Here is a 144,179-nt window from a genome sequence, read left to right as displayed (position 1 = left end):
TTGTCTTTCTTCATTAATTGGATATCTGAGATACATATGGAAGGGGCATTATCTCTACAATAAGAGAAAGGGATGAGGTGGTGGTGGTGTGGATTGGGGTGGCACACCATCTCAGAGAATGAGAACAGCTGTTTCAATGGTTCCCACTGCAGTGGGGAAACTGCAGGTACACTAAAAGAGCACAGCAACGACAGCATTAAGGTCTTAGAGCTTAAGGACTCCCTCCCTCCTTAGGCCTCTCTTTCAACTATAAAATGGAGCTCTAAAATGCAGAGTTTCTCGGACACAGCTTTCGAAGCCTGTGGATCCAGGAAAGCCCCGATCTCAGCAGAACCAATTTGGCAATCCACAGGTCTGATTTTTGACCAGTCAGCTCAATTGGTCTAGATCACTCAATTATGTTCACATAAACTACAACAAACAGGTTCACACTGTCACCACATTTTCTAGATAAGAAAACTGGAACAGAATTAAGCTGCCAAATGAATTGGCTTCTTATAAAAGAAATAGCCAAGTGAATGTTTGGGAAAACAACAGCTCCCGCAATGTGGCACAGGGAGCCCTGGTGGCATAGTGGTTTTCACTTGGGCTGCTACCAACATAGTTCAAAACCACCAGCCACTCTGAGAGAGAAACGTTAGGGCTTTCTACCCCTGTAAAGAGTTGCAGTCTCAGAAACTCACAAGGGCTCCTCTACCCTGTCCAATAGGGTTGCTGAAAGTCAGGGTTGCTGTGAGTCACAAAAGATGCAATGGCAGTGAGTTTTCAGTTTGGTTATTAAGCAAAATTATCAAATTGTGAAACTATTGTTTCTCAATGTATCCTCCATCCAGATCTGCCTAAACACTTTAAAAAAAATAAATCATTTTATAGGGCCTCTTACAGCTCTTCTAACAATTGCATCAAGCACATTTGTACCTATGGTACCATCATCATTTTCTTATTGAGTAGCTGGTGGTTTTGAACTGCTGACCTTGCAGGTAGCAGCTCTATGCATAGCCACTGCACCACCAGGGATCAGATACCATCATCATTTTCAAAACATACTTGACCCCTTGGTATCAGCTCCTTTTTCCCCCTTCTCTCCCACTCTCCCACCCTCATGAAACCTTGATAAATTATAATTTCATATCTTACAGTGTCCACTGTCTGACTCCACCAATGTTTCTGTTGCTTGTCCCCCTGGGGTGTGGGTGTTAATACATCATTGATATCTGTTTCCCCTATCTCCCCCCTACCCTCATGGTCTCACTACTCCCATTACTTTTCCTGAAGGGTTTATCTGTCCTGGATTCTGTGTGTTGAGAGTTCTTACCTTTACCAGTGTACCTTCTCTGGTCTAGCCGGCTTTGTAAGGTAGAGCTAAGGTCATGATGGTTGGAGTGGGTGAGTGGGAGAAGAAGCACTGAAAAACTAGACAAATGGTGTGTACTGTGGTATGAGTTAGGGTGCCAGACCCCACCACTAATCTTGGGTTCAATAAGCACAATTGTATGGTTGAGATATGTAAATATTATCTTAAAGTCATTGGGAGCATGAATGATAGAAGAGACATTACAATAAGGCAGTCAGACACAATTCATGGTAGCATGCTCACCTCCTGGATGGCCATGATCTTACCAGCCAGGTCCACACACAGTGTGGGACGAAGGGAGGTGGGATGGAGACCAAGCAGGAGGCTCAAGGACTGGGCTGGAGGCTGGAGGCCCAGCACAAGGATGGCTTCCCCTGACAAATGGCGCACAACTTGGGACAATATGAATTATACCCCATGTAACAATTATACAGCCCCACCGGAATGTAGAGTGAATTTGAAAATTGTGTGAAGTGAGGATCAGGTGTGGGGACTGAGAGAGAAGTAGTGGAAATAGTGAATGAGTATTTTAAAGAGGATAATGGGAGCAAGGTAAAAGTAAACCTGAAATTTATGGTACCATGCTCATCTACTTACTGAAAGGACAAGGTGTAAAAGTAATGAAGAAAAAGATACAATGTAAAAAAAGAAAAAGATACAATGTTTTCTAAAAGCAGTAAAAAGGTATAATCCATGGTTCCCAGAGGAAGGAACTTTTAATTTAGAGACCTGGGAGGAGGTCATTGTAAACTTAAAGGAAGCACAGAGATGAGGAGACTATCCCTATGGAGAAGTGGTTTCTGTGGGTTCAAGTTAAGATGGTTTTAAAACTTTTGCAGGAGGAAGAGAATGAGGATGATCAGTCTAGTGAGAAGTCTTGTGTCTATTCAAATCTAGAAAAGCAAGCTAAAGTGTCTGTGAATAAGCATGATTTAGGTGATGAAACTTTAGGAAAAACTGAAAAGGCAGGGATTGATTTGTTATCTAAAGCCTCCAATTCTAGAACAGAACCTCATGGCCAAAGCCTATATGCTCTCGAGACTGCAGACTCTGAAGGTTTAAAGGTAATACAGTACTAGAGGCAGTGGATTGCAAGATCCAAAGACTGGCTATAAAGCAATCCCAGGAAGCTCCCTTGCTTTCAAAGGTAGAGAAAGCCAAGAAGCAGAACAGGCAACATCTAAGATGCCCAAACTTAAATCAGATGAGAAGCAGTCAGAACGGGTTTCAGGCAGATGAGAAGATTTTAGGCAGAGCTAAAAGAACAGAGCCTGAGTCAGAAGGGGACATAGTAAAAGCAGCTGCTCTCCTGCTGGAATTTAGTGTAAGAAAGGCCAGAGATTGTAAAACAAAGAAGCAAGCCTGCCCTGGAGGTAGAGAGATTAGCTCCAAAGAAATGCAAACTAGGAGAGCTAGCACTGAAGGTGAAGTTCAGGAAGTGGAACTCCAAGATAGACAGATTGAAAAGAGTAGCTCAAAGAATAGACATAAAGAAGCAAAGTATAGGAAAGCACCTTTACTATCCAAAGTAGGAAGAGGGATTGCAGAAGGAGATTTAGAATGTAAAATGTCTTATCCTGTTAGAGTTGTTAGCAGACAGACTTAAGGGGAAACAACCAAAAGAAATTCACAATGCCTTTCCCTTTAAGTTGCTAAAAGATCTCAAGCAGGCAATCAATGATTATGGCCCAGACTCACATTTTGTAATTAGCTTGATAAGGGCTCTAGCAGAGAGCTGGACACCTACAGACTGGAGAGCTTTAGCGAGAATCTGTCTTTACTCTTCATTTGCGATATCAAATGCTATGGAAGGAAGCAGCCCTTGCACAAACTGGGAAGAATGCTGAGGATGGGATAGATATAGGAATTCATCAATTGCTAGGGGATGTGAATTATATTACAGTTGAGTCTCAACTACAGTTTACTGAACAGACAATAGGACAGATACGTGAGGTTTGCTTAAGGGCCTGGGAAAAGATAATTCCATCAGAAGAGAGAAAGCCGAGTTACACGGCTATAAGACAACGGAATGATGAGCCTTATGCTGACTTTGTGTCCCGACTGGAAGATGCTATTTCCAAATGTGTGAAGAATGTTCAGGCAGTAAAAGACCTAGTGCGTAATCTATCTTATGATTTCTCTAATAAGCACTGTAAAAATGCCTTGCGTACCTACAGGGAGCAGGGCACTTTGCTGGGTTATTTTAGGATATGCAGGAATGTAGAGGCAGAGGCATACAGGCAGACCTCATGGCAGCTGCATTGGCAAACTATATCAGACCAGTAGAAAGTGCTTTAGTTGTGGGAAAACAAGTCATCTTCAAAGAGAGTGTATGCACACCAGGCTGCAGCCAATGTCAGACCAGGACCATGGAGATCGGGTTTAAAAGAACCTGAACTTTGCTTCCACTGTAGGAAGGGAACTCATTGGGCACGCCAATGTCGTTCAAAAATCAACAGTGAAGGGTTGCCATTAGGAAAGACTTCCAGGCGGGAAAATAGTGGAAGGAGCTTGATGCAGAACCCTCATAGAAGAGCGTGGGAGGCAAGGTGTCTGCCTACTGGAGCAAAGAATATCTTTGAGAGAAATCGCAGCTATCTGGTAGCCTCACAGCAGGAGACCAGACCTAGCCAAACAGGCAAAAACCTAGTCTCAGTTCTCATTGCAGTTGGTTTGAATAACCAAGAGATGGCTCAGAAGCCCTCACAGGAGCTTGATCCTCAAAAGCAGGGACCTCTTATTGAAAGATCAATACAGTTTCTATCAGGAAGATTTAACCTTAGTACTCAAGAAATTAAAATTGATACTGGAGTTGATAAGAGTTGTGAGGAAAAGCCAAAAGCTGTGATTGAATCAGAAATGAAGAGCAGTAATGGGGGTCCGCTACCTAAAAGAACTATAGGATGTTTATTAAGAAAGTCCAACATAAATTCTCAAGGTGTTGCTGGAGTTATTGGTCAGGATTGTGAAGAAGAAATTAAGGTAGTAATGAGTTCTGATATACCATGGTTTATAAAAAAGGAGGATCGCTCAAGCCAATTTTTCCTTCCTTGAATTTCTAGAGTAAAAATTTATACCTATCAGGAAAGAGTACTTGAGAAGTTTGACCACCCTTTAAATCAAACGGTCTTCTGGAATGCTCTTGTGGAGAAACAGTGCCCCCACATGGAATTAGACATTGAAAGAAAAGGGTTTTTAAACTTTGGATATAGGGTCGTTTTCTTAGGGCATTCAGGAGGGCCTAAGATCCTCCCATTAACTTCCCCTAAAGCAAGCAAAGGGGGAATGAGTGAAGTTAACCAAGACAGAAATATTGCAAGGTAAAATCATAACGTGTGAGAAGCCTCAAAGGCAAAACGGCTTAATTGAGCCTATAACCTTATTGGTAAGCTTGGAGAAAAAATGTCTGCTTGGTAAGTTACTTCAAGATCAGCTGAACAAATTTATTAAGCATTTTTTCAGTCTTTCAAGGTATGATAAGAAGTTCTCCCAATTAGTTAGCTCTCTTAATTCTGAGTGATTGGGAGCCAGTATTTACATAACAATGAAGGCTATCTAACTAGTAGTTTTACTGGTTCAAGACCTAGCAAGGTAACTGAGACTGTTAGCAATGCTTTAATATTTAAATTGTTAAAACAGAAGGGGGAGAAGTGGAATCTCATGTGTGACAAAGTTCATTTAGTCATTTTAACTAAAAAAATTTTCTCCTTACTAAAAGCTTGTAATAAAATTAGGGAACAAAAACACATTTTCAATTCTACAGAGAAAATTGATCCTAAGAAATCTGAGGATGATGGAAACCGTGTTTGGGGTCCAGGTCCATTCACCTGGAGAAAAGGATATGCATTTCTGTTTTTTACAGAATAAAACTGATGGACTCCCTTTAAAAGGACACAACCAGTTTTGGAAAAAGATGGACAAGGAAGAGATGGAGAAGCACTGTTTATCCCACAACAAGTAGGGTCTACTCACTTCTGATAAGGATAGTAGTTGTCTGTTTCCTTGTAGGAGACACTAGAGAGGTCAAACCCGTCCTAGGACGACCATGGTTAGGCTGCCATCCTAAATGTAGGATAAGCCCATCTTGTCACATGTATACCCCCAAACCCTCCTCTTCCTACTGCGTGTATTTCCCTAGACCACCCCCTCTCAGTACTGTATCACCTATAGCACAGCCCCTTCCTGTGATGTATATCCTCACCAATGAAAAAAAACTGAAAAAGACTGGGAAAAGTTACAGTCTATGCTCTGTTAGAAACTTAATCTCCCTCTTACAAAACAAGGGCAGCCCAAGCAACGCCTAGCCACTCTCTTAGCCTGCAATCAACGCTGTCCTGCTCAAAGATGGCAGCAAATGCACCATTTCGGATGTGTATTATCCACCCACCTGGTAACAATCCAATCTCCCGAATTAGATTCCTAAAAATTCTCCCTAACCCTCTTCCAAATCCTCTAATCAGGGATAAAATCTATGTTTCCCATTCTGGTTTTCTTTCTGCTTCATGCAAATTTTAAAATGTTGAGTCATCAGCCATGATTGAATCAGATCAAAACCATGATTTAAATTAATATGAATTTACAGCCATTGAGTTCATGCTGACTCACTTGGACCCTGTAAGGGCAGAACTCCTGCCCCTGTGAGTTTCTGAGATTGTAACTGTTAACGGAAGTAGAAAGCCTCTTTACATCTTCTGCTGAATCAAAAACAAACCAAACTTAGTGCCACCGAGTCAATTCTGACGCATAATGACCCTACTGGGCAGGGTAGAACTGCCCCTGTGGGTCACACCACCACAAGCAGCTGCAATCAAGTTGATTCTGATTCACGGTGAGCTTCGTAACTTTGATCCATATGATTCTCAATCACTGTGCTCTGTTAAGTACACTGCCAGGCCTTTTCCTTCAAGGCACTTCTGGCTGGTTTGATCCACCAATCTTTCTATTCTTAGCCTAGTTAGTAGCTAAATGGGTACGTGCTTGTGCTGCACAGGGGCTCTACTATAACAAAACTGAGCTCTCAAAGAAGCACTTAGTATATAGGGTCGCTATGAACAAGAGCCACCTTGATGGCTGTGGTTCCAAGGATACATACATGCACATGCACAGTTACACACATACACACACATAGTGGGTAATTTTTAGATGGAAAAAAGAGAGAAAAAACAGTGAAAGTGAACTAAATCGACTCCTTGCACAAATCTGAAATGTTTCCTATAGGATTGTGATGTTGACCAAATTACCACATCCTAGAACCAATCAACTCTCAAGACCAAATTTGATGCCCCAAAAGATCAAAACTGAGAAAGCTTGTTTAGTCCCTTGGTTGCCAAAATGCTACTAATCTAGTACACATGAGCATGACTGAGAAATTCACATTTGCTTTTGTAATCAATGACAGCGTCTAAATGCTTATCTTCTTCATGGATAGAGTACCTTTATGAAGACAAAGGTGGCAGCTGTTAATGAAGACCGAGTAAGAAAACCTAAGAGGTTAACTCTAGGTCCCCTGGTTATTTCCTCAGTTGTACAAATCTGAGACCTTTCAGTACATGCTATATGTGGAATCAGAAGATGTTATTACAGATTCTATTCATGCATTCATTTCATATTCAACATTGGTTAAATGTTTCAGGCACTATTCTGGATGCTGGGGATACTCTAGAGAAGGCAAACAAAGTCCGTGTATTCACATACCTTATATGAAGGTGGAAGAAAGAAATCAGAAATTGTGATAAGAGCTGTAAGAGCCCATAATAAAATGATTAAAAAGAAAAAAAGGAAGCAACCTTAAATTACTCCAAGAGAGCAAGGCAAAGGAAAGGAGGTTAATTAAGTACCATTTGCAGTTTGAATTGGGGTAGTGGAAATAATAACAGAACAAGTAGATTAAGGATATATATATTTAGAGGTGCTATTGACACAGTGGATGCAGCAAACATAAGAACAATGCAGGACCAGGAAGAGTTTCCCTCAAATGTACACAGGGCTTAGCTGAAATGACTGAATGGCACCTAACAACAAGACTGAAGGGCAAAGAAGCCCTGAGGGTGGGTAGTGGGTAAGGCAAATAGGTGCTAACCACCAAGCCAGCTGTATGCTAAGGCTTTCTGTTCCAGTAAAATATCAGATAGCCAAAGGGGCAGTTCTGCTCTGCCCCATAGGGTCACTATGCGTTGTAATCAACCCACTGGCAAATGAATTAAGGATGATTTTCAAAACTCTTACCTCACAGGTTTGCGAGAGATACTGGTGCTTTTTTGTGTGAAAAGACTTCCGGAGGCAGGAGCTAGGCTGATGAGTGGAAATCTGGACACACTGAGATACCTAAAGACAAATCAAGTGAAGAGAGCTTTGAAACCCAAGTCTCAAGGAGATAAACATCAGAGGTAGACAATTTACTGATAATATTCAAATCACTGGGCAAGATGAGCTCACCTGAGAATACAGGCAGAAAGGACAAAGAGAGGCCAGAAGCCCTGTGGTGCCCTACAAGGAGAGGAAGAATAGAGGAGAGGGAAGATGGGGAAAGGAGAAAAACTAACAAGAGACAGAAAGAAAAATAAAGTAGGAAGACAGCAATAAAAAGGCAGTATCAAAGGGGAAACAGATTACAAGGATCTACATGTGACCTCCTCCCTGGGGGATGGACAACAGAAAAGTGGGTGAACGCAGATGTCGGACAGGGCAAGATATGACAAAACAATAATTTATAAATTTTCAAAGGTTCATGAGGGAGTGGGGAGAGGGGAAAAAATGAGGTCCTGATGCCAAGCGCTTCAGTGCAGAGCAAATGTTTTGAGAATGATGAGGGCAATCAATGTATAGATGTGCTTTACACAATTGATGTATGTATGAATTGTGATAAGAGTTGTATGAGCCCCTAATAAAATGATTATAAAAATAAAATAAAATACAAAAGAACTAAAAAAAAAGGCAGTATTCTGGGAATGTCCTTTATATGTTTCTCAAGTCCGGCCCACCCCCTCCTCCACCCAAATTCTATTAATTAATGTTTAAAAAAGGAGGGCCAGAAAACCAGAGAGATGGAGTGACACTTTTTAAACTCCAGTCCAGAGCTTGAGCCAAGATCAAACTTCTGACACCAGTGTTTTCCGTAATGCCTAGTAACGCTTCCGCTCTGGGGGTCCCCTCTTACAGGAGGACAGTCTGAATAACACAAAGAGGAACACAGGATAGACTACAAGGTTCCTATGTCCCCCACCCACCCACCTCCCAATCGGTTTTGTTGATATTCAGAGCAAGCTGGATCTAAAATCTTTATGGATAACTCTCCAAGAAATACAGGCCAGAGGTGTAAAGCAGCCATAAATCAAAACTCCCATTTTCCCCACTTCTAAATGGCAACCCTGCCACTAGAACATCCCCATGAACAGGGATGTAAAATAGAGTTGTTGATTTTGTATATCACTTTTTCTTTGGAGAAGTAAATTCGGTTAAGGTTTAGATTTGCTCACACCTGCCTTGGGAAACTCGGTTAAGATTCTATCCTATGCTACAGTATTCTGAAATACTTCTGCTTTTCTACTAAAACCTTTTACAATGTAGCTTTTGGAAGTAAAAAAAAAACCCACAATTAATGAACTGCTGAGAATTCTGACTCTGGAGATGATTTTATTAGGAATCCTATTTCCAAACAGCCATTCAGTGCTTCAAAATAAGTACTCATCTAATTTAATTATGATGACTTCGCCAGACAGTAACAGCCCAAGATGATGTTTACAAAAGCACTTGTCACTCCCTTTAGAAGTACCAATGCGGTTGGGGGAGTGGGGTGCGGGGAGAGTGTTTCATACTTTCTGGGTGTTTATAGTCTGCAACCAGTGATAAAGTGACACTTAAGATTATTTAAAGAGCAAGGCACTTCAAGTTTGGAACCTCCCGTAAATTATCCTACGTTCACTGGGTTGCCTCAGCCCCCAGGTACCTGGGACAGGTATTCCGAGTCGCCATGTGCTTGTGCTAGATAGCACTCTAGGAAGGGGCCCCGGGATGCTATTTTACCCGCCGGTTACGACAGGCTCCAACATTAGGAGCTACTCCAGCGGAGCTTGCAGCCACACCACAGCAGCTGGGAAATAAACGTGACCCCGCACGGCAGCCAGGCTTCGGCCAGCGTGCAGCCTTCCCAATCGCTACCATTCACAAGCACTTGCGCTCTGGCTAGGCAACCTTTTGGACACGCATTCTTACCCGCTTGGGCAAAGCTGGGCGTTGGGGGCGAGGCCGCAGGGCTCCTCGGCGGCGCTGGGATTTAAAAACACGTCCGTGAAGCCCGCCACAGGTTTCCCGCTCCTAAAACACACTTCTGCGTGAAGAGACACCTGAGTGGCAGGCGGGCCGCGGCGTCCGCCTAGACGCGATGGCGCGAACGCCGCTCTCCGCTGAGGCGCCCTCAGGAGGCGCCCGCCCGCGACCTCCGGCCGCGCCTCAGCAAGGCGTCCCGCGGGCCGCCGGGCGCGCGTGCTCCGAGCGGGCAGGAAGCGCGGCACGGGCGCCGGAGCCGCCGGCCGGGACTTGCAGGAGCTCGCCGCCCGCCAGCGCGGGGCCCGGAGCCGCCGCGACCCCCGCCCTCGGCCGCCCTCGGCCGCGCCGCATCCGGGTCCCGCCGCCGCTCTCACCTGCCCGGCGCCCCGCGCAGCGCGCTCCGGATCCTGTGCGCCGTCTGTAGCCCCAGCCGCCGCGGCCGCCCCGCTCGTCACCTCCCGCCCGCCCGGCGCGGCACTACGCCACCCGCCGCCCACGTTCAGGGCCCGCTCTGCCGCCGCCGCCCGGACCGACGGAGCACGCGCGCCCGCGCCTCCCAGCGAGCTGCACGGCCGGCCGGGGCCTCCAGCCGCCTTTCTGGAGCCTTTCCTGGCGGGTCCTGAGGGACCGCAGAGCCCCCGGACCCCTGCCTTCCGGAGCGGCCCGCAGCCGCCTCGCGGGGACCCGTCTGCCTCGGCGTTCCCTCGCAGCCCTTCGCCCCACTTGTGCCCCGCGGCGCCGCAGACAGCAGACCCTCCTTCCTGAGCGTGGGAGCGCGGGGATGTTGCCCCGCAGAGTGGATGCCCTTGAAAGGCTGAAATTCCCACTTCCAAGTTCAAGAATATTATTCTGTGTGTTCATTTTTGTGATAACAGCTAACACTTTGCTGCAGTTTCATCGTTTAACCAATCCTTTTCGTATCTGCTCTCCTGTTCGCTTTTCTCTCAACCAGGAAATGCCACGCCCCTCATTCTTGGATCACAGTTGAATTTTTTATTGATTATAAACCCTCATGTAGACTTACTTTAAAGCTCCTGTACGAGGAGGCTTCAAAAATTCATGGGAAATTATATTATTTTTTCATTCCATTCTCCCACGAACTTTCCGAAGCTCCTGCGTATTGTGATGCTAGTATACAATTAGTAAAACCCCTCTGGCAAATAATTCAGTAGTCTGGGATATAGTTTAGAACTATATGCTATGCAAAGGAAAGGTGGCAAAACAATCCAGTGGTAAAAGAATACTTTGGTTAATGAGTGGTTGAATTGGCTGAATTTACAAGAAATCAAAGGAAGGAGCATACTACATTCAAAAATAAACTTCAGGAGGATTAGAGCGATAAAATATTCAAAGTATTAAAAACTTAGAGGGATTTTTTTTCCAAGAGTAACAATTTAGCTTTAGTAGGTGGAAACTTTAAGCAAGACAGGAAGGCTCATGCCTTCAAAGGAAAGATAAAGCTATTTGACTATATACAAATATGTTTACCTTTTAGCATGGTATCACAATGACAAGAAAAGTGTTTTAAAAGAACAACTGGCTATGCAAAACGCATGACAACCTAACAAAGAGTTTCTATAAATTATTTTATAAGACAAATAGCTTGGGTGTGTGTGTGTTTTTAATACAGGCAATGCATACAAATAGACAACTAACAGAAGAGCAGTTCATAAGCATGATTCATAAACATTGAAAAGATGCCCAATGTCATTGAAAGCCCTGGAAACATAAATGGTTGAGATATGAATATTAAAGTCATCGAGAGCATGAGCGATAGAAGAGATATTACAATAATGCAGTCACACACATTTCATAGTAGCATTGCTCACCTCAGCCCTGCTTGGTGGCTTGGTGGTCCACGTGGAGAGAGGGGGAAGGGAAGGAGGACAAAGGGGAATTGGAAACGGGAGGGTAAAGACATACATCACAGGAAGGACTTGCACTATGTTATACAGCAGTGAAAAGGGGTGGTCTAGGGGGCATACCTGCAATAGGAAGAGGAGGGATTGGGGGTATACACGTGACAAAATGGGCGGATGCTACATTTAAAAATTTAGGATGGCAGCTTAACTTTGACTTGTGTTCTGGATCTCCATATGAATCATTATCAGTAGGGTGTGAACTCCACCTACTGGAACCAAGCTAATGGTTCCAAGTTTTAGAGAGAAGCAATCCATTGTCTCCAGCAGCAGGGAGCAGAGACTGCAGTCTGGCAGCATTGCCTTGAGGGACTTTGCAAGCATCTGACCCACACACATTATCCCTCTAGTAGGAATCAACCTAGTTAGCAACTTAAACTGGGGTTTTTTTAATCTCCAGACTATATCTTTTTATTGGAGTAGAAAGCCTCATCTTTCTTCCCTGGAGCTGGCTGTTGGTTTTGAAGAGTGAAACCTTGTGGTTAACCGCCCAACCCATAACCTCCTATGGCACTAGAGCTCCATGACTGAACTAGCAAGGAAAAATGCTTTGCCCTCAGGCAGCATTTGTTTGCTTCCACCCACTCCCCTGGTCAGCCCTGTGAGGAGTAGTCTAGCCCTCAAGAACTTGCCTGAGTATGCCCTTGATGGGAACTGGGGTACTGAGGTTGCATGTTCATGCCCTGGCCAAGATGGTTGGAGGGCCCTGAACCAGTCCTGTAAACTTTTCTAATCTGCAATAATGTATTTACTCCAATCACGGTCCCTTTCCCATTTCTGTAGTCACATTTCCAACTGTGATGGTCTGATCTGCTGGGAACGTGACTTTTAAAGGGGCTTCCTTTGTTTTCCATGTGACCGAGCTGTTGTGGATCCCTCAGTCCCCATTATGGCCTCATGCTTACGGTCTCCCTCAACCAGATGATTTGTTTTGTCTGGACTTTGTCCCAATCAAGATTTAACAAGGGGGTCTCTGTAAATTATATTTGAACTTGGAGTCTTCTCCCTGCCCTAAAACAATGCACACAAAAATATATACCAATTCAATCATTTCTACGTGTACAATTTGCTAACATTCATTATATTTCTGAAATTATGTAGCCATTCTCACTGTCCTTTTCCAATTCCAAATTTCCATCATACACATAAGCTCACTGCCCCTTAAACTTTTCACCTAACCTTCCAAGTTCCTGTGTCAATCTGATCACAGACAGATTATTCTTTAAAAGAACACAATGTCTAAAGCAGATCTTCTTCACTGATTCAGCTATTGGTTGGCTTTAAAAAGGTTTTCCAAAAATTCAAACCTGCTGCTATCAAGTCAATGCTGACTCATAGTGAATACCCGCTATGGGCTTCTGAGACTGTAACTGTTAGCGAGTGAGACCCTCACCCAGACCACTCACTGAAACAGAGATGGAAACAGTAAAGCTTTATTGAAACAGATTCGAATCTGGGCTCTCACCTGCAACCGAGGCAGGCTCAGTCTGTAAGGCGAGAGCCCCGAACAGCATCAAAAGAGAAGTTATTATACTTCCTTGTGGGGCGTCTTGCCAAGCAAGGGGAGGGGGAAGGCAAGTTCTTGTGTGAAACTGGCAAAGCATTCTCAGGAAAGTGAAACAAAACAGTTTTTAAGTCTAATAAAGTAAGTTCTACATTTAAGGTCAGTTTGTCCCATGTGTCTGCCAAATGATACTGTAGGTGGGCTAGGCTGCTTCTTGGAGCGTAAACATCCTGGGCTGGGCTACACCTGTTTCAGGCTGCACTTTAAAAATTTTCCATTTCTGACCCGGGGATGACCTGCCTGTTACTGTTACAGGGCACAGTGCCACAGTAACTATTTACAGGAGTAGAAAGGCCCACCTTTCTCCTGCAGAGGAGCTGGTGGTTTCAAACTGCTGACCTTGTGGATTGCAGCCCAACATGTAACCACTACACCAATAGCGCTCCTCAAAAGGACTTTAGGGGATGTTTTGGGTTTAAGGTTTTAGAATCTCCACTTTTTCTTTTTTCCCCCTTTCATTTCACCCAATTGATATTTGATTCATACTATTTCATACCTTGGTTTTACACATAAGATAGCTCTTGTTCATAACAGTTCATACAGTGCTTCTACATTCTGCTCCTATAGAATATGTGCAAAAATGTAGACATATCATACCACTTTTACAAAAGGAGCACACATGCATAACCAGTTCACAGAACGAAAAAGAGAACCTGATGACATTGCAGATTCCCACTTGAAATCCCTCCCAGTCACCGACTCTGTCCGCAACTGCTAACATCAGAAATCTATTTTTCCTAGTTTTGATGCTTAATTAAGTGAATTCGTACAATGTGAGCTCTTTTTATGTCTGACTTCTTTTGTCATATATTGGTCCTGAGCTCTTGGTGATATACCTACACAACTGTGTAGCGATACCTTGTTCATTTTCAGTTGATAGATATCATTGTGTCTTTTTTTTTCATTCTCATTGTTTTATAGTATTTCATTACATCTATAGCTCCAAGGGAGCCCTGGTGCCAGAGAGCTTCTATGTTGGGCCTCTAACCTCAAAGTAGGCAGTTCCAAACCACCAGTCGTTCCATGGGAGAAAGGTAGGGTTTCTGCTCCGGTAAAGAGTCACAATCTCAGAAACTCACGGGCAGTTCTACCCTGTTCTATAGGGTCACAATAAATCGACATGCACTTATGTCAGTGAGTGAAATTTTTGTATTCTGTTCTATATGGTATCATGTTTCCCTTTAGGAATAGTTGTTATTTATTTGGTCCCTATATGTTTGTTTCCAATGACTTGCTATGCAAAAAAATTGTAAATTAAATCTCTAAAAGACTGTTTAAAATACAAACTGTCCTCTCTTACATCATTGTCAATTGCTCTTCCATGTGGACATTGAACTGCTAACACCAAGGTCAGTGGTTCAAGCTTACCAGCCCCTCCGACGGAGAAAGATGAGCCTGTTTGCTCATGTAAAGATTCACAGCCTTGGTGTCTCCATGTAGGCTCACTATGAGTCCTGAGCACCACCTGTCTGTGGAAGCCAGTCATCTTCTCTCCCCAGCCACTGCTGTCATTGCCCAGTGGGCACAGGAACAAAGGGGCCATGGTGGCAGGTATCAAGGTCGTCTCTTGGAATTACCATGTCCTGTGGTTAAAGTCCATGGTAAACTACAACAATACAATTCTGACAAGATTACTAATGGCACAGACTCTTCAGGGGTGACAGATTCGGTCACTGAGTCAGGCCAAGAACCAGGACTAGCTGCGGGACTTGTGAGGGCAAAGGGAATACAGAGTGGGTGGTGGAAGAAGGCAGCTCCAAAGAGCAGACCAGCCACATGATCAGTTACAGAGATGAGGACTACAGTTATTCTGAGGGTTTCCTCTTTACATGTACACATCCAATATTTGGGGTTCATTTACACAATAGAAGATGAAAATGGGGTTGTGTGTTGTCAGTTGTACTCGTGTTAGTTGTGTCATGTTACATGCGAGTATGTCTTTGTTTGGAGATTCTGTTTGGTTTACAGAGAACTGTGTAGGCGCCAAATAGACAAGAGGTGGAGTGTGACTGATAGGTTTGGTGTCAACTTGGCTGGGCCAGGGTTCTCAGTAGGATGTGATCTAATTTCATGGTGAGCAGCTATGCAGTTGTGGTCAGATGAGGGTGGAGGGCAATGGACAGGCAGTTTTCTCCTATTTCAGCAAACTCTGGGGGAAGCCATGTCTTTTCCTCCTGGTACGAATCCTGCAGTGTCTCATCGACCCGACCTCTGGATCTTTGGACTTCAACCACTAGCCTGCCACCTTCCCTGCTCATCCTGTCATCTCTCAGTGCCTGCCAAGTTGCCATCTTGCTGGAGCACATAGCTGTGGGAGAACAGCCTGAGGAGTAGGCTCCTGGGAGGGAACGTGGGGATTGGCAGGCAGAATGCCCAGGCCCAACTCAATGAGCTGTTTAATTTCATCCAGGCTGACGCTCCTCCCTGAGATGTCACGGAGGACAAGCTGGAAGCAGTTTGTAAATGACCAAGCACCTCACACCATGAGCTTTCTGTGAGGGTCCGAGATGGTGGGACCGTGGACTCTGATGCTTGGGCTCTCAGTCTAACCTGCCCAACGTGACTCTGAGGGACATTCCACTCAACCTCGAAGGTTTCTTGCCCCTGACCCTCACCACCATAGCCCACTCTCCTGATTTTCAGTCTTAAGAAGTTTCCACAAAGAGCGACATGAGGCTGGGCCCATTTGAGCTTCTTCAAACATAATTTATTGTGGCCCTCATGTTCAGTGTCCACCTTCCTACCCAGGGGTCCTGAGTGGCCTGAGGTCACAAGGTGGCGAGGGCTGATGTGCAGGCTGTCTGAGGCAGGGAATGTGCAGGGAGTCCTGGGGAAGAAGAGCAGAAGCTCAGTGATGTCAGTGCTCGGGGAGAGGAGCAGTATGGCATGGCAGGCAGGGGGGTGGGGTGGGGAGCAGGTGATGTGTTTAACAGAAGGGCATGGGGAGAGGAGCAGTGTGGCATGGGGAGGGCAGGTCATATGGTTAACAGGAGTTCATGGGGAGAGGAGCAGTATGGCATGGGGGCGGGGAAGGGCAGGTCATATAGTTAACAGAAGGGCATGGGGAGAGGAGCATTATGGCATGGGGAGGGCAGGTCATGTGGTTAACAGAAGGGCATGGGGAGAGGAGCAGTATGGCATGGGGAGGGCAGGTCATACAGTTAATAGAAGGGCATGGGGAGAGGAGCAGTATGGCATGGGGAGGGCAGGTCATATAGTTAACAGAAGGGCATGGGGAGAGGAGCATTATGGCATGGGGAGGGCAGGTCATGTGGTTAACAGAAGGGCATGGGGAGAGGAGCAGTATGGCATGGGGAGGGCAGGTCATATGGTTAACAGAAGGGCATGGGGAGAGGAGCAGTATGGCATGGGGAGGGCAGGTCATGTGGTTAACAGAAGGGCATGGGGAGAGGAGCAGTATGGCATGGGGAGGGCAGGTCATATAGTTAACAGAAGGGCATGGGGAGAGGAGCAGTATGGCATAGGGAGGGCAGGTCATGTGGTTAACAGAAGGGCATGGAGAGGAGTAACTCAGTGGGATAAGGACAGCTGCCATCAAGGTGAGGGGTGGGTAGGGGGTGGGGGTTCAGGAGGCTGTGGATGATGTAAGGGGTGAGGAGGGGCAGGGGTAACAGAGCCTGGGAAAGGATATGACCATGCACTGCAGATGTCCCTGCCCCAGCCAGGGCTACTGTCCAAGTTGTTTGCTCCTGGCCACAGCATGGCCTTCTGTCTCCTACAGCCACCAGGGACAGCCCCTAACAGGGGTCAATTTTGTCAGCAGACATGTCTAGAAGCTATTATTCCTGTGCAGGAAAGAGCACCCAGTGAAGCCCATTGGCAGCCACCCGAGGAGCAGTGATCAGAACCCAAGACTGTGCTGCTTCCCTGCCGTCCACCCCCACAGCCATTTGCCATGTGGCTCCACTGCTTCAGCATCCACCAGATGAGCCTTCTGAGGGGACAGCCACTGATTCACTGAGATGGAAGACGGTCAGAGAGGTCTTCTTCAGGGAACTCATATTGTTTGGGCCTTCTGTCCCAACAAGCTCTGACCTTGACCCATCAAGCCAACCCAGTTTAGCTTCCGCTTGGGCAGCTTTCCCATGTGGAAACGCTGTGAATTCCCAGCCAGAGGACACTTCCAACCTCCCAGCAAAGGCTTCTTTCCATGAAGATCTCACAGACATGAGCTCTGAAGCTAGGGCCACACTTTCCTTGACCCTGACATCCAAAAAGTTCCTGTAAATACACATTGTCAAGAGAACAAGTGAGTTCTGACTGCCCCCCGCCCCAGAGTTCTTTGGGGATGTTGCAATCACTCAGGCAGAGCAGACCACCTCAGTCCCCAGTCCTCTGGAGCAAACCGGCGCAGCTGTCCAGCCCTGAGCAGCTCATCTCTTCAGGACCTGGGCCATTCACACTAGAAATGGAGCCAGCTCCTCAGGGGCATCTCCTCTTCACAGGGAGTCCCTGGGGACTACTGTCTGGGTCCGGAGGAGCTCCTCCCCACTGCAGTCTCCCTCTGTTCAGTCAAAGAATTCCCAGAGCTGCTCAGTTCAAATCTATCCATCATAGCTGAGGGAGTGAAACGGAACAGTCAATTGCGTTTCATTTGAGTGATTAACTAGAGATAATAAGCTCCTCTGTCCCGCAGATAGCAGGGCCACATTAAGCACAGCTCGGTTGTTAAACGGGTCACATGGAATCCAGATGAAAAGTGGCCCAAATTCATCATATTGCGGATCCAGGGGTTCTGTCAACTCACCCTGGTCACGTCCTTTGTCTAGGAAATGATGTTGGCTATAACGGCCATTTCTTTTAGGAATATGTTACTTTTTCTAGGAAGCAAGTATTGGACCCTTCCATCCTGGAACATAGGAGGACAACGAAAAACAAAGATTCAAGGAAGCAATTAGCCCCAAGGAATAACAGTACCCTTGGACCACAGCTTCCTGAAACCTAAGAAGAGAATAATTAGGTGGACCCCAATACCAGCTACCAACCAAGATCATAATCGAGGATCTCTAACCAAGATCATAATCAAAGGACCCGGTTAAAATAGGTGAGAATGTAGAATAAAAGTTAAAGACCAGACTTACTGGACCGAAAGACACTGGAGGAACCTGGAAGACTGTTGCCCTGAGAGTACAACTTCTAACTTGAAACCCAAGGCACCTCTGTAAGTCAACTTTCAACCAAATGCTACCTTGAACTATAAAACCCACCACAAACCCAGTGAAAAATGTGGTCTGGGGGACAATCCACAGTACAAAACTAAAAGGGTAACATTTTCAGAAAACCCAAGAGGAGGAGGCAGGGAAAGTGGACAAAAGAAAATAGGGAGCCCAGGGAGTTAACAGGCAGCTGCTACCTCACTGCAAGAAGTGTGACCAAGGTCACTCAACAACGGTGTAGGAACTGTTGATTGGAAAACAAACTTGCTGTGTAAACCTTCACATAAAACACAACTATAATTCAGGAAAAATGTTTCTATCAACTCTGTGGAAGGAGGATCAAAAGCTTGTTGCCTGTACCTGGGTAAGTAAGCAGTTCAAGTCCACCTCTTTCTACGACCATGACAACATTTCTCGTCTATGAAACAATATCAACCAAAGGGATCGTCAGTAGTTTGTGATTCCCATTTAGTTATATTTGTAATTCTCTATTTAGTTTTTTTGATAGTTCTATTTGTGTTTCTCTTTCACTTTTATTTACGAAAAATCTTTTTATTGGGGGCTTTTTTGGGTATTTTATTGGGGGCTCTTAAGGCTTTTACCACAATCCATGTATCAATTGCATCAAGCATATTTGTACATGTTGCTATCATAAGTTTCTAAACATCTACTTTCTATTGGGTGAACCTAAACAGTAACTAAAATGGGAAGTTTAGAGGCTGAAGTCCTGTCATGAGAGTCCCTGAATAGACATAATGGCTCCTTCAAGGAGCGTGGTGCAGTAGCTGGGTTAGTGACAGAACTGTGGAGACCGACATGCATTCAAAGCCCAATGTTTGGCCACCATCTTTGAAAGGGCCGCCAGAGCTGTTTCTGAATGTTCAAGTTTGAAACTGCAAGAGATATGGTTGCTATACAATGTATACGGTGCCTGTGGTAGTTATGTGCTCTGGTGTGAACTTGAGACCACTAAGAGTGAAGGGGTGGAATTTACCCTACCAATCAGGTTGCAGCATGATGACCTCATTTGGAAGCGCTCCGGAGATAAATAGCCTGCTGGAGGAGGGACACAGACACTCTGCTTGGTATTCCTGATGGCAAGACACATGGAATTATGCTAGAGCCCTGGAGCTGGAGGAGCCATGTGGAGGCCCACACCAGCACTGAGATTCTTCCACTGCCACTGGATCCACAAGACTTTCTACCCACTGGCCTGTGTTCTTCCTGCATTTGGCATTATTGCATGTGTTTGAAGACAGATGATTGATAGAAAGATGATAGATAAACTCACCAGGAAGGCCTCACAAGGCTCTGAGAGGAAAGACTCACATTCTCTGTGATAGGGCTATTTTGCCAAGTAGGCCAATCAGAACACGTGGGCAGAGTTTAATCATGTTGAAACTTGATCAGAGGGCAAAGAGAGAAATGGCTTTCCTAGGCCCCTTCCCTTTTCTCTTCCTGCCTGGTCATGGGACCAGCTTGAGCTATGCTTTACCCCAACCTGGACTGCACTACCCGTGGGCCAAGCCAACCCATGGATGGTATGGCTAGAGCTTGAGGCTTCTTTGAGACCTACTTTGCCAGGCTGCTGCTGTGTACATTGCTTGAGCTTGAGGCTGGTGGATCCTGTGGCAGTATAGGGGACTTTCCTAAGCTCCCGTGCTACAGACAAGTGCTGACTAACCCTGCTGTCTGCTGCCTTCAGGCAGACTTTGCCTGTCTTGCCTGAGGGAAGATGCCAATGTCTGCTTCATTGACCTTGGACTGGCATCCCAGGTAAGTTGAAGAATTTCCAGTATGTTAACGGTTCCATGAAAGTGAGTTCAACTAAGCTTTCTACACTGCTCGGTTAATGTTATATTCATTCTCGATGTATAAATCTATCATTTTATATATAATCATAAGTGTTGGCTCACTCCCTGCAAGGCATTCCAGAGGAAAAGCCAAATGGATTTACCCTGATGTAACCAGAGCCCTGAAAGCTGGAGAAAACATGTGGAGACCCCTGCCAACACTGAGATGCTTACAACACCACTGGATCCACAAGACTGCCCACCCACTGGCCTGTGATTTTCCTGCATTCAGCGTCATTGCATGTGTTTAGTGAGTCTGAAGAGGGATTTACAGATTGTTATTGGACATATGGGCTAATAACGTACTTAACGACTTGATCTGGACTGGGCTGGAATGTTTTCTCAATATGAAATTGCCCTTGTATATAAAGCTCTTTCATATTAAAAAAAAAAACGCAAATGTCCTGGTTTTGTTTCTCTAGTGAACCCTGCATAACACACTGTCCAAGCTCTCATAAGCCATAAATCAAATATGGAGCAAAACAGTCAAGCAACTGAATGGTCAGCAAGAGAACATTTCCACTGGTTCAGGTCAGTAGATGTTGTCTATCAGGGTCTTCCAAGGAGATCAGATCGTTCATCGGTTCGGGAAGGGTACTGGGAGCTTTCTTCAGGAACGGAACCCTGCACAGCAGCGGACTCACACATCTACACACAGGTCAGTGAACTTGCTGGGAGGAGGCGGGCATTAACCACTTTACTCAAGAAAAAACAACCATTTTATTCACTGAAGAATAATTATTTTTCCTGTGATTTTAGGGAGGCTGGTACCAAACATGGGATATGGAATCATCCTTTGTCTAAAGCATCCCCTTAGGTGGAGAGTCTGCTTGTTCTGTGCCATCAGCAAGGGTTTAAAGTTTTTCTGGAACCCAATCTGTGAGCACCTCAGAAGCATACAGGTACCTGAGTACACACCCAACTCATGACGTGCTAGCCAAGGATGCAAAGAGACTCTGCTCTGACAATGACCCCAGTGGGTGCTGCTGACAGGGAGGCTGGTAGTTCCAAGGCACCTGTTTCTCTGCAGGTAAAGGGTACGGCTGCCTGCTTCTGTAAAGATCTGGTCTGTGAAACCCTACATTGGGACTCTGAATCAGGCTGAAGGGACCACAGACCTGCTGAACAGCAAACCAGTCGCCTTGGAAGCAGGACTGCCAGAATGCTCCTCAGAAGCAAGGATGGTGAATCTGTCTCACAGTCGGACATGACATCATCAGACAAGTGCCTGGGAAAGACATCCTGTTCGGTAAAGCAGAGGGCCAGCGTAAAAGAGGAAGACCCTCAAGGACATGGACGGACACACTGAAGGCCACAATGGGCTCAAATCCAGTAACAGTGAAGACGGTGCTGTGCAGGCCATGTTTCGCAATGTCGAACATGAAGTCGACAGGGGTCAAACCTACTCAACAGCACCTGACAACTGGGATGGGCTGACTGGATGGCTGGATGGTAAGCTGTGCACGCACATAGTGGTGAGATGGAAATGAAGAGGAGAGTTCAGATCATGAATGCTTTCATAACTTGTCATTTAATGCTGGTGAACATTTTTATCATAAACACAATGAACTATAACCGGCAGTGGAAACCCCTTATCCTGCTCTACCTGGGCCATCACCAAAGGGTTTGCCTCTAGGTTTCTCAGAGGAGAAGCAATCGAAACACACAAATGTTGAGCATTGACAACCACAAAGAGAACTGGGGGAGGTTTGGCCTTGCACCACAGTGCAGGTGGGAAGGTGGCTGGCAGTGCAGTGTGAACTGATCAGATCTTGTCCAAAGCGTGGACTCTGGTCTGTCCCTGCCTGAGTGAAACTAAATTGCCTTTACCTTGTGACCTCAGGAACAGTCTAAAATACCAAACTAGTCCAAAATCAAACCATTCTAACACAGCCGTGTGCAGGGACACCACAACGTTTCTCAAGGGGTCTGGGAGTTGCTTCTTCTGTGGATCAGAAGCTACAGCTTGTCTTCAACATCCAGACGATGCACATGTGCTCCCCCTGAAGTGCCAGCCACCTCCCCAAGAGAAGCTCAGTCCAGACTGCTGCCGGAGAATTCACAGAGCTTCTGCACCCCCCAGACGGCATCACTGGAGGCTTGGCCAGCAGGCCGCTGCACCTGTAACCAAGCACAGCACCTTCCTCTACCTCCAGCTGTCCTCAGAGTCCTGACTTTCCAGCCCAGAGTATGTCCTGGCCCACCAGACTCCACCAGCTTCCTGAGCCCAGTGGCTCCCACAGTGCACTTCCTCCTCTCCTCAAAAACCCCTCCTCCACTTCCACCTGCAAGCCCTCACCACCACCAAGTACTGTGTCCCTCTGCACCTCAGGGGCTCTATGCACAGGCAGGAGCAGAGTTTCTCCTCTGGGCCAGGCACTGGGACTGCAGGAGAGGTCACGCAGGGCCTGGGGGAGGCCTCACCTGGCCGGTGAGAAGGGGTGGGCTCAGCTCCACAGCAGACGTGACTCCGGGGAAGGAGGACACAGCCTGCACCGACTCTGGTCTGAAAAACAGACAGGCAGGATGTCAGGACAGGCTTTGTCTCAAGTGTCCAGAGAGGCTGGGGAGTAGCATCCATGCACTCAGTGAGATGGCAAAGAGTGGGTTTGGAGATTAGTTTTATTATAAACTTAAATTTACATAATTTTATTATTTCCATATGCTTCATCCAAGTTTTCTTTTAGCAATGAAAATTTAAATAGTGGAGGGAAGGTAGGGTGTAAAGGGGGAACTGATTACAGGGATCTACATATAACCTCGTCCCTGGGAGACAGACAACAGAAAAATGGGTGAAGAGAGACGTTGGCAAGTGTAAGATATGATAAAATAATAATTTATAAATTACCAAGAGTTCAGGGAGGGAGGGGAAAAATGAGGAGCTGATGCCAGGGGCTTAAGTGGAGAGCAAATGTTTTGAGAATGATGAGGGCAACGAATGTAGAAATGTGCTTTATACAATTGATGTATGAATGGATTGTGATGAGTTGTATGAGCCCCCAATGAAATGATTAACAAAATTTTTTTTGTTTTTTTGATTAACAAAATTTTTTAAATAGATCATTCGTTTTTGATTTTCAAACAAAAATAAGAATGCTTAAGAAAAACTAGACTATAACTGATGATCCTGAGTCAGAGAGAAATGAGAAAAACCACTACACTGTGTTGTCTTGGTGGTCTCACAGCCTGGACATGAGGACCACTGCCCAGGATGACCACCAGTACAGAATGCATGACACTGACTGACCAATGCACAAACCCCACTTCAACATTCTCCAAGCTCCCTTCCCAGACCCTAAATCGAACCCCACTTTCACCAAGCTCCCTTCCCAGACCCTCACCCTACCCCCAAGCCCACTTCAACGTTCTCCACACTCCCTCCCCAGTGGCATCAAAGCCCCTCCTGTCTGCAGTCAGGAAGGCAGTTAGAAGAATCCCTCTGTGTCCTGTGCTAGTCTGCTCCCAGTAAAACGCTCTCTTCTCACCAAAGCCTGCACTGGAGCAGATCTTTTGGCTTGACTTCAGCAGCAGGCAGAGACCCTACTTTTGTGGCAACACATGTGGGTGTTTGTCCAAGCCCCCCTTCCTACCTGTGACACACAGACCCTGCAGCTGGAGTGGGGCCGATGCTGGTCCCAGCCCCAGGGAGTTTGTTACTGTTCCAAGACCTGGACAGGCATTTCCAAGGAAGAAAAACAGAAAGAAAAGGCACATCACCCAAGCTCCCAAATGCCAAGACACTCCAGGTCCTAGGCAACCACTGGGCCAATGCGGTGGCTACTGCCTGCCTCTGCCTAAAGCTCGCTGCTCAAGTAGCAGCAGAGACCCTCCAGCTCACAAGCCTCAACTCTGGACCCCAACTGAAAATTTGACTTAGCTGAACTTGAATATACCCCTGAAGACCTAGAGAGCTGACGAGCGGACACTCCACGTGGACCAGAGGACAAGGCACGGTCTGGGGGCTCCCACGGGGCATGTCAGTGAATCCTGGGGAAATAGGGTTCACAGATTACACAGGGAAGGAGCAGGGAATGTGAGGCAGCGGCTCCACATTGAGGCTCGCCACGCTGAGTCAGGCTCACTGCCTGCAGAAGCCTCTGAATCGAAACAGTAACATCTATGTTCAAGCAACCAAACAACAGGCTAACTGGCCTCCGTGAACCTCCTGACCCAGACCACCTGATCAGGCTGGTTTCTGAGGGCACATCTGCTTTCTCCCATTCTCTCTCCCCTGGGGCCCTCTCCAGTGCAGGACATAAGGCTTAAGTGCCAATCAGACCACCTCTGTCTCAGCACAGTGTTATACTTCTCCCTCTGAGACGGAGATGATCAAAAGGCCATGAACCAAACCAGCAAAGGGGGGCAACAGAAACAGGACAAACAGGGGCGAGACGACTACAGGCCTGCAGCATTGGGAAGCCAACGGAGCCCACTAGATGATGGTGCGGGGCACAAGGCAAGGTGTCAGGCACCAGGAGCCCTGAGAAAGGGGAGCATGAAGGAAAAGCAGGAGGTACTGGTCAAATCACCTCCACACAGCGGAAGGAAACCATGCCCAGTCCTGTGCCTTCCTCACACCTGTGGCTGTGTCTCAGCCCATTGCAGCGGCCAATATGTCACTCAGTCCATTTTGTTGATGGACCCTTCTTTTTGGATGACCCTCTTCTTTACTGGGCATAACGTCCTTCATCAGAGACTGGCCCCTTCTGATGCAACATTCAAAGTATGTAAGACGGAACACCACCATTCCCTCTTCCAAGGAGCTTTCTGGATATTCTTTTTCCTCTTGTTCAAACTTCTGGGAGTCCATGCAGTTGGTATGACATGCCAATACCACAACCCAGAGACATTAATTCTTCATTTTCCTTCTGTTATCATGTAAATCAATAGAAAATTCCATGAATTGGGTCAGGTGCACATCAGTCCTCAAAATAACATCTTTGATTTTAAAGAGGTATTTGGCAGCAGGTTTGCCCATGCAATCCATCATCTGCTTTCTTGACTTCTGCTTCCATGAGAGGGAACTGTGGATACCAGCAAGCTGAAATCCTTCAGGTTCACATTTTCTCTGTTAATCGTGTTGCTGCCGAAAGGTGTCCAGTTATGAAGAATTTTTGAGATGCAACCCATCCTGAGTAAAGGCTGCAGCTTTATCTTCTTCAGTCAGCACTCCATGTCCTTGTGACTTTCCACATGCAGCCACGGCTGTGCCACCTGCATGCTGCAGGTTATTGATGAATCACCCTCTAATCCCGACGCTGCGTTCTCCTTCACAGAGTCCCTCTTCTCAGATGATCTGTTCACGTGCAGAGTGAATATGTGCAGGGGCATAGCCTTAGCGAGCACCTCCCCTGACTGTAAGCCATGTGACTGTAAACTATGAGACTGGCTGACTGCCTCTTGGTCTATGAGGAGTTCCCAAATGAGCACAATGGTATGTTCTGGAATTCCCATTCTTGGCAGTGTTATCCATAATCTATTATGACCTACAAAGATAAATGTCTTTGTATAGTCAATAAAACACAGAGAGACATCTTTCTGGTATTCTTGCCTGCACCCAAGATCCATCTGACATCATTAATGATATCCCTTGTTTTGTACCCTTTGACAAATCCAATTTGAAGGTCAGGCAGTTCACTTTCAGTGCCACATCAACTGTATTTTTTATTATAGCCAGCATACTTTTATTTTCATGGGCTATTAATAATGATCTTCAATGAAACCCAGGATAGATGGACCTATAGGGACAGCAAGTAGAATTAGGGGTCTGTGGGGACGGGGATACAGTGGTGGTCAGGGGTAAAAAAGATGTCAAGGAGTTAGTGTTGAAAGATTGTTTGGGAACTGTCTGTGGTAGCAATTCTATAGTTCTACTCGCCATGATTGAAATGTGGAATGATATGAAATACACATCTGCACTAGATCCCAATAAAAAATAAATAAAATAGAATAATGTTTTTCAATAATTTGAACATTCTACTAGAATGCCCTTTTGGGAGCAGATATATGTACAGCTCTCTTCCAGTGGATGGCCAAATGGGTAGGTAGCTGTTTTCCAAATTTCTTGGCACAGACCAGTCAGTCCTTCCAGCGTTGCATCCGTTTGTGGAAGCATCTCTGCTGGCGTTCCAACCCCTTCTGGAGCCTGGTTTATGCCAACACCTTCAGAGCTGCTTGGACTTCTTCCCCCAGCAATGCCAGTTCTTGATCCAAGGATTAAACATCAACCAGTTCTTTTTAGCCCGGTGACTCTGTGCTGTCTTTACTAAAAGACATGATGTATAAGAAGGAAAATTCGCCAACCAAAAAAGAGTTCTTGGAACTTAAAATACAACTGTCAAGATAAAACCTTCAATAGGATTGTTGAGAGAGAGAATTTAAGAGCTATCTCTAAAGTACACACACTATAAAAAGACCAAAAAAATCAGGAAAAAGATAGGCAATTTGGGAGCTTGTTCATAGAGTTCCGACGCCCAAATAGCATGTGCTATGAAGAGAAGACAGAGAACCAGGATGGAAGAAACTGTCAAAGACTTTTGTCAAAAGAATGTAACCCCAAAATTCCCAGAGTTTAAAGACCAAGGTACTTTACACTGAAAATCTGAAGGGTAATTTGTGAGACCTATGGCCAAGGCCATCACTATGGAATTTCTGAATTCCAAAATAAACCCCAAAATATCAAAACCCTAAAAGCTCCCAGCAAGAGAAAACAGACTACACACAGAAAAATGAGCATCAGAAGGAGGCCCCGCTTCTTGAAAGTGACGACTGCCACACAACCACACGGAAGCTTCAGATTTCTGAGGGAAACGGTTTCCAACTGCAGTTCCACCCGGCACACTGCCCATCAGCGTGGGGGCAGAGTGGGACATCCACCAAACCCCCAAGAACTCGGAGATCTACCTTCTTGGCTCCTCTCTCACAACACTGATTAAAGACAGTCACTACCTAAGGGCCTCAGGAAGGGTATGACCAGGTGTGAAACCCAGGGCACAGAGGCCCAAATCCCAGGGCAATGCCCCAGCTCTCCATGCACGGCTCCAGCATGGCCTCGAGAGGGCGTCTCGAAGCAGTAGTGACTGAACTGGGACGCCCAAGTTGACAGTCAGAGTCAGTGTGACAGACACAGACAGGATCAGAAACTAACAAGGACATCAAGAAAGCCAAGACAACAGGAAGCTGGAGGACAAAGATCTAAGTAAGCACAGAAAAGTAGAGATCCTGAAGACTGGGCGAACACACGGTGCTCCACGTCCTCTCTACAAGGTGGGAGGTCATAAACTACTGCTGTATTTGAGGCACAAAATCTGTATCTTAACACAAGCAGGAGCCTTGAAGAGTTAGTGGGGACCTCCATTTTCCCTTAAATGCCTGAAGCCCCCTCAAACGCTTCGTGGTGGTATTGAAAGCTGTGTGGGTGACTGAGACAGACCCTTGAGCCCTGCTATTCCCCTCACAGAGGGGCAGAGGGACCGTACAGGGATGTCAGAGGATGTCACGTGGACCTTGGAAGAGGGGCCACCGCAGTTTCCTTTCAGCCTCACTCTTCGTGCATCCTCTTACTCCCTGCCATTTGTGAATTTTACTTTGGAAAGAAATAAGTGAAAAAATCATCTGAACTACTTGTGTGCAGCTCTCGCTGGTCCAGGACAAGCACGCACAACAGGACTACAGCCTCACTTTCTAGCAGGTACAGGAGGAGCGGGCTCCTCAGCACAGCCTCCACCAGGGGCTCCACCTGGTCCAGGTCATCCTCCAGGTCCCTGCACAGCCTTCCAGCCAGGGCCACCAGCTCAGCCGGGGGTGGCCAGTTGGACCTGCTCTCACTCTCCTCCAGCAGCATCAGAAACCTCTGCATCCCAACTCAGGCTGGGGGCCTCTGCAGTAACACTGAGGGCAGTGGGGGGCACAGTCCACACACTCAGAGCACCACAGGGCCAGTCTTCAAACCAGCCTGTTGAGTCTCATGCCCACAAGAGCCAAGAACACTCCAGAGAGGCAGGGTATGTGTGGCCTGATGACACCTCCTTTCAATCCCCAAAGGCAACAGGCTAAGCCAGCCAGCCATATGTCCCTCATTTCTCTGACACTGTGGGGACCTAGGAGTCCTGACTGTGCAGTGGTTGCACACTGGGCAAAAAGCTCCACCTCTCTCCCATGGGGTGGCTTCAAACTGCAGACCTTGTGCACTGAAGTCCAACATGTAACCCCTATGCTACCAGGGCTCCTCTCTACCACCAAGTCAGCAGCTCCAAACCACTCGTCACTCCACCATTGAAAGACTAGGCAGAGTCACAATCTCTGAAACCCATGGGGGTCAGTTCTACCCTGTCCTGCAGGGTCACTATAAGTGAGCCTCAACTCCATGGCAGAGTTTGGTTTCATAGTGACCTGACCACACGGACCACTGTCAGGCCCTTGCCTGTCTCCTGACTGCCCCTGGCTCATCATACAGCATATCCCCGTAACCGTGTCCGACTTTCCTCCACCCTCAGTGCAGGGGATGGCTCTGCCCTGGGTTTGGGTCTCCTAGCCTCTGCCAGGTGGACACTAGTGCCTCCTGGCCCCGCATCACATGATGACGCAGGGAAGCAGTGGGTCAGTGGTCAGCTGCGACATTAGGCTTCTGGGAGCTTCCAGCTCTCATCTGACTCTGCGACGCCCTCAGGACACTCCCGTGGATGTCAGGACTGTGTGTACATCTACAACACGCCGTGCACCATTCACAGGTTTTCATCAAGGAACCCTGATGGCACAGGACTGAATGACTGGCTATGAACCACAGAGGGGGCTTCATGAACCCACCCACCAGACTGCAGCCTCGGACATGTGCTGGAGAGGTCTAGGCTGCCCAGAGGGCTGCCAGGAGTTGGATCTCTCTGACAATAGGGTGGCTAAGCTGTTACCCACCATGCCCCAGTGTCATTCACTCACAATGTGATGGGCTGTGAGCAGAACATGTCAGAGAGACTCTGGCCAGCCCCAAGCAACAATGGGGAAGCAAGAGCCGAAGGGAAACACTCAGAGGCTGAGTGTAGAGAGTGCTGCTGTGTCACGAGGGCTGAGGGCTGTAGTCAGTGTCACAAAACAGTGTGTGTGTGTGTGAACTGTTGACTGGAAAACTCACTGAATGTGCTACCTTTATGTAATAGACTTTAGCCGTGAACTGTATGTCATTTGAGCTCCTCCCCAGACCACTAGTTACAGGAAAAAGCCTGGAATCTCAGGATTAGCACTCTGGCTCTCCCATCAAGGCTGACCATCTGCTGTGCAGGGAAAGATCTCTTTGGTCTGGCTGGCCGGCCGGCCGGCCTGCCTGCCTGCGCCGTGGATTGATGGTGGCATTCACTGTTTACCAGGAGGAAACCCCAGAATTTACAACAGCAGATAGGAAATTATAATGAGGTTTCTTGGTTTTCTCTGGAAGCCTAATTAGATCAGTCTTCATTTAAGCATCGTTTTACATGGACTCTCTCAAAGGCTCAGTCTTAAAGCGTTGACCGTTGTGAATGAATTCACTTGAACTTTCTGCATAAATATTTATCCTCCAGGAGACAATAGGAGGAATCCTTGGAAAGAATTCATTATTTTTCTCATCTTGGCTTGGAACCGCATTGTCCCGGATTCCTCTCCCCGTGTCCTGGAATCCCAACAAAAGGAACGGAACCTCAACAAAATGCCAGGCAAGCCAATCTTAATGGAGAGTTCAATCTCTCCTGGAACTAAAAGGTGGTTTATCTTTTTTTTTGCAAAAAGAAAGAAGGGAAGAGCCAGCGCTCTCTCTGCTTTGAAAGGGTGGCTGTTCCCGACTCTTCTCCTTCCCGAGCCAGTCATGTTGGGAACTGTTCCCCAGCCCTCTCTGTTTGGTGGCCTGTCTGACAATGTGAGGGAAACCAGTCTGTCTGCTGGGAAACCCTTGCATGAAGTAGTAGATCCCTCTCTTCATCCCTTGTGAATGGGGCCCTTAAAGGTCAGTGTTGTAGATCCAGTTGTACAACGGGAGTTAAAATATTTAAATTGTATGCATGCTGCCAATAATGGCATGAACATCCCATCTGAGTTATCATGACATTAAGTGGAGGAAAGTTTGGCTTTCTTAAGACATCACTTGGCATTTCACCTCCCCTAGCCATGGTCCTCCCAGTCCCCTTTTGTGGCTAAGTTTGTATTACAATAATAACTCTTACAGTACTCTTAGAAGGATGCCCTACAGATTTTGTTCTAATATTTGATCCGACTGTGCCTGGCTTTCTCCTAGCTCTCTGTAAAGATTCCCCAAACAAAATTCAACGATCATCATTTCTATGAAATACTCACTTAAAAGAGGCATGTTCCCCTGGATAAAATTCAGATGATCTCAGAAAATAATCCAAGCAACCCCAACACTTAGAAATGGGGTGATGTAGCTTGCTTTGAGAAGCCTTCCCGCCTGGCTACCAAAAGGGCTTACAAGGCCAGTTGGCACGAGACAGATCTGTTAGTAGTTAGACAAGTGACTTACCCTTGAATATTACCTGAAAGAGATAGTAGTGCCTTGGGGACCCATAAAGAAGTTGAAAAGCCGTGGTTCTCAATCAGGGGCCATTTTGCACCTCCCCCTCCCCACCAGGAGATGGTTGGTCCTATGTGGAAATATTCTAGGTTTTCAAACTTGAAGGAGGGGATGAGGTATTCCTGGCATCTAGTGAGGAGAGGCCACGATGCTGCTAAATCTGCACTCCAAAGAAAGCACTGTTTAGTCCAAAGGGTCTTTAGTGCTCAAGGTCATGGGTGATAATAACTGTTAAATAAGGATGCAGCTAACCAGTCTGCGTCTAGAAACAGAATGGATCATGAAGAGCTGGGAATCACCCAAAAGGGTTTTGGAGTTTCCCTTCCACCTATTGCAACTAGTTGCTGTCCCGTTGCCTTCATGTGTCTCAACGTCAAACTGCTCCACAGGGTTTTCAGTGGCTCTTTTCTAAAGTAGATGACCGGGTGTTTCTCTGAGGCTCCTTGAAGTGCCTCTGGGAAGACTCAAGCCTCCAATGCTCTAATAGCAGTCAAACATTTTAACCATTTTTACCACCTAGGGACTCTTTAGCCTCCATGACTTGGTCTCAACTCATGTCAGTGCCTTCTTATTCAGCTCACACAGCTTCCACTCTTGTTTCAAAATTACTTTGACACCACAAACACTGCTTTCTGTTTGTTCTCTCTTCCCTCGTAGGCTGCCATGTGTCATGCAATGAAGACGTCTCATGTTGTTGTGACGTGCCATCATGTCAGTTCCAACTCATAGCGACCCTCCGTACAAGAAAACGAAACACTGCCCGGCTCTGCACCAGTCCCACAATTGTTCTCATTTGAGCCCCTTGTTGCAGTCCCTGTGTCGACCCGTCTTGGCGAGGGTCTTCCTCTTTGTCACTGCCTCTACGCCTTACCGAGCAAATGTGCTTCTCCAAGGACTGGTCTCTCCTGACCACATGTCCAACGTATGTGAGACAAAGTCTCTATCTCGCCTCTAAGGAGCATTCTGGCTGTACTTCTTCTAAGACAGATTTCTTTGTTGTTGCTTTTTAGCAGTCCACAGTACTTTGAAGACTCTTCAATATTTTTCTTTGCTCTTTCTTATTCAATGCTCAACTTTCACATCCATATGGGGCAAATGAAGATACCATGGTTTGGGTCTGGCGCATCTTAGTCCTCAAAGTAATAGCCTCGCTTTTCCATACTTTAAACGGGTCTTGCACAGCAGATTTGCCTAATGCAATGACATCTTTTGATCTCTTGACTTCTGCTGCCATGAGCACTGATTGTGGATCCAAGTCAGACAAAATCTTTGACAACTTCAACCTCTTCTCGATTTATCATGTCACCTGTTGGAATTTTGGTCTTCCTGAAGGCTAAAATCCTTGATCTTCATTAGCAAGTGTCTCCAGTCCTCCTCACTTTCATCAAGCAAGGTTGTGTCCTCTGCATATTGACGGTTGTTAGTAAGCCTTCCTCCAATCCTGAGGCTGTAATCTTCTGCATATAATCCAGTTTTTCTGATTACTTGCTTAGAATACAGATTAGTATGGTGAAGTGATACAACCCTGATGCAAACCTTTCCTGATGCTAAACCATGCAATATTCCATTGTTCTGTTTACACAACTACCTTTTGATCCATCTGCAGGTTCTACATGAGCGCAATGACGTGTTCTGGAATTCCCATTGTTCTGAAGGCTACCCAGAGTGTGTAATGGCCCACACAGTTGAATTCCTCGGCATAGTTGATGAAACACAAGTAAACATCTTTCTGGTATCCTCTGCTTTCATCCAAGATTCATCTGACATCAGCAATGATATCCCTTGTTCCACATCCTCATATGAGTCTGGCCTAAACCTCTAGCAGCTCCTTCTCAATGTACCGCTGCAACCATTGTTGGATGATCGCCAACAAAAATTTATTGGCATGTGATATCAATGTTTTTTCTATAACTTGCACATTCCGTCGGGTCACTTTTCTTTGGTATGGGTACAAATGCTATCTCTTCCAGTCAGTTAGCCAAGCAGTTGCCTTCCAGATTTGCTAAATAGATGAGTGAGTGCTTCCAGTGCTTTATCAGCTTCTTGAAACATTTCAGTTGATATATCCCACCGATTCCTGGAGCCTAGTTTTGGCTAATGCTTTCAGTGCATCTTGGACTTCTTCCTTCAGTGCCATTGGCACTTGCTCATATGCCACCTCTGGAAATGATTAAATGTCTACTAGTTCTTTATCATACAGTGACTGTTATCTTTCCATCTTTTTGATGCATCCTGCATCCTTCAATATCTTTACCCATGGAACCTGTCTTGTAACTTGAGGTTTGACTGTTTTCTTAAGTTCTTCCCATTTAAAATGTGCTGAGTGTGTTCTCTCTAGATATATCACTAAAGAAAAGGAATGATAAAGGTTAACTATGGAGGCTTTCCATCAAGCATCTGTCTCTTTAAAGACGATGATGTTTATTCAGTTAATCCTCCCACTGCCTATGATTCCATTTGGAACATCCCATTCCCCCCCCCCCCCCCCCCGGTTTAAAAATAAGCAAGGCTCAATCAGGTCACAGCACATTGTTCCATTATCTGTGGCTGATTTAGACTCATTTAAATCAAATCTCTTTCTTTTTAAAAAGGCCAGGTGGTGATGTCCTACGATGACCCAGTGAGCAGACACCCAGAGCTGCCACCAGCCAGAGCAGGGAATTCATCTGATACCTAGAGACCAAGAAGAGTGGCAGCCCCCAGTTTTGTCAGTGATATCACACAGCTCAACAACAAGCTCCTGGCCTACTGATGTCCAGGGTGGGCTGACACCTGGCCACCGGACCCTTCTGTGATATCCCTGGGCACATGCCCAGCTCACAGTCCCACGAATAGGACTACTGTCCTTGGGACATGCCTGTGAGGAGGATAGGCGGGTGCTTGCTGTGGGGTCCACATGGGCCTGGATCAGCTTCCTTTGGCCTCCCTGGCAGATGGTTCCATATGTGAACGGTCAGTACCTTAAGCGGATCTTTGGGGGGATGGTTCACAGGTGTGGGGTTGGGTCCCCTGGGGTCCACAGGTATGATGCTTGGTCTACCGTGGCTACCTCTGTCTGGGGGGCTTGCAGGGTACCACAGAGCATGTGGACAGCTCTGAGGGCCTGCGGACCCACGGGATGTGCACGCGCACCAGGCTGCCTGGAAAGGTCTGAGGGCCTTGGAATCCTGCTGAGAAAACGTCAAAATCCACACACACTACAATTCCAGGGCAAGGATGCTCTCTGCCATGCCCCGCCCCCCGAAGCCCAGCAGGCTCCCCAAGGACTGGATGCTTCTATTCCGATCTCACCAAGTGTCGACAGGACGTAACGTGGCTGCCCAGCGGGGTGGTGACAAACGTGGAAAGGACCGATGGTACAGGAACTGTGTTGGTGTCCACAGTCTCCTCACGTGCTGAGGGCCCCTGGGGTATTTCTTTCATGTGCCTTCAGGACCCAAGTGGGGCTGGGAAAGCGCTGCCTCCACGAACGCTGTGACCTTGCTCCCATAAGTAGTTTCTCGTCCTCACATCCGCCCCTTCATGGGGGTCAGAGCACGTGTGCAGGTGTAATACATGCATATCGGACCCCACCCCATGCTCCTGCTGTGAGCTCCCAGAGTGGCTTCTCGTCCTCATAGCACGTCTTACGTGGCGTGAGAACACGGATGGTGTGGGTATAACACATGTTTAAAGGGCCCACTCCAGGCCCATGCTGTGGCAAGTGCTCATAACTGCCTCTTGGGCTTTCTACACATCTCATCTCTCACCTGGTCACTTCAAACAGGGTCCCTTGACTCTTCCCCTTCCTTTGCCCAATTAGCTCAGGGCCAGGGGTGCCCACTATGCTGCTCCCTCCAGTGTGGACTGAATGTCAAAGCTGCTTGTTCTCCACCTTGGTTTGTCCCATTCACCCACCCACCCACCCACCCACCCACCCACCCACCCACGATTGTCCTTCCCCACAAGGTGCACTTGGATGCTTGTCACGTTTCCAACTTTCTTTCCCAGCTTTTGCCTCAAGGCCTGTGGCCACTTTCCAAGCAGGTGTTGAGCTACTTTCTGACCTCACAGGCCCGGGCTTCAGAAACCCAAAGATCACAGTAACCCTTTCTGTCCACGAACAAACCCACTGCCACCAGGCTGGTTCTCACACACAGGGATCCTGCACAGGGTGCTTGGGGCCGTCAATCTTTACGAGAGCAGACAGCCTCATCTTTCTCCTGTAGAGTGGCCGGTGGGCTTCAACTGCTGCCTTTCATGTTCATAGCATGATGAGTGGCCAACTATGCCACACCATCTTTTAGAATCAGGGGTGTATTGGACAGGGTTCTCTAGAGAGACAAACCAGATTGCTAGTAATTATATATAAATATATTTATAAATATAGATATAATTTAAGAAATGAACCGTTAAATTATATACAGATAGATAATACAAGAAATTAACAGTTAAATTATATAGCAGTGAGACACTAGCAGTCCTTCAAGGCTTGAGAGCTGCCAGTTGCCAGTCCCCTTCTGTAGAGAGAGCTGGGTTATATATATCCAGGCAGCAAACAGCAAGGCAGGTCCCCAACTGTCATCAACTGTCAGTCCCCAGCTCCAGAGATGAACATTCCAATCGTGTGGGCTTAAAGGGACCTCAACTTACAGCGACACAGTCCACAGGCGAGGCATCCCACAGGTAGTGTACCCCTTTAAACTGAGGCACAGAATAACCAAGGTGAGGCTCACCGAGCCATTTATCCCTCTGCCCTTCAGTTAATCCTACTTGTGTTTATCGGCCAGGCTGGCACAATAAACTATAGCAATCTACCCCTTGCCAGCCTGGCAACTGTACAAAATTCTTTACCCATACATACTTATATAATTTCCAGATATTAATGAAATAGCACTTATACTTATCATCAATCATACATATAAATGAAAACACACTGAGTCAAATTATATCTGATATAACATACTTGAACAAAGGAAATATATGCAATAATCACATACAAAGAAAATACATTGACAATTACAAGCCTCGCTTTTGCAATTGATCACGTGATCATAATTGATAGGTAGAACTACCTTCTACTGCTATCCATTCTGTATTATCTTTGCCCTCAGCAAGCAGCTCAGCTGGCTGTGGTTTTGGGCCTGGCGGGGTGACCCAGGCCTTCATTCCTGAGGGGTCTGGGTCATTATAAGTCCTGTCAGGATTGGGTTGCTGTAACTTACCATTTACTTTAATAACAGGGCATGGTAACACTAAGAGTCGGCCTATGGGATCTCCTGGATTCCAGACATATTCTTCTTTACCTCCATTATGTAGCACCAGTCCAATTTCTCCTTGGTAGCCAGGATCAATCACCCCAATCAGTACGGTGACACTCTTTCTGACCTGTTGATCCAAAGGCATGAGAAGCCCAAAGTGCCCAGGGGGCATTCTCAGCTGCCAGTTCAGTGGAATCCGTGCTGTGTTTCCAGATGGGAGAGTTCCTTTCTTCGGGACCAGGACCTCCAAGCCTGAGGAACACAGGGTTGCTGGGACAGGATGCAAAAATGTTGCAAGGGGATCACTAGGAGTAATAGTGAGTGGTGCCACTCCAGCTTCCACCCCTTGGTTCCTGGACCCATGAATTCTGGCTACTGGAGACACAGCACCATATATTGGCCGCTGGTTTAGAGCATATACAGCTTCCTGGAGAACATTGCCCCAGCCCCGCAAGTTGTTGCCACCTAGTGGGCGCCGTAATTGTGTTTTTAGGAGCCCATTCCATCGTTCTATCAAGCCGGCAGCTTCAGGATGATGAGGAACATGATACGACCAGTGGATTCCATGAGAACAGGCCCATTGCCGCACTGTATTTGCTGTAAAGTGAGTTCCTTGATCTGAAGCAATGCTATGTGGGATGCCATGCCGGTGGATGAGGCATTCTGTAAGTCCACGAATGGTAGTTTTGGCAGAAGCATCACGTGCAGGGAAGGCAAATCCATATCCAGAGTAGGTGTCTATTCCAGTAAGAACAAAACGCTGTCCCCTCCATGATGGAAGTGGTCCTATGTAATCAACCTGCCACCAAGTTGCTGGTTGATCTCCCCGAGGAATTGTCCCATATCTTAGACTTAATGTTGGTTTCTGTTGCTGGCAAATGGGACACTCAGCAGTGGCAGTGGCCAAGTCAGCCTTGGTGAGTGGAAGTCCATGTTGCTGTGCCCATGCATAACCTCCATCCCTGCCACCATGTCCACTTTGTTCATGTGCCCATTGGGCAATAACGGGTGGCAGAGGAAAGAGGAGGACCAGTCTCCATAGCGCGTGTCATCTTATCCACTTGACTATTAAAGTCCTCCTCTTCAGAGGTAATCCTTTGGTGAGCATTCACGTGAGATACAATTAACTTTACTTTCTTGGCCCATTCAGAGAGGTCTATCCACATACCTCTTCCCCACACCTCCTTGTCACCAATTTTCCAATCATGGTCCTTCCAATTCCCTGACCATCCAGCCAAGCCATTAGCCACAGCCCATGAATCAGTATATAATCTCACATCTGGCCATTTTTCCTTATATGAAAACTGAACGGCCAGGTGCACTGATCGAAGTTCTGCCCACTGGGAAGATTTCCCTTCACCACTGTCCTTTAGGGAGATCCCAGAAAGGGGCTGTAGTGCTGCTGCTGTCCACTTACGAGTGGCATCTGCATATCATGCAGAGCCATCCGTAAACCAAGCATGACTTTTTTGGTCTTCACTTAAAGTATGGTAAGGAACTCCCCAGGAGGCCACAGGTGCAGACTGGGAGAAAGGAGGCAATGTGACAGGAGTGGAGACTGTTGGCATTTGGGCCACTTCTTCATGCAGCTTACTTGTCCCTTCAGGTCCTGCTTTGGCATGATCTCGTATATACCACTTCCATCTAATAATGGAGTGTTGCTGCACACGTCCAACTTTATGATTACGTGGGTCAGACAATACCCAGTTCATGATAGGTAATTCAGTCCTCATGGTGACTTGGTGGCCCACGGTGAGGCGTTCAGTCTCCACCAAGGCCCAGTAACAGGCCAACAGCTGTTTTTCAAAGGGGGAGTAGTTGTTTGCAGAGGATGGCAAGACTTTACTCCAAAATCCCAATGGTCTACGTTGTGATTCACCAATAGGGGTCTGCCAAAGACTCCACACTGCATCTTTATCTACCACTGACACCTCTAGTACCATTGGGTCAGCTGGATCATATGGTCCCAGTGGCAAAGCAGCTTGCACGGCAGCCTGAACTTGTTGAAGAGCCTTTTCTTGTAAAATTATCATGCTCATTCCCAAACAAATCAATTATTAATGAAGCTTTGTGAACTTCAGCTTTGTATTGCTGTTTTTCCATCTAGTCCCAAATCCAAAGGAGCTTCACAGTTGTAAAACTGTAGGTGTCCATTAAATAAAGAAAACAGAGAGAGTTCCCTGGGGAAATTTTCATTTTCATTAAGAATGACATATAGTAACATCAAGAAGCCATCTATGGTGCAGGTATTTTTCAGTCTTATTGCGGCCAGCTTTGATAGTAAAAGCACCTCCCCAAGGAAAAATAGGCCTCCATGAGCGAGCGGCGGCAGCAGCGACGGGTGCGGCGGCACCGGTGGTTTTCGGTCCCCGGGGGAGGATAAAGACACTGTTTGAGGAGATCAAAGCATCAATTAAAAATAACTATAATCAAGATCGCTCATTTTGGAGGCAACATATTCCTCACTTGGGTGTTCTACTTCGACCTATTTATCAAGTGACATGGAAAGCCTCCATTTTTGAGTGGGGCCCAGAACAAGAAAAGGCTCTTCAACAAGTTCAGATGGAAGTTTTCAAATCTGTTAGTCTGCACCTGAGGCGTGCTTTTGAGGCTCTGAGATCATCTCTCTCCTTAATCACACTTTCCATTGTACTAAGGACCAGCCAACCAGCTTCCCTATACTTGTCATTATCACAAAACGCCTGGAAAATATCAAATATATGATTGCCTAGAGCATCTCCTTTATCCAGCACATCATCTACTTTAGGTGCTACTTTAGGTATTATCTTTGCTATTTCACACCACGGATTAGTACGTGTAGTAGACAGATCCCCGTCAAGACTAAATAGGTTGGAAAGCCAATTTAAGAAATCCATATTTATAGTTTATTTCTCTAGAAGCACTCCTGGTACCAAAATGTATTGGACAGGGTTCTCTAGAGAGACAAACCAGATTGCTAGTAATTATATATAAATATATTTATAAATATAGAATAATTTAAGAAATGAACCGTTAAATTATATACAGATAGATAATACAAGAAATTAACAGTTAAATTATATAGCAGTGAGACACTAGCAGTCCTTCAAGGCTTGAGAGCTGCCAGTTGCCAGTCCCCTTCTGTAGAGAGAGCTGGGCTATATATATCCAGGCAGCAAACAGCAAGGCAGGTCCCCAACTGTCATCAACTGTCAGTCCCCAGCTCCAGAGATGAACATTCCAATCGTGTGGGCTTAAAGGGACCTCAACTTACAGCGACACAGTCCACAGGCTAGGCATCCCACGGGTAGTGTACCCCTTTAAACTGAGGCACAGAACAACAAAGGTGAGGCTCACCGAGCCATTTATCCCTCTGCCCTTCAGTTAATTCTACTTGTGTTTATCGGCCAGGCTGGCACAATAAACTATAGCAAGGGGTTTTAGTTCTTGGCCAAATATTCTTCTCACTTTGGATAATTCTTTTCTATGGCCTGGGTTCTCTTGTTTGGTCACTAACACTGTTGAATGTCACTGAAAGAGTAGAGAAGGCCAAAGTGTGGGGGGCCTTGCCAGCAGCAGAGCCCAGCTCACAATCTGGCCTGCAATCTTTACTTCTCCTTCTGAAGTAGAAGGGCCTTTTTGACCAAAGAAACCCCCACCCCCAAACAAAACAGTGTCATCAAGTCAATTCTGATTCACAGTGACCCTGCAGAGCTGCCCCTGGTCCCAGGCCATCAGTGTTTGTGGGAGCAAACAGCCTGTCTTTGTCCCTCAGAGCAACTGGTAGGTATGAACTGCTGAGCTTCGTGGTAGCAGTTCAAACTCACTAACTGCTACACAGGAGAAAGACCAGACTGTTCCTGTAAAGACTGACAGTCTAGGACACCCACAGGGGCAGCTCTGCCTTGTCCTGCAGGGTCACTGTGAGTCAGCATCCGATGGCAGTTAGTTTATCCACATATCTATCCATTAACTCCTCAGGAGAAAGACCAGACTGTCTGTTCTCATAAGACTGACATCTTGGGACACCCACAGGGGCAGCTCTACCCTGTCATGCAGGGTCACTAAGTCAGCATCCACTCAATGGCAGTGTGTTTATTTATCTGCATATCTACCTATGCATTCACTTCTTGACAGAAAGACCAGACTGACTGCTCCCATAAATGCTGACAGCCTGAAGGAACATCCAAGACACCCTATTTGGAAGGGCATGTTGTCTGGTGGGGAAGGTTCCTGGAATGACCTGGTGTCAGGGCTCCTTCCATCCCTGCAGCTCCCCCCCCCCCACCCCCTGCGGCTTTAGTCATTGCTGTCAGTGAGCTGCTGCCCATGTTCTTTGTCTTGGCACCCCCTCAAGACCACCTCATTCTCTCACAAGGTTTGTGTTGGGGGCCCCATGAGGTCTTCCCATGCAAACAGCCCCAGGCTGCTCAGGTGCAGCATGGTCTGCCGAACACGCTAGCGTGCGCGCGCGCACACACACACGTGTGGTGTAGCATGTGGTGTGGGTACCTGTGTATACACACTGTGTGCTGTGTACATGTGTGTTAGCATATGTACACACATGGGTAAGAGGGGTGTGTGCTGTGTTCGTGTGCAGCTGCATGTGTTGAGGACAGTGCCTACAACAGTCCATTTGCGGGAAATGACAACTCAGGAAAGCTGGGGTGCAGTTTAGGGGTAGAGGGGAGCACTCTGTTCAATCCCTCCCACCAACATGACACAGATATCCTTTACGGTAAGTCCAGGAGTCCTCCCCCTTGCTTCCTCCTCAGCCCCAGGCCTCAGGAGGCCCTGGGGGCAGCATAGAGGTCCCTGCTGGGGGAGGGACACCAGGCAAGGCATCCGGGGAGGACCCACAGGAGGGGGGTGACCAGACCCTGCGTGGGGGCTGCTGGAGAAAGGCAGCCATTAATCATCCGCCCCCTCCACCAGGAAGTCCAGGATGCTAACTGGCAGGTGCTGGCAGCACTGTGAGTTAGCCTAAGTGAAACCATTCTGTAGCAGCTTCCATTTTGTAACCAAGCTGTGGAAATTCCCCAAAGCCTCCCCTGCCCGTCATTTATCAGGGATTAACAGCTGGCCCACCCTGATCCCGTAAAAATTCCAAGAATGTTCAAGCTAACCCCAAGTTCTGCTTCTGTTCCTGCTTGCTTGCATAGCTGCAGAGCCCCAGTGTTTACCCCACCCCATAAAAACCTAAGTCTGTAAGCAAACGGGGCCATTCTCTGCTCAGAGAACTGGGGCCTGCACAGGTCTCCTCTTTCTTTCCTATCCCTTTTCAATAAACTTTTGCTTTTTACCAGAATCTGAGTTGTTCTTGTCCGGTTCATGTACAACATTTTGGAGGTTCCACCGAGATTTGACCAGGTTGTATATCAGTGGGACAAGTGAGACCCCAGGAAAAGGTGTTCTCAGCCAGTGCCGCAACTAGGGGAAGGCCTCCCAGACGTTCCTCCGCGCCGGTCGTCCAGAGTGCTAACAGGTTGGTGTGCACACTCTGGGTTGGGAGGTTAGGCTCGGTTGGACGCAACTTTAGGGCACTCCCAGGGGGGCCAGAGAGACGTCTCTGCAACCTCCTGTATCCTTAAATTGATGCCTCATTGATGGCATATTGTTTTTTCTTTCTATATTTAAGTCCCATGTTTCTTGTCTATTGTTTTCGGCTGTGTTGCTTGTTCATGCTCCCAGTTGTCTTCCGTGATTGTTTGATTTTCAACAGGTGAAGTGGAGCCATGGGACAGACACAGTCAACCCCACTCTGTCTTTTAAATAATTTATCTGACTTTTATAAAAGATCTATATCAAGTTATGGTTTCAAAACAAAGTCTTCTCGTCTCAGGACCTTTTGTAAGACAGATTGGGTTGCAGAAGTGCCCGATTGGCCCTCAGAGGGCACCTTTTTTCTGTATGTCTACAGAAAACCAGATCATTCAGACCAAATCCCCTACATAGATGTGTGGATTGACATGGCCTCTAATCCTCAAGCAGGTCCTGGTGGCAGTGGAAAAGGAGACTCGGATCAAAAACAAGAAACCCCAGTGACTTGACCCTGTCCTCCAGGGGAGCTTGAAACCCTTCCTCCAACCTGAGCCCCCGCCCCTTGAGGCAGCCGGGCCCCCAGCTCTGCCTCCTCCATACCCCTCTGCGGGAGTGAACCCAGCACCTGGTACTATGGAAGCTGCTGCCCCAGTCAGTCCTCCCCACACCCCCAGGTGGGGGGGGGGGGGAGTATACGCTGAGACAGCGGGAGAACAGGGCAAGCCTGCTGAAGTACCAGTCGGTATTTTTCCCTTGAGACAAACTGTTCCTCCACCAGGGGTGGACCAGGCGATCCCTTTCATTGTTTATGTCCCCTTTTCTACCAGTGACCTGTATAATTGGAAACAACAGAGCCCATCCTTCTCTGATAAACCCCAGGGAATAATTTCCTTATTGGAAACCATTTTCCATGCCCACCAACCCACTTGGGATGATTGTCAGCAACTTTTACAAGTTCTCTTCATGGCAGAAGAATGGGAAAGAATCCAGAGGGAAACCCATAAGGTTCTACTCGGGGTAGACAGCCAGCCAGTGGCTGCCCTGCATTTGAAAAAATCCTTGTTTCCAACCCGGAGCCCACCGTGGGACCCCCAACAATGCGCAGGGCAAGGAAGCCCTAACAAGGTATCATCAGTTTTTGTTTTAGGGCCTCCGGGGTGCTGCTAAAAAAAAAAAAAGCCCATTAATCTGTCCATGAGACAGTGCAGAAAGCTACAGGTGAGTTGCCAGCCGCTTTTCTTGAATGCCTCATGGAGGCTTACAGGCTATACATCCCAATTGACCCAGAGGCCCCTGAAAACTGCCAGGCCATTAATATAGTTTTGTAGCTCAGTCAGCCCCAGACATCCGAAAAAAGCTTCAAAAGCTTGGCGGGTTTGAGGGGGGAAAATCTTAGTGAATTGACAGAGATAACCCAAAAAGTTTATAACAACAGGGAGGATCCACCAGTAACTGCTACACAGATGGCTAAAATCATGGTGGCTGCCTTTTAAGAGAAAGAAACTAAAAATCAGGGTCCTGTAAAGAGCAGAGCAGAAACAGGCCAGATAACCCTAAAGTCGGGCTCCAAAAAGATCAATGCACTTATTGCAAGCGCCTGTGACATTGGAAAAGGGATTGCCCGGGAAAACTACAGAAAGATATCGGGAAAGTTCCAGTCTTACTTACCCGGGGTGATGACTAGGGCTGTCAGTGCTCCAAAAGTCCAGACCCCCAGGAGCCCAGGCTAACCTTAAAAGTAGGGGGCCACCTGGTAAACTTCTTAGTGGACACCGGTGCTAAACTTTCACAAAACTAACCTGGACTCAATTGATCCAAGGGTTCAAAAACTCTCCCACCCTCGGGGAGGCAATGAACCAGGACCTCCAGGAATTCAAAGTTAAAAATCCCCAAGGAACTTTGCTGCAATACGTAGATGACCTCCTGCTAGCCGCAGCTGAGAAGAATATGTGCAGGAGGTCACCAAAAACCTACTGCAGCACCTGGCCTCCCTGGGGTACTGTGTATCAGGGGGAAAAAAAGGCACCTCTGTGTGTCACAACGGCCACGTACTTGGGTTATCAACTCCAGGCGGGGAAAAGAAAATTGTCTGCCAGCAGAGTTAATGCAGTCCTGCAAATACCCTTCCTGGAAATTAAGCAAAAGGTCCGTGAGTTCCTGGGTGTGGTGGGATATTGCTGCCTGTGAATACTTGGTTTTGCAGAAATCGCCAAGCCTCTGTATGAAAACACCAAAGGAGAAGGACAGGAAGTAACAAAAACTCCGGAGCGGGAGGCCGCTTTTAAGCAGCTAAAAGAGGCCCTTCTTGTCAGCCCCAGCCTTGGCTCTTCCAGAGCTGAAAAAAACATTTGAGCTGTTTGTAGAAGGTAAGGGGTTAGCAAAGGGAGTCCTCACGCAGCGCGTGGGGTCGTGGAGAACACCTGTGGCCTACATTTTTAAAAAGCTCAACCCAGTTGCCACCGGATGGCCAGGATGCATACGTGCCATAGCGGCCACTGCAGTGCTGGTAAAGGAGGCCTTGAAGCTCATGCTGGGCCAGGACATTACAGTCACAGGAGGGCATTCAGTCAAAAGTCTGCTAAAAAATCCTCCTGACCGCTGGATGACCAATGCTCACGTGCTCCAATACCAGGCACTGTTGCTCAATCCACCTAGTGTCCAGTTCTCTAAAATGGCTATCCTCAACCCCGCAACACTGCTGCCGGACGAGGCAGGGGAAGAGCCAATCCACAACTGTGTGGAAATTTTGGAAACCATCTCCAACGTCCGACCAGACGTCTGCAGATTTGGAGCTTTTCTCAGACAGCAGCAGCTTTGTAAAGGATGGCGTCCGCAGGCAGGAGCTGCGGTAACCAAGGAAAGTGAAGTATTGTGGTCCACCTCCTTTCCCCCAGGACCTCAACCCAAAAGACAGAACTTATCGCCCTGACACAGGTGGAGGTCAAAAAGTGCCTCACCTGCTCCCAAGTAAACAACCCTCACAGGACACACCAGTCACGGGCACAAGGACATTCCCCAGGCCAATACTGGGAAGTAAACTTCACCAAGGTAAAACCAGGACTGTATAGTTTTAATATTTGCTGGTCTTTGTAGGCATCCTTTCTGGTTAAACAGAAGCTTTCCCAACCAAGGCAGAAATAGCCACCATGGTATGCAAACTGCTGTTAACTAAGATCCTCCCTAGATTTGGCATTCCTTTGTGCATTGGCTCTGATAATGGCCCTCCTTTCATAACATAAATTTCTAAAATTGTAAGTTTTATGTATTAATTAAAAACTTTATTGTGCCTATCGGACTCAAAGTTCAGGTCAGATTAAAAAAATGAATAAAACCTTAAAGAAAGTACTAACTAAATTATGCATATAAACTGGTGAGAACTGGGTAAAGCTTTTGCCTTTTGCTTTAATGCGTGTCCATTGCACCCCATACCTTAAAAACCTTGTGCCTTCTGAAATTATGTATAGTAGACCCCCTCTTTCTTACCTAAGGTTGGGATGGAGCAGTTGGCTCACCTCACTAATATTAAACTTTTAAAGTCTATACAGGCTGTGTAGGAAGTCTGCAGCACTAACCACACCTTGTTGCACCACCACCACCATCCAGACACCACAGAAAATCCCGGGTTGGAGCAGCCCCAAGGATCAGGACCCTTCCATGAACCTAATCCCAGGCAACTGGGCCTGGGTCAAGCAGCACAAGACCCCTGCGCTCGAGCCAAGGTGGACTGAGCTGTACCAAGTAATCTTACCACTCCCACTGCAGTAAAAGTTGCAGGCAAATTGCCATGGATCCACTTCACCCAAGTAAAAAAAAAACATGGTGGGGCACGTCACCAAGCAATGGACCATACAGAAAAAGGACAACCCATTCAAGGTAAAGCTGCAAAAGCTGCCTTAATTACACTAATCCTACTGTGCGGCACTGATCTCCATCAACCACAACAGTACATTTGGACCCTGACAGACTTTACAACCAGCACTGTCATAAACATCAGCGCACCCACTGTGCTAGTACCAACCTTTGAATTAGACATATGTCGCTTATGACCTATGGGAACGGGGGAAATCCTACTGGTCATAAAAATGAACTCGGGTGTGAAAAGTTGGACAGGGAAAAGCGGTTCCAAAGTGTAATTGTTAGGTAGTCAAGCATAGGCACTGGGACATCCATTAACACATGTCCAGAGGGCCAAGCTACGGAAACAAAGGAGTGGCACATTGCACATGCGCAGAGGTTCAGGTTTCCCGCCAGGTACGCATGAGTGGGTGCTGCACCTGGATTGGCCCACATAACTCAATTCAGCCAATGGGGCAGACTAGGGGCCGCCCACCACACCTCCCACAGAATCATTGAAAAGGCAGGAGTCCGGAGTTGACCGCATGACTCTGCGAGCAGCTTCCAGGCAGGCTGCACGTTCGTGAGGAGCCCTGTGGGTACCTGTGTAAACCTGAAACTTCTTTTTTTTTTTTTGAAACTTCTAACACTCATAAAACTCACTTGGATAACAAAGCAGGCTCTGGCATGAATTCTTTCTCGCACAGAGCCAAGGACCGAGGTATATCTATCCCCAGAGAGATCTAACATAAATGGTGCCGTGACTAGGATATATAAAGTCAGCCGGTTCCAGGAGTGGGCCCTCCCATCCTGGTCTCATGGGTTTCGGGCACCTTCTGGACTCTTTTCACCTCACCACCCTCGGGAGACGGGAGACAGCACGTAGTCGGAAAGGAAGCCAGGCTGAACTCCTTCGGCAACATCTTGGCGGCGGATGACTCCCTGAACTGACTCAAGGGGACACTCATAATGTATTGCTGCAGCCCCATCCTTTTGTGTCTGTCTTTCACCTATTCTTGCTGGTGTTTGGGTATTTATGTGTGCTTCTCTGTGCCTGCCTTCCCGGGAACTTGCATGCTTTCCCCAGGCTGGATTTCTGGGAGGGGGCTGGGACGCTGTTGCCTGCAGGGTGGGAGGATTGCGATTCCCAAAGCCTGTTCCAGTCTCAGTGGTATGTTTTTTTGCTCCAGCCAGCTGGATGTGCCTGCGTAAACCCTGTTGGTTTCTGCAGGACCCTGGCTCTGGTGGCTGGCCCCATGCAGGCTTTCAGCGAGGCCACAAGCTGTGGCCGCCATTTTCCCGACCACGTGAGTCTCCATTCCCTGGCAGCTTGGCGCCACCGGTGGTTCACCAATTTGGCTTCAGGGCAATGGAGCACGTGACCCTGCCAAGATGGCGCCCACTGCACCAAACACGTGGAAGGGCAGTGCTTAGGTAGCTGGTTGCTTAGAGCCCGGGAGTTAGCCCTTGCTCTAGTCCCAGGACCCGAATGTTTCCCTTTTCCCGTCCATTCCATTTACCTTTCTCCTGGTTTTTCAAACAAGCTGCTTCAGTGTTCTACCAGTGTGCATTTGTTCCTTGATACTGGCTGGTTTTCCATTGCCCAGGCCTAAGCCAAATGCGTTCGGAAGCCGAGCCCGAGTAACTGTTAACTTTCGCCTCTCAGTGATGCTGCCTCCAGCACTTTTTGGGACAACTCTTAATACAGCTCCTCCCCATGATGTTCCAGCCAGAAATTCCAATTTCCCTAAAGGTTCCCCGAGCTGCCAGAGAGACGTCCCTTCCCTTCAGAGATTTGAGTCTGCTCCTGCCAGCTGGCGTCTTTGAAAGCCATGGGGTCACACCAAACAATGGCTCTCCTAGTTTGTGGTCTAGAAAATGGTTGGACCAAAATGTTGGCTGCAGTGACTAGTCTTTGACCCCTTTCCTTGGCAGGGGTACCTGCCCTGAGGCCTCAGATTCATGGTACCCCAGAGGTGCATGCTGAAGCTGCGGTTATTAACCTTGAGGCATCAAGCTCTCAATAGCCTCCTTGTTTTGTGTTTTCTGGATGAGACTTACCAGCTCGATACCCAGGACTTGCCCCCTTGGATGTATCCTGTCCAATTGTGATAGATTTGATCCAGAGAGGCTGGACAAACAGAAGCTGATTACGCGTTTGCAACTCTATTTGCCACAGTATCTTTTAGAGAAAGGAGACTCATGGCCAGACAATGGTACACATTCCCTTCCAACCCTGAACCAGCTAGATCATTTTTGTAGAACAATGTGGAGGTGGGTGGAGATCCAATATGTTAGAGCATTTTTCCTTTTGAGAAGCAGCAAAGATCTTCATTCCCAGTGCACCCAGCACCCCCTAAGGGACCCCGGACTTAGGGGCAACTATTACCCTAACCCTAAGTATTCTACCTGTAGTAGAGGCAGCAGGGGAATTTAGTCCCCAGGCAGTTTACAAGCCTTTTACTCTAATTGAACTCAAGCAAATTAACAATGACTTGGGCAGTTATTCTAACAAACCCGAACAGTACATAGAACACTTCCAGCACCTCACCCTAGCCTATGATTTAACCTGGAAGGATGTAATGGCCATACTGGGACAGACTATGACAGATCCTCGTCCCTCTGCAGCTTTCCAAATGTTCCTCACAGTGGAGGTGCCACAGGTTCTCCCACAGGAACCATGGGAACAAGCCATAACTCCTGAAGTTTGGGACACAAGAGTCCCCAGCAAAGCTAAGTATGCTACCCCTGTAAAGATTTTCCTAAAAGATCCTATCCAGTCTCCCCATCAGCGACAGTATCCTTTGAAACCTGAAGTCATCAAAGGGTTACAACCCCTTATTAGTAAGTTCCTCCAACATGAACTTTTGGTCCCTGTTAACTCCCCCTGTAATTGGCCACAGTATCTCAGTATACTCCCCCAATATTACCAGTTAAAAAGAAAGACAGGTCTTATCGGCTGGTCCAAGACCTCAGGACAATAAATGAAGCAGTGATCGCACTGCAGTAGTGCCAAACCCCTATACCCTCCTAGGGGAAATCCCTAGCTCCACACAGTGGTATAGTGTCCTGGACTTAAAGGATGTCTTTTTCTGCATTCTGTTGGACAAACAGCGCCAGTTTCTTTTTGCCTTTGAATGGAAGTTAGAACAAGGGCAGTCACAGAAACTCAGTTGGGCTGTCTTGCCAATGGGTTTCAGAGACAGCGCCCATTTGTTCAGACAAGCCCTGAGCCAGGGCCTAGCTGGCCTTACTCTGGAGGGGGGTACGGTCCTACAGTATGTAGGCGACCTCCTCATCTGCTCGGCCACTTGGGAACAGTCCATTGCCCATACAGGACAAGCTCTAAACTTCTTGGCAGAAAGAGGTTACAAGTCTCCAGGGCCAAGGCCCAGCTAGTGCAACAGGAGGTAACCTACCTGGGACTAGTTTTATCAAAAGGAAAGAAAGGGCTCTCCTCCGAACGAGCAAGGGCAATTGTAGAGCTGCCTGAGCCAGAAACGCAGAAGCAAATGCGGGCGTTTCTAGACCTCACAGGGTTTTGAAGGATCTGGATTCCTAACTACGGACTCCTGGCAAAACCCCTCTATGATAGCCTGAAATGGAGGAGTGATCTTGAGCCCCTACTGTGGGGTACAGAGCAGAGGGAAGCAGTAAACCAGCTTAAGACTCTTCTGCTTAAAGCTCCAGTGCTGGATCTCCCAGACCCTGCAAAGAAGTATGCTCACGAGAGAAAGGGGGTAGCTCTGGAGGTGCTGGTCCAGAAGCTAGGACCTCAGCCTCAGCCAGTGGCCTACCTATCAAAGAGGTTAGATCCTACCTCAGCAGGCTGGCCACCTTGTCTATGAGCAACAGATGCCATGGCCCTCTTGGTCCAAGAGGCAATAAAGATCACCATAGGAGGAACTTCAGAGGTCCTAACTAAGCATAGGATCTCCCAAGTGCTACAAGCTAATGGCTACAACTGCCTTTCTGATAGCTGCCTATTGAAGTACCAGGTTCTTCTTATAGAAAACCCTGATGTCACTATCCAGACTTGTAGCGCACTCAATCCAGCCACACTGCTCCCTGATCCAGGGGAAGACACTACACCCTTCATTCCTGCTCTGAGCCGCTGTCTACTAATAACCTGCCATGACCAGACCTCAAAGACCAACCGCTGGCGCTTGCAGACTGTGTGTGGTTTTCAGATGGGAGCAGCTTTGTGATTGAGGGAGTGTGCAAGGCAGGTTATGCCATTGTCTCCCTCGACCAAGTCATTAAAGCTAATCCCCTGCCCCCCGGAACTTCAGTCCAGCTGGCTGAACTCGTAGCCTTAACCCAGGGACTTGAACTAGCAGAGGGGGAGAAACTAACTTTATTGACTGACTCCAAATATGGGTTTCTGGTCCTCCATGCCCACTCTTCTATCTGGTAGGAAAGAGGATATCTCACCACTCAAGGAAGCCTCATTACATATGGGAGCCAGATCAAAGCACTCTTCGAAGCTGTCCAAAACCCAGCTGATGTGGCAGTAGCGCACTGCCGAGGGCACCAGAAGGGGGACTTGAAAGTCGCTGTGGGCAACCGAGCCGCTGATAAGGCTGCCAGACAGGCAGTCTTGGGCACCAGCCCCTCAACCTCCATAAATGCCCTAATTCCCCAAAAGCAGCTCCCCTTCCAGATTACTCGCAATAAGTGGGACAAGCGAAGACGCAGGAATTCTGCCTTTGACCTGATGGATGGTGGGAGAAAGACAACAAGCTCCTCTTGCCACAAAGGTTCCAGTGGAAAGTCGTGAAAGCCTTCTGCGACGCCACTTACTCTCCTTTAGCCATAAACCCTCCTTGACCCTGCTCACTCAGTTCTGTGAAGCCAACTCAACCATAACCATCAGGTCAGTAACTTCCCATTGTCTCACCTGTCAGACCAACAGCCCCCAAGGGAGGCTCAGAAGCCACCTTGCTCAACCTGTCCAATGCAAGGGATCCTACCCTGGGGAAGACTGGCAGATAGATTTTACCCAGGTTCCTGCTGTCCAGGGATTTAAGTATCTTTTGGTATTTATAGACACCTTTACTGGGTGGATTGAAGTGTACCCCACACCTGCACTGAGAAGGCTAACGAACTGGCTAAAAAACTACTTCAGGAATTAATTCCTCTATTTGGGCTTGCCAAATCGCTGCAGAGTGATAATGGGCCTGCTTTCATCTCCCAAATCACTCAGGCAGTCTCCCAACACTTGGCAAAAATCTATCGTCTCCACTGTGCCAGGAGGCCTCAGTCTTCGGAGCAGGTAGAGAGAATTAACCAACACCCGAAGTTAACCCTTAGAAAGCTGACACAAGAAACTCAGATGAGCTGGAAAGATGCACTACCCATAGCTCTGCCACGTCTTAGGATTGCCCCCACGGCAATCTACGTGTTTGAACCCCTATGAAGTTTTATACAGGCAGCCTTTTCTTATACCAGAGGCAGCTATAGACTCTGAGGTAGCCTTAATACAGCAATATGCCATCCAAGTAGCACAATGTCAGGAGGCATTCCATCAGTTTGGGCTCACTCAGATGCAAAGGGAGGAAAAACTACCACCCTTGTGCCAGCCGGGAGATCTAGTTCTTATAAAACTTGGAAGGACGGGTCCCCTAATTCCCAGCTCCAGTCAGTCTGGAAGGGACCTTTGCCAGTAATTCTCTCTACGCCCACTGCTGTCAAAGTTCCAGGGCAGAGTGCTTGGATCCACCATACACAGGTGAAACCCTGGAAACCCTCACCATCTGACCCCTCCGAGGCAGAGGCTGCAGACTAATACTCCTGTGAATCACTGGACGGTCTTAGAATGGTATTTCATCGCCACCCCAGGACAGATGAGGGCTACACAGAAGATTCTACCTCAGACCCAAACACGCATGCCTGTTAGTCCTAAGATTTCTATTGATTTCCTGCGACACTAACCTAACTTCTAGGGCACTGCCACCTCACAAGCTTACCCTTGTCTCACTTAACTGTTCACCTGCTTGTCTGTCTGTTTTTCCAGAAGTTCTCAGGTTACCAAGGCCTCTGAACCCAAGTGTGCCAGCTCCAGGACCACCATCACCTGGACCACCTCGACCTTATCCATCCTGGGCCCTGAATGGACAACCCTTTCTAACAGAGTAGGAAGGGTATGGACCCAAAACCCCACTTCGCCCCTTTTGTCAGCAGGAAGTAGCTAGAGATGTTGTTGCCCAGTACCCCAAAGATTTGGGTCCACATATCTTCAGGGGGGATGTCAGGTAGTCTAGCATAGGTGCTAGGACGTCCATTGACGCATGCCCAGAGGGCCAAGCTATGGAAACAAAGGAGTGGCACACTGCACATGCTCAGAGGTTCAGGTTTCCCGCCAGGTACGCATGGGTGGGCGCTGCACCTGGATTGGCCCACCTAATTCAATTCAGCCAATGGGGCCGACCAGGGGTTGTCCACCAAGCCTCCCATGGAATCATTGAAAAGGCAGGAGCCCGGAGTGGACTGTTTGACTCTGCGAGCAGCTTCCAGGCAGGCTGCACGTTTGGGAGGAGCCCTGTGGGTGCCTGTGTAAACCTGAAACTTCTAATGCTCATAAAACTCACTTGGATCACAAACCAGGCTTCAGCGTGAATTCTTTCTTGTGCGGAGCCAAGGACCGAGGTATATCTATCCCCAGAGAGATCTAACATAAACATATACGCTTGTCCAGCAGATGGTGAAGCTGCATGTCAACCTAAAAGCCAGTATTATTGTGCAAAGTAAGGAGGTAAAACTATGGTTGCGGGAAGCTGGGAACCCACCCACAGGGATGCTTATTCTCATTTTTGGCGAAAAAAATAAACCCCGCTCGTGCTCAGTAGGAGCGTGTAACCCTCTTAAGTGGCAAGTTAAAAACCACCAATCACCAGAGTGGTTAACTGGGAAAACCCGGGGAGTCAAATTGTATGTCAGTGTACCGGACCCTGGTGTCAGTCACTGTTCAGTAGCGACTCGCTCCTAAAAACACTGCCCAAGCCATTGGGCCTAACAAAGTATTAAATTCCCCTCCTGTTAAACCGAAATCCACAACCCGGTCTCATACTCCTAAAACTCTTACCACCACAGTGTCTCCCGCATTCAACCCCAAACCTAAACAAACCAAAATAAACTCCCCGTGTTGGCAAAAGTAAAAACCCTAAAAACATTTTTTGCTTTTATAAACGCTACTAACCCAAATTTCACCAGTAATTGTTGGCTATGTCTTAACCCCGCACCACCCTACTTTGTAGGAATTAGGTCTAACAATACCTCCTCAGTAGCCAAAATCACACGGTCCGATTATAATAACAACAGTAGTGTGTGCAGGTGGAAGGAAGCCAGGAAAGGTCAGACTTACAAGGGAAAGGACACTGCTACCAAATCAGCTGGAAACCCCAACGGTACAGTCAGTATTGTGCCAGTGTTTCTGTTATACCCAGCTCCAAGGAACCCTTTCTGTTAGCCCCACCAGGAATGTGGTTTGCTTGTTCTACTGGAGTCACTCCCTGCTTGTTCTCTACAACCTTACTCGCCTCTAACCACACTGGACTTTGTATATTAGTTCATATTTTACCCCAAGTGTTTCTGTATTCAGGGGAAGCCGGTGGCAGCATTTTAATACTTATTCCAGAGTCAAGAGCCCCTATATTAGTTCCTTTACTTGTGGGACTAGGCATTGCCGGGTCAGCATCAGTAGGGACGGCGGCCTTAATACAAAAAAAATGAAAATTATAAAATTTTAAGTCAGCAAATTGATAATGATTTATAGGATTTTAAAAAGTCAGTTATCTTAAAAAAAATCCCTCACTTCCCTAGCTGAAGTAGTACTGCAGAACAGACAAGGGCTAGACCTCCTGTTTCTCAAACAAGGAGGCCTTTGTATGGCTCTGGGTGAAACTTGCTGTTTCTATGCCAACCACTCAGAAATAATAAAAAATAGCTTAGTCTTAGTGAGAGATGGAGTGAGTGAGAAGGCAGAAGGAACCAGGAAGATTGGTTCCAACAAATGTTTAACTGGTCTCCTTCACTCACCACCTTAATCTCCAGCCTAGCAGGCCCACTGCTTCTGCTTTTAATTAGTTTAACCTGCGGGCCGCTAATTAATAAATTAGTGCAGTTTGTACAGGACCAAGGCCAATCTGTTAAGCTATTGGTGCTAAGTTGTATGAGTGACTGCACCTGGAAGATTCACATGTGTTACAGGGAGGAATGTGATACTTAGCCTAAGTGAAACCATTTTGTAGCAGCTTCCATTTTGTAACCAAGCTGTGGAAATTCCCCAAAGCCTCCCCTGCCCGTCATTTATCAGGGATTAACAGCTGGCCCACCATGATCCTGGAAAAATTCCAAGAATGTTCAAGCTAACCCCAAGTTGTGTTTCTGTTCCTGCTTGCTTGCATAGCTGCAAAGCCCCGGTGTTTACCCCACCCCATAAAAATCTAAGTCTGTAAGCAAACGGGCCAATTCTCTGCTCGGAGAACTGGTCCCTGTGCGGGCTCCTCTTTCTCTCCTATTCCTTTCTGATAAAGTGTTTTGCTTTACCAGAATCTGAGTTGTTCTTGTCCGGTTCATGTACAACAGCACCAGGGATGGCTTGCTCCACCGTGCTGGGTACAGGGCCCAGCAGCAGTCGTCTCTCGGCCCGCCGGGCTCCTCCCGCTCAGGGAGCAGCTTCTGGGTGGGGCTTACACTTACCTGCTCACACCCCCCACCACATTCCGGCACCCTGCCCACACATGTGCATTCACTTCCCACCCCATGCACCTGGCCCCAGCCTCTCCCATGCCCGCTGCTCACGCCCCTCCCGCAGGTGGTCCCAGGGCTGGCAGCAACCCCGGGCTCCTGCCCTCTCCAGGCTCTGGGAAAGCGGGGCTCAGGTGCCACTGGTCCGCACCCCCAAGTAGGCCCGCCCCCCACCTTTATTTGGTAAACTCTCAGTACCAACAAGCGCTAGAGCCACACGGGAGGGCTGGCAGGGATCCCAGGAAGATAGGCCTGACGTCCTGCAGTGAAGGTGGCAGATAGGCTGGGGGACCGCCACAAGGCGGGGTCTGTCTCATTCGCCCGGGCTGCCCCCATGGTTCGGACAGCAGCCACCCCCCCCCCTTCCAGGCTTACCTCCTCCGCTCATCCAGGGGGCGGCCCACCTGTGCCCCCCCCTGGGGGTCGCTCGTTCAGGAGTGCATGGAGGGGCGACCCAGTGAAGCGCAGCTCAGAGACACTAACCCGACCACCTCTCCCAAGCTCGGATGAGGGGAGGGGCCACGTCAAAGGTCATAGGGCACATGCGTGGGAGAGGGTGGGGCTTCTGGGTGTTGGGATGGGGAAGGGGGAGGTACAGCACCCACCAAGATGAAGCCCTCTCCCATCGGAAGCCCAGGAGAGGGATGGACAGACGGACAGGCAGAGAAGTCGTCTCTGCCACCCAGTGGACACGGACTCACAGCTACCCTGCCGGGCAGGGCGGAGCTGCCTCTGTGGGTCTCTGAGTTTGTCGCTCTTCAGGGGAGCAGTCTGCCTTCTCCCCGGGCGGCTGGTGGGTTCAAACTGCCGACTTCACAGCGAGTGGGTGGTCAACGGGTCACCAACTGGGTGCTTGGCTTCTCTGAATCCCAGGTGGGCCCCCTGGTGCCCAGTCTCTTTACCCAGGTGGGCCTCATGGTGCTCCGGTGGTATGTCCCAGGTGGGCTCCCTGGTGCCCAGCCCCTCTTTCCTAGGTGAACTTCCTAGTGCCCAGCCCGCTCCCTGAGGTGGGTTCCCTGGTGCCCCGGTGGTATGTTCAAGGTGGGCCCCCTGGTGCCCGGATTTTGTCCTAGGTGAACCCCCTAGTGCCCAGCCTCTCTGCCCTAGGTGGGCCGCCTGGTGCCCAGCCTCTCTGTCCCAGTTGGGTTCCCTGATGCCCAGCCTGTCCCAGGTGTACACTGGGTGACTGGCTTCTCTGGATCCCATGTAGGCCCCATTGTGCCTGGCCTCTGTCACAGGTGGGCCCCATGGTGCCCAGACTCTCTGTCCCAGGTGGGTTCCCTGTGCCCGGCCTCTCTGTCCCAGTTGGTCCCTCTGGTGCCCGGCCTCCCTGCCCCAGGTGAGCCCCCTGATGCCCAGACTCTCTGTCCTAGATGGACACTGGGTGCCTGGCTTCTCTGGATCCCAAGTGGGCCCCCTGGTGCTGGGCCTCTCTGTCTCAGGTCAGATCCCTGGTGCCCAGCCTCTCTGTCCCAGTTGGTCCCCCTGGGGCCAGCTTCTCTGTCCTAGGTGAACCCCTAGTGCCCACCCTCTTTGTCCCAGGTGGACACAGGCTGCCTGACATCTCAGGATCCCAAGTGGGCCCCTGGTGCCCAGGTTCTCGGTCCTAGGTGGGCCCCCTGGTGCCCAGCTTCTCTTCCCCAGGTGGGCCTCCTGGTGGCGGGTCTCTCTGCCCCAGGTGGGTCCCCTGGTGCCCAGCCTCTCTGTCCCAGGTGGACAGTGGATACCAGGCTTCTCTGGATCCCAGGTGGGTCCCCTAGTTCCCAGCCTCTCTGCCCTAGGTGGGCACCTTTGTGCCCCGGTGCTATGTCCCAGGTGGGCACTCTGGTGCCAGGCCTCTCTGTCCCCGGTGGGTTCCCTGGTGCCCAGTCTCTCTGTCCAATGTGGGTTCCCTGGTGCCCAGCCTCTCTGTCCCAGGTAGACACTAGGTACCTGGAGTCTCTGGATCCCATGTGGGTCTCCTGGTGCCCAGCCTCTCTGTCTCACTTGGGCTCCTTTTTCCAGGCCTCTCTGCCCAAGGTGAACCCCATAGTGCCCAGGCTCGCTGTCCCAGGTGGACACTGGGTGCCTGCCTTCTCTGGATCTCAGGTGAGCCCCCTGGTGCCCGGCTTCTGTCCCTAGTGGACAGTGGGTGCCACCAGGGTGGCAGTGAAGGAGGCAACAAGCTCACTGGGCAGCTGGGAGGGGAAGCCGATGGTGTCCACGTACAGCACGGTCAGGCACGAGGGCAGGGAGCCCTTGTAGGCCGTCGTGTCCAGGGTGGCAAACAGCTAGTCCCAAGGCTGTGCGCTGCATCTCCCGTCAAGGCCTGGATCAGGTTGGTTTTCACTGGAGAAGGTGTGACAGGGCAGAGGTCACATGTGCAGAGCTTAACCCAAGAAGCTAGCCCCCGTCTCTGCTGGTGCAGTGGGCTGTTGAGGATGAGCCTGGGACAGCCCACACGGGCAGTTGTCAGGGCCTCAACCTTTCTCCCTGTACGTCACAGGAAGCGAAGCTGGCGGATCATTCTTGTAGCTGACTCCAAGAGTAACCATCTCTCCTCCCCACTGGCAACAGCTGGACAATGAGATTCAGGGAGAACATGCCAGCAGTGGAAAATCCCGGCAACTGCGGCCACAACGCCTTCCCAAAGAGAGTCTCCTCGGCCTCTCCTTGAAAAACCCACCACTCTCCTCACTGGGTGCGACTTCCCCGGGCTACTTGCTAGACCACTGAACCTCGTCCTGGAGCGTCTTTTTTTTTTTTTTAAACAATTTATTAGGGGCTCATACAACTCTTATCACAGTCCATACATATACATACATCAATTGTATAAAGCACATCTGTACATTCTTTGCCCTAATCATTTTCTCTTTTTTTCTCCTCTTTTCTTTTTTTACATTTTATTAGGGACTCATACAACTCTTATCACAATCCATACATATACATACATCAATTGTATAAAGCAATCCATACATTCCCTGCCCCAATCATTCTCAAAGCATTTCCTCTCCACTTAATCCCTTTGCATCAGGTCCTCTTTTTTTCCCCCTCCCTCCCCGCTCCCCCCTCCCTCATGTGCCCTTGGTAATTTATACATCGTTATTTTGTCATATCTTGCCCTATCCGGAGTCTCACCTTGCGCCCCTGCTCCCTGTGCACGTCCACCTGTGTGCCCGCACCCAGGTCCACGTGCGTGTGCAGGCGCTCACCCATCCCCGGGTCCTCAGCAGCACTGGTCCCTGCCCCCCACACCCCGCCCACTGACCCCAGGCCTCCTTTCCCAACAGAGTTCAGCCTCCATCCATTCACACACACCAGCTGGAGAAGCCCCTCCAGGCTCACAGCCTTGCCTTGCATCCACTTTGAATGGCTCAGGATCAGGATCTCTGAAAACCGAGTCCAAACTCACTGCCACAGAGGAGAAATGAGTACAATGGCCCTTTGGGGTTTCTGAGACATTTAACAAACCTTTATGGGCACAGGCAGCCTCCTCTTTTGTTCACAGAGCAGCTGGGGGTTTCGAACTGCTGACCTTGTGGTGAGCAGCTCATGTGGCCACTACGATGACAGAACAACTCAAAATATTTACAGGATGCTGGGGGTGGGGGTCGGTGAGCACCCTTGAACTGGACACGTGCACTCTCAAGTACCAGAGGGGGCATCAAACACCGTGTGGAGGAAGGGAATTAAAACAGTGGGGTTTTCCCACCAACCCCTTGAAGCCTCACTTATCTTCCGAAAGAAGCCTTGGTGGTGTACTGGCTTACGTGTTGGGCTGCTAACTGCAAGGTCCACAGTGCAAATCCACCTCCCTCTCTGAGGGAGAAGGACCAGGCTCTGGAAAAGACTGACAGCCTGGGAAACCCACAGGGGCAGTCCTGCCCTGTCCTGCAGGGTCGCTGTGAATCGGAATCGACCCGATTGGCAGTGAGTTTTCATATTCTGAACAACAAAATCAATTATTTTTAAAAACAGCAGTAAAACGGGAAAACTAGGCATGAGAATTCTGCCTAACTCCAGGAACTCTAAAAAGATGGGTTGGAGAAGGGGTGGGCCGGCTGCAGCCTGCCTTGGCTGTGATGTGGCTCCTGGGGTCATGCTGAGAGAGAATCACTGTCCCCCTCTCAAGCCAAATCCAGGCTGCGCTGCAGTGATGAGCGCCCACCAGCAGGTGGCAGCGTTCACCAGGCTCACACGTGGGTGCAGTGCTCCCTGTGGGTCCCTGGGGTGTCCACTGACCCAACTCTGCTGTGCTGACAGCAAGAGAAAGGCACCCGAGAGAGGCCGCTGCCCTGGGCAGCTCTGCTGTGTCTACACTCATATGTTAAGGAGTCTGGGGGCCGAGGGAGACTGGCGGAGGGAGATGCAGCCAAGTCACCTTCTCCTAACTCAGGTTGTGCCTCACAATGTCCCACCTGTAACAACGGCAATTTTAAGGTGCTGCTTGCAAGCACGTGGCTGCTATGATATACACTTAATGGCTGACTGCCATCAAGACCGATCACACCACCCCACCCTAAGTACGGCCCCCTCCCTTCTGATAAGGATCATAGATTGCTCAACCCTGGAGAAGAAAGAGCTTGGGGACACCTGAGGTCAAGCCAGCTCAGAGACCATCTTAATTCTAGAACCCGCCCATCATGTTAGGTAAGCGCCTTCCTGTCCCGTATGCCCCTGAGCAAGTCTCCATCCTGCCATATATATAGGTGCCAACCGGGGCTTGCTACCTGACACTACATAAGCGCGTCTGAGAATACATGCGCTAGACCTCTCTGGATCCTGCCATCCTGGAAGAGGTGAGCCCTCCGCTGACGTCTCTTTAATTTACCCTTCAATCACAACAAGCGACCCCTAAGACGCATTCGGTTAGGGAGGCTGGTCCCCCACGCAGCAGGACTGACCTCTCACATACATAGCAGCGATTGTGAGGACCGGGAAGCGTTTCCTTCTGGTGTACACCTGGTGACTGTGAGTCGGAACCTACTTGGTGGCACCTATCAGCGTTGGATCATATGCCCCTTCCTGAGCCAATCACAGGCACAGAATTAGGTCAGCAGGATGTCCTGATCCCATTTGTTCTGCTGTGCAGCCTCCGAGGGTCCGGTCACCCTCCGGTCCCTTGGAAGCTGACGCGGACCCGAGGGGACGGGCGGGCTCCCGGGGCGAGCCTAATGCTCAGGGCAGGGCCTCCGAGGTTAGACTTCTGGGGTTAGGAGGCGCTCTGGAGGGTCGGGGTTTCTGGGCGGAGTAACTAGAGGGGGCGGGCCCTCGGGTTTGTTTTCCGCTCCACATTTTCCTCCGGCCGCAGCCGCTGAGTCGGTCTCTGGTGCACTCGCTGGACGGCTGTTCGGTGGTGATGACTGGACGTGGGCACACAGACTGTGATGAGTGGACATGGGTACAACGACTTTGATGAAGGGACATGGTTACAGTTACTGAGTTGAGGGAACATGGGAACAGAGAGTGATGAAGGGACGTGGGCACACAGACTGTGATGAAGGGATGTGGGCACACAGACTGTGATGGGGACGGCATGTGGGTACAGACTGATCTTGAGGTGAAGTGGGCATTCAGACTGTGATGAGGGCACAGGGACACAGACTGATGAGGGGATGTGGGCACACAGACTTTGATGAGGTGATGTGGGCACAGAGACTGATTAGGGGACATGGGCATACAGACTGATGAGGGACGTGGGCACACAGACTATGATGAGGTGATGTGGGCATACAGACTGTGATGAGAAGTCAATGTGGTCCCAGAGAATGTGATAGCATGTGGGCACACAGTCTGTGAGGAAGGCATACGGGCACACAGACTGTGAAGAAGGGATGTGGGAACACAGACTGTGATGAGGAGTAGATGTGGGCACACAGACTGTGATGAGGGGACATGGGCACAGAGACTGATGAGGGGACATGGGCACACAGACTGATGACAGGATGTGGGCACACAGACTGTGATGAGGGGACATTGACACACAGCCTGTGATGAGGAGGAGACGTGGGCACACAGACTGGTGAGGCGTGACCTGTGGTCCACAGCGACTGTGGTCAGTGGTCAGGATGGGTCATCCCCACCGTGGTGCTTCCTCAGGCCTTGGTGGGTCAGTGCAAGGACCAACCGCTTCCTGAAGTGCCCCTGGGAACCATTTCCCGACAGGGCACCTCACAAGCAGTCCCTGCCTGTCCGCCCGTCAGTCAGGTGGCCCTGCTTGCTGCAGCAGCACTGAGCTAGCTTCGGTGGGGCGTCCCGACTGAGACGGATGGGAAGCAAGGCTGGCCACTGCGTGCACACAGCCAGCTGATTGGCCTGGCTTGGGACAGTGCAGGCTGGGGGCCTGTCGGTGGGGTGATGTCACCATGGGCTGGGCCAGCCTCCCCCGTGACAGCAGTTGCCACACCGGGTACATTGGCTGCCTGTGGCACCAGGAGGCCTCCACGCCTGTCAGCAGCCACAACCCCTCAGTAGCCAGTGGGCACAGCGGGTCGCTGTGGACCCCTCACCACCACGTCAGTGCTTCAAACCACCAGCCTCTCCGAAGGAGCTGCTCTGTCTGCTCCCGTGAAGATTGAGTCTCGGACCCACAGGGCGGTTCTACCCTGACCCTCAGGGTCACAGTCGCAATGGACTTGCTGGCCATGGGGGTTTTGTTTCCTGTGTCCATTTCAGGAGGGTCCCTGGTGGTGCTGTGAGGTCAGCGCAGGGCTGCCCACTCCAGGGGCAGCAGTTCAAATCTACCAGCCACTTCTCTGGAGGAAGATGAGGCTCTCTGCTTCTGTGAACACTGACAGGTTTAGAAGCCCTGTATAGGATCAGTCTGTGTGGGACTACCCCATGGGCAGGCCCTGTGATAGGATCAGTCTGTGTGGGACTACCCCATGGGCAGGGTTAGAATTCTGCATGGGGCCAGTCTGGGTCACAGCTCTGTGGACAGGGTTAGAGGCCTGATGGGGTCAGTCTGGGTCACACTGGCTCTGTGGACAGGGTTAGAATTCTGTATGGGGTCAGTCTGGGTCACACTGGCCCTGTGGACAGGGTTAGAGGCCTGCATGGGGTCAGTCTGGTCACACTGGCTCTGTGGACAGGGTTAGAGGCCTGCATGGGTTCAGTCTGGGTCTGACAGACCCCGTGGACAGGGTTAGAGGCCTGCATGGAATCGCTCTAGATCGGACGGACCCCATGAGCAGGTTGGTTATTGGTTCGCAGATACCACAGTGACTTCGACCTCACTGGGGTCTTTCAGGAGCAAGTTCCAGCTACAAAAGCCAAACCTTATGTCGCCACAGCACCGGTGCTGGCTCACAGCAGCCTGTACCCTCTAGGACAGGGCAGATTTGTGAGAAGGACAAACTGAAGCACGAAGACAAACAGAAAAAGTTAAGAGGCTGTCACAGCTCTTTATTAGAAAAGACGCTCCACAGATGAAGGAGCAGGAGGAGAGAGTGGAGCTCCGGGAGATAGACATATCTGATCAGAGCACACGGGAGCAGATGAAGGGGCAGGAGGAGAGAGTGGAGCTCCGGGAGAGGAACATATCTGATCAGAGCACACGGGAGCAGATGAAGGGGCAGGAGGAGAGAGTGGAGCTCCGGGAGATGGACATATCTGATCAGAGCACACGGGAGCAGATGAAGGGGCAGGAGGAGAGAGTGGAGCACAGCCTGGCCCACAGAGGCCCTGAGGATGATGTTCCTGAGTAGAGCAGCCAGTCCACCGAGAGAACAACATGGCTGGCCCCACTATGAGAAATGATGCCAATCAGTGACTAAGGGCGATACAGGGGACAGCACCGGAGACATAGTGTGGGAATTGCACCTGACCTGATCCCACCACACCGAGGCAAATCACTGGGGGAGTGCAGCGGAACAGCAAGGGAATGGAGTGGCAAGGTCCCCAGGGAATGCTGAAAGTGGACTTTGGGGCCAGGGCGTGGTGCCCCAACAGACTGGACTGGAAAACGCTCCTAAAGGCCAGCAAACGATCCCTGAACTAACTACAAGCTTTTTTCTTGTGAAGTGTTTTGTTCTTTGTCAGTGGTTTGTTTTTGTTGTTTTGTTGTCTGGTTGTATACTGTTGCTTTGTTTTCCTCTGTCTTGTTTTCTTGCATGTTAGTGTCTCCACAAGTCTGTCTGAATAGGACAGGATGGATGAACTATCTGGAGGAAAAACAACGGGACCGACAGTTCCGGGGGGACTTGGGGTGGGGGGAGTAAGGAAGTGGTGTTAACAAACACAGGGACAAGGGAACAACATGGGACCCAAAATGGTAGAGATGGGGGAGTGGCAGGCCTGGTGGGAAATGATCAAGAGTAAGGTTGCTTAGAGAAGAGGTATACTCTAGCCCAGGTGGGGACGGAGCATGGTAGTAGGGCAGGAGGAAAGTCAAGGGAGATGGAGGAAAGAACTAGGAGTCAAAGGGCATTTATGGAGGTCTAGACAAAGACATGTACATGCAAATATATATAGGAGGATGGGGAAATAGATCTATGTGTCTATATTTATAGGTTAAGTATTAAGGTGGTGGAAGGACCTTGGGCCTCTACTCAAACACTCCCTCAATGCATGAATACTTTCTTTTATTAAATTGGAACTCTATGATGCTCACTCTCCCGACACAACGGCTGGAGCCAAAGTGGGTGAACAAGCAAATGTGGTGAAGAAAGCTGATGGTGCCCAGCTATCAAAAGAGATAGTGACTGGGGTCTTAAAGGCTTGAAGATAAACAAGCGGCCATCTAGCTCAGAAGCAACAAAGTCCACATGGAAGAACACACCAGCCTGTGTGATCTAGTGGTCCCGAAGGAGGAGTGTCCAGAGAGCCAGTGGGCGTGTCAGTGCAGTGCTCATGGGGTCAGCCCCACCCCCTGCGGATGTCCACCTCCTCCTCCAGCAGAGACATGTCCTTGGGGCCAGGGCGGAGGCAAGGGGAGTGAGCTGAGCAACAGAGCGAGATCTCTCACATGGCGCCAAGGGAGGAACACAGCGTGGGGTCATTGAGCCCCAACCACAGGGTTGGATGATCATGAACTCCCGACGCCCCTCACCCCACACACACACATCCTGAGTGCTCAAGGACCTTAAGGAACCGGAGATCCATGGGGTCTCACAGACCCCCATTGCCTAGACCCCCACCAGACTGAGCTCTGAGACCCCCACAGGTGATACTCATAGTAGTGATGTATCGAGAGTGGAACTTGGATGCCTCCTTCAGGAAGGACAGGCCGGGTGCCTATTCGCATTGTCCTGCACGGGGTGGAGGGGCAGGGCACATGTCTGGGCCCAGCACACAGGGCCTGCGTGACCCCCACCAAACACCAGGGGTTCTGTGCCAAAGGCCGAGAAGGCTGGGCATCGGGGGCGTGGGGGAGATGGTCGGACACTTAGTGGAATGGCCACAGACAGGGTGACCCAGGTAATGGAAAGGGAGGGTCCGGAGCATCCCAGGCACTAGTCCCCAGTGTTGCCGGGGAGAGTCTGGAGCACCCTGGACATCAGTGTCACCAGGGTGGTCACGGTCCCCAAAGCCATCACGGTCCCCAAGGCCAGTGTCCTCCTCATCTGGAGGAGCAGTAGGAAGTCCCCCTGCACCAGGTTCTTGCTCCTGGGACTCATAAGCAGGTGCACGTCATCATGACACTTCTGAAGGACCTTGTCGGTAGAGGGGCGTGGCCCTGGTGCTCCTGCACAAGCGCAGTCCTTGAAGGGAGAGGCTGTGGGCACAGGGGTGGGGATAGCTCTGGCCATCTGGACAGCTCATGGGCACCTGCACATACCCACATGCTGCCAGCGGCCCCCTACTGTCTTGGTTGTCAGGACCTGTTCACAGCAGAGGTGCCTCCATGTGAGAGAACCTGAGCTGAGCCCACCCACAGCTCCACCAGCTCACACACCTGCACAGTCTCCTGTCCACAAGCCAAGCATCCACCTGCTCACCCACCTCCACAGTGGTCACTCATTCATAGGTCTCACCCCCCACATGCATGCAAGCACAGTACACCCTCTGACCAAGTGCTGTCCACATCACGTCTAAGTGTCCACATGATCACCTGCCCAGACCAGCAGGGGCCGACATGTCCCCTATCACCATGTCCCCGCTCAGTCTTTGGTGCACACGTCGTATGCACAGTGTCCACAGGTGTGAGTCCACCGCCTGAGCAGCCCATGTCTGTACATCTGAGCGTCCCCACAGGAGCTCCACCCTGCTGCGCTCCCAGCCCAGGGCAGGACTCACTTCCTCCACATGGCAATGAACTTGTGCACAGAGACAGAGCCTGTGTGCTTTCCCCCTGGCACCATAGAACAGGGGGCCCTCCCAGTAGAGCAGGCAGCGCAGGCCTGCAATGGGGCAGAAAGGGGGCCTGTGAACCCCAGAGACATCCGTCCTCCCCTTACAACTCATGCTCTCTGGCCCCACGCACAAAGGGGCGCGCCCACTACTGCTCCTGCTGCAGCAAACCAGAGCCCTGCCATCAGGCCGCCTGGCTGCTGTGGAGGTCGCTTCCTCAACATCCAAAATTTGTTTCATCCCTGCAGGCTGAGCCGCAGGGACGAAACCTCATGTCCCTGCCAGAAACCCCACCCACACCCAGCCCCCATCCTGGCTCTGAGATCCTGCCTCTCACTGTCAGTCAACGGAAGGCGTGTGGCCACCCGGTGGGGCTGTGCTAGGTCGTCTCCTGCCCATCGGCCACCAAACAGCGACAATCCAGAAATGAGCACAGCTGTGGGCAGACAGAGTGCCACACCTGTTGGGGAAGGATGCTCCCGCGTTGTCTTTTAAAACTGTGGGTGGGGGTTCGCAGATCACAGCATGGCTCTTGCGTTACATACCCTGAACAACCCATCCCACCTCCCAAGCTCAGGGGTTTTGAAGAAGAGAAGGGACACCACACGCTTCACCACCAAGCACAAGTCGTGTGGCGCCCCAGGTGTTGACCCGACTTTAAGGCATTGGGGCAAGAACCACAGACGCAGAGACAACTTGGGATGCAGAGCTCTGACCTTGCCCTGTTCAGATGGGGCACGAGGATGGTGTGTTAGTCCGGGCTGACTAATCCAGAGACACGCAAATGTGTAAAAGAGAGGATTTTATCAAAGAGCAATTGTATATTGAGAAAACGCCAAGTTCAGATCAAGTCCGTAAAGTCCTATAATAATAGCTCACATGTCCACTGCCAGTCCATAAATCCCTCTCTAGACTCCTGCAGCCACATGCAATGATGCCCAATGCAGGAAGATCACAGGCCTGTGGGTGCAAAGTCCTCGCGATGAGCAGTGGTGGACGCATCTCCAGGGCTCTGGCTGCCATCAGCAAGGCTCCATTTGTTGTAAGACAGACTTAAAAATCGGCGGTTTGACTGTTTAAAACAAACTGTCCACACACGTTCGTCAGTCGCCAGCTGTGTATAAAGCGATTTTCATGCTGCGGCCGAGGTTGCTGGCAGTCCAGGAAAGACCGCGAGGGGCCCTGGTGGCGTAACCGGGGTTAACGCCCCACCTCGCGGCAGCCGCTCCCCACTGCTTACCTCTCCTGGGCATTGAGGAGGGTAACGGATACTCCAACCCCCACCTAGTGTGTGCTCGCCAGCTGTCCATTCCTGGCATGCTTGCGCCCTCAGCTGGTAGCATATAGGTACTGCAACATGATTCGGCTTGTGATCCCAGGGTTGCTGTTGGGAGCTGGTTGTGGGCAGTGGGCTTGTGGTGGTACCTGCCGCCTAACTTCGTGGCTATTTATGATCTGGAGAATGTGGAATAGTGAGCCATTCACAGAAGGCATGTCCACTCTGACCAGGCCGGTGATTTTTCTGGTCATTGGGCTGTTTTTATTTAATTTAAAAATAAACCTCCCTCAGACCCATTGGAGGGCTGGACTATAGTAAAAAAAAAAAAAAAAACTATGAACAAATTCCTATGCACACTGCACATATCTTATTTTGAAGTAAAGCAACAAACGGGGCCGGATAAATGTACTCGGCTGGCCGCATGTGGCCTGCAGGCCGTAGTTTGAGGACCCCTGATCCATACCTTCGCTTCCTAATGAGCAGGTGGAGTCCTTGAAGTCAAGAAGGAGGCCTCTGGCCCTGTGCCCTGGACCCCAGACCTCCAGCTCCGACCATGGGCTCCCCTCCGTCCCCTCCAGCCTCTGGTCGCTGGACCTAGGCAGATCACCCCAGGGCCCTGAGACAGCAGGGCTTGGCTCTCAGTCTGCAGCACTCGGCCCCCACCACAAAGCTTCACCCCACCCAGCAGTCCCTCCAGCACGCAGCAAGGTATTTTGTGGAAAAGCCTTGAGGGAAGTAGGGCAGAATGAGGTACACACTCAGAAATACAGTCATGATTCGGGGGGTTGGACCAGGACCCTCGGAGCATGGGCGGGGAGCACGCAGTGTACCCGTTTCTAACCCTAACCCTAACCCTGACCCGCTGAGTTCACCACCAGGGGCCTGGTTTTGGATGGGCCTCCAGCAGGGCTCTCTCTACCTCCCAGGCTCCGTGTGGCTGACACTCTCCTCTGCCAGGCCACCTCTATGGAAACACAGTACAGAGGCCAGAGGGAGTGCTGTGAGACTGGAGGTCATTCTTGGCGCACTAACAAAGAGAGAAGGAGCCCCGGAAGGGCAGTGGCGAAGCACTTGGCTGATTGCCAAAAGGGGGGCACTTTGAACCCACTGGCCTGCCCTGCAGAGAGAAGACCTGCGATGTGCTCCCCAGAGGATATAAAAAGCAACCAAACGCCCCGACGCACTGTTGTTAGGTCAGTTTGGACTCAGGGCACCCCCAGAGTGGGCTTCTGAGGCTGTCCATCGTTATAGGGGCAGAAAGCCCCATCTTTCGCTCTCGGAGGAGCTGGTGGTTTCCAGCTGAGGGCCCAATTCGTATCGCCAGGCTCCTTCCAAGCAGTGTGCAGCCTAGAAAGCTCTGCGAGGCCGTGCTGTCGGGTCTGGAATCCACCCCCTCGGCAAACATCGAGGGTAGAGCAAGACGCAGGAGCATCCCGCAGAGGACAGGAGCACCAGGAACGAAGCTGGTTAAGTTCAACCAGAGAGGAGCGTCTCATTCCAAATGGACAGGGAGCGAGCGGGTTGTGTGAAAAGCAACTGGATGGCGCAAGGCCCAGCATCCCCATGAGCCCCTCGCTCCCCCAGCCACCCCACCCTGCCACGGTCTGCAGCACGCACCACCACAGCTCCTAGACCTGGACCCTGGGTCCCCTTGGAGATGCCGCCGCCCACGAACTCAACAAGCCCCGCCTGCTTGAGTTACTGGCTCCTCCTGCCAAGTCCGAGACTGAGGAGTGGCCTGAAACGTGTAGAAAGGAATGTCGGAGAGCAGGGCGGGCCTTCTCTGCACCCCACTGAGGTCAATCGGGTTGGGAGACCACAGACATAGGAAGAACTTTAAACTAAAAAAGATGGTTTTGTTTGTTTAACAAAAGTGTCCATAGGAAAAACTGGATGGGGAGGTAGGGCAAGATGGCGAACGGAGTGGGCATCCCCATCTCATCCCCCAGCAACGCACGGATTCAGTACAGAAGGAACACTGGACAGTCACGCGGGGCCAAGTTGAGCGTGCCCACCCGTAAGGGAGACTGGAAGGTTAGGGAAGGACATGGCGTGAGATGTCAGAACCGTGGGGCCCAGGGACACTGCAGACCTGGCACACAGTAGGCAACCGCCCTCCAGCACAGTGTCCACAGTTGCTGGACTAAACGTCAGCTTCCGGGCTGGGTGTGGAATTCCAGAGGCCTCTCTCTCTCTCATTGCCATCCGTGGATTCCGACTCATAGTGACCCTCTAGGACAGGGTAGAACTACGTCTATGGCTTCTGAGACTGTAACTCTTCACGGGGATAGAAAGTCTCAACTTCCTCCACAGCAGGACCAGCAATAAGTTGTCCTAGAGGCTCACTATGAGTCGGAATCCGCCCAATGGCATTGAGCTTGTGTGCACTTCGGCCAGCAATGGGAAGAGACAAACAATGGAAAACATGCCATCTCGTGGTTCTCAGGAAATATCTCAAGTCCAGGCCACACACCCTTCAGCCTCCTGTGTTTCAGCTCATGCAAGGGAGTAGGTGGACATAGCCAGGTGGGGTGAGGTGGGCTGCCTCAGCCATTTGCTGGGAAATCTTGGAAGATCCCACTGGCAGCCTGACCATGCCTTGCCCAACCCTGCCTTAGACCTCAGAGGCACTGCCTGTGCCCCGGCATTCAACTAGGTCCACAGCGAGGTAGTCTGCTTGGGGTCTACTGGAGGGGGTGGGGGCGATGACAGCGTACTGTTGATGGACTTGTGTCCCCCAAAATATAATATTGAACACCTGGACCTTAGAGCTGTGGGTAGGGTCCCCAAGTGCCTCAAGTGATTGGTGATGCACTGCAAATATGGAGGTTCCGCACAAGAAAGGCCTGGCTACATGATTCTGTGAGGACTGCGGTGAAGAAGACCCCATGGGGAGGTTCACTCTGTAACACATGGACTGGCATGATTCAGAAGGGACTTTACAATGAAAGTCCTTTTGTTCGTTTGGGCTTTGTGTCTGTGGATTTCATGTTTAATCTAATGACCTTCCAAAACTCATTCTACTGTGAGGTGAGTGATCGCTCAGTTGAGGATCCTGAACCTGACCCCTTCTGAGTGACATCAAGGGCAGCAGCTGGGTCATGGAAGTGAGTGGGCACAGACTCAGGAAGACAGGTGCCATGTGCAGATCGCCAAGGCACATTCTCTCTCACACGCTTCCGGCCACTCACTCGGTGGAGTTTGTGTCTGGGCAGCAGTCCCATCCCCGACCCCACCGAAGTGCCCACCATGCCTCTCACACTGTGTGATCACCAGGCGGATGTGGAAGTTTAGTAGCGACTATGAAAACTAGCAATCGATTCATTTTAAAAGTCCACTGCAAAAAATGATAGGTTGCTTATTTTGGTTGATAGAGGGTTCAAAAATACCCCCCGCCAACACAAATTGTTGTAAATTGCATCTCTATATTTAAAACACAAACTGTCCACTCTTACATCGTCAATTGCTCTTCCACGTGGGCACTGAACTGCTAACACCAAGGTCAGTGGTTCAAGCCTACCAGCCCCTCTGATGGAGAAAGATGAGCCTTTTTGTTCATGTAAAGATTCGCAGCCTTGGTGTGTCTATGTAGGCTCACTATGAGTACTAAGTACCACCTGTCTTGGGAGCCAGTCATCCTCTCTCCCCAGCCACTGCTGTCATTGCCCAATGGGCACAGGTACAAAGGGGCCATGGTGGCAGGTATCAAGGTCGTCTCTTGGAATTACCATGTCCTGTGGTTAGAGTCCATGGTAAACTACAACAATACAATTCTGACAAGATTACTAATGGCACAGACTCTTCAGGGGTGACAGATTCGGTCACTGAGTCAGGCCAAGAACCAGGACCAGCTGCAGGACTTGTGAGGGCAAAGGGAATACAGAGTGGGTGGTGGAAGAAGGCAGCTCCAAAGAGCAGACCAGCCACATGATCAGTTACAGAGACGAGGACTACAGTTGCTATGAGGGTTTCCTCTTTGCATGTACACATCCAATATTTGGGGTTCATTTATACAATATGAGATGAAAATGGGGTTGTGTGCTGTCAGTTGTACTTGTTAGTTGTGTCATGTTACATGCAAGTATGGCTTTGTCTTTGTTTGGAGATTCTGTTTGGTTTACAGAGAAGTATGTAGGTGCCAAATAGACAAGAGGTGGAGTGTGACCGATAGGTTTAGTGTCAACTTGGCTGGGCCAGGGTTCTCAGTAGGATGTGATCTAATTGCATGGTGAGCAGCTATGCAGTTGTGGTCAGATGAGGGTGGAGGGCAATGGACAGGCAGTTTTCTCCTATTTCAGCAAACTCTGGGGGAAGCCATGCCTTTTCCTCCTGGTACGAATCCTGCAGTGTCTCATCGACCTCTGGATCTTTGGACTTCAGCCACTAGCCTGCCATCTTCCCTGCTCATCCTGTCATCTCTCAGCGCCTGCCAAGTTGCCATCTTGCTGGAGCACATAGCTGTGGGAGAAGAGCCTGAGGAGCAGGCTCCTGGGAGGGAATCAGAAAGCAGATGCTCTCCAATGCTGTGCGGTGCCTTCAGTGGGTGAAGTCCCGAGGGGCCTCCCAGTGCTCGTACCCAGTGGGGTACAGGTTGGGATGTAGTGATCAGGTAACGTGGGGATTAGCAGGCAGAACTCCCAGGCCCAACTCAGTGAGCTGTTTAACTTCATCCAGGCTTACGCTCCTCCCTGAGATGTCACGGAGGACAAGCTGGAAGCAGTTTGTAAATGACCAAGCACCTCACACTCTGTGAGGGTCCGAGATGGTGGGACCGTGGACTCTGATGCTTGGGCTCTCAGTCTAACCTGCCCAACGTGACTCTGAAGGACATTCCACTCAGACTCTAAGGTTTCTTGCCCCTGACCCTCACCACCATAGCCCACTCTCCTGATTTCCAGTCTTATGAAGTTGCCACAATGAGCTGCATGAGGCTGGGCCCATTTGAGCTTCTTCAAACATAAGTCATCATGGCCCACATGGTCAGTGTCCACCTTCCTACCCAGGGGTCCTGAGTGGCCCGAGGGCACACAGGATGGCGAGGGCTGATGTGGAAGCTAAGGCAGGGCATGTGATGGTGTGAATGGCTAGTGATAATGAGGATTTTTCTTTTTGTTAGCAGCCTGGATGTTATCTTTGGTGAATAGTCGACTCATGTTTTTTTAAATTTTATTTTTAAACATTTTAAATTCTTTTTTTGGATTCATGTCTTTTGTCAATTTATTAATTAGATTGCGATATCTGTCTTCAAGCATACCAGTTTGAATTTCTATTGATTCAGTTTTATTCCTTTTACTCTTTCAATGCATTCTCTGGATTTCTATTTGCTGCTTTTATATGGCTTGTGATTTTTTTTCATTTATTTTTGTCAGTTCTTATAGTTTTTTTCCCGAATTCTTTATTTTTTTGCTTTCCTTGATTTTATCTTCAATTCTCTCAATTTGTTGAAGGACTCTAAATAATATTCTTTTGGATTCCTCACTAGGTAGTTGCAGTGCCCGTCATTCCTGAGGAAAGTCTTCCGGCAGTGTACCTTGGTCATGTGTTTGGGCCACTATGTCCTATTTTTTCTTATGAACTGAACTTGTCTGTTGTGTCCAAAACATTGTGCTCTTGTATTTGTATTTAATTGATGAATTATGTTGACGAGACCTTAGCCACGCACCACTTGTCTCCTGATGGGTGGTTAACACAAAGTGGTGATTCCGCAAGTAAGCCAATCCATGAGACAGAGGCAGAAGGCAGAGCAAGAATGTATGAGCACCAGGAGCCATGAGGACAGACTGGACTTCATCCTTCAAAATCGGCTTTCCCAAAGCAGTTTAACCAAATGTACTGCCATGGAGGCAACTCCGACTCATGGTGACCCTGTAGGGCAAGGTTTTCCCTACTGGAGTAGAAAGCTTCAGTTTCTCCCATGGAGCATCTGGGGGTCACCAGTATGCCACCTGGGCTCCTAAACAAGTTGAGGGGGTGTTTTGTAGTCACGGTGTGGGTGAAAAGGTCTCCTGGAGAAAGACTGTCTAGCTCTCGGAATAGTCTTTCTGCTTGGAGGTGCAATTTCCCTTCCGGCTACAGGTACTGTCTGCTGAGTCCTGACCAACAGATGGAGACAGGCTAACATTAACTTCTAACGGGAAACAGCACCAGTTAGTTCATCATGAATCCTAACAGGACGGCAAGAGCAGAACAAAAGGGAAGCAAAGGACAAGCTGCCTAACTAAACGCAGAGCGTTTGTGTTCCGCCCACAGGTACTGGCCTCCAGCTGCAGATAGGGTCATCTTTAAGTGCGTGTCAATGAGATGGTCCTAACTTTTATAACCCCCTAGACCAGTGTGTAAGTATTTTGGAAGGTTTTTTTTGTTTTGTTTTTTTTTAAATCATTTTCTTTTTTTACATTTTATTAGGGGCTCATACAACTCTTATCACAACCCACACATATACATACATCAATTGTATAAAGCACATCCATGCATTCTTTGCCCTAATCACTCTCAAAGCATTTGATCTCCACTTAAGCCCTCTGCATCAGATCCTTTTTTACCCCTCCCTCATGAGCCCTTGATAATCCACAGATTGTTATTTTGTCATATCTTGGCCTATCCAGTCTCCCTTCGCCCCCTTCTCTGCCGTCCATCTCCCAGGGAGGAGGTCACATGTGAATCCTTGTAATCAGTTCCCCCTTTCCAACCCATTCACCCTCCACTCTCCCAGCCTCGCCCCTCACACCCCTGGTCCTGAAGGTATCATCCACCCTGGATTCCCTGTGCCTCCAGCTCCCATATGCACCAGTGTACAATCTCTGCCCTATCCAGTTCTGCAAGGTAGAATTCGGATCATGGTAGTTGGGGGGAGGAAGCATCCAGGATCTGGAGGAAAGCTGTGTTCTTCATCAGTACTACATCGCACCCTGACTGACCCATCTCCTCTCCTAAACCCCTCTATGAGGGGATCTCCAGTGGCCGACACTTGGGCCCTGGGTCTCCACTCTGCACTTCCCCTTTCATTACACACACACACACACACACACACACACACACATTTTTTGCATGATGCCTTATACCTGGTCCCTTTGGCACCTCGTGATTGCACCGGCTGGTATGCTGCTTCTTCCATGTGGGCTTTATTGCTTCTGAGCTAGATGACCGCTTGTTCACCTTCAAGCCTTTAAGACCCCAATAGCCAGGGTCTCTTTCAATAGCCGGGCACCATCAGCTTTCAATAGCCGGGCACCATCAGCTTTCTTCGCCACATTTGCTTATGCACCCGTTTGTCTTCGGCGATCGTATCATGGAGGTGTGCAGCCAATGATATGATTTTTTGTTCTTTGATGCCTGGTAACTGATCCCTTCGGGACCACTCGATCACACAGGCTGGTGTGTTTTTCCATGTGAGCTTTGTTGCTTCTGTTTTGGAAGGTTTTTAAGGCTGTGGCCCTTCACTCTTTTTTAAAAACCTCAATTTTGTTCATTTTTATAAATTTTTCCTTTTATTTGTGGAATACAAAGAAAAACAAACTTAATGTAGTTGCGCAGTACAGCTCATCAGAATAGTGACATCACTGTCTTTGTGGTTCTTCCTTTTCCCATTCACCCTCCCTCCCTCCCTTCCCTCTTTTCTCTCCACCCGCCACTGGCCTTGGCCTCACCATAGGTCTTCAAAGTTTTTTCATTTTGTGTGAAAACCACTTCTTTCTCTTTATAATAATGGTGTCATGACACATTTATGAGATTGTCTTACTTTGCTGAGGATAATGGACTACATACATTGCGAGGAGACTTCAAGCAAAAAGCCTGTGGACAAATGGAATTCAAACATAAAAATAAAAATATTTCCCAACATAAGCTCCATATATAAGACACTTTTGTAAACAATGGTACCAGCTATTTAATCCATCCCTAAGGAAGTGCAAGTCCTGGGAGTTCAACCATGTCTATATAGTCTTTTTATTTTATTACCTACAGGATAACAAGTGCTCTTTAATTTTTTTTTAGATTAAGAACCAAAAAGAAGTCAGGGCTGTTTCCCACAGAAAGTCCCAAACTGTCCTTGTTGGAAAGGAACGTGCAGGAGCACTGTCGTGGCCGAGGGACTCTCTGGTGAAGCTTTTCACGGCACTTCTGCTAAAGCTTCCGCTAACTTCCTCCAAACGCTCTCTTAATCACCAGGTGTTCTTGTTCCATGGCCCTCAGAAAACCAGCAAGCCAGTATCTCAAGCACTCCAAAAAACAGCTGCCGTGTCTTTGGTGTTGCCCAGTCTGCTTTTGCTTGCACTGGATTACTTCCACCACCTGGCAGTTATTACTTTGATGGTGGTTGGTCTTTAGGGTCATGCTGGTAAAGCTATGTTACAGCTCCCGTTACGATTCTTTAATTAAAAAGTTCAGGATTTTTATCCCATTTGCTTAAAATGTCCATGAGTGAAAACTTGATGAGCTCAACCATTAAGTGAAGTTTGCTCAACTTCAAATTTTCAGTCAGAATCATGTAAGCTGAATCAATTGAGATCTATCGTGTTGGCTGCTTTCAGTTAATCACTGGTCCTCTTTAATTAGGTCACTACCATGACTGGTCTGCTTGAAAATTGATGTGGATGGTCTGCCACTTCATGCTTCATCTTCAAAATCTTCTAGTCATTTCTTAAAATAAGCTATCCATTTGTAAACTACCAATTTCACTGGGGAATCATCTTCAGAAACTACTGTTTATACTCGTGTATAAGCTGAGTTTTTCAGCACAAAAAATGTGCTGAAAAACTGGGGTTCGGCTTATACACAGGTCAGTGGTACCCCAGCGAGGTGTAACATCTCGCGGGTGATTGCCGTTCCTCCGCTGTTCCTTCAAAGCCCCGCTGACACTTCAGGGCTTTGAATGCTTGTTTACTCACATCTAACCAATCTGAGCCGTCCTATGACGTGGATGGCTCCAATTCGCAGAAGCACCCATAGTGATTCACTTAGGCCGGCAGCTGAACTGGTAAGGATGTGCCTGTGGCTGCGCTCAGTCTCTCCCCTCTGGTCTCTGTGTTAATTCACATTCTGCATTTCCCACCCTAGGCTTATACTCAAGTCAATTAGTTTTTCTGGTTTCCCAGGTAATAATTAGGTACCTCGGCTTATACTAGGGTTGGCTTATATTAGAGTATATGCGGTATGTATTGGGCTGCTAACCACTAGCAGTTTGAACCCACTCAGTTGCTCCTTGGGAGGAAACTGAGGTTATCAGCTCCCATAAAGATTTAAGAGCCTATGGAAACCCACAGAGGCAGTTCTATCTTATAGGGTCAGGATGAGTTGGAATTCACTTGATGGCTGTGGAAATGATTTTTTCATTTTTCTATTCAAGCTTCACCATAAATTTGGTGTTTGTTCTTGTTTCAATGTTTGTTCATGTTGTCCTGGTAGGAGCTCTTTTCAAATGGTTGTCTTTTCCTTCTTTGTGTTTCAAACTAGACTCTATCAGACATGCTATAATAAATCAGTATAAGTTTATTTTGGTGTGGACAATTTTTGAAATCCATTAATACACATTTTAATGACCTTTTGGAAAATTTTTTCCTATTTTATTTCTTCTCTTTCTCATTTCTGCCATGCAGTTTTGTAGAAACTACAGCCTGAGACTAATGTGTTTCGCATTACCTTTCTAAATGTGTTTTCAGCACAGGGAACGTTCTTTTCTTCTAGTAACGATGGCACACTGTTATCAGAAGAAATGAGATTCCAGGAGAATCTTCTGAGCAAGCAAATCATTGTATAAAATAAAACTTAGCTTAATCAATGTCTTCACTTTATTGATTACTTCAAACATGTGCTTTCAAAAGCATTCTTCTACACAAATAGAACAAGTACGGTTAATTAATTCATACATAAAACATGCACATAAATTTTATTCAGGTGTGTATAAGAAAGGGAAATAAGCTTTACATGTTTTCTTTGGATTAAAGACATTTGAAAATTATTATTCAGGAGGGCCAAATGTTTTGTGAAGCAAGTGTGTTTTCCAATAGACAATGCGGATTCAATTTAAATGAATTCGTGTTGATGAAGAGATCTGGAAAACTGTGATTGTGCTATGCATGATCAACAGGAAAAGGATTCTACTGGTCCAAAGATATTATTTCAAATAAATGAATCAGGTAGCATGAGTTGAAAGGTTTAGATGGAAGACGAGGCACCATGAGCTAGATGATATGATGCATCTGTATTCAAGGCACATGACTAGGCTAAACAGACAGGTAGGTTCTATACACTAATTTGGTTTTTCATTGGAAAAGGGGTCAAATGTAATATACTGTCCACTTAATGACAGATAAATACATCAAATGTCTTCCTTTCAGATACACACCAAACACATACTTATAACAGGTACTAGAGTAGCCTAAGCAGTATGATTACAGGTCAGGTTTCTTACACTGCAGTTAAATGAATGATGGACTATTTTGCAATGTTCATGTACACCATACTGTCTACTCATGTTTCACAAAATAATTCTTCAAAACCAGGCAGATTAAAGAATCCATTATACCACAAAGGATCCTCAAACTACAAGGTGGCTTCAAAAAGGTTATTGGAAAAATAGAATTAAAAGATAATAGAAATAGTTCCATGAACTTTTTGATACCCCCTTGTAATATGCAATAGCAGTCCAGTCTAACCACGTTGGACTTCACTGTTGATTGTATTGAATTTGGGTTTCTCAATAATGGGGAAACCCCCTATGCTATCTCCTTTCCTAGAGCTACAAGTGAGCACACCCACTGTGGTTCTCTTCTTTTTCTTTGGTGCTTCAGCAATTTGCCTCCCTATTCCCGCTAATACCAGTTTTATGAACAATACAGTTGCCTTAAACATCCAAATAATAAAAAGGAATATAAAACAAAAACACAACCTTCAACAATATTTAAGCCATCATCTTCTCATATTAATGGCAATGTGGAAATAGAAGCTATAAAACTATTCATTGTATAGTGAATTGCCAGCATGTTGAACTTTATTGCTAAAAGGAGGGCAAGGATCATTGCGTGCTTCTAAAGGCTAGGAAAATTTTTCTCATCTGACTGAAATAAAATGTTTCATACTTGACTGGTCTGGGCTCCTGGAAATAAGCAGCACCAAAAAAGCTAACTTCAGTTCCCCATAGAACAATTGCTCTTCATTTATATGGTTCTGAAGCACCTAAAAATCTTTAAGAACAAAACATATTAAGATGAGCTGTTAGCAATACTGTAGGTCTCTTGGATACTTTAAGCACACATACAAAGTTCCTCCTTAGCTTCAGTAGGCAGTTCATAAGACTGGTGGTTTCCACCCTGTTCATAGCTTTGTGCAATAAAAACAAAATCCTCTCGCTGAGTAGACAACACCAGGCAGACATATCAAACAAACACAAGCCCCTTTTAAGGCTGTTGCTGCAATGATGGTTCAATCTTAAGTGCACTGGGACAAGCCGGTTGATGGAACCAAAGATCAATCTGAAGGCATAGAAGAGCAGAAAATGGAAATGTGAGAAGAGGGTTGAGACTGATAGATACCACCTGCCAGCACAGAAAGGCTTGGGTCACAGAGATTACATTTAACTCCTTGTTTTTTTTTCTATCCTTTGGAAATAACTTTTTCTTTATTTTTTCACACAGCTTGGCCATGTAAATCCACCACAGATAGGAGACACGATGATATAGATGAAAACCTGGAAAGAGTGGGAGGCAAAATGGAGGCAACTTACTGATGCATCATTAACGATAACAAAACAAAACCAACAAAGTGCCTTTACTCCTTCAAATTGTGATTTAGTATTTGCTGGTTTGGGAGAGCATTTTATATGTAGCTAAATTTGTCATTATTAGAGTGATAAAATATATTTAAAAAATGAGTAGGGACTTTACATTTTTACCATGTATGAGCAGGAATGTTGCCATGAACCTTTCACAGGATGACACAATAATTATGATTACTCAAATCAAAGAAAACTGGTGATACTTGTAACACAGCAAAAATGCTAGTTCTATTATAATGTGGTAGCTTTTTCAATTCTATTATTGTAATTTTAAGCTATAATTTCAAATGTAGCATACACTTGTTTACATTACTACATACCAGAAAGTAGATGCATTTAAACATTTTACACATTAAACATTCATTTTAGATAGTGAACATTAGGTGCCCTGTACTGTACTAAAATTAAATTTGTCATTTCATTTTGCTTCAAATTACAATATTTGGAATTTTTCAAAGTCATGGATTCCATTACTTACATGCTTGGACAAAACACAGAGTAAGCAAAGTGTTTTATCTTACTTCCTTAAAAATATTGGGGGTTAAGGTTCTTTTTTGACAGATTCTGGGCCTTTTTTTTTTTTTTTTCACCACGAGGGCTCGCCGGCCCCACCCCTCTCCGATTCTGGGTCTTAATGTATAAGTTATACTACTTTTATCATACCCCCGATCCCGTACCACACACACCACCTCCTCCAAATGCAGTTTACTAATAGGTAAGCCATAAATATATTCTGACTTTTAAAACAATTCAGCTTCACAAATAAAGATAAGTTCCTACACCACATGAGGAAGAAGTATAGGGGCTTGGAATGTGCTACCTAAAGATCCCGAGCAAGGGAAACATTTACGGATATGCTATTTCCAATATAAAATTTATCTAAAGTTCTAACTTATTCAGTCAAACACTAATTGAGGTGTTGCTGTGAAGGATTTTTGTAAATGTGATTAAAGCCTATAATCAGTTGACTTTATGTAAAGTTGATTATGTTAGACCAGTGGTTCTCAACCTTCCTAATGCCGTGACCCTTTAATACAGTTCCTCATATTGTGGTGAACCACCAACCATAAAATTATTTTCATTGCTACTTCATCACTGTAATTTTGCTCCTGTTATGAATCTGGCGACCCCGGTGAAAGGGTCAATCAACCCCCAAAGGGGTTGCGACCCACAGGTTGAGAACCGCTGTGTTATGCCAAAGCTTCTTAAGTTGTGGGTATTGACCCTATATGGATCACTTAACTGAAAGTGGTGTTTGGGGGAAATTTGGGCAACAGTGAAGCAGTGCTTGCTCATATTGTGAATTTCTTGGGCAAAAAGTTATTTCAGAGTCAATCAGTTGCAAGGAGCTCTGAACAAAATTGCAGTTTGTCATCGATAAAGAAATGCTGTCTATGGAAAGCAGCTTCACTCTTGGCCTAGAATCCCTGTATGCCCTTCCTGACCAGCTAGTTGAACACGTACCTAACCAGTCCCTACACTTGCATAAGACAATTCCTTGCAATAAATCTCAACATATTATCTCTTACTGGTTCTATTTCTTGAGGCAAACCCAGGCTAATACAATTAAAAACAAAACCATGATAAGATTGACAATTTTTTTTCCAAATCTCTTTACTACCTGATTTAATAGAAGACACCTGTACTCTCGTCTATTTTTGCATTCAGTCTGTGGTGGTATGTTACTTTGAAGAAAATCTGTCCTCCTGGACATACACTTTTAGAAGAGAGAGAAGTATTTTTAAGCCTTTTCAGATATGTCCTTGATATTACGCCACAACTGAACAAATGGTAGTCTCTTAAAGGTTAGCTGAAATATTTGAAGATATAGTTATATTGGAACCCACCCTCTATCTTGCACTTTACAAGAGTCCTGATAGTGTAATGGGTAAGCTCTCGAGTGAACAACCCTCTAAGATGCCCCAGGCCATCATCTCTACAGGAGCAGATTGCCAAGGGTATTCGGGGAAAAAGATCTGCCAACCTGTTCTTGTAATGAGTACAGCCCAGAACACCTTGTAGTTCTACTGTCACGTGTCAAAATCGGCTCCCTAGCACACATCATCAGCCTCAACATCTTGCACTTTAACTGGATCTATTCTTGTGCAAGATTTTAACCGAGGTGATTTCAAAAAGTTCATGGAAAAAATTCATTATCTTTTCATTCAATTACTACACGAACTTTTTGAAGCTGCCTTGTATTATCATGGATGACCATCTGGAAAATTTTGAATCACAAAAAGTTATGACAATCTTCACAATGTTGATATACTTCATTTTACAATGTTAAGAAAATCCAGTTTTTTAATATCACCGCCAATCTTATCAGAAAAGTCTTAAAGATTTGGAAAGTGGTCAATTTCCAAGGGTGAACAGAAATTTTCGAAATTCCTATTTTTCCTTTGAAGCTTGCATTTTATTACTGGCTATCAACTGTCAGTTTTTCCTTTAAAATGACTTACGCTATTTAATTTGTTCATTTTTAAGAGATTTCATGCCCAATAACCAAGCTTGAAAAGGCACACTTTGTCATTCTTTTAAGTGACAAGGGTGTTCTGTGGAGAAAATACTCAAAACCCAAATAATTGCATAATTTATTTTCCTTGATACATAATCAAATCTTTTCACTGCCTCATCAAGGACATTCTAAGTGAAACCAGCTTTTCTTTTATTGCAAATGTATGTGATAAAGAATACAATGACTACGAGTAAAATTTGGTGTCACTGCCTTAATTCATGCTAAGGTGCCCAAGTTCTAGTCACCATTGCTTTTGTACCATCTGTTTTGTATCATCAGGAAAACCATTTTAGAAAAATAGTATTTTAGAAAAATAGTATTGACTTCATGAACCTTCTGATAGACTTTTAGGAACTCTTGCAAGTTCACAGATTACACTGAAAACCAATGCCTTAGACCAGGGGTGTCAAACGGTGGCCCGTGGGCCGCATGAGGCCCCTGAGGTCATTTTTTTGTGGCCCATGATGCTCTGAAATAAAATGAAAATAGAAAAAATTGTTATGAAGAAAATAACACTTAGGGGAGATCAAGGCAATACCGTACACACCATTCTCTCGTTACATTTTATTTCAGAGCATCATGGGCCACAAAAAATTACCTCGAAGGCAGCATGCAGCCCTGCAGGTCACCACTTTGAAACCCCTATACTTTAGACCAACATGGAGATTCCCATGTAGCCTAACCTGTTTCTCATCCATAAATTAAATAAGGAAAGGAAGCATGCCAAGATCCCTATAAAGCCCCACAATTCACTTCTCTAAATTTATATTAAACATCAGTATATAAAACTTATCACACATTAATAAAAAAATACCATAGGACCTATTAGCATTTTCCCAGTAATAAAAGGGTAGTTCATGAAAAATATATTTGCTAATGTACTCAAATATATGAATTCAATGGATGAAGAAATAATACTTTCTAAAATTGAATATCATTCCTAATAAAACTGTTAGTAATCTAGGAATAAAAGTAAAGCTTAGTAAGTTGAAAATACCTATTTAATAAGAATTCATAGTAAATAAATACCATTCTTAAGAATGAGACAGGCATTCCCATAAAAGTCAAGGCCAGGAAAAAATGCATACCAACAACACAGCAATTCGACCTTGTTAGTAAATGCAAAAAATATTTACAACTTGATGAGATGAAGTTAACAGGTAGTATAGTTTACCTGGAGTAGGAACAAGCAAATTGAAAGCTCAGGATAACTCTTACATTTTAAAGGGTTGTTTTCCAAAAAGGAGTAACACGTGAAAGAAACAAATGTGGCCCTTGATGAAACTTGACCTACAGCATGCATAAGAACTATTACACTTAGTAAGAGTTATGGAAGACAGCAGATAGGAAATAGATCAGTTAGAAATTAAAACACTGAATCAAATAGAAAATAGAAGTGGCATTTAAGAATAGATGTTTCATAGTGACTTCAGGGTCAAGTCACTGCCTCATTATGTGTTTCACCATTAGATATGACAAGGATTTGAATAGGAAACAAGTCACTGCAGTCAGTGGATGGCTGCATTCAAGTTTCCTCAGTAATACACTTGCCTTAATCTCATTAGGGTGCCTTCCAAAAAAGGGGGGGAGGCAATTTAAACAGTAGCCTGCAAGGGGAGCTGCTGGGCCAGTGAAATTCAAGGCAGAGAGGCCAGCTCCAAAGGTGATGACGACTTTATTGAAGGACACAAGACAAACAGAGGGACTAATTAGGACAAAGTGTTAGGACATCATGCCTGGTGCAGTAGAGGGTCAAGGTGATGGAATTGGCACAGTGGTTACAACAATGGGCCCACATACAACCACAATTGTGAGGAGGGTTCCTTCGCTGGTACCTCAACTTGATGGCACCCAACAACCACCATCCCGATTCACATTTCACAGACCTGCTTGAATTGAAATATAAATGCTTCCGAGACAAATTATGTGGAATTACTACTGAAAAAGAAAAGAGAATAGAAAACTGCAAAGGTGAAAAAAGGGCAAGAAAGCAGCCTTTGGGGACTCCACCCCCCCAATCAGAACAATGCATCTGCTCATTCTTTGTGGGAGGCAGAAGCCATCCTATGAGAATTTAGTTTGGAAACCTTACCCAATCTACCTACAGCCTTATCTTGCCCCTCTAGTCTTCAAAAAGGGAAAGTGATGGCAACGATGACTGTATAACCCACTTGAGGGGAACGACCATCAGAATTATAGGTGATCGTGGAAGTTGTGGCATATATATATATATATCCCAATATATAATAAGGGTTCAGTGGGGCGGTAGGGTGAGGGATGGAGGGATTAAAGAGGAGTTGCTAACAAGGAGTTCAAGAAGAAGTAAAAATGTATCGAAAATGATGGTGGCAGCAACTGTACAATTATGCTTGATCTAAATAGAACTGTGGGTTGTAATAATATCTGTAAGAGCTCCGAGTATACAAACACTCCCTCAATGCATGAATACCTTCTTTTATTAAATTGGAACTCTATGATGCTCACTCTCCCGACACAACGGCTGGAGCCAAAGTGGGTGAACAAGTAAATGTGGTGAAGAAAGCTGATGGTGCCCGGCTATCAAAAGAGATAGTGACTGGGGTCTTAAAGGCTTGAAGATAAACAAGTGGCCATCTAGCTCAGAAGCAACAAAGTCCACATGGAAGAACACACCAGCCTGTGTGATCGAGTGGTCCCAAAGGGATCAGTTACCAGGCATCAAAGAACAAAAAATCATATCATTGACTGCACACCTCCATGATAGGATCGCTGAAGACAAATGGGTGCATAAGCAAATGTGGTGAAGAAAGCTGATGGTGCCCGGCTATCAAAAGAGATAGTGTCTGGGGTCTTAAAGGCTTGAAGGTGAACAAGCGGCCATCAAGCTCAGAAGCAAAAAAGCCCACATGGAAAAAGCACACCGGCCAGTGCGATCACGAGGTGCCAAGGGACCAGGTATAAGGCATCATGCAAAAAAAAACAACGATATAAGTGTGTGTATCTATGTGTATATGTATATGTATATATATACCATATTAAATGAAGGGGGAAGTGCAGAGTGGAGACCCAAGGCCCAAGTGTCGGCCAATGGAGATCCCCTCATAGAGGGGTTTAGGAGAGGAGATGGGTTAAATAGGGTGCGAGGTAGTACCGATGAAGAACACAGCTTTCCCCCAGATCCTGGATGCTTCCTCCCCCCAACTACCATGATCCGAATTCTACCTTGCAGGGCTGGAGAGGGCAGAGGCTGTACACTGGTACATATGAGGTCTGGAGGTACAGGGAATCCAGGGTGGATGATACCTTCAGGACCAAGGGTGTGAGGGGTGATGCTGGGAGAGTGGAGGGTGAGTGGGTTGGAAGGGGGGAACTGATTACAAGGATCCACATGTGACCTCTTCCCTGGGAGAGGGACAGCAGAGAAGGGGGGAAGGGAGACTCCGGATAGGGCAAGATATGACAAAATAACGAGGTATAAATTACCAAGGGCACATGAGGGAGGGGGTAAAGGGGAGGGAGGGGAAAAAAAAAAGAGGACCTGATGCAAGGGGCTTAAGTGGAGAGCAAATGCTTTGAGAATGATTGGGGCAGGGAATGTATGGATGTGCTTTATACAATTGATGTATGTATATGTATGGATGGTGATAAGAGTTGTATGGGTCCCTAATAAAATGTAAAAAAAAGAAAAGTGGAGAAAAAAAATGATTAGGGCAGGGACTGTACAGATGTGCTCTATACAATTGATGTATGTATATGTGTGAACTGTGATAAGAATTGTATGAGCCCCTAATAAATTGTTAAAATTAAAAAAAAAAAGAGCTCCGAGTATAATGTTAAAATAAATAAATAAAAGAAACATGGTTCCCTGAGGATGCCCAAACTGTCATTTTTAAAAATTTCAAACTGACATTTCAATGGGGGTATACATAGAAGAGCACAGAATGCTTTGGGAAAATGTTAGGGGGAAATACTACTTTGAGAAGTGTATAGACCTAGATGGAGGATTTGTTGAGAAACAGGAACTTCACATTTTGATGTTTTTGCTTAATAATGTTTCTATCTACGGTTTTGTAGCAATACTTTTTTGATTTGCCCATGGGTGGGTCTGTATGTGTGTGCAGTTCATTTTATAGCACTAATCAATGAGATCAGCAGCTAATTTTTTGGAGAGGGAAAGCTCCATACATTAAAAGGCCAAACTTACAATTGATACAATGATGATGATAACAGTGAGCTTCAAATTCTTCATACACATGGCTCGAGCAAGATTTCTGCTGGTTGTTTTGAAGGTGACAGACTACAAGAAAAAAAAAGAACATTGATCCCTGGCATCAACTTTAATCTTTCCATTTTCATCAATGAATTCATCAAAAGTATCAATGTTGTTTGTCCTGCCCTCTCTTTTCAAGTATAAACTGGTCATTCATAATCACAAGTTCTTGAAAGCAAGACTTTTGTCAACCTGCAACAAATATATGACAGTATTCACCTTCCAAAACACAGGTACACTGACTTCAATTAAAATGGTTAAGATATACGGACCCAGTTGGATTCAGATTTGTGATTAGCCCTCATTGGCTTCACAGAGGAAGTAGGAAAAATAACATCAACCTCAGTATCTGCAGTTGTCTAGTATATTATATTTTGCATGTAAGCAAAATTTATGAACCAGTGAAAAAGAGGAACATGTGACTCATAGGCAAAGGAAATGTAGTCAACAGATGCAAACCCTCAAATGATTCAGCCATAGAACTTTTCAAGGAAGATTTTAAAAATAGATATTATATAATTATACAGTAACATAGTTAGCATAACATGAAATAGTTATTATATAATAACTTGTTTGTGAGTTTGTCATACTGTACTGGCTTGCCTGTTGCTGTGCTGCTGAAAGCTATGTCACTGGTATTTCAAGTACTAGCATGGTCACCTAGGTGAACAGGTTTCAGGTAGCTTCCAGACTAAGAACAGACAACAAAGAGGGGATAAGCAGTCTACTGCAGAGGGATTAGCTACTGAAGAACACTGTCTGATAGCATGCTGGAAGATAAGTCCCTCAGCTTGTAAGGAACTCAAAACACAACTGGGGAAGAGCTGCCTCCTCAAAGTCGACCCTAATGATGTGGATGGAGACTTTGATTTGCTGATAGAGCACACTCACAATGAGAAGAAACAGCTGTAAGCATCCCTTAATCAGAATGTGGAATGTATAAACTATGTATTGAGAAAAAGTACATGTCATCAAAACTGAAATAGAACGCATAAAGATGGATATGCTAGGCATGGATGAGCTGAAATAGATTGGTACTGATCGTTTTCAATCAGATAATCATATGATTATAAAAAGAGTCAAAAAGAGATCTTTCTTGAAATATAATACTGTCTATGATAGCATTATATGCAGCTATAAGGAAGTCCAATCAGTACAATTATTATGGAAATTTATGCACCAACCACTAAAACTAGTGATGGAGACATGAAAGAATTTTACCAAAACCTTGTGTAAGATTGATCAAACATGCAATTAAGATGCACTGGTAGTCATTGGCAACTGGAATGAAAATGTTAGAAACAAAGAGGAAGGAAAAGAAGTTGGAAGATACAGCTTTTATGATAAAAATGAAGCTGGAGATTGAATGAAAGAATTTTACAAGACTAACAATTTCATTGCAAATACCTTTTTTTAACCTTAAACAACAGAAAAGGCAACTATACACATAAACTTCTCCAGATGACACACACAGGAATCAAACTGATTACATCTATACAAAGAGATTATGGCAGAAGCGCAATATCAGCAGCAAAAATGAGGCCAGGGCTGGCTATGGCAATTGCTCATATAAAGTACAAGGTGAACTGAAGAAAATTAAAACAAGTCCTTAAGTATAACTTAACTGAATTAACTGGCTAAAGATAAGATGAGTTATGAGATTGGGGTTTTTCCTCTGTTTTACCTAGTTATTGTTGCTTGGTTTTTGTTCGCTTCCGGTTTGTGTTTTGTATGATTTTCCATATGTGAAATTCAAGATAGGTAACTATATAGAGACAGTAACTGGATTAAGAATTATCTAGGCACATGCAGGAGAGGTTGGGGGGAAATAAAGAGCTAACAACAATGAGTACAAGAAGATGCTCTGAAACTGATTGCACAACTCACCTTAATATTGTTGAGCAATTAAACTGGATGATATGTGAAGTATACGCCAAGAAAACTATTAAAATATGCTATTTCTCAAGCTGAAAGAACCAAAGAAAAAGTTCAAGCCTTGAGTTGAAATACTGAAGGATTCTCTGGGCAGAATATTGAACGATGCAGGAAACATCAAAAGAAGATGGCTGTACAGTCACTGTGCCAAAAATAACTGGTCAATGTTCAACTGTTGCTCAAGAACCAATGGTAAGTTGCACTAAAGACATTAGTGAAAATCAAGGCTCCAGAAATTGACAGAATACCAACTGAAATGTTTTAGCTTGGCAATCTGGAGGATTTTTAAGGCTGTGATCCTTCTCTCTCTTTTTAATGTTGAATGTATGTATGTTTATGCACACACACCCCCATTTACACAGCCTATCGCACCCGAACAGTGACAGTGTCCCAGGAAAGTCCTGGGTATGTGGTTCTTTCTTCTTTTTGCATCACCCTCCTTCCTTTCCTCACTGCTGGCCTCATCAGAGTCTTCAAAAATAATTTTCTTTGGTGCAAAAACCATTTTCTCCTTTTTATAATAATAGTGTCATAAAATATTTATCTTTAGATTGATTAGCTATGCTGAACATAATAGCTTCCAATTTTGTCCATTTCATGAGGTGTTTTGGCAGGCTTGTTATTGTTTTAAGGTTACATACATAATATTCCATTGTATTTACTAGTTTATCCATTTCTTGACAGTTTTTGATTGTTTCCATCTTCTTGCTATTTATAGAAATTGCTGCTATAAACATGGGTGTGCATCTATCTGTTCAAGTTTTGTTGTTTCTTTAGGGCATATATCATGTAGATAGATTGCAGGCTCATAAGGTGTTTGTATTTACATTTAAGGAAGATCCATCCTGTCTTCCAAAGTGGCTGTGTAATTCTGCAATCCCACCAGCAAATGTTTGAGTCGGAGTGTTTCAATCTCTCCACATCCTCTCTAGCATTTATTTTCTAGATTTTGAATTTTGCTAAGAATGTTGGTGTGAGGTGGCTTGTCATCACTGTTTTAATTTTAATTTCTCTTACAGCTAATCAATGTGAGCATTTCTTCATGTGATTGTTGGGTGTGTGTATGTCATCTTTCGTAAATTGTCTATTCATGTCTTGTTCCCATTTTTGATTGCGTGATTTGTTCTTAAGAAGTTGTACTTTTCTATAGATTTTTGAAATTATCCTTTATCTGGTATGTCAATGCCAAGATTTATTTTCAATCTGTGGGTTCTTTTTACTCATTTGATGTACATAAATATTGTATTATTTTATCTTATGTAGTGTGAATGTTTTTCATTTTGCTTGGTATTGTCTTTAAGATTTGTATTAGGACCTTTAAATTTGTCCCTGTTTATCGATGATCCTTATGATTCTAGAGTTTATATTTAGGTCTTTAATCCATCTTGAGTTCGTTTTTGTACATGGTGTGAGGTATGGGTCCTGTTTCATTCTTTTGCTGCTGGAGATCCAATTTTCTAATATCATTTATTATAAAGGCTATCTCTTCCCTACTTAATATGTTTTAGCCTTTTATCACAAATCAGGTGTCTGCGATTGCTGACGACTAAAAGGGTGTGTGTTGTTAAGTAAGTGGGATCCGGGATTTGGAACCCTGAAAGAAAAGGGGACAGGACTGATGGATTGTAACATGTCCTTCTCGCTATTTAACAGAGGTATTCATCTCCTCTGTGTCAGGATCCCTGTTAGGCTTGTGACTACTTTTTTTGCTTTCGTTGGTGTTTATCTGCAAAAGATATTCAGGATAGGAAACCTTACGGAGACAGTGACTAGACCAATGGTTCCTGGGGGACATGGAGTGGGGAGGGGTAGCAGGGAGCCAATGTGTAATTTTACCTTCCATGTTTGAACAACTGAACTGTTTCTGAGAGGAATTACTGAAAGGTGAATGATGGGTAAACATAACAGTGGAGTGGGAGGAGTAAATATATATTTGTTTGTATATGTATATACATCTATATCTATCTATCTATCTATCTATCTATCTATCTATCTATCTATCTATCTATCTATCTATCTATCCATCTATCCATCCATCCATCCATCCATACACAGAGATGGACTTTGGGCCTCTAGTTAAATCTTGCCTCAGTACAAGAAGTTTGTTCTAATAATATGGCAGTGTATGATACTCACCTTCCTGACATGATCGCTGAAGACAAAATAGTTGCCCAAGTAAATGTGGTGAAGAAAGCTGATGGTGCCTGGCTATCAAAAGCTATAGTGTCTGAGGTCTTAAAGGCTTGTAATTAAAGAAGCGACCATCTAGCAGGGAAGCAACAAAGCCCATGTGGAAGAAGCACACCAGCCTGGGTGATCATGAAGGGCCGATGGGAAGAGGTATCGAAAGTTCAAAAACACACAACCAACTTGATGTGAAGAGGCGTGGATGCAATGGAGGCCCAAAATCCAGCTGCAAGATGATTGGTCAGTCCCTCTCAGAAGAGCCACATGGAATGGATGATAGAGTCAGGGTTCAGTATAGCACTGATGAACTACATACCCTTACTATTAAGGTTTTATGTGTTCTACCTCATTGACCATGTTAATTTGCATAAGTTCATTTGTATATTTGAGATCACTTGGTGTTTGACAGTCAAGATGGATGACCCCTCAGAGACAGTGATAGGAGTGGTGGCTCCCTGAGGTTACGGGCGAAGGGAGGGTGGAAAGGGGGGAAAAGGAAAGCAGATAGCATCGATGATTGAATAACTCCAACTGATGGGATTGAACAACAGAATTGTATGTGAATGGATATATCAGAATGTGTAAGATATGTCAAATAAAACTATTATAAAAACAAATATTTACCCCCCCAAAAGCAATTATAAAAACAAACAAATAAAATATTTACAAACAAATAAAATATTTAAAATATAACAAATAAAATCAGGTATCTAGGTGCTTGGTAGTAATTCTGGGTTCTCTGTTCCAATCCACTGTCCACATATCTATCGCTGTACTAATACCATAGCTGTATAAAAGGTTTTAAAATCTGGGAGCGAAAGGCCCCTTACTCAGTTTTCATTTTTTAAGTGTTTTGTTTACCCTGCTAACTGAAATATTTGCATTTCAAACCCTAGTTGCTCCCTTGGAGTCCTGATGGCATAGTGGTTATGCGTTGGACTGTTAACACCAATGGTATTTCAAAGCCATCAGCTACTCCATGGGAGAAAGATGAGGCTTTCTACTCCTGCAGAGTTCTAGTCTTGGAAACCAAAATGGACAGTTCTCTCCTGCCCTATAGGGTTGCTATGAGTTAGCACTGACTTGACGGCAGTGAGTTTGATTTTTTATATTCCTAAGTGATATTGGTTATAATGTTCAATTCTGATCATGTCTTTTGCCCGGCATTAGGGTTATACTTGTTTTGTAAAATGAGTTTAGTAATATATAATCCTTTTTTTAATATTCTGAAATAGTTTGTAAATCTCTAAATGATTGGTAGAATTTCCAATAAAATCATCTGGTCCTGGGCTTTCTGATGTTTGGATTTTTTTTTATGACAAGACCTACTTCTTCTTGTTTTATAGGTCCATAAAGGTTTTATGTATCATACTTTGTTAATTTAGGTAGGTAAAGTGTTTCTAGAAAATTACCCATTTCTTTTAGGTTTTTTAATTTGATGGAATATAATTTTTACTAATCTTACATAATTCTCTTTAAAATTTTGGTTGGGTTTATACCTCTATCCATTGCTTTGTTTCCTTGGTCCTTCCTCTGTTTTCTTTTACCTTCCTCCTGCCCCACTGCCACTTTCCCCTTATTTCCACCTCTTAGCACCTCCTCTTAATGAGATATATAAATACATCCACAAAAAGAGAGGTATTGGCCCATGTACATATATTTACATGGCAATACACTGAGGTAGAGAATGGACTTTGGGCCTCTGCTCATATCCTCCCTCAATACAAGAACACTTTGTTCTAATCAATCAACAATCTGAGATGTTCACCCTCCCAACACAATCGGTGAAGACAAACGGATACATAAGCAAATATGATGAAGAAGGTGGATGGTGCCTGGCTATTGAAAGATACAGTGTCTGGGGTCTTAAAGGCTTTCATTCAGCAGTGAAGCAGCAAGTCCACATGGAAGAAGCATACCATGAGGCATCATAGGGACCAGGTAATAGGCATCAGCAGACACATAATGAAAACATATTGCTGAGAATGAAGGGGGCTGGAGCAGAGATCCAAAGCCCATCTGTAGACAGTGGAACAATCTCCCCACAGAGGGGCCCCAGGGAAGGGATGAGTCACCAGGGTGCAGTAAAGCATCAATGAAACACGATAATCCTCTGGTTCCTTAAGGTTTCCTCACACCCCACTACCATGACCCCAGTGCTGCTTCTCAATTCAGACTAGACCAGAACATGTACACAGGTATAGAAAGGGATGGGAGCTCACGATACACAGAATCCGGGAACAGGAGTGGGAATAGTGACACCAGAAGGGTAGGAGAAGAGGGGGAGAGGAAGGGAGAAAGGTGGAACTGATAGCAATGATCAACACATAACCATATACCTCTCTACAGGGGGGAGAACAACAACAAACATGGGGGAAAGGAGACAGCTGTAGTTGTGAGATGAAAATAATAACAATGTACAATCTATCAGGGGGTTATGGAGGGGCAGGGAGAGGGAAAAAAAGAGCTGATACCAAAAGCTGATAGAAAGTAAATGTCTAGAAAAGAATGAAGGCAACATATGTACAAACATGCCTGATTTAATTGATGTATGGATTGTTCTAAGAGTAGTACGAGCCCTCAATAAAATGGTTAAAAAAAATTTTTTTGGTTGGGTCTGTTGTGATGCCACTTCTTTCATTTCCTATTAATAATATCTGCTTTTTCTTCTTTTCCACTGTTAGGGTTACCGGTGATTTATTACTTTTGTTAACTGTTTTGAAGAAGCAACTTCTTGCTTTGTTTGATTTTTTTCTATTTTCAACTACTCTGGTTCATTTACTTTTGCTCTAATCTTTATTATTGCTTTTCTTCTTTCTGACAATTTGTTTTGCTGTTTTTGTTGTAATCGTTGTAGTTGATGTGTTAAGGTGTTCATTTAAATTCTTCCTTTTTGATGTGTGCACTTATTGCTATAAACTGTCTTCTAAACACTACTATTGCTATGTCCCAGAGATTTTGCCATGTTGTGTCTTTGTTCTCATTTGTTTCATGGAATTTTTAAATTAATACTTTTTATTGGGGGCTTTTACAGATTTTTAAATAATATATTGTCCAATTTTCATGTAATTGATTTATTTCAGTTTATAACATCATGATCTGAGACAACGGTTTACAGATTCTTGAAGTTTTTTTTCAATTTACTGATGCTTGCTTTATGGCTTAACATAGGACATATTATGGAGTACATTCCATGTACACTAGAAAAAATATATATACCGTACTTTTGTTGGGGGAAGTGTTTTGTATATATATGAGATCACGCTGCTTAATTGTGCTGATTAACTCTTCTGTATCTTTGCTGATTTCTTTTCTAGTTGGTCTTTGCTTGAAAGTGATGTATCAGTCTCTTTGTATTATATTATGGTCTATTCCTACACTTGATCTTAGCCAAAAGGCCGAGAAGCGATGTATGGTCTATTCCTTTATTCAATTCTATTATACTTTGATTGATATACTGTGAGGGTCTTTCATTGGGTCCATAGATGTTTGTTATGGTTATGTCTTCTTGTTCAAATGTAGCTTTCATTATATAATAGTCTTCTTTGTCTCTTAAAGAAATTTTATCAGAAATTTGTATTGCTACTCATGCATTCTTTTAACCAGCATGAGCTTGATATATGTTTTCCTATCCTTTGACTTTTAGTCTATTTTATCTAAGGGGTGTATCTTGTCAGTATATTACTAATTCATATTTTCTTTTCCATTCTGTCTCTCTTCACTGGTGAATTTAAGCCATTTAAATTAAATGTTACTGTAAGGTATGGTTTTATTGCTATAATTTGGTTGTATTTTTAGTTATCTTTTCATTGTTCATATTAATTTTGTATGCTGCGTTCCCTTTGTTTATGCATTTTCTCACCAATCTTTTTTTTTAGCTGTTTAATGAGATTTTGTGATTTTCCCCTCTGCTGAGGATTAAAATTTTTTTTTCTTTTTACTGTTTTCTTTCCAACTTTACTCTGTTCCCATTAATTTTGGGGGGGTCTGCAATCGAGAAATGTTACTGGAGGTAACTTTGTTTTTTCACTTTGGGTATTACTTAAGTAGGATAACAACATCTTGTATGATGATTTTAGGTTGCTGTCCTTTGTTGATTCTCTGGGCAAAGAACTCCCTTTACTATTTTTTATAAGGCTGGCCTTTTTAACAAGTTACTATAGTTTTTTTTTCACCTGAAAATGGTTTTATTTCTCCCTCATACTTGAGTGATAATTTCCCTGAATATAGGATTCTCAGTTGGCAGGTTTTATCTTTCAAGATCTACCACCTTCTTGCTTGCTTAGTTTTTTGCCCCTTTTTAATCGTTTTATTAGGGGCCCATACAACTCTTATCACAATCCATATATACATGAATTGTGTTAAGCACATTCGTACATTCATTGCCCTCATTATTCTTAAAATATTTGCTCTCCACTTAAGGCCCTGGCATCAGCTCATCATTTTTTCTCCTCCCTCCCCACTACCCCCTCCCTCATGAACCCTTGATAATTTATAAATTATTATTTTGTCATATCTTGTCCTGTCCGACATATCCCTTCACCCACTTTTCTGTTGTTCGTCCTTCAGGGCAGGGGTTATATGTAGATCCTTGTAATTGGTTCCCCCTTTCCAACCCACCCTCCCTCTACGCTCCCAGTATCGCTACTCACACCACTGGTCCTGAAAGGATCATCCGCCCTGGATTCCCTGTGTCTCCAGTTCCCATCTATACCAGTGCACATCCTCTGGTTTAGCCAGACTTGCAAGGTAGAACTGGGATCATGATAGTGGGGTGGGGGGTGGGGAGAGGAAGCATTTAGGAACTAGAGTAAAAGTTGTATTTTTCATCGTTGCTACATCACACCCTGACCAGCTCGTCTCCTCCCCGAGACCCTTCTGTAAGGGGATGTCCAGTGGCCTACAAATGGACTTTGGGTCTCCACTCTGCACTCCTCCCCCTCATTCACTATGGTAAGATTTTTGGTTCTGATGACACCTGATCCCTTCGACACGTCATGATCGCACAGGCTGGTGTGCATCTTCCATGTGGGCTTTGTTGCTTCTGAGCTAGATGGCCACTTGTTTCCCTTCAAGCCTTAAAGACCCCAGATGCTATATCTTTTGATAGCCGGGCACCATCAGCTTCCTTCACATTTGCTTATTCACCCGCTTTGTCTTCAGTGGTTTTGTCACGAAGGTGAGCATGCATTATAGAATGCCAATTTAATAGAAAAAAGTATTCTTGCATTGAGGAAGTATTTGAGTCAAAGCCCAATGTCCATCTTCTACCTTAATACTAAACGTATAAACACAGGCACATATATCTATTCCCTATCTTCATATATATATTTGCATGTGTACATGTCTTTATATAGACCTCTATAAATGCCCTTTGCCTCCCAGCTCTTTCCTCTATTTCCCTTGACTTTCCTCCTGTCCCACTATCATGCTCTGTCCTCACCAGGGTTTCAGCAATTCTTCTTGGTTACATTACCCTTGATCATGCCCTACCAGGCCTCCCGCACCCTCCTCACCACCAATTCGGATCACTTGTTCCCTGTCCCTAGGTTTGTTAACCTGACTATCTTTCCCCCTCTCCCCCTCTCCCATGTCCCCCTGGAACTGACGGTCCCATTGTTTTCTCCTCCAGTTTGTTCATCCAGCCTATCTTATTTAGACAGACCTGTGGAGATAATAACATGCACACAAACAAGACAGAGAAAAACCAAGCAACAATATACAACAAAACATCAACAACAAATCAATGACAAAAAACAAAACACAACAAGAAAGAAAAGCTTGTAGTTAGTTCAAGGACTGTTTGTTGGCCTTTAGGAGTGTTTTCCAGTCCAGTCTGTTGGGGCACCATGCCCTGGCCCCAAAGTCCACCTTCAGCATTCCCTGGGGACCTCGCTGCTCCAGTCCCTTGCTGTTCTGTTGCACCCCGTGTTTTGCCTCAGTGTGGCGGGATCAGATCGGGTGCAATTCCCACACTCTATGTCTCCAGTGTTGTCCCCTGTAGGGCTATGGGTCAGTGAGGGCATCATGTCTGATAGTGGGGCCGGCCATGTGGTCCTCTCTGTGGACTGGCTGCTCTAATTGGGAACATCGTTCTCAAGGCCTAGTGGGCCAGGATGTGCTCCAAACTCTCCTCCTCCCCCTTCATCTGCTCCTGTGTGCTCCGATCATGTATGTCCCTCTCCCGGAGCTGCAGATTCAATGCTATCCTTTGAAATAAATTCTTCTGGGGGGAGGGGCAGGTGTCCACATAGTCGTTGAGATTTGGGCCAGCCCCCCAGACCTCTCCACTGGTTCCCTACTCCACGCTGGCACATTACATTTACATCTTGGAGCACTAGGTTGAAGTCTGGTCCCTCTTTCCCTGTGGAGATATAAACAATACCCTCCCATTGGGTGGGTTAGTGCCCTATGTCCCATATATATATATATATATATATATATATATATATATATATATATATATATATATATATATATATATATATATATATATATATATATATATATATATATATATATATATATATATATATATATATAATTTCCCCACCTCTTCTGGTTGCTGCCATATTACCTGGTCCTCACCCCAGGGATGTTTGTATACAGTAACTTTTTCCCTGTGCCCCTTTTGCATTTTTTTAAAGCTTACCTCAGCAGACTCATGTTGTACTTGTCGTTTTGTGCTTGACTTACTTCGCTTAGCATGATTTCCTCCAATTCTTCCCATGCAACGATGTGCTTCATATATTCAACACTGCTTTTTAGTGATGCGTAGTACTCCATTGTACGTATATACCAGTTTTTTAGTTCGTCAGTTGATGGAAATTTGGTTTGCTTCCAACTCCTTGCGATTATGAACTCGATTTCCATCTGTTTTAGATATCGCCAGATCAATTTCCATAGTGGCTGTACATACTTACAGGTACACCAGCAGTGGATGAGAGTTCCTGTATCCACACAGCCCCTCCAACACTTGTTGCTTTCTGATTTGTGGAATTGGGCTACCTTTGAGGGAGTTAGGTGTTACCTCACTGTTGTTTTGATTTGCATTTCTCTTATGGCTAAAGATCAAGAACATTTTCTCATGTTGTTTGGCCATTCAGATTACTGCCCCTGTGAAACTTCTGTTCAGGTCCTTTGTCCACCTCTCAAGTGGGCAATTCATTTTTTTTTCTTGCTTGTTTAGTTTTCATAGAAAAATCTGAGCTCATTTTAATCGGTTTCTCTTTAAAGGTGATTTATCCTTTTTCCCAGGTTGCTCTCAAGATTCTTTCCCTTTCTTTGGTGTTAAGAGAATTTGACTGTGGTGATTTCTTTTTGGAATCAATTCTATTGGGCGCTCGTGGAGCTTCCTGGATAGTTACCTTTCTGTTCTGTGATAATGTTAGGGAAGTTCTCTTTCAATGCTTCTTCAATGATTTCTCTGTAGTTTTCTTCTTTCTGTTCTTGGATGTTTATCAAACATAAGTTGTTCTTTTTGACAGGGGTCCATAGAATTCTTAGGTTTTCTTCATAAGCGCTTTGCCTTTTTTACAGTTTGATCTTGTATTCTGGTCTTGAGATATTTGTCTTCAAGATAACTGATTCGCATTTCTATTGTTTTAATTGTTTTGTTCCTTTCAAAATGTTATCTAGTTCTAATGTCTTAGTGTTTTCATTTTGAATTTCTATTTGGAGTTGTCGAATGATTTCTAGTTTTTCATTTATTTTGTTAGATTGGTCTTGTAATGGTTTCCTGAGTTCTTCTATCTTGTCTTCTGTATTTTCCCCCCCTGAATATCTGTCAAATTTTCCTTCCATTCCTTTAAAGCAGTTGAAGATCATTCTACTAAGTTCTCTCATAAGAAGATCTAAAGCTTTCTCCTTTTCCAAAACCTCTTGTGTATCCATATCTGCATGTATTCCACTCATTGGAGCCATTTTATCTTGTTTTTGCACGTGCACAGAGATTGGCTGATGCTTCCGAGACATAGGGTTTAAAAAATCATTTTACTGGGGGTTCGTACAACTCTTATTACAATCCATATATCCATCCATTGTGTCAAACACATTAGTACATTTGCTGCCCTCCATCATTCTCAAAACATTTGCTTTCTACTTGAGCCCTTGGTCTCAGTTCCTCATTTCCCCCCTTCCTCCCTGGCTCCCCCCTTCCTCACGAATACTTGATAATTTATAAATTATTATTTTGTCATTATCTCACACTGTCCAATGTCTCCCTTCACCCACTTTTCTGTTGTCCTTCCCCGTGGGAGGGCGTTATATGTAGATCCTTGTGATCGATTTCCCCTTTCTACCCCACCTTCCCCTTACCGTCCTGGTATTACTACTCTCATTATCGGTCCTGAGGGATTTATCTGTCCTGATTCCCTGTGTTTCCAGTTCTTATCTGTACCCATGTACATGCTCTGGTCTAGCCGGATCTGTAAGGTAGAATTGGGGTCACGATAGTGGGGGAGGGGGAGGGAGGAAGCAATAAAGAAATAGAGAAAAGTTGTATGTTTCATTGTTGCTATACTGCACCCTGACTGACTCATCTCCTCCCCATGACCCTTCTGTATGGGATGTCCAGTTGCCTGCAGATGGGCTTTGGGTCTACTCCATACTCCTTTTTTGTTCTTTGATGCCTGATACCTGATCCCATCGATACCTCGTGGTCACACAGGCTGGTGTGCTTCTTCCATGTGGGCTTTGTTGCTTCTCAGCTAGTTGGCTGCTTGTTTATCTTCAAGCCTTTAAGAACCCAGACACTATATCTTTTGATAGCCGGGCACCATCAGCTTTCTTCACCACATTTGCTTAGGCACCTGCTTTATCTTCAGCAATCGTATGTTGGTGAGGTGAGCATCATGGAATGCCAGTTTAATATAACAAAATGTTCTTGCATTGAGGGAGTACTTGAGTAGAGACCCAATGTCCATCTGCTACCTTAATACTATGCCTATAACTATATGTACATAAATCTATTTCCCTATCATATATAAAATATTTACATATGTGCATGACTGTGTTTAGGCCTCTATAAATGCCTTTTACCTCCTAGTTCCTTCCTCTATTTCCTTTTACTTTCCTCTTGTCCCACACTCAAGATCAGCATTCATTTGGGTGTCAGTAATTCCTCTTGGTTACATTGCTGTCATAGTGTTGTTTTTATATTTGTCTCTTGCAAACATCACTCTCTAAGCACCTGTTGCAGACCCTAAAGAGTCCAGGGTGGCTACGTCATTTGGCACTAGCCTGTCCCAAGCAGGTTTTGAAGTTGGCTTCAAAGTTTGCAGGGAGTGCAGGGCAATCACTAATATAACCCACATGAAGGGAGAGGGGAGAGCATATCCAAGACACTGTTCACTTGCTGCCTAAGCTGCATATACAGACTATATATATATTCACAGGCTCTGTATATATTCGAGCAAGGCCAAGGGTCTCTTTTAAATCACCCACCTCTGAGAGTGAGCCAACAGACAAGGCAAGTGATGCCTTTTTGAACTCTGGTTTCATGGAGAGAGGAAGTTTGAACTCTTCTTTTCTAATTTTCACCAAGCGCAGAATCACTTATTTTCTATTTCCCTAGGATTGGCGTGTCTCCCTAGTATTCCGGTGTTGGCATAGTCTAGTGCCAAGTGTTAGTCTCCAGCTGATTTGGATCTCTCCTATCTGTCCAGAATGCAGTGAGTGGGCCATGACTCTCTAAACCAGTGGTTCTCAACCTTCCTAATGCCGTAACCCTATCATACGGTTCCTCATGTTGTGATGACCTCCCCAAACATAAAATTATTTTCGTTGCTACTTCGCAACTGTAATTTTGCTACTGTTATAAATCTGGCAACCCCCATGAAAGGGTCATTCGACTCCTAAAGGGGTCCCGACCCACAGGCTGAGAACTGCTGCTCTAAATCCTAGGGTGCAAGGAACCTGTGAATTATTCCATCTTAGTTCAACCACATTTGCTGATCCCTAGTGTCAACTTTAGAGCCCACCAAGTATGTTGGAAGATATGGCAGTTACATAATCTCCTATCAACTTGTGAAGGGTGGAATCTAGCCTGCCAATCAGGTGATGACAGGTTTGATGACCTCATTTTGGAGGTGTGAAAGAGACAAATAACTCACTGGAGGCCAAATACACTCTCTGCTTCATCTACCTGCTGACAAGTCATGTAAAGCTATGCTGACGGCAGCCAGAGCCTTGGCACTGGAGGAGCCATGTGGAGCCCCACACCAATGCTGGGATGCTTCCACTGCCACTGAATCCACAAGACTTCCCACCCACTGCCCTGCCTGTGATCTTCCTGCATTCAGCGTCATTACATGTGTTGTGTGAGTCTCAGGAGGAATTTACAAATTGGTATCGGACATGTGGGCTAATATCGGACGTATGGACTTTAGCTGAATTGGGCTGGGATGTTTTCTTAATACACAATTACTCTTATCTAAAGCCCTTTTTATACACATTTGAGTGTCTATGAATTTGTTTCTCTAGTCCACCCGGACTAACACTGAAGAGAAGTGCTAGTGTTCTCTGTGGTGTTAGCTAAAGGCAGGTGTGGAGACCCTGCATCAACCTCTGCTGAGGTCTGGAGCGCTTGGGGGAATGCCAGCTCAGCAGGTGCCTTGTTGAGGCAGCACAGAGTCCATGGCTTTTTAGGGGGTTCTTTGTAGTGATTCTTTCCTCTGAAACACTGGGGTGAAATTAGTAGAGGCTTCTTATGTCCTTCCCAAGTCCAGAACTCCGGTTTTCTCCTCCACTTTTTCAAAAGTTTTGTTTGAAGAAGGTTTTACAGAGCCTCCTCCTACATGGTCTTATTAGATCGTAACCCCTCTCTCTCTAAGTTATTTTCCAGGGCCTCATATGTATGTGAAAACTTGACAATGAATAAAAAAGACTGGAGAAGCACTGATGCATTTGACTTTTGTTGTTAGTGAAGACTATTTGGCAGTACTATGGACTACCAGAAGAACAAACATCTATCTTTGAAGAAATAGAACCAGAATGATCCTTAGAAGCGAGAAAGATGAGATTTATTTTCACATACTTTGGACATGTTATCAGGAAAAGAACATCATGCTTAGTTACGTAGAGGGCCAATGAAAAAGAAGCCCTTCAGGGACACGGACTGACACAGTGGCTTCAACAGTGGGCTCAAACAGAACAGTTGTAAAGAAGGTAAAGGAATGGTGTTTCATTCTGTCGCACATGAGGTTGCTATGAGTCACCACCTACTCAACAGCACCTAATTGATATAACATAGGAAAACATGGTGACATAACTTTGTTATTAAGTGGAAGGGTACTGAGAAACTTACATTTTGATCTGGAAGGTGGTAAAAATAAAAAATAATTGAGTTGTACACACAAGAGCAGTACACATTACACATTTTATATTTCAATAAATAGAAGAACCTATTAATTCATTAATACCTTCTGCGCTAGTCTGGATCAGTTATCAACAAAATCAAGAAGATTTTCATTTGGGAAATGTAGAAGACACATAAAATTCAGATAATAGTATACTATATAATATAGTGGGAAAATATGGTCTATGTGATAGAATCAAAGCTGGAGATCACATGATAGAATTTTGCAAAACCAATTATTTCTTCTTTGCAAATACAATTTTTCAACAGCACAAAAGGCAACTATACATGTAAAATTCTCCAGATGGAAGACTCAGAAATCAAATTGACTACATCTATGGGAAGAGAAAATAGAGACAATCAATATCAGTAGCTAAAACCAGGCCAAGGGCTGACTGTGGAACAGACCCATACATTGTTTATATGTAAATCCAGGTCAAAGGTGAAGAAAATAAAAACAAGTGCAAAAGCCAAAATACGACCATGAGTCTATGACACCTGAATTTTGAGAATATCTCAAGAACAGATTTGATAAAATGAACAATAATGACAGAAGACCTCATGATGAGCTGTGAGAAGACATCAAGAATATCATCCATGAAGAAACAAAAAGTCTTTTCAAAGACAGAAAAGATCAAAGCGGATGTTAGAAGAGACTCTGAAACTGGCAGATGGAAGAAAGGATGACGACACAGAACTAAAAAGAAAATTTCAAAGGGCAGCTGGAAAAGACAAAGCCCTAGAGTTAGGAAACCAAAATGTTGCAATATTCAAAGATTCTATGGGCAAAATATTGGAACAATAAAGAAGATGAAAAGAATAGACAGGGTCACGGAGAACTAGTCAACATTCCACCCTTTGAAGAAGTAGCACACGCGCAAGAACCAATGGTCCTGCAGGAAGAAATCCAAGCTGCACTGAAAGCACAACAAACAGCCACAAACAAGGCTTCAGGAACTGATAGAATACCAACTGAAACGTTTCAACAAGCTGACGAAGCACTGGAAGCTCTTACTAGTCTGTGATAATTTTACGTTAACTTGAAGATGAATGAAAGGGCAGGGGTGGAGTCAAACCTGTCAATCAAGTCGCAGCCTGGTGACTCCTGGGAACTGCTTCCTTTCTTCCCCCTCACCTTCCTGCTGGCTGGCCACCCTGAGAGCTCCTGGAGCCCTGCCAGGTTTCCACTGACCTTGGAGCTACACTGACTGCACCCACTGGCCTGTGATCTTCTTGCATACTGCATCACTGCTTGTTGCTGAAGAGGGGCTTCTGGACTAGTAACAGACTTACAGACTTGAGATGGACTGGGCTGGGATGGTTTCATGATATATAATTACTTCTTGATATAAAGCTCTGACTCATATATGAGTGCAACTGGATTTGTTTCTCAAGTCACCCGGCCTCACACATCATCTATGCCAGTAAATCTGGAAGACAGCTACTTGGTTAACTGATTGGAAGAGATTCATATTTGTACTCATTCAAAGAAAGGTGAACAACAAAATGTGCAAAATTTAAAACAATATCTTAGTATAACACGCAAATAAATTTTTTTTGAAGCCAATCCAACAAAGGTTGCAACAGTACACTGACAAGGACCTGTCACAGGTTCAGGCCGGATTCAGAAGAGGACATGGAACAAAGATTTCATTGCTGATATCAGAAGGATTTGGCTGAAAGCAGAGGAAACCAGAAATATGTTTACTTGTGTTTTATTCACTATGCAAAGGTAGTCAACTGTGTGGATCATAATACACTACGGATAGCCTCGAGAAAAATGGGAATTCCTGAACACTTAATTGTGCTTAAGCAGAAACTGTATATGGATCAAGAGACAGTTTTGTGCACAGAACAAGATAATACTGCCTAGTTTAAACTCTGGAAAGGTGAGCATCAGGGTTGTATACTTTCATCATACTTATCCAATCTATATGCTGAGCAAATCATTAGAGAAGCTGGATTATATGAAGAAGAATGTGGCATCAGGGTTGGAGGAAGGCTTATTAACAACCTGTGATAGGCAGGTGATACAACATTGCTTACTCAAAGTGACAGACTCGAAGCACTTGCTGATGAAGATCAAGCATTATGGCCTTCAGTATGGATTATAAAAGCAAAATCCTCACAACTGGACCCATAGGTAACATCATGCTAAATGGAGAAAAGCCTGAAGTTGTCAAGGATTCTGTCTGGCTCACATCCACAATCAGTGCCCAAGGAAGCAGCAGGCAAGAGATGACAAACAACGCATGACACTGGGTCCCTATGCTGCACGAAGCCTCTTGAAAGTGTTGAAGAGCAAGGTTGTGACTTTTAGGACTCAGGTGTGCCTGGCCCCAGCCAGGGTATTTGCAATTGCTTCATATGAATGTGAAAGTTGGACATCGAATAAGGAAGACCAAAGAAGAACCAATGCATTTGAATTATGGTGCTATAGAAGAATCTGGAAAGGACCATGGATCGCCAAATGAACACACCAATCTGTCTCGGAAGTACAGCCAGAAAATTCCTTAGAGCAGCGGTTCTCAATTTGTGAGTCATGACCGATTTTGTTGCCTGATTGATAACTGTAGTAAAATGATAGTTATGAAGTAGCAACAAAAATAATTTTATGGCTGGGGGTTCACCACTGCATGAGGAACTGTTTGAAAGGGTCATGACATTAGGAAGGTTGAGAATCACTGCCTCTTAGAGGCCAGGACGGGGAGACTTCTCATGTACTTTGGACATGTTGTCAGGAAAGATAGCTCCCTGGAGAGAGACAGTGTTCTTGGTAAAGTAGAGGGCCAGTGAAAAAGGAGGAACGCTCTTGACAAGCTGGATCATCACAGTGGCTGCAACAAATGGGCTCAAACATAAGAACAATTGTGAGGATGGTGCAGTGTTTTGTTCTGTTGCACACAAGTTGGCTATGAGTTGGAAACCACTCCACGGTACGTAACGAGAGCAATAGCAACCAGAGATGGGTTTGAAGTGCCAAATAAACTGGTCTACAGATCTGGAACCAGATACTTCTTTGCCCTCTTTGCCTCCCTAGCAACATTTCATAAAGTGAGCTCTAGAATTTCTGTATGTATAGTGCCAGCCTTATGCCAACTACCACATGCTTTGATGAAAACACTAATAAACTGTGATAACCACCAGTATTCTATTCATCCTCCTAAATAAAACCCACTAACCTGTTAATAGATGGCTCTGTAAGTATAGGCATGTATATATGTAAATATATTACTATACAATGATAGGGATATAGGTCAAAGTACACATATTTATATGCTAAGTATTAAGGTAGCAGACAGACATTGGGCCTCTATTCAAGTCCTCCCTCAATGCAAGAACACTTTGTTCTAAAAACTTGGCATTCTGTGATGCTCACTTTCCCGACATGATCACTGAAAACAAAATGGGTATCTGGAGTCTTAAAGGCTTGAAGGTACACAAGCAGTCATCTAGCAGGGAAGCAACAAAGCCCACATGGAAGAAGCACACCAGCCCATCTGATCGTGAGGTGTTGATGGGATCAGGTATCAGACATTAGAAGGCCCCAAACATACAATCATATCAATGAGAATGAGGGGGAGGGCGGAGTGGACACCCCAAACCCATCTATAGACAATGGGACATCCCTTCACAGAAGGGTCACAAGGAAGGGACGAGCCAGCCAGCGTGCACTTTAGCACCAACGAAACACAGCATTCCTCTAGTTCTTTAATGATTGTCCCTCTCCCCCCACTATGATGACCCAGTTCTACCTTACAAATCAGGCTAGACTGGAGCATGTACAGATAAGAGCTCTTGACACACAGAATCCAGGACAGATAAACCCCTCAGGAACAATAATGGGAGTAGCAATACCAGGAGGGGTAAGGGGAGGTGGGGGGAAACCAATCACAATGGTCAATGTATAGCCATTAAAGGGGATTTCATTTAGAAATGAATTCAATATATGGTAACACTGTTTTAAAGCTCTTGGATCAATGATTGCATTGTATATCTTAGTTGCATGTAGCTAAGTCTTTTTCCCCATGCAAATTTGGAGCCCCCCCCCCACCCGTGCAAATTTGCAAAAACATTTCTGAAACCAAAAACTCTGCAGCCTAGTTGAGACCCTCTTGGAAACTGGAGAGTACGGTCCCTTTCTTGCTCGGGTCCCCCCCTTCCCGCTCCCATGGGGGACGAACAACAGAGATGGTGCAAGATATGAAAATAACCATAAGAGGAGCTGATACCAAGGGTTCAAGTAGAAAGAAAATACTTTGAAAATGATGATGGCAACATATGCACACATGGGATAGATAGATACAATTGTATGGATTGTTATAAGAGCTATAAGTGCCCCCAATAAGATGGTGATTATTAATAATAATAATAAAAGGAGAATTCTTTTTTTGTATTTTATTTTATTTTATTAAAAAACATTTTATTAGGGGCTCATACAACGCTTATCATAATCCATACATATACATACATCAATTGTATAAAACCCATCTGTACATTCTTTGCCCTAATCATTTTCTTTTTTTTAAAATTTTTTTAAAATTTTAACAATTTATTAGGGGCTCATACAATTCTTATCACAGTTCATACATATACATACATCAATTGTATAAAGCACATCTGTACAGTCCCTGCCCTAATCATTTTTTTCTCCTCTTTTCTTTTTTTACATTTTATTAGGGACCCATACAACTCTTATCACCATCCATACATATACATACATCAATTGTATAAAGCACATCCATACATTCCCTGCCCCAATCATTCTCAAAGCATTTGCTCTCCACTTAAGCCCCTTGCATCATAAAAGGAGAATTCTTAAGCCTTAAAAAAAGACAGTAAAATTAAGTATTCCAATAGCTTATACTCTGTATCAGGCATTGTGCATACATTTATTAACTGACTCCTCACAACTCTGTGAGCCAAGTGCCTTTCCATTTTAGAAATGACAACGGAGATGCAGAGACGTTATGTCATTCACCTAAGGTCACACAGCTAGCAAGCGACACAGATGTGATTTAAACCAAGGCAGCCTGGCTTTAGAGCTAGTGCTCTTACCTACTGTATTGCAGCTGTCAGTCACAATGAACATAATCAATTGCAGAACTTACTCTGTATTTAAATTTGTAATTATGTGGACTCACATTGTAACTGATTTCTGTCCTCCTCTATTCCTTTCTTATTCCTAAAACGGTTCCTCTAGTAACCAGATGGAAAATGAAAAGAAACATGTAACTGCAGCACAATGCAGACATATTGCCTCCGAGAAGTCCACTGGGAGCCCACTGGCCCTCCCATTCCACACCACTTGCTTGATACATGGAAAACTGAAGCTATGCCAGTGAGCGAGAAAGGGAAGGAATGCTCCAGTTGCCAAGAGGCATAGAAGGTCCCAACTAGCCTGCAGAGTTCCCCTTTTCAGAGATGTTTTGCAGATTTGCACAGGAAAAGGACTCACTGGTACATGAACTAAGGCATCCGATGGAGTCACTGATCCAAGAGCTTTAAACCGTGTTTATTTTCTTCCTTTTTTAAACAGTGTTTCCACCATATATTAAATTCATTTTTGAAACGAAATCACCTTTAATGGCTACTATTAATCATGGCCTTTTCTGTCTTATCATTATCCCCACTGTTGCAATTTAATCATCTAGAGAAAGGAAAAAACACCCCCAATTTAAGGTGGTTTTCTATAACGTTAGCCATAAAAATGCAGTTTCTCTATTTTATATTCTGTAAAATATCATACTCCATACTTACTGAATCCACAAGATTTTCTGTTTTGTCTATCAATAATTCCAATCTTTCTCCACGTTGAGCTACCAGATCTGAAAATAAAAGAAAAATGGAAAAAAATCATGCTTTACATTATAAATCTGGCATTTATTTTTGCCTCGGTTTTAAAGCTCAAATCTGATTATAATGATAGCTGATATTCTTGATAAGCCATAGAAGCACTCATATTTTTAAGTCATAAAATACATTAACAAAGTTTACTAATTTAAGTGTTGTTGCTGTGAGGTGTCAAATCAGTTCCCACTCAGAGAGACCCCTGGTACAACAGAATGGGACGCTGCCTGGGCCTGTACCACCCTTACAGTCATTGCTTTCCTTAAGCCCATTGTTGTCACCACTGTGTCACTCCATCTCCTGCAGGGTCTTCGTCTTTTTCATTGGCTGTTTTACGAAGCATGATGTCCTTCTCCAGGGACTAGTCTCTATTGATAACATGTCCAAAATATTTATGACAAAGTCTCAGCATCCTAACTTCTCAGGAACATTCTGGCTGTGCTTCATCCAATACCCTTTGTTGCAACAATAATTCAACTGCATTGATTCTTCTTTGGTCCTCAATGTCCAACTTTCACATGCATATAATACTGCAAGCTCCAAACTCACTGCTCTAGTCAATACTGTCTCATATGGGAGTAGAAAGCCTAGTCTTTCTTCTGAGGAGATGCTGAAGGTTTTGAACTGCTGACCATGCACACCGCAGCCTAACATGTAACTACTACACCACCAGGACTTATAAAGCAAATGAAAATACCATGCCTCAGGTCAGGCATACCTTAATCCTTAAAGTAACATCCTTGCTCTTCAATACTTTAAAGAGATCTGTGCGGCAGATTCAACAAATGCAGTGCATTGTATGATCTCTTGACTGCTGCCTTCAAGATCATTGCTTGTGGATGCAGGCAATTGAAAATCCTGGACAAGTTCAATCTTTTCTCTGTTTATCACGATGTTACCTTTGGTTTTCTTCACATTGAAGTATAATCCATATTAGAGGCTGCAATGCTTGATTTTCATCAGCAAGCACTTCTAATTTTCAGCAATCCAGGTAGTGTCATCTGCATCTTGCAGGCTGTTAATAGGACTTTCCCTAATCCCCAAACCACTCTCTTCTTCATATAAGCCAGTTTCTCCGATGCTTTGCTCAGCATATAGACTGAATAAGTGTGGTGAAAAGATACACCCCTCATGCACAGCTTTCCTGATTTTAAGCCACCTTGTTCTATTCGAATGACTGCCTCTTGATCCATGTGCAGATTTCCCATAAGTACAGTGAAGTGTTCTGGAATTCTTATTCTTCTCAAGGCTATCCACATTTTGTTATGATCCCCACATTCAGTGCCTTTCATAGTCAATGAAACCCAAGTAAACATTTTTCTGGCATGCTCTGCTCTCAGCCAAGATCCATCTGATGTGAGCAATGCGATCCCTCATGCAGGTCCTCTTCTAAATTCAATCTGAACTTCTGGCAGTTCTCAGTCAATGTGTTGCTACAATCACTGCTAAATGATTTTCAGTAAAAGTTTGCTTGCATGCGTTATTAAGCATATTGTTTGATACTTTCCCCATTCTGTTGGGTCATCTTTGTAATGGATACAAATACAGATCTCTTCCAGTTGGTCTACCAGGGAGTTGCCTTTCAAATATGTTGGCATGTGAATGCTTCTAGTGACTCATCAGCTTGCTAAAACATTTCAATTGTTATTCAAACAATTCCCAGAGGGTTTCCTTAATGCCTTCAGTGTAGCTTGGATTTCTTCTTTTAGTACCATCAGTTCTTGGTCATATGGTTGTATGTCGACCAGTTATTTCTGGTATAGCGACTCTCCATGTTCCTTCCATTTTTTTAATGCTTCCAGCATCATTCAATATTTTGCCCATAGATTCTTTCAACATTGCAACTCAAGGCTTGCACCATTTCTTCCATTAGTTCAACTTGCTATACTCTGAGCACATTCTTCCTGTTTGGTTTTCTAACTCCAGGTCTTTGCACATTCCATTATAATGCTTTGCTCTGTCTTCTCAAGGTGTCCTTTGAAATGTTTTGTTCAGCTCATTTCCTCCATCCACATCATTATGGTTGACTCTAGTCTGAGAAAAGGGCCTTGTGACCCGAGGGGCACCTTTTCTAGCACTATCTGTGACAATGTTCTGCCGCTATTCATGAGGTTTTCAGTATCTGACAATTTTCTGTTGTTATCCATAAAGTTTTCAGTGGTTAATTCCTCAGTTGTGGACAGCCTAATCCTTCTTCATAGTCTGCTCTTAATCTGGAAGCTCTGCTGAAATTTTTTCACCTTGACTGACCCTGCTGGTATTTGAAATACTGCTGATAGCTTTAAACAGTACAGCAACATGCAAGTCACTATAGACAAACAGAGGGACAAGTAGTGGACCAATTAAACTAGGGGTTGGCAAAATATTTTCTGTAAAGGGCTCTCCAAATTCATTGCCAGCATGTCAATTCTGACTCATAGCCACACTGGATATTTTAGGGTCTCTTGTAACCACTCGACTTTGCTAGCGATAGACAATGTGTACTTGACTGTGTGGGCATGGCAGTGTTCAGATCAAATTTAATCTAGAAAAACAGATAGCAGGCAAAATTTGGCCCAAGGGCTTTAGAGTCAGGGTGAGTTAAAGCCAGAAACTTCTACGCCATCAGATGATTCAGCCTAAACTGCCTCCCGTGATAATGAAGTGCACAAGTCATGGGTTATGAGCCCAATCATTGCACTAGAATAAAGATCAACCAAGGTACAGGAGAAAAGGCAATGGGAAAAGAAGATATGGACTGAGGAGAGCCAATGGGGTCTCAGTCACCATGTGACCCTTATAAATCTAATATTATGCCCTTAGACAAGGTCTTCTTCAAATCTCAGGAAGATCTACTTTGTGACTAAGGGTACTTTACATATTAAATCTTTGCTCTGCTTACTGTCTTGTCGTACTGTATTGTCTTGCATGTGTGCAGTTCCCTGTTTCCTGGTGGCATTGGCTGACAGCATACAACCTTTAGTTTGCAAACCCTAAAATTAAAGGTGTGATCTGAGTTTAAAAAGTGGAGGAGGTAAATACACTGAAATAAGTGAGAGGTCTACTGCAGAATGGAAACAGGGGGAACTCTACACACCATCGCCTACCAAAATGGCCATAATAGAGCATCTACAACAACGAAAGCATTGAAAGTTTCTGGAAAGTGAGCATATTCTGTGGTGAAAATGACAGTGCAGTGGCTACAACTCAGTGTAGAGAGAGTCTCTCTGGTACTGTCGGCACAGATGTGCAAGAGCCGAGGTAGCAAGTGCCAGGCCTTTGCAGAGGTCTGCGGAGGAGGCAGTTCAAGAAGCTGGTGTTCCTGCTACTGGAGCTTGAGTGGCATCTCACTCCAGACTCAGGGCTCAGCCTTTACTCTTGGAGGCCAGAGTGAGGGCGTATGACCTCTTCATGGTCACAACCCAGCACCGCATCAAGGACATCATCTCTCCAGCCCTCCTGCACTCTGGGCTTGATAAGAACATTTTTGTTAGTGGCTAGTGCTGCTGGAATTAATAAATTTTAATATGAAAATAAAAATGTGTTAAGAATTTGTATTACCTTATATGATGGTATTAACAAAAACTGAGAAGTCTTTCAAGGGACATCTTTTAAAATCATGTGCTTCCGATGCAGACATTTGTGAACACTCAAACTCAAGGCTGTTTCCCTCGCCTATTTTGGAATCTATCTGTTGAAGGGCTATGTAGGAAGCAATAACAGGAAATCTTAGGGCTACAGGCTCACAAAGGAACTGAAGATCCCAAATGTGTTATGCCAACTGGAGTTAAGCACCTAGAGCAGCGGTTCTCAACCTGTGGGTCTTGACCCTTTGGGGTTTGAACACCCCTTTCATAGGAGTCGCCCGATTCATAACATAGCAAAATTACAGTTTAGAAGTAGAAACAAAAATAATTTTATGGTTGGGAGGGTCACCGCAACATGAGGAACTTTAAAAGGGTCACGGCATTAGGAAGGTTGAGAACCACTGACCTAGCCGAATGTCAACATTGTTTTAAATGGGTGTCTAGAACTTGCAGGATTGCTTAGGTGTTAAAATCTGTGTCTTTTCCAAGAAGGCATTTGTGTCCGAGAAACAAGTTTACAAATAACTGAATTGTGCTACTCAATCATTAGAACAGCTACTAGGTGTTTTTCCAAACATACTGACCAGAGTACACAGAAATCCATAAAAGGAAAACCAATTCCTACTGTGTAGAAAAGATTTTGTCATGTTATTATTGGGCTTTTGTCTTAAAAAAATCTCAAGTATATTTTAAATATTAAAATGGACTCAGTAAAAGGGCTATTTTTTTGTTATGGTGAAAAAAAACACAAACAACACAATCTGTGGTAGGTGAACTATGATCTGTTCCCACCCTCCCATCAGCACAGCAAGAAGGAAGCTCTATTCTTGACCACTGCCACCAAGAACATGGGATTGCCCCTTCCCCAGCTCAAAGCCAAGTCGGGCAGACCACCAGCCTTTTTCATGCCATCCTCCAGCTCCATACTATGAAGGATTTCATTTTACTTGACCCCATAATCAAGATCCATGCAAGTAGCAGTCAAAATATCAAATGACAGTGCATTGAACAAGTCTGCTGCAAAAGACCTCTAATCTTTAAAGTGTTAAGAGCCAAGGTGTCACTGTGAGGGCTATGGTGCACCTGACCCAAGTCCTGGTACAGTCACTTCATATGCACGTGAAAGCCGGACAATGAAATGTCCACAAGAGACAAATCTAGAGATTGAAAGGGAACAAATTATTCCCTAAGACAGTGGTTCTCAACCTCTGGGTAGTGATCCCTGTGGGGGTCCAACGACTCTTTCACAGGGGTCGCCTCAGACCATTGGAAAACACACATATTTCCAATGGTCTCAGGAACCAAGACACCGCTCCTCTGTTAATACGTACAAGGTTTCCTTTTGTGGTGATGAAAATGTTTTACTAAAATTGATTGTGGTGAGATGCACAACTCCATGAATAATGCAAACCATTAAATCCTGCACTTTGTGTGAATTACATGGTGCATGTGTTATCTCACAAAAAATGTTTAAAAAAAACAAAAGGAAATGATTTTAAATGCTTTTGCTACATTTTTCATTAGTTATTTTTAAAATTCTAAAAACAAGTCATTTAAAAAGAGTTCATTTAAGATATTCTCTGTGAACTTCATACAGCTACAATAATATTGTAGTTGGCTGCCTCTACTTTCATGCAAAATTAAAAAAAATACGTTTGATGACCCACCAAAACAACAAAACAAAAACCTGTAAAAGAAAATCTTAAAAGAGTTTTCTTGAAAGCTGATGGTGCCCGGCTATCAAAAGAGATAGTGACTGGGGTCTTAAAGGCTTGAAGATAAACAAGCGGCCATCTAGCTCAGAAGCAACAAAGCCCACATGGAAGAACACACCAGCCTGTGTGAGCGAGTGATCCCAAAGGGATCAGTTATCAGGCATCAAAGAACAAAAAATCATCATATCATTGGCTGCACACCTCCATGATAGGATCGCTGAAGACAAATGGGTGAATAAGGAAATGTGGTGAAGAAAGCAGATGGTGCCCAGCTATCAAAAGAGATAGTGTCTGGGGTCTTAAAGGCTTGAAGATAAACAAGCGGCCATCTATCTCAGAAGCAAAAAAGCCCACATGGAAGAAGCACACCAGCCAGTGCGATCACGAGGTGCCAAAGGGACCAGGTATAAGGCATCATGCAAAAAAAAAAAAAAAAGAATGTGTGTGTGTGTGTGTGTGTGTGTATATATATATATATATATATATATATATATATATATATATATATATACCATATTGAATGAAGGGGGAAGTGCAGAGTGGAGACCCAAGGCCCAAGTGTCGGCCACTGGAGATCCCCTCATAGAGGGATTTAGGAGAGGAGATGGGTCAGTCAGGGTGTGAGGTAGTACCAATGAAGAGCACAGCTTTTCCCCAGATCCTGGATACTTCCTCCCCCCAACTACCATGATCCGAATTCTACCTTGCAGGGCTGGATAGGGCAGAGGTTGTACACTGGTACATATGAGGGCTGGAGGCACGGGGAATCCAGGGTGGATGATACCTTCAGGACCAAGGGTGTGAGGGGCGATGCTGGGAGAGTGTAGGGTGAGTGGGTTGGAAAGGGGGAACTGATTACAGGGATCCACATGTGACCTCCTCCCTGTGAGGTGGACGGCAGAGAAGGGGGGAAGGGAGACTCCAGATAGAGCAAGATATGACAAAATAACGATGTACAAATTACAAAGGGCACATGAGGGAGGGGGGAGCGGGGAGGGAGGGGAAAAAAAAAAAGAGGACCTGATGCAAAGGGCTTAAGTGGAGAGCAAATGCTTTGAGAATGATTGGGGCGGGGAATGTATGGATGTGCTTTATACAACTGATGTATGTGTATGTATGGATTGTGATAAGAGTTGTATGAGGCCCTAATAAAATGTAAAAAAAGAAAAGGGAAAAAAAAGAAAGAAAGAAAAGAAAATGATTAGGGAAAAAAAAGAAGAGTCTTCTCAATAAAATCTCTAGTTTTCCTCTAGACCAGTGTTTCCCTGGGGTCTGCAATGTACCCTGGAAGATGGACTGTCGCACCAATCTTTGTCATTTCTGGGGGTGGGGTGGGGAATGCACTAAGTAAATTTTTCTCTGAAAAGCGGTTGGGAACCCATGCTCCAGACATATAACTAGACATAAAATGAATAAAAGGAAAACACTTTAAATAGCCACAAGTCCACACAAATGTCTCTGCCTTTTCTTCTTTGAAATGTAATTGTGTTGCTGAGAGTTTCCCCAGCAAAATAGAAACCATTTCCATTGCACACACACAATTCACTGACACGGATTTCATTCTGGAAGGTGTGCACTTGGTTGAGTTCTTTCCTATTACTAATGCCCTCTAAGCATCCTAGCTGATACTTGGAGTTGCTGTTGTCAGTTTGATCCCATGTACGTAGTCCTTCAAAGAACACTAAGTTAAAGGTAGATTGTCTTTACAAATCAAGCTAAACTGTTGTTTGGTTTAAAATCAACATCAGCATATTCTCGGTTTATAGTTTAAAGCTTATCAAGGGGAATAGTTTCAGGAGTTCATTCAGCCTCCGTGACTCCCCAAAACCTGGAGTCCATGACACTTTGAAATTCTGTTCTTTTTTTTCTCTCCTTTCATCAGGCTTCTTCTACAGAATCTTTGATTGAAATGTACAGTAATGCTAGCCAGGCACCACCCAATTCTTCTGGTCTCAGGGCAAAGGCGGCAGCTGTTCATCGAGGCAGTTAGTCACATACTCCCTTTCCTTCTCCTAAGCCTGACACTTCTTCGTCTTCTTTTTATGTCTTTGTATTTTGTGATCACATGCCTGAGCATGAATCTCAAGAAAATAAAAACACACTAGGCTGAAAACATTTATAACAGTACTGCTATCGTAATGCAAACTTCTAAACCCATGTTACTTAAAGTGTTTGTTACTGGCCATCTAAGTGGCTAAGCCAGGGTTCTCAATCTGAGGGTTGCGACCCCTTGGGGTTTTGAACAACCCTTTCACAGGGGTTGCCTAAGACCATCGGAAAACACATATTTCCAATGGTCTTATTAACCGAGGCACTGCTCCTCTAGCCGTCTACATGACGATATGCCCACATACAGGGTCACCACAACATGAGGAACTGTATTAGAAGGTCGCAGCATTAGGGAGGTTGAGAACCACTGGTCTAAGCACACTGCTTAGCTCAATTTACATCATTTTCACAACACAATGTTCTCAATGAAGGATGCAGAGCCTTGATTTGCACTCTAGAGCAAGTCTCTTATTTGGTTGCTGAGTTAAAAGCTCTCTGAGTAACACTCTCTAAAGAACCTATCCATCCACCAATAAGGGCATGGTTAGGTAAACTATACCTCAATGAAATAAAATAGTAAATATAATAGTAAGTGGACCTATAGATTAGTAATAGACAGCAATGAAGAAACTCTTACTCTGTGCCAAGCACAAGGAGCCCTGGTGGTATAGCGTTTATGTATTGGGCTGCTAAAGAGGAGGTTTTCTACTCTTATAAAGTGTTACAGTCTCGGAAACCGACGGGGGCAGTTTTCTTCTGTCCTACAGATATGCTATGAGGCAGCATCGACTCCATGGCTGTGTGTGTGTGAGAGAGAGAAAAAGAGAGAAAGAGAAAGAGAGAGAGAGAGAGAGAGAGAGAGAGAGAGAGAGAGAGAGAGAGAGAGAGAGAGAGAAAGAGAGAGAGAGAGAGAGAGAAGAGATCAAAGTGCTTTACATACATTACCTCTTTTACTCGGGTAGCTTTGAGTTCTATAATTGCTTTTCACAGATTCAAAAATAAGGCTTACAGAGGTGAGAGGCTTGCTCAAAGGTTAAATGCTGTTTGTTCAGTGTATTTGTTAGGTAGCTAGCATAGGGACTGGGGTGTCCATTACGCAGGCTCAGAGGTTCCAGCTCCCAGCCAGGAAGTGGTGGTACACCTAGGTGGGCATTATACCTGGATTGGCCCCATCTAGGCCAAGTGAATTCAATTCAGCCAATGGAGTCAACCAGGATCATTGATCAGGCCTCCAAGTGGAGGAACTGAACAGGCAGGATTATGAGCCCACCTGGTGACTCAGGTGACTCTTGTCTCTCTAGCAGCTTCTCAGCAGGCTGTGGGGGTTGAAGGGCCCATAGGGTGCCTGTGTAAACCTGGAACTTCTTTCACAAAACTCACTTGGATCACAACCAGGTTTTGGTGTGAATTCTCACGTGAAGCCAAGGGCCTAGGTATTTCTCCCACGAGAGAGATCTAACATACCCATGACAAAAACTATAGGATCATATAATTTTAAATCCTGATCATGATATTATACTGCTTCCAAAAGCCTTAGCAAATAATGTGAAAAAAGACAAAATTGAAAATAAACTATGACTATAACTATACACACAGATGTGTATGAAAATTAAAATGAACAAAAATGGAAATGATTCTTGCAGGGTGGTGAGACTAAGACAATTTTTAAAAGTATTTTTGTGATTTGCAATTGTTATAATAGTAAATATAAAAATAACAAGAAGTTTAAGATCACAAATAAATAGCTATGAGTTTTAACAATGGCTCAATTAAATATCTTACAAAGGAATTATATAACTATTTTATTCTATTTATACGAAGTTGTCTCTGAGATGTTTCTTTTGGAAGATATATTTAAAAGGGGTTCACAGAATCCTAAGCCTCCCACACACTTTCTGATGCAGCAGGTTTGGGATGGGGCCGTTGGATAAGTGCTGTATTGCTAATGAAAAGGTTGATGATTTAATTTGAAGGAGAAAGATGAGGCTATCCTGCTCCTGTTATTAGTTCAAGTCTTGCAAACCCTCTAGACAGTTGCTATGAGTCAAAATGAACTTGATGGCAGTGGGTTGGCTAAATTGAAATACTAAGAAAATCAATTAAAAAGTAAACTTGATGTGTTTTTATGGACTATTTTAATGTGTGGAATAGGTTTTTGACAAAATGAGAAAAGCTCATTAAGTGGAAATTCTAAACGTAAGTCATTATTTTGACAAATGTAACCCATCAGATTTTTGGTCCAATGCCTTCACTCTTAATAGAAAGCTTCAAAATTTCTAATGCAGTCATATAGTTATACATTATAAATCTACTGATAATGCCACCTATCTAAGTACTCCCGCCCAAGCTGACGAAATGTTTCTAAATGGGTTCACTCTTTTAAGGTTCTTGGAGATTCATTTGGTTAAGTTCATAAATTTAAAATGAACAATCATAAGGGACTAGAAAGAAAACATTCACACAAGTAAACATCAGAAGTAAACAACCTCCATATCTCAGCAGATTGTTTCTAATCTAACAGTAAGGAGTAAAAATAAGGAAGTACTGTTTCAGGGTACGTATTGAGCTGCAATCCACAAGGTCGGCAGTTCAAAACCACCAGCTGCCTCCTCAGGAGAAAGCCAGGGCTTCCTACTACTGTAAAGAATTAGAATTGCAGAAACCCACTCATGGGAGTTAGCATCGACTCAATGGCAGGGAGTCTGGTTTTGGTTAGAATAATTTAACTTAAATCAAGTTATTTATTACCATGACTTTTATCCCAAAGACATGTGGATTGTGCCGTAAAACATACCTATGTTTCTGACCATGATCCCTTTTAGTTCATCCACTTGGGCTTGAGTCTCCACCACTTTGTCTAGGCCCTTATTCTCGGAGTGATGTTTCTATAAGAAAATAAGATTTAACTTATGGCACCTAGATATTTACAATATGAAATAAAAACAAACAAGAGAAATGACAATTTATACTAAGGAATACCATAAATTTATGTCTATTGATATAAAAAGATAGATGTCACTTCATTAGAAAAATGTTACCAGAACTGAGAAAGAAAAGGGGGGCGTGGTTATTGTCAGATGCCATCAAGTCGGTTCTAACTCATAGTAAAACAGAATGAAACACTGCCTCGGCCCATATCACATCCTTGGAGGCTGTGGCCTGCATCCAATAGATATGTGGACGCTCTGGTACCTCTCTCTTTCCATTCTTCATCCAACTTGTCACTACTATCTGACTTCTTCTTTTTGAGGCTGGAGCCAGCAGATTGCTGACTGTCCTGCAGATTTTTGGTTCTTTAGCCTCCGCAACCACATGGCTCAGGAGAAACCTTCCATCTGATGCCTGACCCATGGACTTGGGACTTGCCAGGCTCCACAGCTGCATAAGATATTTTCTTGAAGTAAAGTTAGCTCTCTATGTATTTGGCTAGGCATTGGACTGCTAACCACAGGTCGGCAGTTCAAAACCACCATCTCCTCAGTTCAAAACCACCATCTCCTCTGTAGGAGAACGATAAAGCTGTCTGCTCTCATATAGATTTCCAGCTTTGGAAACCCTATACAGGGTCACTATGAGTTGGGATTGATCCAATGAGAGAGGGTGGGTGGATAGATAGATGGATTTATATTTACCCAGCCAAAGACAGTAAGTAATACCATTAGAAAGGCTTATTACAGGTAAGAGTCCTCTATATGCACTGTACTTTAAGGCAAAAAAAGGAAAATATGAATCAAAATTTTTTATCTTGAGAAAGACCTCCTTACCAGTTGTGCAGCCAAGACACTCGAGAACTCGCCATTCATGGCGTATGGAAGTGCTGTCTGTGCTCTTGAACCATATGTCGTTTGGAACCTTTTTTTAATCTCATTCAGAAAAGTAAAGGCTCGAGAACGTTCAAAATCCTGAAAAAAAGGCCAACAAAGAGTTCACATTTTGAAAAGATATAAGTGTGTGTATGTATGTGTATATATGTGTATATGTATATGTATATATGTATATATATATAATATTAAATGAAGGGGGAAGTGCAGAGTGGAGACCCAAGGCCCAAGTGTTGGCCAATGGAGATCCCCTCATAGAGGGGTTTAGGAGAGGAGATGGGTTAATTAGGGTGTGAGGTAGTATCGATGAAGAACACAGCTTTCCCCCAGATCCTGGATGCTTCCTCCCCCCAACTACCATGATCCGAAGTCTACCTTGCAGGGCTGGATAGGATAGAGGCTGTACACTGGTACATTTGAGGGCTGGAGGTACAGGGAATCCAGGGTGGATGATACCTTCAGGACCAAGGGTGTGAGGGACGATGCTGGGAGAGTGGAGGGTGAGTGGGTTGGAAAGGGGGAACTGATTACAAGGATCCACATGTGACCTCTTCCCTGGGAGAGGGACAGCAGAGAAGGGGGGAAGGGAGACTCTGGATAGGGCAAGATATGACAAAATAACGATGTATAAATTACCAAGGGCACATGAGGGAGGGGGGAATGGGGAGGGAGGGGAAAAAAAAAAAGAGGACCTGATGCAAGGGGCTTAAGTGGAGAGCAAATGCCTTGAGAATGATTGGGGCAGGGAATGTATGGATGTGCTTTACACAATTGATGTATGTATATGTATGGATTGTGGTAAGAGTTGTATGAGCCCCTAATAAAATGTAAAAGAAGAAAAGAGAAAAAAATGATTAGGGCAAAGACTATACAGATGTGCTTTATACAATTGATGTATGTATATGTATGAACTGTGAAAAGAATTGTATGAGCCCCAATAAATTGTTAAAAAAAAAGAGTTCACATTTTGAAAGTAAAAAAAAGAGGAATTAATAATTAGCAACAATAGAAACAGCTGTTTATTAAATATTGGCTCTATGATGTTGGAAATAGCATTTGCCCCATTTTACAGATAAGGCAACCAAGGCTCTAAAGAGCTAAGTAACTTGCCTAAGGCCAATAACTAGTGAATGGAAGAGCTAAGATTCAAATTCAGGTATGTCTGATTATTGCCAACTGAATATAAAGGTTATCAGCTTCTTAAGGGCAAGAATTGGGGTCTTTACTTCTTCCATATGCTCCACAGGATTCATGAGGAGGTCTAACATAAGAAGACATTCCATACACCAGAGCAGTAATCCTTCACATACCAAGATAATGCTACTGAGACCAACATGATTTGTTCAATAGGGGTAGTACCTATAAAAATCAAGTGACACTGTCTAATTCCAGACAGAAATTTTAGACATGCACACACAGCAACAGCAGTAGCAAATTGCAGCAAAAGAAGTTTAACATTCAAATCTGACTATCCTAGATTTAGCAATACTTCTCACGTGCTCTAAACCCTTTCATATTTGAGTCATTTCAGATAAAGCTGATTTTTTCCCCCTAATTCCAGAAAATACTGTGAAACCAGGATGCCATTGTGATAATTTTGGTTGACTCACTGGTGTGGTATTCACTTGTCAAATAGGACACTGCAAAATCAATCATGAAATACAATACTGTGTGATAGCATTATATCTCTCTCCCTTCAAGGAAATCCAATCAATACAACTCTTAATGAAATTTATGCACCAACCATAAAAGAAGAATTTTGTTAATGTCTTCAGTTGAAAATAGATCAAACATGCAATCAAGCTGCATTTATAATTACTGGTGATTGGAATGCAAAAGTTGGAAACAAAGAGGAAGGAACAGTAGTTGGGAAATATGGACTCAGTGATACAATCATTCTGGAGTTCGTGTGAGAATTTTGCAAGCCCAACGACTTATTCACAGTAAATGCTTTTTTTTTAACAACATACAAGGCAGTTAAACACATAGACTTTTCCAGATAGAAGACACAGAAATCAAATTGACTACTCTGTGGGAAGACAAGATGGAGAAGCTCAGTATCAGCAGCTAAAAACAGGCCAGGGACTGACTGTGGTACGGACCATCAGCTGTTCATGGAAAGCTTAAGAAATTTAAACAAGTCCACGAGAGCCAAAATGTGACCTTGAGTCTATCCCACCTGAATTCTGAGAACATCTCGAGAACAGATTTGATGCACTGAACACTAATGACAGAAGGCCTGATGAGATGTGGGAGGAAGGCAAGAAGGTCATTCATGAAGAAAGCAAAAGGCCGTTCAAAAAAAAGAAAAGGTCAAAGGATGTCAGAAGAGACTCTGAAATTTGCTATTAATCAGAGTAGCTAAAGCAAACAGAGGCTATGAGAAAATCTTTTTCAATATACCACCATCACTGTTTTTTTGTTGTTCGGTGCTGTGGAGTTGGTATCGACTTACAGCAACCCTATGCACAAGAGAAAGAAACACTGCCCAGTCCTGAGCTCGAGCCCATTGCCAAGGTCTTCTTGGTCGCTATCCCTCCACTTTTCCAAACATGATGTCCTTCTCTAGGGACTGCTCTCACCGGAGACGATTTCTATTGGTTACAAAGTCATGAATACTGTTTAATACTACTTTGGTTTGTATCCACAAAGTGGGAGGGCTTGCTCTACCTGACTTTAGCACCTATTATACAGCCACAGTGGTCAAAACAGTGTGGTACTGGTATAACCACAGATATTCAGACCAATGGAAAAGAGCTGAAGACCCAGAAATAAAAACATCAGCATTCAGGCAACAGATCTTTGATAAGGGCCCAAAAAATATCAAATGGGAAACAGATGCCCTCTTCAATAAATGGTACTGGAAAAAATGGATATCTACCTGGAGAAAAATGAAGCAAGATGCTCACCTTACTCCATACACAAAAATAAACTCAAGGAGGATCACAGACCTTGAGATAAAACCCCAAACAATTAGGGCCATTGATGAGGGTATTGGAACAAACCTGACAACCTTGGCAAAGGGAATACATAGTCGATAGGGAATACATAGTCGATCGGAAATAGGGAAGGACACAAATACAGAGGACTCACAAATTTATAAGTGGGATATACTGAAGATAAGACACCTGTGTACATCGAAAGAATTCACCGAGAGTAATAAGAGAGTCCACCGACTGGGAAAACATCTTCAGCAATGACACATCAGACTATTACTAAAATCTACAATACTTTGCAAGCTTACAGTAAGAGAAAAACTAACTGCCCACTGAGGAGGTGAGCAAAGGACCTGAACAGAAGTTTCACAGAGTCTGAAATCTGAATGGCCAATAAACATATGAGAAAATGTTCCCAATCTTTAGCCATAAGAGAAATGCAAATCAAAACAATGATGAGATACCAGCTAACACCCTCAAAGATAGCCCAATTCAAAAAATCAGAAATCAACAAGTGTTGAGGGGCTGTGGGGAGACAGGAACTCTCATCCACTGCTGGTGGACTGGTAAGTATGTACAGCCACTATGGAAATCGATTTGGTGATTTCTCAAACAGATGGAAATTGGGTTACCATACGACCCAGCAATCCCCCTACTGGGCACATACCCAGAAGAGGCAAGAAACAAACCACGGCCAGACATCTGTGTGCCAATGTTCATTGAGGCACAGTTCACAATCGCAAGGAGTTGGAAACAACCCAAATTTCTATCAACAGACGAATGGATTAAAAAACTGTGGTATATACATTCGATGGAGTACTATGCATCGCTAAAAAGCAGTGATGAACGCATGAAGCATACCACTGCATGGAAAGAACTGGAGGAAATTATGGTAAGTGAAGTAAGCCAAGCACAAAAGGACAAATACAACATGAGTCCGCTAAGGTAAGTTTATTAAAAAAAAAAGAGGAAAATGCAAAAGGGGCACAGGGACAAAGCTACTGTATACAAATACTCCAGGGGCGAGGTCCAGGTAGTATGGCAGGGGCCAGACCAAACCCAGGGAAACATATGGTAGCCATCTAAAAAGGGGGGTGGGGGGAGGAAATAAAGAGATGTGTGGTGGGGAATAGGGCACTGACCCACCCAAGGGGAGGGTATTGTTTGTGTCTCCATAGGGAAAAAGGGACCAGACTGAAATCCATTGTTCTGGGATGCAAATGGAGCATGCAGGCATGGAGAGGGGAGCCAGTGGAGGAGCCTGAGGGCTCAGCCCCCATACCAGGTACATGGACAGCTGCCCCTCCCCTCAGACGAATTTACTTCAGAGGACATCATTGAGGCTGCAGCTGGGGGCGGAGGGGGGGGGGAAGAGAGGCATTTCGGATCAGAGCACACACGGGAGCAAATGAATGGGGAGGAAGAGAGAGTGGAGCATATCCTGGCCCACCACACCTGGAGGATAATATTCCCGCTCCGAACAGCCAATGCACAGAGTGGACCATATGGCTGATCCCACTATGAGACACTATGTCCTTCACTGACCCATGGCCCTATGGGAAAAAACACTGGCCCAGTCTGACCCCACGACACAGAGGCCAAACAAACACTAAAGGCGTGCAGCAGAGCAAGGAGCTCCCAAGGGAGTACAAAGAATAGACATTGGGGCCAGCGCGTGGCATCCCATTGGACTTGACTGGAGAACACGCTTAGAGGTCAAAAATCAGACCTGGATCTATTCACAGGTTTTTCTTTCTTTTAAAATTTTTTTCTTTTCTTTAAAAAAAAATTAATTTATTCTTCTCTGGGTCATTGGTTTTCTTTTTGTTGTCATCGTTGTGTTCTCTTTTGTCACGCTGTCTTGCTATGCCTTGGTTGATGGCAACAAATATACAAATGTGCTTGACACAATGGATGTATGTATGAATTGTGATATGAATTGTACGAGCCCCTAACAAAATGATTTTTAAAAAAGAACTCTATATATTATCACTGGAAACAGGAATAAAAATTTTACCATTTACAAAATAAAAAAAATTGAAATTAATAATGTGATCCCCCCACTCCTGAATTTAGAGGTTGATCAGTTATAAGTATCTCAAAATATCATTTACATTCATCCCTATTTAAAAATTACTATAGTTATTATACCTTTGACCAGATCTTGCTATTTACTAGAATTAAAATCTTATATATTACTGGATTAACTTTTAAATATTTTGAGTCCTAGTTTCCAATATAATTCATTTTCTTCAACATGTGTTTTACTTCATACACTTAAAAAATATTCTGAAAGGGAATCATGGTGCTAAAAGAATCTGTAACATAAAGCAGGCTAAGAACCCTGACTGGTATAACTGATAATGAGAATTCCATCCTCTCTGTCAGTGGCCTGTTTAGAAATCAGCAATGTGAAGTAGTCCTAGACAAGTAAACTTGAAATGATGTTGGCTTTGAAAGCAGGGGGTAAAGGGGTTTGAGTGCTTCTGGTTAGTTTCCTCATTGCTGTGAGAAGAGAGTCAAGAAGACACAGTCACTCGTCTGTAGACATAAAGCATGTCACTCCCTGCAATCACAGGAGGACGAAGTTGATAGTGAAGATAGCAGAGGAGAGAAAGTAGTTTGATAATATAATTAAGTTGCTGAGCATTGTATGTCTAGTGCCTTAAAATAGTCAAAAAAACTCATCAGTAAACTTCAGGTTTACATAGCCAATTGTAATGTATTGTGCTCCCCCCCCCAAAGTTTGCATACTTTAAAATCTTTATTAACTATTGACTGAAGGAATGAAATGATGGATTTCATATTCCAAGTAAACATTATTTCTGAGAGGATTTGATACCAAATAATCAGAATTATGAACACCAATTCTCACTACATAGGACAAATGTAGATGTTGCAAGAGTAATTTTCATATGCCAAAATGTGAACTCTTCACTTGCTTCGTCATATAAAAATTTTCAGCTACCCACATTACTTTTAACATTCATACGAGAACCACACCAAACCCCTGCCACTAAAGCCATTCTTACTCCTAGCACCCTCTAGGAGAGTGACTGTCCCACAAGGTTTCCAGGCTGTACATGTTCAACCGCTGACCTTGCAGTTAACTTCTGTGCCACATTAAGAACAGATGTATATTCACATTACTTACGTCATCAGTGATACAGAGATATACAATTCTGTCTTGGCAAATGTAATGAAACAGATAACTGTAGAGTAAAAGACATAAAATTTAGTGCAGTTATCAGCAAAAAGACATAAAACTTAGTGCGGTTATCAGCAATATTTCTTTTACTTTTATATAAGCAAATTCAGTACCACCAAGGTCAGCACATTATTTACAGACAGTTTAGCGCCCCCCGCCCCATTTTATACTGGTGTTTTTCAAGTCACATAAACAGCAGGAAATAAGAAACTAAAAGGTCTCTTCTCTAGTAATATAGCACAACTGCATTGGTATTCCTCAATATCATGAAAGTTGGAAAGTGTAATTAGAGTCTTAAGACTTAAACAAAAAATGGCATCTAAAGAGAGACATGTAATAAGATTAAATTCCAATGGCCCACATTAATTTTTTCCTAAGATCTTAAAGCAAATACCTGTCCAGCTGAATACCCAGCAGAATTTACTTGAGTCTCCAACTTGGGCCAGTTACCATGCTAAATGCTGAAGATACAAACAGAACCTCAATACCTCCCTTCACAGGGGTCAGAATGCAGAGAATTACAATGCAGCCGTATTTTGTACTACAGGGACACAACAGAGGGACACAGAGGTTTGGGGAAAAGTAATAGGAAAGATTTCCTCGAACAACTGGTCTGAGCTGAGACATGAAGAATGACCAGATCGAGAGTGAGTGAGAAATATTCCGGAGGAAGGACCAGTACACGCAAAAGCCTAGCGATAGCAAGGAACACACAAGTTTAAGAAACTGAAAATTAGTGTGCAATGTATGGTACAAATTAATTCCAGACTAGAGAAGTAAGCAAATACTATTATAAAGATGTTATCAACTACCTTGCATATTACCCTAAGACAGTGGTTCTCAGCCTTCCTCATGCAGTGACCCTGTAATACATTTCCTCATGTTGTGGTGACCCCAACCATAACATATTTTCATACTTCATTATTGTCATTTTGCTGTTATGAATTGTCATGTAAATATCTGATAAGCAGGATATATTTTCATTTTTACAAATGGAACGTAAAGCATAGTGATTAGTCACAAAAACAATATGTGATTATATATTGTGAACTACTTATTTCTAATGGCAAATAAATTAAATTTTGTCTTAAGCATGGTGTAGCAGGGGTAACAGTCTTCACACCGGGTACTCATATGTGGGAGTATCTGCATGTGGACGGACCCGCCTGGAGACCATAAAGAAACGGTGTCTCAGTCCTAAGACCATCAGAAACATGTGTTTTCCGATGGTCTTAGGTAACCCCTGTGAAAGGGTCGTTGGACCCCAAAAGGGGTTGCAACCCACAGGCTGAGAACCGCTGCCCTAAGAATGAAGATGAATTGAAGGGTTTTAACTTGAGGAGAATGTGCTAAGATTTGCACTAAAAAAGGGTGCTCTGGCACCTTTACCTGAGTCCTGGTGGTGTAGTGGGTTAGTGGGTTACATGTTGGACTGCTAACCACAAGGTCAGCAGTTTGAAATCACCAGGAGCTCAACAGGAGAAAGACGAGTTGTTTTACTCCCATAAAGATTTTTAGTCTTAGAAACTCCACAGGGGCAGTACTATACAACACTTCCTAGTGTTTTCTGCTTTCTTCTGTCATTATTGTCAGTTTGTATTGTGTGTTTGTTTTGATTTTGTATTGTTTTTCTGTATGTGAAATCCAGGATAGATAAATCTATAGGGGGAGTAACTACCTTAATAGCTTCCTAGTGTCACTATGAGTCGGCAGAGTTCCAGGGGAGGCTGGGGGAAAATGGGGAGCTAAACAAGTACAGGAAGAAGAAATGTCCTAAACTTGATCGTGGTGATGATTACACAACTCTTTTTTAATATGCCTGAACGACAAATGTAAATAAAACTCTTAAAACATAAGCATTGAAAGGAGGACCAGACAGAAGACTCCTGAAGTGAGACTGGTAAGAGATGATGAGAGAAAAAAATTAAGGGCAGCATGAGTGGTGAAGAAGTGGAGAAAGAAGAGACAGGAAATAACCATTAAAGAATTTGTGGATTGGCCACTGGGGGTGAGGCAAAGGGATAGCTCAATTTTCGCTCCCTAGTTTCAACCTTGGGCAACGGAGTAGACAGGAGTACCTGTTGAATTATATGGAAATATGAGAACTCAATCAAAATGTCATTCTCTGCTATTCTGAAACTGTGTCTACCAATGAATATCCAATGGCTCGCTCTGAAACATTTGATAATGTTGTACATTTCCTTTTCAGGGTAAGTATTTTCCCAGAATTTATTGACACTGCACTCTCCTAGTTTCTATCATCTTCTTTTTAACTCTGTACTGTTTCCACAGAAACTCTCCTTGCTTTGTTTGATTTCCAGCTATCACAATGATTCACAATTCGAGATCTGACCTATCTCCTGAGTCAGTCTAAACACAGGATGTGCAAAATGAAGGTACTTATTAGTCTCCCAGAGTGTTTTTCTCCTAAGCCAACCTTGAAGACTCCAGTTACAGATGGAAGTAAAGAGCAAAGACTGAAGTTGTAACACTGTGATACAAAGAGGCAAATATAATAGAGAACGGGCATGAGACCTAGTGGTGAAGTTCAGAGGAGGTTTCTAAGTTCAGGAAGACAAGGTCAGATAAAAAAATTAAGTATCAAAAAAAAAAGTATCAAAGTCTGAAATCACATAGCTAGTCCAGAGAAAGCAGGACTCTGGAGATAAGGTTAGAAAGGCAACAAGTGAACTAAACTGTGAAGGTGGTGAGCACTATTCTAAAAGCAATAGGTGTTAAGCAAGAAAGCAGTATTAAAGGAACTGGAAATACATATAAGAGGAGGAAGCAAGAAGAAGCGGGAGAGTCAGAAGTAACAGATAGCTAAGAAGGAAGAATGCATTGAAAAGTCTCTTGAATGCCAAGGATTTGATGAAAAAGTCAGTATGACTCTGAAGGTGTATGGAGTAGCTGATGATCCTGTTAAAGACTAGCAAGATCAGATTTCAGGGGGAGGTGATATACCTCATTTTGCACAGATCAAGTGTGTAGCATCCATGAGGCATACCAACGGATGTTCACGTAGCAGCATCTTAGTAACACTGATATGGTATACATTACCAAAGAGAGGCTTAGAAAATACATTTGGAAGTGAACATTCAGTGAAAATAGTTTCATTACAATGGTTGGGATGGAAATCAGGATGTTGGAGTGAGAAGCATTAGCTCTTTTTTTTTTTTTAAAGAACTCAAGATGAAGAATAGGAGAAAGCAAAAAACCGGAAAAGATTAAAAATATGAGTCATTACATACAGATAATTACGTCAGCCAGGGAGAATAGGTGAGATGGTCCAGGAAGAATCTCTAGAGAGATGAGAAGGCAGCCGAGAACAGAAGTCTGAACCAGGGTGAATAAGGAGTACCCAGAAGGGGAGGGGGAGGTTCTGGAGAGCAGTGGAGTTTCCAGCAGGAAGTTGTAGAAAGCTAACAGAGAGATCAAGGAAGATCAGGGCTGACTAGTGACAAACCACCATCATCAGTTAGTTCCATTCCACCCCAACTCTTCTTCGTGCTCTCTCTTAATGATCACATCCTCCTCTGTACCCCCAACCCCTGGAAACCACTGAGCTAGTCTCCAGCCCACCTACAGTTTGGTCTTTCTAGACTTCCATATAAGTGCAATCAGTGTGGAAACTTTTGTCATGAGCTTCTTTAATTCAATATAATGAGCCTTTGAGAATCATTCAAGTTTTGATATGGTACCAATAGAATGTTCTTTTATAACGTTCCACTGTATGGATGTACCATCATTGATCCAGCTAACCACTGAAGAACACTTGGGATGTTTAGTTTCTTATAGACAGAATAAATTTGAGTTATGTTATCTTCAAATTTAGTTTGACAATCAGTATGCTTAATATAATATTGCATTTAGGTCTACCATATTTTTAACAGTTAAAATATCCCATTATGACTTTTCAGCATATCTCTGCATAACATTTTTGGAGTATCAAATACATGTTTAATTTTTCATAGTCTTTTTGTAATCATTATTTTACAACTTTGATTAGCATATAGAATCTGAGTACCATACAGGTTCCTTTATTTCTTCACCTTTATGCTATCATTACCTTAAATATTATATTTACACACATTGAAAATCCTACAAATCTTTTTATAATCTCTGCTTTCAATAATCACACATTACAAAGAATTCAATAGAGAATAGTCTATTATATTTATCACTTATATTACTTTTTAAAATTTCATTCCTGATTGTCTAAGTTTTCTTCTGGTACCATTTATCTCTGTCTGAATAAGAACTTTTTAGTAATTCTTTTAAAACAGGTCATTTGATTTTGGTCTTGAATTCTCTTAGTTTTCTTTCATCGAGGGAGGTATTTATTTCATCTTTATTCCTAAGGATAGTTGATACCAAATTCCAGGCTGTTAGTTAACACTAGAAAAATGATGTGTTCAACATCCTTCATAGGCCAAATCATAACTCGATGTGGAAACCGCACTAAGTGAACTGGGCTTTACCTAAAACGCATCTGTAGCCCTTGAATGGTGTGAGAAGAAGTAAATGATTGCTATCCCAAGGTTACAGAATTGGCATTTGTTGGACTTTGTATCTCTTAACTTGAGGGTGTCTAAGAACTAGTGGCCCAGGACTATCACATATTTACTATTTTAATGCCTTTATTTATTATGACCTGTGTCAATCTGGTAGGCATGGTTCAGCCTTGTGAATGTTATTGAAAGTTTTGCCCTATCACTAACCCCAATTGTTTGTGTAAATAGTGTCTAGTCACTTAAAAGTTTAATCTGTACAAGTTAACAATTCATGTATTGTTGTTCATAAAAACCCCCCACAGAAACAAACAGAAGCAGTACCAAGTAAGTCAATAAAATTGATAAGGGCAGGAGGCATTAAAGAAAACAGTGTGCTGCTTCCGTGTGAACCCATAGTTTGGCTGAGAAATCTGTGTGGTTTCCTGATATGGACTGAATTCTATCTCCACAAAATACGTGCGGCAGTCTTTACCACTGTCCCTGTAAATGAAGCTACTGACTGAGAGGGGCAGAGCAACCTGATTAGCCCCATGCTGCTTCGCTCAGACTGCACTCTAACATACACAACATGCCAGCTCTAGAAAGTAAGAAGGACTTTCTTCTGAAAGAAGCAAGGAAATAAGGATAAGTAATACACTTTCAAGTAAGGATGAGGAAAATTGAAGTACTTTTTATCTAGTTAATAAGATTTTGCATCTATGCCGTCATCAGTGAGGTACCAAAGCAAAACCTGACCTTGTCACACTGGCTGAAAACCTTCAGTGCCATCCCACTGTCTTCAAGACTAAGGGCAGCCTCTTATGACTTCTCCATATACATCTATAACACACACTCCAACCTGGGCACCAGCTGCAGAGAGCAACAACTGCATTTCCCTAAATGGACCCTGTCATTGCATTTCTTCATCCTCCTCTATCTGCTGTTCCTTCAACCTGGGAGTCTATCCCCTAACCATCATTCTCCACCCTCTACTATAATTATCTAGGATTCAATTGTGTCTCTCACTAAACGTCACCTTCTATGAGGACAAAGTCCTCAAGGCCGCTTTAGGAATGAACGAAGCAATATTATCTATCTTACTTGTATCAAGTTTCACATAGCCTATAAAGAACTTTAGCAAAATAAGTTTTACATGTAACATTTCTGTGTCTTTCATTAAAATAAACAATCATCTCAGTGATAGAATCTAAGAATTATAAGTTAAATACATAATGAACAAAAACATGTTTTCTAAACTGGGGAACTACTGTTCTGTGAGCTGACCCACCATGTTTTACTACATAAAGAGTAGAACTCACTTGCCATGTGAGTACGTGAGCTTGTTATTTTCAGAAGGTATCTTAGCCAGAATCTGCTCGGTCACCTCCAGGAAGTTTCCTCCACACCAAGCATGTTTAGCAAGGATAGTGGTTCCCCTGGCAACAACAGCAAATAGAATGGCCATGGCTTCAATCTACCGAAAGGAAAAAAAACCACGTAAGTGATATTTGGCACACTCTTTCAAAAGCAAATGCTAGTGTTTCTTAACATTACCTGCAGATAGTATTGAACAAAGTGCTCTAACATTAAACTTTAAATAGACTTAAAAAAAGCTTAAAAGTCAAGTCTGTCTTCAATAAACTTTTGACATGCATACATATTTGTTATGGTCAGATCCTGTAGTCAACTCTGACTCACGGTGACCCCTTGTGTTCAGAGCAGGCCTTTGGGGAGGAGTCTGCCAGGCTTTTCTTCTTCTTCATCCTTTCTTTCTTTGAAATATGTGCTATAAATCTTGCCCTGATCTGATTATTTATTTATTATTAAAAGATCATTTTATTGGGGGCTCCTACAGCTCTTACAACAATCCATATATCAATTATAGCAAGCATATTTGTACATATGTTGTCATCATTATTTTCTAAAGATTTACTTTCTATTTGAGCCCTTGGAATCAGCTCCTTTTCCCCCCATCTTTCCACCCCCCCCCACCTTCGTGAGGCCTTACTTCTGAATTGTCTCTGGGTGGGTTAATAGTCCAGCCAAGCATCTAACCATGCACGCCCCCTCGGGACTTCAGTTTATGTACAGAGACATCACACGTACACATATTTCACTAGTAGAGTGCATTTACAAACGATATAGCACAAACTGATATAACTCTTTTGAAAAGTACTAAATGACCAAATTTAGGAAAGGGACATAGAGATATCTACAGTTTTTAACTCAGCATCATGTATTGAACTACAGTCCCCTCAAAATCTGTGTTGTAAATCCTAACCTGTTTAAGCAGTTCATAATTATTAACTTATGTCATCCTCATAATTCAATAAGACACTATTATGATGCACATATTATAGTTGAGGATGCTAAAGCACATATGACTTTAATAATTTGCCCAAAATTATATAGCTAGTGAGTTATCTAGCTGGGATTTTAAAAACTGGTTTATAATTCACATATCCTACAATTCAATAATGTTACAAAGAGTTGTGCAATCATCACAGAATCAATTTTTGAATACTTACTTAATTCTTACAGTTATTGTTGCTAGCACCCCACTTCCCCACAAGCTCCCCTACCTATATCCCCAGTTACTCACTGTATAGATTGCCTATCCTAGATGTCATATACAAAAAAAATCACACAAAACAAAACCCTTCAACAACAGTAACAAAATCATGCAGAGAAAAACTTCGGTAGAAAAGCAAGCAGTAAAACTAGAACAAATTTCAAATGGGTCAAAAGGATGATCAAATGATAAAGTGTTATACTTTAGTCTAATTGCATCTGCCATAATCAACTTAACGGTTGCTCTCCAATAGTAAGACCAAGGCCAGAGGCTTAATCCTCGGGGAGGACCCTGCAAGTAGATTTTGGGCTTTTAATGTCATCCATAGCATTCTGCAACTGCATGCCCAGAATTTAAGTTTGATACCATTCTATCCTCTGGATTTAGATTTTACTCTTCATAATCCTTCGATCACAGAGGCTGGTATGCTTCTTCCATGTGGATTTAGTTGATGCCTCACTTAGATGGCTGCTTGTTTTGAGATAAGCCCATAAGACCCCAGTCATTATTCTTTCTGATAGCTGGGTATCATCTGATTCTTCAACACACGTTGCTGTAGCACCCACATCTTCAGTGATCTCTGTATGAGGGTGATTACTGAGTAGGGCCATGTCATAAGAACTAGATTAAGTGTGCAAACTGGGGTTTTAACCCGGGCACTATGGTTCTAGAATCTATGCTCTTCCTCTTATATTGTACATTGCTACTAACATAAGGAATTTATCTATAGTAGAAACCAAGGTAAAATAACCCAAATCTTCCACCAAAGTGGTATGATTTTATAAGTCATATTAAGATCCTTTACAACATTACTAAACTAATACAGTTTTAGCTTAAGATTATTTAACATGCTCAATTTCCCCCCACAGATCACTTCACTTTGGTGTGAGGATGAGTTACCTTAGGTGTCAGGATGAGAGTCATTTGTTAAAAAGTCAAATTCTTGGCAATATCCCCTGAAATTCGGGTTCAATAGGCCTGACAAGGGGCCCTGGAATCTGCATGTAAAGCAAGCCTTTCTAAAAGCAGGATTCACACAACTATACTTGAGAAAATACTGCAGATTAATACACTGCTTGGGGTCAGGGAACATGCTGAAACCCAGCACAGAGGATCACAAGACTCATAATCAGGGCAGAACAGGCACTCATCTGTTTCTTACTCTGAACTCTTCTTTGTAGCTCTTCTTCATTCCATAGTCTGAAAGAGCGTCTTCTTCAGGGTTATGTCCTTAGCTATCTTCTTTCTGGAGTTCTCTTTATAGAGATGTAGCAGTTAACTGCGTCTCCGAATCGCTTTCTCACACATTAGCTCCCTTGATCCTAGAAGCCTCCAGGTACTGCTTCCTTTGTCAGAATCATTCCAGGCACACACCATCTCTGCTTTTCTACCTTCTTTGAATTCTTCAACTTACTAGGAATAGGGCTTTTGCCCCCGACACTCAACAGAACCATGGTTGCTAAGTTCACCGTCCACTGCTATGTTAAATATAAAGGTCACTTATCGATTCTCACCTTACTTGACCTCTCAGGAACATTCACCATTGCTAACTAACCCTTGTTGAAATACCCTCCTATATCTCTAACTGCTCCTTCTGGAAGATTCCTCCTCTACAAAAACAAGTAGTCACAACAATACTCACTGGCATCGCGATAATTACAGGACAGAGCAAAACTGCTCTGGGGGTTTCTGAGGCTGTAAATCTTTATGAGAGCAGGCAGCTTCACTTTTCTGCCACTGAACAGCTGGTGGGTTTGAACTGCTGCCCTTGCAGTTAGCAAACGGACTCAGAGTCCACTATGCCACAGGGCTCTTTCCTCTGTGACCAAAACTGACAGCTTTCCTCAGGGACTGGCTCTGCACCCTCTCATTGTGGCAAAGGAAAGCTCTATCTCAGGGATGGCAAACAATTAAAACACGGGCCATTTGGTGCAACAGGCCAAGATTCATGCGGGCCACATCACATTTACAAATTTTGTTAAATTTATATTTTGAAGTGATGATTCAGGAATACGGATACGATAATTTAAACACTATATAATTGCTTTTATTTAAATATTTATTTTATTTAATGTATTAATAAAGCTAAATTATTCTTTTTTACCCGAAACTTGCCAGTCCTTTCCTCCTACTAGTTTTCACTTACCTCTTATGTTGTGACTGGAAAATATAACAAAGTCACTAATAAAAAACACAAAATATTGGACAGCTGACAAACGTGATGCACAATCATAATGGCTTCCCTCTAAAAATGTTAACTAGTGCTGCCACTAGGTATGACTCATAACAGCACCACCCAGAGTGCTCTTTCTAACCTTCTCGCAATTGGGATCTGTTTACATTACATGACACTGAGAGTGACAGACATACCGCTTCCGAACGTCACCGGAACTGAGTCAGCGCCTTTATACACGTCCACAGGCCCCCAGCAAAGGCACTGGACCACGTGTATACCCGTCTTCAGTAGTTAAAGGTTAACGAGGGAACTGCGTGCACGGTATTGCCTCCATCTCCCTTAAGCGCTATTTTCTTCATAACAAATTTTTTCCATTTTCATTTTATTTCAGAGCATCGCGGGCCACAAAAAAAATTACTTCGGGGGCTGCACGTGTCCCGGGGCACCACCAGTTTGACACCCCTGCTCTATCGCAACAGTTTCTCTCTGTTCTCTTATGCACTCCTTGGTTGGTTCCAGAAACATCAACTCAATTTTACTTCATTCCTGCTAGGATTTGCATATCATAGAAACTCACAATTTCCCCCAACTAAATCCTCCCTTTCCCTCTCCACATATTCACGTTACCCACCTTAACTCTCTCTCAAATCTCTTTCTTCACTCACATTGGAAACCTGCCTATCTAGAAAATGATGGGCCAGGAGGGCAATCACCACAGCCTAGAGTTGGAAGAGTCAGTTTCTATTAGTTACAAAGGTTCCATATGGAGACACGGGGTCAAAGGGAATTGGAATTGATTTGATGACACGCAACAGCAAAGTTTGTAATGGGAAGGATACTTTTGTTCCCACTGCTAAGATTCCAAAACAAGATATAAGAGAATCTAAGTTAGATTTCTAAATGCAGCTTTTCTTTCAGCAGATAAATTATTGGAAATTGTAGTGAAGGTATGCAGGTCAGTAAAATAAAGGCTACTAGATTGTATGAGAACTAAACTTGTCATGGATCACCTTATTTATTTGGAAAATGAATTCAGTTTCAAACAATAATCTCACCATGGAACTTTGGGAATATTTCTATCTGCAAGGGATTGCTTATATATAAAAAAATTCTGAAAAAATATAAATGACCCAGCCAGTTTCACTCACCCTGAAGTCCATGGGTTCTGAGTGGTTTTTTCCATTCTATTTTTAGTGTTGAAAAGCAAGGACCTTACTTTGGGTTCTAAGGTGTGCCTGATCCAAGCCATGATATTTTCAATCACCTCAGATGCATGTGATAGTTGGATAATGAATAAGGAACACTGAAGGTTAGTTGATGGATTTGGACTGGGCGCTTGCAAAGAATATCGAAAATACCATGGACCATCAAAAGGACAAACAAATTTGTCTTGGAAGAAGTACGGCCAGAGTGCTCCTTTGAGGCAAGGATAGCGAGATTTAGTCTTACATACTTTAGACAGGTTGCCAAGAGAGACCAGTACCTGGAGAAGGGCACCGATGTTTGGTAAAGTAGAGGGGCAGTGAAAAAGATGAAGGGTCTCAACAAGATGGATTTACATCATGGCTGCAACGATGAGTTTGAACATAACAACTGTGAAGATGGTGCAGGGTCAGACATATGAGGCAGTACCCCCACGCCCATGCCCCCAAAAAAGCTTTGCTGAGCAGTTTTCGTAGTATGCATTTTCCCCACGCTAAGCAAGCATAGAGCAACTTGCTCTGAGTTAGTGTACCCAGTGGCATCACTTGGGAAGGTTCTCTCTGGTCACAGTGCATTTTTTCATAAAAGCAATTTTGCTTGGACCTCGTTTTTTGTGCTGGCTAATTTAAGAGAACAGCGTGTGGCTATGACATCTTGTTTCCTGCTTGGGAAACATGCCACAGAAACTGTTGTGATGTTGAACACAGATTACAAGGACAGCGCTCTGGGGAAAACTGAAGTATATGAGTGGTTTTCTCATTTCAAAAAAGGTGAAATGTCGATTGATGACAAACCTCATTCTGGACATCCTTCAACTTCCCAAACGGACAAAAATGTTGACTGATAGTGCATCTGGAGGTCATTCCACCAGGTCAGGCTGCCAAGCTTTCTATTTAGTGGTTCTGAAAAGATTGCGTAACAGTGTGTGACAAAAAAAGGCCTGATTTGTGGCAGACAGAGTACTGGTTTTGCCAACACAATGCACCTGCTCACACAGCCATCTCAGGGTGCTAGTTTTTGTCAGAAAACAGTATGTCTCTCTTGCCCCATGCACCTTACTCACCTGACTCACGCTGTGTGACTTCTTTTTGTTTCCGCGAGTGAAGAGGCCAAATGAAAGGACAGCGATTTGATGACATAGAAGAGGTGAAGAAAAAAAACAAGGGAGATGCTGTCAGCCATCCAAACAGATGAGTTTGAAAAATGTTTCCAAGAGTGGAATCGCAGATCTGGCAAATGCGTTAAGTGTAATGGAGAGGACTTTGAATGTGATAAGGTTGTTTTGGGAAAAAAAAAAATAAGCTTTGAAAAAAAATTCAGGTCTTTTTTAGCACTCCCTCGTTATATGTTTTGTTCTGCTGCATATAGGGTCACTACTGTCTTGACGGCACCTAGCAACAACAAATTTTATTTTAATGACATTAAAAATTTACAAGTATATTCTATAAATGAGCAATGTCACTTTCACTGTTGCCTTTGCATTTGTAGGGCATAGGTGCCAATTCTCATTCACTGCCTATGAGTCGATGCCAACTCATAGCGACCCTGTAAGACAGGGTAGAATTGCCCCTGTGAGTTTCCAAGACTGCAACTCCATGGGAGCAGAAAGCCTGATCTTTCTCCCGTGGAGCTGGCTGGTGGTTTTGAACTGCTGATCTTGCAGTAAGTCAGCCCAATGTGTAACCCCTCCACCACCGGGCTCCTATATTGTTGTTGTTAAGTGCCATCTTAACAACAGAGTTGGTTCTGATCCATGGTGCCCCTGTGCACAACAGAACAAAACATTCCATGGTCCTGAGCCATCCTGCAATTGTTCCTATATCTGAGCCCATTGTTGCAGCCACGGTGTCAATCCAGCTCTTTGAAGGCTTTCTTCTTTGCCAAGTATGATGTCCTGTTCCTGGGACTGAGCTCTCCTGATAAAGTAGCCAAAAAATTCCCCAAAGTAAAGATGCTTAAGTTTTAATTTTTTGATAAGAACATGTAGCTCATAGGCTGGCAGACCCTAAAATCATGGCAATTATGATTTAAGCATTCTTGTACTCCTGTTATGTTTTTAAAATCAGCAATAACAACATGATCTGCTGTCATGATTTATAATTCAAAGATACATGAAATAAAGCCTTTAGTTTCATTTTAATAATTGAGACTTTTGTCTCACATTCTGAAATTGACAGTGAGGCAGAGTAATTAGCATTTGAATTATTTCAGGCTGAGGAGAAAATAATGCTCAAAAATGTATTTGTACTAAGTGAAAGCCAAATGATATAATAACATGCTATACAAAGGTTGTATTCAAACAGAGAAGTATCAGGAACAATTGATCACAGAGCACATGATAATACAGTCCAATATAAAACCAAGGAAAAGTATTCTGTATTGCTATATTATTATTCCAAAGAGATGTATTACAGTATTGTATATACTTGAGTATAAGCCAAGTTTTCCGGGACCTTTTTAATGCATTTTTTTGTGTGGTAAAATTAGGTGCCTCGGCTGACATTCAGGTTGGCTTCTACTTGAGTATATAAGGTAGTTCTTGCAACAATCATTAGCTGAATGCTTGATAGGAAATAAATAATGAAAAGTAACTTTCTACTCCTGTATCAAGGGTATACTACTAAATTAATTGGCTCATCAAATTAATGAGGGTGGTATACAGGGTATTCAAGAAAGAGAAAGGAAGTCATTTTAGGAGGAAGCCAGGGACCAAGAGAAGGCACAGAGGTTAGAATAAGCTAACAAAGATCTAGGTGAGATGGAACAATCTACGTTCAGTAAGTGGGAAAGTTGAGGGATAAGGGCTATATAAATAAAAGTCCTTGTATACATTTGGGTTGGATCCACAGTCTTCTATTTCAGTTCAACACATAGGTACTGCGGGTTTACTATAGGGCTGCCACTGTGATAGACTCTGGAGGTCTGAAGATGAGTAAAACTCCTATCCCCCTCTAGTGACAGGATCCATAGTACTACGGGGACCAAACCCAAACCAAACTCAGGTCCCTCTAGTTCATGCCGACTCACAGCAATCCTCTAGGACAAAGTAGAACTGCCCCTGTGGGTTTCCAAGACTGTAACTCTTTACGAGAGCGGAAAGCCTCATCTTTCTCCCGAGGAGCGGCTAATAGTTTGAACTGCTGACTTTGCAGTTAGTAGCCCCAAGCATAACCACTATGCCACCAGGGGGGATGACAGGCCTAAATAAATAAATGCAAGCAAATATAATCAGCAAATAACTGTATGGCTATACATAATCATTGGGGGAATTTCCTTAAGTTTTGCTAATCACCTTGGATGACAAAAAACATACAAGTGTCTGTACATTATACCTAAGGAGCCCTGGTGGCATAGATCATGTGTTGGGCTGCTAACTACAAGGTCAGTAGTTCAAAACAAGCAGCTGTTCGGGTGGGAGAAACTTGTGGCTTTCTACTCCTATAAAGAGTTATAGTCTCAGAAAGCCACAGGGGGCCATTCTACCCTGTTAATGTAGAGTCACTAAGAGGCAGAATCAACTTGATGGCAGTGAGGTTGAGATTTTGAGTTGATGTTTTATGAGAGAAAGAGATGAAGCTTTCTGCTTCTGTCAAGATTTGCAGCCTCCGAAACCCACAGGAGCAGCTCTACTCTGTTGGAACTGACTTGATGGCAATACGTGAGTGATGCACTGCAGGTACCAGTATTTCCTTAGTACACACACTCCTCACTTAACATGGTTAGATTCGGAAGCCCAGATGACATCATTACCTGACTGCCAAATCTCACCGTTACATAACTTTGCTTCATTCCATGAGAATCACAGCCTAGTAAAGTTGACACATAATCTTAACCATCACAGCTGGTGTTACTCCTGCCTCACACCACAGTGTTAATTACGGCAGACATTCCTCAGTCATTCAGTAGGGTTCTTAATTTTTCACTATGGTGAATGTGCAATGTTGGCTAACCAGATAGTCACTCAGTCAGGAGTATTTCTCCAAGGAAGATGAGTCAAAGTGTCCACTTCATCTTCACTGCGTTCCAGTGCCTGCTCTCAAGTATCTGTTGAAAAAGTGAGTAAACACTGGGCACGTTTCAATTTTAACTATGTTATAGCAATAGTTAACTTTATAGTAAGACATAGCAAAATGACTATTTCCATTACCAAAGATAAAGCCGTTGGGCTGAAAGTAATCCAACAGCACACACTTTTCTTTTTTTTGTAAGAGGAAATACTCCATTGAGATTGCAGTCAGCACTTCTGATGCAGAACAACTGTTGCTCTGACAGGGAGCGCCAGAGAAGGTGGTGTATTCAAAACGCTTGGTCACCTGGCGCGCTGGTGGTGCTTAAGGTCTAGTGGCTTCCCAGAGGAAGCCCTGGCAATCGGCTCCAGTACAGATTCAAGTCAGGACAATCCCATGAGGCACATGGACTCTATGAGTTGGAGTAAGGCAATCGGCTCCAGTACAGATTCAAGTCAGGACAATCCCATGAGGCACATGGACTCTGTTAAATTGGGTCACTATGAGTTGGAGTAAACTCGATGGCACACAACACGAAGCTGATCAATTCTCAGTCACCACTACCCATACGGAAAGACTATCCCAAATCTGACAGCATCTTCTGGGATCAAGAGTGATACAGGTATGTATATATGTATGTGTATATATGTATATATATATCATATTAAATGAAGGGGGAAGTGCAGAGTGGAGACCCAAGGCCCAAGTGTCGGCCAATGGAGATCCCCTCATAGAGGGGTTTAGGAGAGGAGATGGGTTAATTAGGGTGTGAGGTAGTATCGATGAAGAACACAGCTTTCCCCTAGATCCTGGATGCTTCCTCCCCCCAACTACCATGATCCGAATTCTACTTTGCAGGGCTGGATAGGACAGAGGCTGTACACTGGTACATATGAGGGTTGGAGGTACAGGGAATCCAGGGTGGATGATACCTTCAGGACCAAGGGTGTGAGGGACGATGCTGGGAGAGTGGAGGGTGAGTGGGTTGGAAAGGGGGAACTGATTACAAGGATCCACATGTGACCTCTTCCCTGGGAGAGGGACAGCAGAGAAGGGGGGAAGGGAGACTCTGGATAGGGCAAGATATGACAAAATAACGATGTATAAATTACCAAGGGCACATGAGGGAGGGGGGAATGGGGAGGGAGGGGGGAAAAAAGAGGAACTGATACAAGGGGCTTAAGTGGAGAGCAAATGCCTTGAGAATGATTGGGGCAGGGAATGTATGGATGTGCTTTATACAATTGATGTATGTATATGTATGGATTGTGGTAAGAGTTGTTTGAGTCCCTAATAAAATGTAAAAGAAGAAAAGAGAAAAAAATGATTAGGGCAAAGACTGTACAGATGTGCTTTATACAATTGATGTATGTATATGTATGAACTGTGAAAAGAATTGTATCAGCCCCAATAAATTGTTAAAATAAAAAAAAAAGAGTGATACAGGTAAATGAAAATAGAAAGCAAAGGACTTGATAACCCTTTGTTCGTGGGGGACGGAGCGTCAAAGCATTTCCTGAAGACGTTCGTACACGATCTAAGTTTGATAAATAACAACGACGATGACAGATACAAGCCTGACGTTCAAAACCTCGTGTAAACCGGCGGCAGTCTCTGCCTATCGAAACCTCGGAGGAAGTGGTATGTCAACATAAGGCAGTGGGGGCGGGGCGTGCAGGCGCTTTCAAAGGGTCACGCAAAGCCCGAAGGTGGAGGAGACCCAGATGAGTGATGCCACCAAAACAAGGGCGTGCAGCTGGTCAGACTAGGCCGTCCAAGGATTCAAATGCTCCCGACAAGTCGCCCTGTTTCCTTCCGTAAGAACAAATGAATGGACCCGTCCGGCCCTCTTCAACTCGAGGCCTTCTCGGCGCCATCAAAGCACACTTCGCCCAACCTGACCTGCCCGACAAACGGAGGAGTGGACAACAGAGAAGCCCAAACCACCCTGACACTGCCTCTTCGTTCCACCCCGGCCCCTTCTGGCCCGCACCTCCCCCCCTCGGCAGCCGAGTGCGCCCCGCTCTGTTTACCTCTGCGGGCTCCTTCCGAGAGTTGCGGGCAGGGCTTGGGAAAGAGCGGCGCAAGTCAGCGTAAGGCCGCTTATGCGCGCAGCCTCCTGGGAATGTGAGCGTCCTCCAATGGGTGTGGGCGGCGGGGCGAGGCCCCACAGGCCGCGTGGCATTGTGGGAGTGGTAGTTTAGACTTCTTATGACCGCATTTATCAAAGTTCCTTCAACAACTCCCCCACCCCCCCCCAAGGATTTTTATTGGGGGCTCTTATAGTTCTTATAACATTTCCTACATCAATTGTATCAAGCATATTTGTCCAGATGTTCAACAATTCTTTCCTTAGGGTAAAACGACAAGCCAAGCAAGCACTGTAATTACATTAGACAGATTAGAAGACCCGGACCACAAGAGGCCCTAGTGACTCAGTGCTTACCCACTTGGCTGCTGACTGAAGGGTCAATGGCACTAATCCCTCAGTTTCTGTGAAGGAGAACGATCACAGCCTCGCAGCAACAGCTTTGGTTTGAGATTTGATTTTCAGGCCCACAGAAAAGAGTCCCAGCACAGAGTTGGAATGATAAATGAAGAACCAGGCTTAATCTCAGACTACAACTTGGTCTGTTACTTTTTAAAACTTGTTTTGACAGTTTTATTGGCACTTCATACATGTATCATATACAATTCAATAGTTCAGACATATCAAGAAGAGTTGTACAAAATATGCTTGAAACAATGGATGCATGTATGGATTGTGATAAGAGTTGTACAAGTACCCAATATAATAATTTTTAAAAGAGAGAGAGAGAGAAAAAAAGTTGTACAATCTTTACCACCATCAATTTTAGAACATTTTCTTCTTCTGTGTACTCATTGTTATGCGTGTAGTTTTTTCAATTTTGGCAAGAATATAAAAAACAAAACATTCTCCAGTTCACACCAGCCTGGGTGATTACAAGGTGTCAATGGGATCAGGTATCAGGCATCAAAGAACAAAAAATCCTATCCTTCTGAATGAGGGGGAGTGCAGAATGGGGACCCAAAGTCCATCTGTAGGCAATTGGACATCCCCTTACAGAAAGGTTGTGGGGAGGAGATGAGCCAGTCAGGGTGCAGTGTAGCAATTATGAAACATACTACTTTCCTCTAGTTCCTAAATGCTTCCCCTCTCCCCCACTATCATGATCCCAATTCCACCTTACAAATCCGGCTAGACCAGAGGATGTACACTGGTACAGATAGGAACTGGAAACACAAGAAATCTAGGGCAGATGATCCCTTCAGGACCAGCGGTGAGAGTGGCGATACCGGGAGGGTGGGGTGGAAAGGGGGAACCAATTACAAGGACCTACATATAACCCCCTCCCTGGGAGACAGACAACAGAAAAGTGGGTAAAGGGAGATGCCAGACAGTGTAAGGCACGACAAAGTAATAATAATTTACAAATTATCAAGGGTTCATGGGGCAATGGGGAGCAGGAAGCGAGGGGGGAAAATGAGGAACTGATACCAAGGGCTCAAGTAGAAAGTAAATGTTTTGAGAATGATGATGACAACAAATGTACCAATGTGCTTGGCACAATGATGGATGCATGGATTGTGATAAGAGCTGTATGAGCCCCCAGTAAAATGATTTAGAGAAACAAACCTTCTCCAGTTCCACAACTTCAACATGTATAACTCACTACCATTGATTCTATGCTTTGTCTTGTACAACCATCATTAACATCCCTCTCCAAAGTGTTCCACCACCATTAATAAACCCAATGTTCCCTAAGCAAAAACTCTTTCTCCTTCACCTATGACTTTCTTTACTTTCACGGGCACAATCAACTACTACGACAGCAACGCCCTCCACATTTGCCTGGAAGTCTTCTACCCATCTTTTACCTGTCACCAGTCCTTTCTCCCATTCGTTGGCAATAGCAACAGTTATTGCCCTCCTTTGGTATCAGCACTACCCTCCCCCATGATGAGCCCTTCTCTCTCCACCCAGTCCCCACACCACAGACCTAATGTAGTGGTCTTTCCCTCACCTTTCCTTCTCATCTACAACTCTCAACAATATTGCTAACACCAGAAGACACTTTTCAGCAGTTATATCACCTCAACTCTGCAAGATTTTTCATGGTTGATTACTCCTTCCTTGTAAACCACCCCCCTACCTCCACCCCCGGTCTCTTAGCCCTTTCTAAGACACTGCACCCTGTTCCCCTTCCCACCTTTGTGGCAGCGCCTCGATTTCCTTTGAGAGGTGCATGTTCCATAGGACTGTGCCCTGCGCACTTCACACTCTTACTGGGTGATCCTAGCACTTCTTATTGCTTTGGTCATCATCAATATTCTGATGATTCCCACCTATTGGAAGCCTAGACAAGATTTCCATAATTCAGACACATATATCTAATGACAGCTGGAGATCTTTTTTAGGCAACTGAAATGTGTTGTTTTGCTGTTAAATGCCATCGAGTCGGTCCTGCACTGTCCTCATAACTGTCCTATACTTGAGCCCATTGTTGTAGCCATCTCCTTGGGGCCTTCCTCTTTTTTGCTGCCCATCTACTTTACCAAGCATGATGTCCTTCTCCAGGGTTAGGCCTCTCCTGATAATATGTCCAAATTATGTAAGACAAAGTCTCCCCATCCTTGCCTCTAAGGAGTACTGTGACCGGACTTCTCCCAAGACAGCTTTGTTCTTTTGGCAGGCCATGTTATTTTCAACGTTCTTCTCCAGCAACACAATTGAAATGCATCAATTGTTCTTCAGTCTTCCTCGTGCATATGAGGCGATGGAAAAAGCCACGGCTTGGGTCAGGAGCATCTTGATCCTTAAAGTAACATCCTTTCTTCTCAATACTTTAAAAAGGTTTTGTGAAGCAGATTTATACAAGGAAATGCATTATTTGCTCTCTTGACTGCTGCTTCCATAAGCACTGAATATGGATTCAAGCAAGACAAAATCCTTGACAACTTCAACCTTTTCTCCATTTATTATGATGTTACCTCTTGTTTCGGTTGTGAGGATTTTGGTTTTCTTTACATTGAGTCATAATCCATATTAAAGACTGAAATCCTCGATCTTCATCAGCAAGGCCCTCAATTCCTCCTCACTCTCAGCAACCAGGGTTTTCGACATCTGCATATTGAACATTGTTAACCTGTCTTCCTCTGATCCCGATGCCACATTCTTCTTCACATAAGCCATCTTCTCTGATGATTGGCTCAATATCCAGATTGAACAAGGATGGTGAGAAGATACAACCTTGTCGCACACCTGGCCTGATTTTAAACAGTATGCCCTTGTTCTGTTCACACAACTGCCTCTGGAGCCATGCAAAAGTTCCATAGGAGCACAATGAAGTGTTCTGGAATAATTCTTCTCAAGGCTATCCATAGTTTATGATCCACACTGTGAACTGAAACTTAGCATATGCCAAATTGACCTAATACATCCATGCCCCTTCTCTCCCTTAACCTGCTCCTTCTCTTCTAATTCCATCTCAGTGAACAGGGCAGCCATCCCTTCAGTTGCCCCTGCTAGGTGTCATTTGGACTTTCACTCCCTCAAAGCTCACATCCAAACAGCAAGTCATATTAAGTCTATCTTCTAAATGTTTCATCTCACCTATCAAAGTTCAGTATTATCATTTAAAAATGCAGATAATACTACCTGTCTTCAAGGTTTGTAGCAATGATTAATGAACAATGGTGCTGGGCAGAATAAGTACTCAAGGACAGTATTTATTAAGAATTATGTATGTCATTAGTTCTCCCTCATTAAGTCTTACATAATTATAGTTAACATTTGCTTCCATTTAGTTTATGTTTAGCCAGAAAGAAAGTGAAAATTGGGGAAGGGTGAGATATTTTATGCAAATTACTCCCACTCCAATCCTCAGTATTTTTCCAAGCATGCCACAATTTTGTACTAGTCACGAGGCACTATACACGTAGTTCCACTACAATAAATGTAGGTTATACTATGAGGCTTTGTGGTACAGTGGTTAAAGCATTTGGCTTCTAGTTCAAACCTACCAGTCACCATGTGAGAGAGAAATGTAGCAGCCTGCTTCTGTAAAGATGTATGGCTTCGGAAACCCTATGGGGGCATTTCTGCTCTGGTGTATAAGGTTGCTTTGAGTTGACCTGAAAGCAGCGGGTGGCTCTTTTAAAATAACTAACCAAAGCAGTGCTGTGGACTTGATTCTGACTTCCCACTGCCAACAACTTGATTCCAACTCAGAGCGACCCTTTTTGAGATTTTCTAGACTACAAGTCTTCATGGGAGCAGGCCATCTAGTAGGTTTAAATCACCATCCTTGCAGTTAGCAGTCCAACATTTAGCCCATTATGCCACCAGGGCTTCTTTGATTCTGGCCATGAACTCCTAAATCAGCCCTGACACCAAATGCCACCTCAACCTTAACCCCAGTTCTATCCCCAAACCCAGCTACATCCAGAACTCACATTTGAATCTAGAACTTGTTTGGTGGAATACAAACCAGAACCTCTGTCTCTACACCAACTCTGAACCCCAAACTCTAAACCCAAACCCTCACTTAATCCTGATTCTCAAACACCAAACCTGAACTTGAACTTAAAAGGCCAATTCTGAAGCCAAACCCAAACTCTAAGCCCCCTTCCTGAACCCTATTACCTAACTTGACACAGAAGAGGAGCTAAGGCCCCAACTTAAATCCAAATACAGATCTATGCTGAATACTGAATCAAACCCCATTTCTAATTTCAACCCTAGTTGTAGTCATAGACCCTAAACCTGAACTTGAATCTAGAACCTGAACCTCAAACCAAAAACATATCAACAATCATGGGGATGGAAAGGAGCCGGACAATAATTTGTTCTGCTGTACATTAAGGCTACCACGAGGCAGATGTGGCAATGAGCACCAATATACCTCATACCACCCAAGTCCCGTCCTTCCCCCACCCTCTCAGTAGTACTTTCTTTCACTTAAACGCATTA

General features: G+C 44.7%; 1 protein-coding gene across 5 annotated transcripts; it reads right to left on the bottom strand.

The window, feature by feature from the left end:
- Nucleotides 1-76,829: 76,829 nt before the first annotated feature.
- VAMP7 (vesicle associated membrane protein 7) lies at nucleotides 76,830-139,289 on the bottom strand. Of its 5 annotated transcripts, XM_075538779.1 has the most exons (10): nucleotides 139,219-139,243; nucleotides 137,129-137,222; nucleotides 134,242-134,262; nucleotides 128,547-128,701; nucleotides 122,681-122,738; nucleotides 116,534-116,671; nucleotides 115,564-115,654; nucleotides 105,350-105,417; nucleotides 84,046-84,138; nucleotides 76,830-77,042 (listed from the first exon to the last, which is right to left on the bottom strand). In XM_075538779.1, the coding sequence occupies exons 4-10, from the start codon at nucleotides 128,690-128,692 to the stop codon at nucleotides 76,968-76,970; spliced, it is 669 nt and encodes a 222-aa protein (XP_075394894.1). In that variant the 5' UTR covers nucleotides 128,693-128,701; nucleotides 134,242-134,262; nucleotides 137,129-137,222; nucleotides 139,219-139,243; the 3' UTR covers nucleotides 76,830-76,967. The 5 variants fall into 5 exon arrangements, with proteins under 5 accessions (XP_075394894.1, XP_075394890.1, XP_075394895.1 ...); XM_075538775.1 differs by lacking the exon at nucleotides 137,129-137,222 and having other exon boundaries at nucleotides 139,219-139,287; XM_075538780.1 differs by lacking the exon at nucleotides 134,242-134,262.
- Between the last annotated feature and the right edge of the window lie 4,890 nt (nucleotides 139,290-144,179).

This window comes from Tenrec ecaudatus, chromosome X (genome assembly GCF_050624435.1).
Source record: "Tenrec ecaudatus isolate mTenEca1 chromosome X, mTenEca1.hap1, whole genome shotgun sequence".
In the NCBI taxonomy this organism is placed as follows: domain Eukaryota; kingdom Metazoa; phylum Chordata; class Mammalia; order Afrosoricida; family Tenrecidae; genus Tenrec; species Tenrec ecaudatus.
This window is presented reverse-complemented; position numbering and strand designations above follow the sequence as displayed.

What these genes read in the sequence shown, in the direction of transcription:
- VAMP7 (XM_075538778.1), bottom strand. Translation starts at nt 128,692, where the DNA reads ATGGCCATTCTATTTGCTGTTGTTGCCAGGGGAACCACTATCCTTGCT. An exon ending in CTCACGTACTCACATGGCAA is followed by an intron (nt 122,739 to 128,546) that starts GTGAGTTCTACT and finishes TTTACTCTACAG; the next exon opens with TTATCTGTTTCATTACATTT. An exon ending in GTGTCTTGGCTGCACAACTG is followed by an intron (nt 115,655 to 116,533) that starts GTAAGGAGGTCT and finishes ATTTTCTTATAG; the next exon opens with AAACATCACTCCGAGAATAA.